Raw genomic sequence first — 144,179 nt, forward strand, 5'->3', positions numbered from 1 at the left:
ATGATCCAGAATCCACAGAATTTAAACCCAGTGCTCTTCAGAGAAGTAGAGGAAGGTTGGTGGAGTGAAGCAAAAGTGTGGTGGTGATGTGAGACTCCCCTCTGTATGCTGTGAATACCATTGGTGAATAAAAAAACTGCTTTGAACCTATAGCAGAGCAGGGCAGAACTTAGGTTGGTAGGGGGGATAACTAAACTGAATGCTGGGAGGAAGAAGGCAGAGTCAGAAGGAAGCCATGGAACCTCCAGAGACATACTAAGAACTTTACCTAGTAAGCCACAGCCATGTAGCAATACACAGATTATTAGAAATGGGTTAAATTAATATGTGAGAGTTAGCCAATAAGAAGCTAGAGCTAATGGGCCAAGCAGTGATTTAATTAATACAGTTTCTGTGTGATTATTTTGGGTCTAGGCTAGCCAGGCAGCCGGGAACAAACAAGTGGCCTCCTTGCTACAGTGTTGGAAAAGGGAAGTTGTTTCCTGACTGCATGCTCCTGCGTTCAGTTTGTAAAAGATTTGATTGTGTGAATTGTGTGTGTGTGTGTGTGTGTGTGTGTGAATGCCACATGTGTGTAGGTGTTCTCCGAGGCCAGAAGAGGATTTTGTGGACCTGGAATTACAGGAAGTTGTGAGTCACCCAATATAGGTTCAGATGTGCTCAACTATGTTCCTCCCTTTCTTCTCAGTCTCTGCCCCTCCTCCCTCCCTCCCTCAACCTCTTCTGTTCAGTAAATTTCCTCTGGTTGTCCTTTAAGTATAGACTTAAAGGTGAGTTCATCACCATGCCCTAACAAAAATGTTCATACCTTTTAACCCAAAGTCATAGCCTTTTGCTATGACACCAAGATATAAATCTGTTCCAGTTGTTTTACAGACACCTGCAGGTTCCTGGGGAAAGAGTTCTGCTACTGTATTAAGAAATTTGGGCTGGTGGAAACTAATACCAGTTTCTAGAACCTCTCTTTGACCCTACCCATCATCAAGTCCATATTTTACAGGTTCACTCCTTGCCTTGTGCCAAGGTCAACCAGCAAGGGTCCTCTAGATATGCCAGCCCCTGTGCACAAGATGAGGACACCAACCTAGTGATTACTGACAGGTTGACTTCAACCACATGCCCACTCACGTAAAGGCTCCGTTATCTCTTAACTCTTATTAACGTCTTTACATTATGGATAGAGGCATTCCCCACCTTCAGAGAAACAGCAGATATGATGATGGCTCAGGACTCCTGAAGAATATATCATCCCTTGATTTGGAATGCTATCTCCCCATCTCCTCGGACCTTAGAGGTGGTACCACCTTTCAAGGCTCAAGCATGTACCTATCCAGCCACTGGTACCTGGTTTTCAAAGATATCCCATTGAAGGGCATATCTGTTCTTGTGTCTCACCTCGTTCACCCTTGTCTCACAGCAAAGCACATCTTCATTTCATTCTTTCTGGCTGTCATCACTCTTCCCAAGGCTAGCCTTGTTCATGGGACCAGTGCTAATAATCATTTTTTTTCTTCCTAGCCTTCTCTGTCTCCTCAAAGAACAGATGCCTAAGGTCTCCAAAATGGCAGCTAACTGAATGTTTCTCTGCCCAGCCCTCTCACAGAGCATGACCCCTACTGACTCCTGACTCCCCTTATCCATGCTGTCTCTTGCCAACAGAAAGTAGCCAGACTTGCACTGATGTGCATGTAAACCCCAAAAGATCAGGATGCTTGTCTCTCTTAGGGTCCTCCTTGTTACCTAGATTCTCAGGTGCTGTGGACTGTAATCTGATTATCCTTTACTTTATGTCTAATGTCTACCTATAAGCGAGTACATCCCATGCACTGGGTATGGGTTACCTCACTCAGGATTTTTTTTTCTAGTTCTATCCATTTGCCTGCAAATTTCAAGATGTCATTGTTTTTTTTTTCCGCTGAGCAATAGTCCATTGTATAAATGTACCACATTTTCTTTATCCATTCTTTGGTTGAGGAGCATCTAGGTTTTTCTAGGTTCTGGCTATTATGAATAATGCTACTACGAACAAAGTTGAACAAATGTCCTGTAGTATGATTGAACATCCTTTGTGTACATGTCCAGGACTGGTATTGCTGGTTCTTGAGGTAGATTGATTTCCAGTTTTCTGAGAAACCACCATATTGATTTCCACAGTGGCTGTACAAATTTGTACTCCTACCAGCAGTGGAGGAGTGTTCCCCTTACTCAGCATCCTTTCCAGCATAAGCTGTCATCAGTGTTTTTGATCTTAGCCATTCTGGCAGGTGTAAAATTGTATTTGAGAGTTGGTTTGGTTTGCATTTCCCTGATGCCTCTGGGAAGGGAAAGAGATAAGATCTCTTGAGTAAATTGGGAGGGAGAATGGAGGGGTGAAAGGGACAGTGAGGGGAGGAGAGCATGAAGAACAAGATGATTGAGTTGGGGGAGGGACAGAGAGGGAGAATATGAAAAGAGATAACATGATAGAGGGAGCCATTTGGGGGCTAGGGAGGAGCCCAGCGCAAGGAAAATTCCCAGGAATCTTCAAGGATGACCCCCCAGCTAAGACTCCAAGTAATAGTGGAGAGAGTGCCTAAATTGGTCTTCCCCTGTCGTCAGATTGATGACCACCTTAGTTGTTACCATAGAACCTTCATCCAGTAACTGATGGAAGCTGATCTACAGCTAAGCACTGGGCCAAGCTCCTGGAGTCCAGTCAAAGAGAGGAAGGAGAGATTATATGAGCAAAGGGGTCAAGATCATGATGGCGAAACCCACAGAGATAGCTGATCTGAGCTAATGGGAGCTTACTGACTGTGTACTAACAGCTGGGGAACCTGTATAGGACTAAACTAGGCCCCCTGAATGTGGCCCGAGTCTTAGGCATTTACCCTGAGGCAATACCTGGTTCTGATAAAGACCACAAACTGAGACTACCCAGGCACCACCCAGGAACAGACCATCTAAAGGAAATTCCTAATGTTTCAACCATTGTAGATAGGATCACCAGCCAGCACACACCCATCGCTTTTGACCAGGGCAAACGTCAGCCAATCAGGCGTCCTAAACCTTAGAAATCCCTCATCTCCACCTTTGCTACTATAAAAACTCAACTCTAACTGAGCTCGGGGCTCTCCAATCACTCCAATGCATTGGACACATGGAGAGACCAAGTTTGCAAACTTGTGTAAGAATAAAGGCTCTTTGCTTTTACACATGGGACTTGGTTTTCTGGTTGGTTTTGGAGGGACTCCATGCTCTGGGCATAACAGGTGACAGTTCTATAGCGTGGGCAGTTTGTGGGGCCACTGGCAATGTGACCAGGATTTATCTCTGGATTTATCATGGACTGATTTTTGGAGTCCATTTCCCATGGAGGGATACCTTGCTGAGCCTTGATATAGGAGGGAGAGGCTTGGTCTTGCCACAATTTGATATACCAGACTATTTACTCTCCATGAGAGGCCTTTTCTTTCTGAGGAGTAGATGTGGGGGGGGGAGTTGGATGGGGAGAAGGTGAGAGTGGGAGGAGGGGAGGGAAGAGGAACTGTGGTTGGTATGAAAAAATAAAAAAAAAACCTTTTAAATAAAAACAAAAACAAGCAAAAATAGGTTGGGATGTTGGGGATCTCCCCTGGAGCTGCCCTCTCCAGACCCTGCCCAAAGAAAGCTGGCCAAGCAATGACTCCACCCCCGGAGGGTATTTAAGGTCTGACCCATAGATTTTCCCCTAGTGGTTCCCCTTAGTGGTTTCTCCTCTTCCCCTGGGACCACCTGGGAATGTTTTGTTCAGATTAAACAGGAACTGATTAATTTGGCCTGATTTGATTTATTACATTGGAGGAGAAGCCTAATATTGGGGTATGGAACCTTTTCAGGAAGAATCTCCTTCTGTTTGGAATCTGGACTGCATGTAAACCCTGCATTTACCCAGAGCATGGCAGCTCCATGCTGTACTTGATCTACTGTTTGGCGCTATAACCAAAAGAGCATCTGGTTTGGTCTGGCAGAGGCAGTGAAGATACAGAATATCTCCCATGACTGAAGCGTATTCATTTAAGAACCCAATAGAGGGTGCTGCTCTTTTTGCCTCTAGTGTTAACTCTGACCTCTAGTCTTTATCAAGCAGGAGAGAGGGGACCAAAACCATCCCTGAGAACTGCGAATCTTCTCCCCCAACCAAGAAGGCCTCCCATGAGGTCCAGCTGATCAATGGTCGTGAGTACTCTCTCAAAAGTAGGTGACCCAAACAATGGAGCATCTAGAAAAACTGAAGTCACTGTGGGTACAAAAATAATAATTAACAAAACATAACCAGTGTTGGAAGATATTTTTAAAATGAGAAAAGTTTAATAATCTTGGATTTTTGTTTTATGGACTACGTGCAAAGTACTAGCACATGCCCTTGGTCTCCCATCTTCCAGGAGACAACTCCTCACTGAGTGTGGCGGGGACAAGGTTCTACTTTGTTGACAGTTTTCCCTCACTGGAGATACTCAGAGAGGCAGTTTAGGGAGATGGGCAGGCCTACTATTTGTCGTGGGCCTCTCCTCCTCCTCCTTAAACTCCACAGGTACTCGAAAGCAAGCTCCCGGGAGAGTGATGTGTATTTGACTTCGCCCTGATCATTAATTAGCACGGACAATCGCACAAAACAGATGCTCAATAATCTGCTGGGGGTGAACCCTGCAAAGTTTCTCAGGGCAGCCGTTACAGGAGTGGGACACTTCCAGTACATGAGTGGATGGAGGGACCGGTAGGTTACTGACTGATGAGCTGTTTGCTTGCAAAGTGGAGCCCACTTGAACAACATTCTATCAAACTGTCGGGTTTTTATTTGTTGTTGTTTATTTGTTTGTGTTTCCCAGAAGTGAAAGTGTAATCACTTACTTCTCCAGGGGATAAAACAGCTTCGGCTGATGTCTAATGATGGTATTTTAAGGAGAAATTTAATTAAGGTCATGAGTTTTGTCATGTTTCGTGAAGCATTTTAGCTTTTCCTCAAGAAAATAGATTCAGGGTGAGTACAGAGTTCCGTGTGTTTTGTTGGAAGATGCTGGTGTAAATGGCTGCTTTTTGATGCCTGTGCTGTGAAATTTCGATACAGACATCTTGATAAGATCTGAATTCCCAGCTTCCTTACAACCTTTGATGCCTTGCCATTAAGTGAATGACAGCTGGTGGCACAGGGCAGGAATGGTAAACAGGGCAGCTCCGGAGTTTGCTTGACTAAGTCCTTAGATGTGAGGCATTTCTCTTCTTTTAAGGCTCCGTTGACTGTTACTCTCTTAATTCAGCTGCCTGACTCTGGGGCTCCATGAAGGAGGTGTCAACCCGGGTCCTCCATTTATGTCTGTCAGAAGGGTAAAAACCATTCCCCGCAAGACTCTTAATAGTGCCCTTTTAGTCATTAAGGTGAATCAGTATCAGGTCTGCGCTGGGCTTGTCACATTTGAGCCATCTCTATTTCGCTTCTGCCCTGGCTCTCCTAATGTCTTAACAGCACAGAGTGACCCTGTTCAAAAAATAAGTCATATGTCGCCTCGCTGTTGGGACCTTCCTGTAATCTCAGAATGAAAGCCAGAGGCCCTGCTTTAAGTAACAGGTCTCGGATGACCCCTCCTCTCTACCTCTCTGATGTCATCTTTCCTTCCTTCTTTCTGATTGCTTACAGTTTGTCACAGTGACCATTGTGCAGGAATAGGATTCCTGCCTCTTCAGGGCCTCTTGGTGGTTTCTGCCCTCATGGTTTAGAGGGTTTCCTCCATGACTGTACTTTGGGGAGCAAACCAGTTTCTCCAGGTTTCCCCTTGAAAGTTACCTTTTCTGGAAATCCCAATGCTTCCTGTCACCCCCCTCAGCTAACATTTCCTCCTGCACATCACTCTAATAATTCATCTTCCTTATCACCCCAACAACTAATACTCCATCCTCCTCTCCAGCTGGGATTTTGTTTTCATATCAGTTTTATTATTTCTTTTGAAAATTGTCTGCCCCATCAGGATATAAACCCCACAGAGGAAAGGTATCTTTTCTGTCTCTCTATTCTCGCCCTGTATCTAGCAACAAGAACAGCTCTGCACCACTGGAGATTTTCACGTCAATCCTCTGAATGCTAAAAGGGTTCCTTCTTTCAGTCATAGTCAGTCTTCATTTACTGAGAGTCAGGCATTATGCTGACCACGTTCTCAACAAAAAGGAACCAGAGACGAGGTCCCTAACCTCATAGAATTTAAAATCAAGAGCGAGAAGAAGGAATCAAGCAAGCATCCATTTTACGCAGTGAAATTTGAATTTCTTATAAATTAACTAAATTTTTACAGCATTCTCATTTTTTTAATTGATACAGTGAAGATGAACATCCAGAAGCTGAAAATTAAAATATTAACCTCCTTCTTTTATACAACGACAGAGTGAAGATCCCTGCTCTGGAAGGCTGCTAATTGTTACTGTTTGTGTCTCTTCCAAACGCCCTTCCCAGGGCAGGAGCTTCGCTGCTGTTTGCATCTATTTAAAAATTATTAGATGAAACTCATCAATCATTATTACCATGGATAAGCTTCATTTGAGCTGCCCTTCAAGGACTTCAAAATAAGAATAACAACTATTTTATCTTACTTGTTCCAAATTTAAAAGAAGCCCTTTAGCTCCCAACAGCAGAGAACAATGTGAAAGGGAAATCTCTTGCTAAGCAGGCGTCTTGCATTAGATGTTGGTTTTGAAAGAGTAGGGTGAGCATTAAATTTTAGCCCCAAGTCATAATTCTTTTTACAGTTTGATGTTTTTGAGTAAAACGAAATCTTAAAATAGGGATCAACTTTTAAGTCAATTGTTTTTTGTTTTTGTTTTTGTTTTTTTGTGAGCTCTGCTTTTGTTACATGGGGCATATTCAGAGAATTTTAAGCTTTTCAAAAATTTAATTTTAGGTGTATTCTAAGAAAAAGAACATCTAAATGTCAAAGAACAAAATTTTAGATAGACACTAGCTGATGTCGTAGGGAGGTCATGGTGTATACTGCTCTGCAAATATTGGAGAACCCTTTGCACCTCGAAATGTAGCAATCCCAAGAACAAAGCATCTCATTTTTGCTAGTTCGATGGTGTAGACGCAAGGCTATGGCTAGCTTACTGGTGAGAAAGCAACAATACCATGGAAAGAGTCCTGCATTTGTAAATAAAGCTTGACATAACAAGTGAAAGAAATGAGCAACTTACAAAGAGAAGAGGCTTCGAGTTTGCTATGACATAGGGCCATGGCAGCCCATGGCGTTGAGTGTGAGCGCGCCACTCCTGTGCTCAGGATGCTGAAGGTAGGAAGATGTGGAGGCAGAAGTCTTACTAGCTCGATTGGCAGCTCTTAAACCCACAATCTCCCAACAGGCTGCACATGTTAGAGGCTCCATCCCTTCCCACATTACTGGACTAGAGAAGCCTTTCCACAAGGGCCTTACAGGGGTTATGTCAAGTTCAAATTATAGTACAGCTTCATATCACTGCACAGTCAAAGGAAGACCTGGTTTCTAGAAGGATCCATGTACTTCTCACACACCCTGATTTTAGGTGAAAGAATTAGTGTGTGGTTATCTCTCCCTTCAATTATTTAATTCTTCATGTCTGAGTTTTGGACTGGACACGCCACGTGCCAGCTGACAAAACTACCATCAATTGAGTACAGAGTGCTGGCTCTCCTCCTGACTGGAGCTGATGCTGCCCTGGAATCTGCTAAGTCCCCCTCCCCATGTAAACACAGGAAATTTGCATTCCAGCCTACTTTCTCTCATATGGAACTCTACTTAAATCTATACTTTCTGATTGATGTCTCAGTGAGGAGATCCTGTCTCCAAAACAAACAAACAAACAAACAAACAACATCAAGAAAGTTGACAGTGCCTGATGAGGAGCAATGCCCAACACCCAAGGTTGTCATTGACTTCAGTATGCACATGTACAAACATGTGCGTGCATCTGTGCCCACTTGTACACCCACCTATACATGAACACTCACTCACCCTCCCAATCTCTAGCACTTAAACATACACCCACCCCTCAGTGTATATGTTTATGTAGTCTTTGCTTATGAGGTCAACTGCCAAGAAACCGATCTTTGCTAAGCTCAGTCGGACTTGGAATCAGGCTGAGGGCTGAGTTATCATTTCTTTTTTTATAGCCTCTTCCTTTTGAGGACTAACATCTTCATGTATGCTCTGTTCAGGACCACAGCTGGCATGTGGCGTATCTGTGGGGGTTGTCTTTACCCTCTTAATTGATGTGGGAAGATCCAGCCTGAAGACAGGAATCACCATTCCCTGGCTTTGTACAGGAAACGAGAATGCTCTTGACTGTGGATAAGATAAGACCAGAGCCTCAGGCTCCTGATGTGACTTTCTCCATAGCGATGAGCTGTAACTTGAAATCACAAACTAAATTAAATCCTTTCTAGCTTGAGTTTCTTGTCATCCGAGTATTTTATCACAGCAACAGAAATAAAGTTAGAACAACTCTAGGGGGCATCTCCCTTTCTTTAAAAGACTTCTTGAGTTTTCAGTATGATCATCCCTTTCCGAAGCAGAGATTTATCTCAGCATTTTGTTACCATTTATACTGTAACCAATGACAGGAAATGTCATAGCCTTCTGCACAGGGATTCTTAAGATTGCTAGGTCCAGAAGCGCCATGAGGCTATTCCCCATGCATGGCAGAATGAATGACCAGAAGAAGGTTCTTCCTGATGATTTTGGAGAGCTGTCGTGTGCTTTTGTCCCTTCCCTTTACAGAGAACTTGTTTGCTAAGACAGTTTTGTTTTGGAAGGCTAACTCAAATCTAACAGCCACACCAACTCTTTTTCCGCATTTGGTTTTAAAGATAATTTTCTTGAGATTTCTATGTTGAACAGTAAACATTCTATGCAAATGAAATATTTTTTTGCCTGCCCCTTTGCGGCACGTATACTTCATTAGCTGGGGATTTCAGAAGATTGCTACACAAGAACGAACAAAGGAGACATCCTTCTCTCATTCTTGACTCTAATGAGAAGGCTGCCGCAGATTTAGTACGAAGAACAGTGTTGTCTGTGGAGGTTCTTCAGGTTTAGAAGGGAAATAATGCCATCTGCTCCACTTTATGGACTTGTTACAGAGGTTAAATACACGAGTTAATATAAAAATGCCATGGAAGTGTGAGAAGTGTGCCATGCGTGTCTGACACAGTGCTTGCACTCAACCGATGCCTTCAGAGTTATTTTTTGCTGTTGGTGATTCATAACCTCCTATGCTTACTACCATAAGGAAAAGAGCGGGGTCCAAGGGAGAATGAGTTGAATTTGCATGAGGGTGGAATCCATTGGTCCCACTGTGTAAATAAACCGCAACTTGAAGGCTGATAGCTTGATATATAATACACTGGGTATAATTTACATTTAATAACTTTGCATAATGTGTTTCTTTTCTTAATGAGACAAATCCCTTTGCTTTGATCTATATACAAATACTTAATTACATCTGTGCAAAAGTGAAAATTAGAGGCCATTATCTGGAAAATCAAAACAAAACCAGCCAATAAATCAGAACCACAGGACTGCTTTATGTTAGATATGTGAAATGTCCTTTATTCTATGTTACTAATAATTATCTTGAATAATTACTTGAAAATGTCTTTTTAAATTAAATTAATCTAATATTAACATTTACTGAATATACGATAAGCCCTGTGGGCTCTGGTGTGTGTCTGTGACGACAGCAACAGTAAAATATGCATTTATTTTCTTGCCTATTAACTTGATTATCACAAAATTATCTGCCAGAGGAACATTGTCACATAGGGTATGGAGAACAGAAGCACAATAGGCAGACTCCTCACACATGTGAAAACGCCGGACGGAAATGGCTTCAGTTAAGGATAGCGTGATCTCGTCTCATGAGCTGAGAGGTTTCCATCGACGGCTGCGGCTGTTGTTTCTGGGCCTTGCTGCTGCAGAACAGCGTAACATGAAGGTATGGCAGAAAGAAGTTGGTCAGGAAGCAGGGTGGAGAGGGAGGGAGCTAGAACAAGGCACCTCTTTTCAGGGTGTACCCCATCCTCTTCCCTCCCCTGACTATATCCCACTTCCCATTTTCCACCATGGCAAGTCCATCAAAAGATTAATCTATTCATCAAGTCATAGTTCTCATGATCCAACATCTGGGGACCATCCCTTCTATACAAGAAGCATTGGAGGCACATTCCATAGTCAAACTCTGTCAGGGGTTATCTTATAGATCACACATCAAATAACCCAATAACTCCAACTTGAACCCAGAATGAGTATAAGTTTTGCCTATACATTTTACATGTATTCCTCTTATTAGGTAAGCATCATTACCATTGGATTTTAAGCCTGTTTTGAAAATCCTATCTAGTAACTAAGGATGAATACTAATTTTATACTGGCTATTTTTAAGTTCATTCTATTAGTTTCTTCAGTGGTTTTTGCCCTCCCTGGATGGTAAGTGTGTTTATTAACTCTGTTTGCCTATACTGGAGTCTACTGAATAATTTGTTCAAGGGCTACAAAGCTATATGCATAGCAGAGCTAGGCAAATGCAGGCAAATGGCTAGAGAATTCTATCTCTGAAAATATTAGATTATCACACTACTTCTTTAGGAACATACCTTCCTCTTCTTGTATCAATTTTTGATGCACCTCAGAGCAGGTAAATTTTTCATGAGACCTAAAACTTACACTAGTATCCTTGTCTCACATCTAGATAAAACTGGAAAACGCCTCATATCTTTAGCTTTTAAACTCTTAAAAGATACTATATACTGATTTTTTTTTCAGAGCTGTAGTAAGTTCGTGTGCACGAATGTGGACGCTTGCAGAACTGCTTGATTCTTCAAGCCGATCTGTTCTCTTCTGCTGTGCTAATGGAAATAAATGGTTGAGACTGAATTTTCCAGTCCATTTGCACATGGAGGCAATGTACGGATTCAGCCCACATCCTACTATTCTTGGGCTCCCTTTTATTGCATTCCTCAGAAGTGCCTCCAATGTTTTATAACTATTACACAAGATGATATCCAGAACTGGCCACTGCTTTGGAGGTAAAATTTGGCTCAGGATCATGATCCCTTTGAGCCTACAGCAAAATTGCATTCGTTTTTGCTTCCATCCTCCTGTTTCTGTACCGTCGTACAAGCCCATAGATCATAGGCCGTCTCTTCCTTCCTCCAGGTCTTTTGTGTCATTACTGCCTTCTAGGAGTTTGGGATTATTTTACCTAAGATATATTGACTTTTCTTTGTCGAAGCAGGATACTATTTTTTATTTCCTTCCTCACTATCAAGACCACTTCCATGCTTTCAGTCCCTTCACTTTTTCTATATACCTGTGGCTTTTATTACAATCACATAATTATAACACAAAATATTAAGACTAACTCGCTCACGTAGTTACTTGGTTAATCTGTATTTGCTCCAAATTCAATAAATTTCTTTTGAAAAAAACTGGGTATTTTCTCAGTGTTTTACTTCATTAGGCTTCTGCTATGTGTATACCACAGTGCAGCTAAGACCATAAACATGAGTGACAGGGCTGTGGTCACTCTAAAACTGCAGATTGACTTGAGCCTCTCCTTCTTCAGATGCTAAATGGCATTAAGTTTATTTTGAAAAATTCCGATGAGATTAGCTTGGGAAATTTGCCCATACAAATAAAGGCTGAAAAATACCTGTCAGCTGTGCAGTGCAGAATTTATATGCATAATTAATCTTTAAAATAATAAATGTGATTAGTTTTATCCCGGCTTTTGCAGATAATTTGCCTGGCGTTAATGCCTTTCCTTGAGATTAATTATTTGTAAATAGTTGAGCTAAACTAGAACCTTGGTCTGTTTAATTCTGCAACATTCAGGTTCATTGCACTGGCCAAAGTCCTCACTTAGTAAGTTGCATAAAATCTAGTATACAATATGTGAACGCAGAAGTGTGATAATTTGCATATAAATATATGTGCAGGTGCAGGTAAGTGAAAAATGAGGTTGGTCAGTTAATGAGACATGAATGATTTGTGGCATTTATCTTGAACTTGGTCTTCAAATGAAAAATGATACACTCATACCTAAGGGCTGGCGTAAGCGGTTCCGATGTCACAGGTCATCTGTGGGCAATCCTTGCTGATGTTTTCCACAAGTGAGTAAGTATTAAGGCAACAGAAATGAGAGCGCATGCCTTGAGCACGGCTCTGGCTAGGGTATTCTCTGCATTAGATTAGCTGTTCTGCATTTACGACAAGCAATGGAAAGTCATGAGAAGATCCTGAAAGCTTGGGAAAATGCCTTAGTGAGATTAGTAACGCACGGATGAAATAAACAGGGGGAGAGAGCAGAGCCAAAGCACCTCATTGGGATGCCATCCCCACAACACATTCTGTAGATGAGTAGTGATCGGACTGAGAAGACTGGATTTAGAACAGAGGAGGGAAGGAAAGTAAAACAGAGACATGTTCCACAAGCTGCTTGCCTACGTGGGAGTTCCAGCAGGAATGAAATAGGAGCATTTGATTTCAGGCACAATGAGTTTGAAGACATGGTGAGCTTTATGATAGAATGTGAATGTGCAGTAATCCTTGGGGAATATAGAATTCATAGGCGATGCCAGACAGTGGCCAAGGATTGAAGCCACAAGATTGGCTCCGATTCTATAAGTAAAGAAAGGGAAAGAAGGCACAAGAAGTTAAAACAAGTTATGTCTCACAGTGATACATACATGCAGGAAAAGTCATTTAAAAATGTTTTTGGTGGCATGTGCTATGTATCTGAAATCCTGTAAGATACTGCACATGTATTTCTTAAACTTCAAAGCAACCTGACGAGTGCTCACCATTTCTCTGCAGAAAGAAAGGTCTAGCGAGGAAACGGTCAGGATGATCTGACAGATAATCATGGCTAACTATGAAGATAATACACTTACGCGCCACTTCCTGCCCTCTAGGCACCATGCCGGGCACTGGAGATCAGATTACAGCGACTGCTTCTCGTCATGAAACACATCTGTAACACAGATATAGTTTCTGAAATCAGTTCAACAGCGTGTTAGAGATACTGGGAATCAGAAGAAACCAATCTTTGAGAAACTGCATGTGAGAGACGACCCACAACGTGACCTTTCAGCTTTTCAGGAGCTCATGTCTAGGTGACCCAGGAGTAACCATTTTACTGCTTAACAAACTGATGTGTGCTTATATTACTCCATCTTGATTTACTTCCTACACCTGAAATTCACTTCAACTTAATTGTCTCTTGATGCTTTCTAGGAAAGTTGGTACAGTGTATTTAAAAGGAGCTATTGTCTAGTTTAAATAAAAAAGGACTGTGTGTTAGTACCAAAGTGGTAAAGGCATGGGCTATCTAGACCAACCACACTTGTAGGTAACAGTGCAAAATTATTTCAGGCCTTAGAAAGTTTTCTGGGGAGGTCCGGACCTCTTTTTTGTAAAGAAAAGTTAACATACATATATACTCATAGGAAATTAAAGCTTTGCCCCCAAAAAGACTAATATGGGACTGTGAAAGGGTTAGCTCAGGGCTGCTCTATTCATAATAACCAGGAACGGGAAACAACCTAGATGTCTCTCAACTGAAGAATGCGTAAAGAAAATGTGGTACATTTACACAACAGAGTATTACTCAGCTATTATAAAATAATACCATGAAAATTTCAGGCAAATGGATGGAACTATAAAAAAATCATCCTGAGTGAGGTTACTTAGGGTAAAAATCAAGTACTACTGTTATTAAAAAGGAAAAAAACAATAAAATGACTCCTAATGAGATTCTGTTATACTCACAAATCAGTGCCTTATTCAGATATTATCAGAGGGACTTCCTCCTGCAGGAGAAGGGAACTAACACACACACACACACACACACACACACACAGAGAGAGAGAGAGAGAGAGAGAGAGAGAGAGAGAAAGAGAGAGAGAGAGAGAGAGAGAGGGCTTGGAACACACAGTTCCTAAGAAGATGTTTCCATCAAATCCCTCCCCCCTCAGAGCTCAGGGAACCCCATGGAAGTGGAAGCTGGAGGAGTGGGGGAGACAGCGGATGGAGGACACCAGGAGAACAAGGTCCTCTGAAACAACTGAGCAATGATCATATGAACTCAAGACTGAAGCAGCAATCACAGGGCCTACATGGGCCTGCACCAGGTCCGCTGCACTTACGCTATAGTGTTTAGTACTTGCCTGAGTCTCCTGGCTGTGACCAAGTGGATCTCTGATTCCTGTGCCCTCTCTTGGGGCTTTTTAATCTTTCTGTTGGCTTGGCTTATCCAACTTCGATATGGTGGTTTTTGTTTTATCTTATTATATTTTGCTATTACCTCTTAGAAACATGTTCTTTTCTAATGAGAGACAGAAAAGGAGTGAATCCAGATGAGGGAGGATGTGGGGATGAACTGGGAGAAGTAGAGGGACAGAAACTGCAATCAGGATATATTGTATGAGAAAAGAATCCATGTTTAATAAAAGGGAAAAGAACTTCTATGCTAAAATGACTTCTATGCTAAAATTACCAAAAGGAAATATAATACAAAAAAGAAATGATCAGTAGACAGAATTACATAACTCCAATGGAATACTGTCCCTGATGTACAGGAATGCACTCATATGTAAAGCAGCATGCTGACTGGCAGGATCCACTCGCGTGAAATTCTGTGCTAGGTCAGTCCATCCATCTGTGATGCAAATGTCGGCATGGGTCTGCCTTTGGGTAGAATGGTTAGAAACTGAGGAGTTGCAGGAGGAAGGCATGCGGGGATGATAGATTGTACTTTGGCTTGTACAATTATGCACATTTCTTATGATTTCTCGAGAGGTAGACTTAAGGTTAGTCTATCATACAGACCTTGCATTTTTAACTGGAGAAACAGGGATTTGGGAGATGGCTCATTTGGTAAAGTGCTTGCTGTGCCAAGCTGAAGATCTGAGTCTGAATGCCCAGAATGCACAAAACAAGCTAGCTGAGAGGAGGATGGGACTATAATGCCAGCTCTGAGTGGGCAGAGGCAGGAGGATTGCTGGGGCTCATTAAACAGCTGCCTTGCTCAATCAGTGGGCTCTAGGTTCAACAAGAGACTGCATCTCAGAAAAACATAGGGTGGAGAGCAATTGAGGAGGATGCCCGATGTCCACTTCTGGCCTTCATACAGGTACACACGTGTGCATATGTGCTTGATGGCCAGGCAGCCTAGCCTAACAGGCAATCTCCAGACCAGTGGGAGACCCTGTCTCCAAAAACAAGGTGAACAGTTCTGGAAGAGCAACACCAGATACTACCCTCTGGCCTCTGCCTGCATGCACCCACCTATCCATGTGCATGCCTACATGCAGGTGTATGCCCTCACACAAACTAAGATCAATTAGCGGTGCATAAGTGGATAGTTATATGATACAACAATTCTTAGAGTACATAAAACTAGCTCAGAGTTGAGGCAGTAAGGGCTCAGGTAAGTATAATTCTGTTAATCTTTAAAAAGGTTTGACAAGTGCTGTCATAAGAATGTTAAAGGAAAATAAGACTAGGTAGTAGGGTAGCAACTTCATTGTCCATTTGGCCCATCTTATAGCAAACGAAATGCTTCCCACGTACCACATCCTTATCTCGTTAGTACTTCTGAGAAACCTGAATCTTTACTACTGTCTGGGATGGAAAGAGGCTGCTGTTCTCAATAAATTCCCAAGAGGGGTGGGTTGAACAAGATGGTGACAGCTCTGGGGAGAAAGGATGGAGAGTGTCTTCGTAGGACATGGATGCTGGGAACAAACCCCTGAAATTTCTTCATCTCAATATTAAAATCTGTGTTGCCAAGGGTGGTGCTGCTATATTTATTTATGACTCATGCTTCAGTATAGGCAAACTTGTCCAATAAAACCCGTCCTTATTAATTGATTTACAATCTAGTTGGTACCAAAAGAATTATAATTATACGGATACCTTTGCTGTATTTCACTTTCATGTTTGTCAATTTAATTTCAGTCTATAAAACAGATGCATTCTAGAAAAGCAATTTAAAATATAAGAATTTTCTATCAATGTCAAAGGAAGAAAATCAGTGATCTTTACTTTTAATCTGCTATACTTGAGGTCCTACTAAGAGGTTTTACTTGAGGACCCACTAATAGAAAATATAAATAACTACAACAACATTTAGAAGAGTGTAGGTTTTTTTTTTTTTGCAGAATTGAGTTTATCCCTTGGAAAATATGAAGCTTGCATTTCTGAAAGTATTTTATATTTCTTTTGTAGCATTTTTTTTTTTGCAGAATTGGGTTTATTCCTTGGAAAATATGGAGCTTGCATTTCTGAAAGTAATGTGATAATCACAGCATTTTACTAACTGGATAAGATATTGTAAACTTTAAGATTTTTACGTTTTCAACTTAAGTCTATGAGTGTGTGCATGTTTCTCTGTATACTCACCATGTGAATAAAAGAACCCTCAGAAGCCAGAAGAGGGCAGTGGATCTTCTGGAACTAGAGTACAGGTGGTTGGGAGCCATTTGATATATGTGGGATCTGGGAACCAAACCTTGGTTCTCTATAGGAACAGCAAGTTCTTTAACCATTTAGTCATTTCTTCAGCCTCATAAACTTACTTTATTGCACACAAAAATAGTTAATAACTTATCTATTCTCTTCTGACAGGTAAGATTGCATTTTGGTAATTAAATTTATATACATTTTAATTAGTATTTTTTTTTTACATTTTCTTTTTGAGGAGTTTTGAGAATCTGTCATTCTTGTGTCCCTGACCTAGGGACTTTGATTTTTGGGGCCCTCTAATAATGCTATGGACATAGAAGATTATTGGACAAATAACTGAACTTCTTACTGGGGGTCCCTGGGCTTTATACATATTGATAATTATCTACAAAATCTCACACCTGACATTTAATATATCTAGGTTTTATTTTCTTTATTTGAAGTTCAGGAGCCTGGGCAAATAGACTCTAATGGATTTACAATTTTATAATGTTATGAACCTAACGAATCGAATGGAATCTTTGACCAACTGTGCTTATAGGTCTTTATTACTGTTGATAAACATTGACGTGTACTCACTGCATATGATGATGGGTTTCATAAGGATGTTTTCATACCAGTATGTAATATCCCCTCCCTTGCCTTCCTACGTGCTCCTTTCTCTCCCCTTTCCTATCGCATGGACAGCCTCAGCTCTACTTCCCTGTCATGTACCTCTATGAAATCTAGGAAGCACAAATGAGAAAAAATGTGGGATACTTGCCATGCTAAATCTGATGGAACTCACTGAAGATGATAATCTCATTACGACTATCTCCCCACAAACAATGCTAATTCTTCGTTTTGACTGAAAACTTCCATTGTGCGTATATGGCACATTTTCTTTACCCATTCCTCTGGTGTTGGAGTCCTAGGCTGATTCCTTGACTTGGCTACTATGAGTAGTGATGCAATAAGCACAGGTGTGGCCATCTTTCTGGTAGGCTGATTTGGAGTCTTCAAGATACAACTGTGTCATAAAGCAGATCTGTTTACTGTTTTCTAAGAACCCTAGTGCCTGGGCTAATTTACTTTGTCAGCTGCAGTGTGCAAAGGTTCCCTTCCCTTTGCTTATTCACTAACAAGCTTTTCTTGATTTTCTCAGTGATTGCCATTCTGATTAAGGTGAGATGGGATCATAATGTCATTTTAATTTCTTGGATGGCTGGAGGCATTGAAGATGCTTTTCATGTGTTTGCTTGGCCATTTGTGTACGATCTTTCAGGAAGTGTCTGTTTTTTTATTGCTCAATTATTGATTGGGTTGACTTCTTACTATTTAGTTTTTGAGTTCTTTGTTTATTCTAGATGTTACTATCTTGTCTTAATTTTTTAACACGGGCTGTTTTTCTCAGACAAGTAACTGGACAAAGAAGAAGAAAACGGGCCTGATTCTTACAAGTTTAGGCAATGGTAGGTACCCTGTATATATATGTAAATGATCTCACATAGGATTAGGTATAAGAGCAAGAACAATTAGCATTTGTCTATTACTTATTACATTGCTTACTGTGATTACTGTTTATGTGTATGAGATTATTTTATCTCCAGGAATCTTTATGGGGTACAATAACGTTTTTACTGAAATTGTATATATGAGGAAGCACAGGTTACTCAGTTTGTCAGTGGGAATCCTAAGAGCTAAATCAGATCATTTGTATTGTGAGACACCTCTTTTAACTGTTAAAGTTATCTGCTCTTCTGATGGCTATAATGTCTATGTCTATACCAGTATCTATCATCTAATTATCGTCTATCTATCTATCTATCTATCTATCTATCTATCTATCTATTTATCTATCTTCTATCTATCTATCTACCTACCTATCGTCTAATTACCTATTTTCCATCTTTTTATATCTGTATCCTCCTTTTTTATCATCTGTTTATATTCTTCTTCTATGAATGTATATATGTTATGTATGTATGTATATATCTACCTATCTTTCTATCATCTATAACAAACATGTATTTGTTCATTAATCTTCTTAGAGCATGATATTACATAGTAAAAGATTTAGTTTTCTTCACAGAATACATTCAGTTCAAAGCAAAGTCTTAATTATTGGTAATATTTTTTAATAATTATTTTTAATTTTTTATATAATATAATTGCATAATTTCTTTTTCCCTTTTCCTCCCTCAAAACTTTCCCACGTAGCATCTCCCTTTGTTCTTATTCAATTCAGGGCTTCTCTTCACTACATTGTTATTGTGTATGTACATCTGTTACATATATATGTAGAATAAAACTACAATCTGCTTAGTCTGAATATGGATAACAATTACCTTTAAAGTATCCTGTATATTTTCAAAAAAATGTCTTGCTAAATGTTCACAAAATTAAGACTTACTAGAGTGGATGGAATGAAAATTTTGGTATTACTAAGTATTAGCGAGATGAGCATGATTGGACCCCTAATCGGACCTCTAAGAGCTGCATCAGTAAAACACCTTCAGAAAAGCATCCCCAAATTCTACAAAAACTGATCATGTGTTGCTCTCTAGACCAGCAACGCCACCATTGTATTCCTTTGAAAGCATGCACCTAGGCATGAACAGGAGTATCCACTGCAGCCGTATTTACAGATGCCAGATTGAGGGAAGAATATACATGCTCTTTAACAATACGGTGGATATGCATCTGCAATCTCCTTCCCACTGACTACTGAGAAATGAGGATAAACAAACCCTAGATGTAACAATAAGATGGATTCCCACAAACAATGCTGTGCTAAAGATTCTGTCACCAGGAAATTCATAGAGCATGGAGCTTGTGCCTACAGGGCACAAGGAAGCTTTGAATTAACTGTACACTTAATTGTATATCTGTACCAAACTGCTGTGTTCAAAGACTGACTTACTTTGTGATAATTTCTCTAGCTGTACACACTACTTTGCACTTTTTATAAGAATATTATAGCTTCTCCAAACAGTTTCATTAGTAAAACCCATGTAAGGCTTAGGGAATCCTGGTCCTGTGCATCCCCACAAGCATGCATGTTAAAAATACCAGTTTTCTGGTGTCCTTTTTCTACTTTCTATCCTCCTTCCCAATCTCAATGAAACCTTTGCCTTGAATTAGTACGTACTAATAGTATCATCTCACTGTATCATGTTTTAAAACAATATATTTTTTGTTAATTATTTTGTTATTTTGCTAGGGATTGAATACATGTTAAGCAAACATTGTATCAACTGTGCTAAAACCATGGCCTAAAACAATCTCTTTTTTTAAAAAAATATTTTTTAAAACAATCTTTTTATTTTACATACCAACCCCAGTTTCCTCTCCCTCCCTCCCCTCTTTCCACTCCCCCTACCTTCCTCTCACCCCACCCCATCAGGACTCCCATGTGGAGTCAATAAAGTCTGTCACAACTCTTGAGGTAGAACCAAGACCCTCCTCCCTGTATCTAGGCTGAGCAAGGTCTCCCTTAACAGGGAATGGGCTCCAAAGAGCTCCAGTTTATCCACTAAAGATGAATACTGGTTCCACTGCTTAATAGCCCTACAAACTGTGCAAGCCACACACCCGTCACCCACATGCAGAGGGCCTTTGTTGGTCTTATGCTGGTTCCCCAGCTGTCAGTCAGTGAGCTCCCACTAGTTAGGGTCAGCTGTTTCTGAGAATATCTACATCATGGCCTTGAGCCTTTCACTGATATTATCACTCCTCCCTCTCTATGACTGAACTCCAGGAGCTCAGCCCAGTGCTTAGCTGTGAATTTCTGCATTGGCTTTTATCAGTTACTGGATGAAGGTTCTTTGATGACAATTAATGTAGTCATCAATCTGATTACAGTGGATGGGCAGTTAAGGCACCCTCTCCACTATTGCTTAGATTCCTAACTGGGGTCATTCTTGTAGAAACTGGGAATTTGCCTAGTGACAGGTTTTTTGATAACTCCATGTCTCCCTCTATCAAGATATCTCTCTTTTTTGCTCTCCCTCTTTTATCATCCCTCAATTCAGCCTTCCCAATCCCTAACACTTTCCTCTCCTTTCTCTTCCCCCCGCCCCAATACTACCAATTTATTCTATTCCTCCTTCCCAGGGAAATCCATGTATCTGACTCCTAAGGTCCTCCTTGTTCCCTGGCTTCTCTGGGTTGTGGACTACAGGCTGGTTATCCTTTACTTTTTGTCTACTATCCACTTTTGAGAGAGTACATATGCTATTTGTCTTTCTGGATCTGGGTACCTCACTCAGGATGGTTTTTAAAGTTTCATCTATTTGCCTGAAAATTTCAAGGTCTCATTGATTTTACCGCTGAGTACTACTCCATTATATAAATGTACCACATTTTCTTTGTCCATTCTTTGGTTGAGGCTCATCTAGATTGTTTCCAAGTTATGGCTATTATAAATAGTGCTGCTACAATCATAGTTGAGCAGACATCCTTGTGGTATGAGTGTGCATCCTTTGGGTATACACCAAAGAGTGATTATTGCTGAATCTTGAGGTAGATTGAGTCTCATTTTTTCTGAGAAACTGCCATACTGATTTCTAAAGCAGCTGTACAAGTTTGCACTTCCACCAGCCATGGAGAAAGAAGCGTTTCCCTTCCTCTACATCCTTTCCAAATAAGCTGTCACTAGTGCTAAAACAGTATCTTTAAATAAATGCTGTATTTGTGTAGTTTTCTTGTCTTTATGTCTCTCATTTATTCAGTTCAGATATTGAATAGGTAATTATTTCCTTTTGCCCTGCACATACATTCTGTGTTGAGCTGAGGAAGGTATAAGAGAGCCGTGTAAAGGCTTTCTCCACTCGACATGTGCTTTAGTTCATTGTGGAAGAAGGCACATACCTGAAGTATGGTTCAGAACAATAATTTTCATTTTCACATAAAAGAATTTAGTCAACACTCTCCCATTTTTTTAGTTCTACAATGTGGTTTTTAAAATATTCTTTTAATGGTAAAAGTATCAAGATTCCAATCTTAATTATGTGAGTATATAACATAAAGAATGAAGCCATTAGAATTCTTTTATTCTTTTTTTTTTTTTTTTTTTTTTGCCAGGACATAATCTCATTCTGCAGTTCTGGATGTCCTGGAACTCACTACATAGACCAGATTGGCCTCAAAATTAGAGAAATCTACTCACCTCTGCCACCTATTAAAGAATTAAAGGAATACACTATTATGCCTGGATTATCAGAGAAATTCTTATACATAAGATAGTTCTCAAAAATCCTTTATAGACAACACATACCTTTAATCCCAGTACTTGGGAGGCAGAGGAAGGCATATCTCTCTGAGTTCGAGGCCAGCCTGGTCTACAAAACGAGTTCCAAGACAGCCAGGGCTGCACAGAGAACCCTGTCTTGAAAAACAAAACAAACAAAAAATTCCTTTAAAGATGTAGAATATCAATTAAATTTATTTATGTGTTTGTGTGTATGCTTGTGTGAATTTATTTATACCATCTGTGTGTTAGTGCTAGTAAAGGCCAGAAGAGAGTGTCAGATCCCCTGGAACTGGAGTTCTAGGCGGTTTTGAACAACCTGGACCTCAGATAATGCTTGGAACCACAGCCAGGTCCTTCTGGAAGAGCACAAAGCATTGTTAAAGCCTGAGCCATCTCCCAGCCTCGATGCAGAAGACTTTAAGACAAGGACCAAGACGATTCATGCAGGGATAAGTACACATGACTTTGCTTTTCATTTGTACAGCCAATCGTGGTGCCTCAGGCGAGCAGAGGAGTCAAAGAGCTCTACCACAAAAGGATGGCCTAGTAGGAATCTCTGCTCAGGAACAGACAAACAAATTCTAGATTAAAGAAAAGAGAGAGAGTGGGAGAAAATACAAAGACGTGTAGGCTAGATTTGGCAAGTCGGTTAAAAATTAGGAATAAAGCAAGACTAGAACTGGGGAGGCTAGTCGGAGAGTCAGTAGACACAGAGATGGTTTCCCAGGGCAGCGGATATCACCTGGTCTTATTTATAGCATCCTGATGTGGGTCATTAAAATCAGAATAATTTTCGTTTACAGTTTCTCTGTCATTTGAAAGTAACAAATGGCTTGGGCCAAGTGAGGCTTCGCTTGCAGCCTAGCAGCAGCTTTTCGAGTCAGAACAGCACGAAGACATTCTAGGAAGCAAGAGAGTCAATTGAGAAAGTGCTGGGAGTCGTTAAGTTATGCTAATTAGGCGGTGATTAGACCTCCAGCAAACGTGGTGTTTTATATTGAAGCATTTGAGAAATGAAACGGGCACACTGATTGCAGATTTTAATGAACTGAAATGATTAGGTTAAGGAGCTGGCTTGTAATGCACTCGGGAACTTCAAGTTCCTTCTACTTATTGTTTAATCCTATGTGGCATGAACTGTGAAAGGAAGAGCTTCAAGCCGGTGGAGCTGCAATTATAGAAATTCATCATTGAAAACATGGCGCTTGCTGCAGCATTATGACAGGGTAAATATATAGCGGACACGGAAGAAGAGCTGCGAGGAAGAAGGGTCGGGCAGAAAGTTTTAACAGAAATGACTAACCTAAGTTTTGAACACGAGGAGTAGGAGAATGGAATATTATTTACAATTTATCATGAAATTCTTTAAACACTGAAAGATTTCACTTCTTAAAAAGTATTTTCATGTATATAATGTATGTGGGGGTGGGGTGGGGGGAGTTCTGTGGGTGTGCACATGTGTATATGATGGGGGGGGTGGGGGTTGTGTGCGTGTTCTCACGTGTACATGATGGTGGGGGTGGAGGATTTTGTGGGTGTGCACATGCCTGTGGAGATCAGAAGAGGGTATTGAATCACCTGGAGATGGAGTTGCAGGTGGCTATGATGGTCCAGATCTGGGCTCTGGGAACTGAACCACTGTACTCTGCAAGAGATTATGTTCTCTTGACCTTTGAACCGCTTTCCCAAGCCCATTGCTTATCTTCTAATTGGAGATTTATACCTTGTCTCAGTTCATAGCAGCAGTTGTAAGAAAATACCATAGAATGAATGACAGACAGCAGAAACTTTTTCTTTCCACTTTGGAAATAGGTAAATCCAAGATCGAGGTGCTGGAAGACTGGATATTTGTTGAGGGCTGGCTTTCTCATGGCCATTTTCTCCCTATAGTCTCCCATGGCAAAAGGAGCCAGAAATATGCCTGGTGTCTCTTTTTATATATAATGTTTCTGCCCCATGATTTACTCACATCTCAAGGGCTTCACCTCATCATGCCATTGTCTGGTGGATTTGCTGTCAAAACAAATTTTGAGGTACATAAGCACTAAGTATATCTCAGACACATAATACCATAATTATACATAAATGTGCAATTATTAATGACTTTTGGTTCTCTAAGAATGTTTAATATAATCTCAGCACTCAGGAGGCTGAGGCAGATGGATCTCTGCTGAGTTCAAAGCCATCCTGTTCTACAGAGCGAGTTCCAGGACAGCTAGAGCTACACACAGAGAAATCCTGTCTGCAAAAACAAAAACAAAAAAGAAGGCTTAATATGGGGATCATATTTTGGCTTGGGTGAGCAGGATGACCCAGGACTGGGAAAATGGCTCCGTGTATAAAAGTACTTGTCATGCAAGCCTGAGGACCCAAGTGGAAACAGAAACAGAATTCGCCCGAGAGCAAGGCACACACCGCATAGGCATCTGTAAGGACAGTGCTCCCTGAAGAAGATCAGAGGAAGAGTTGAGCATGACCATTCCCAAGACTCATCTAATGGCTAATTCCCCTAGTTTAGAATGGTGAAATCAGAAGACAGGACTCAATCGGAAAGGCCCGCCACAGAGTTGGATGCTGTATTGTGCGTCAGATGCGGAGTCAGGCATACACAGATCACAGAATCGCAGCCACAGTTCTCTGACGACTGAGGCCCAGAGCAGGAGGCCCTACTGTGGAGATGAGCACCCGGGCTCCAGCGCTCCACACTCTTGTCAGCCCCACAGAGGAACCCGTAGCAGGCCTTTGTGATGATGGCATTTGAAAAAGTTGGCTTGCGAGCTATTAAGAGCCGTTGACTTTTTGCTCTAACACCATCATGAAACTTCCTTTCTTTGGCGTGGTGTCTGGGTGGCTAGGGCGGGGTAGTTCTGAACTTAGCTCAGGAGAAGCTGGGTCAGGGTTGTGACTGCTTTAGAATGAGTAGGGTTTTGCAGTTTGAGTTTGGTTTGCAGGCACTTGCAGGAATGCATTTTAGCTGGTATGGTAATCTGAATGCACTTTAGCTGGCCTTGGAGAAGATTCCCTGAGGCCTTAGAGACTGCTCAGGTCTGTATGACTCTTGTCCTCTAAAGGCAGGAAACCAGAAAGCTCTTCAGGATGATTCTGGTCGCCCTTTGTCACCCCCAAGCTGGAGTTCATTTCTCTTCTTTACATACATCCTGCTTTGTAAGACTACATCTGTTTTGAAGTCTCTTTCCTTGAACTCCCTAGACTTTTTAGCAAAGATCACCCATATCCAGGTCCCAGAAACCCATGGGCCAAACCCCAAACTGAACCACTCCCTGATAGCCACTCCTCAGACCTTGAAGTAATCTTGCTTTTTTTCCTTCTCTCCATAGTTTATCCCGTGGATAGGATATTTTAATCTCGCGCGCAAACTTCAGCATTCTTTGACGGTGACCAATCAAGGACACTTTGAATGGCAAGGTATTGCAGGTCCAGCAATGGACATCTAATAATATTCAAGATACAAATGTGAGAACTGCTGGGTTCACCAGCGATGTGGAACAGAAAAAGGAAAAGAAAGCAAAACCAGCAGAGAGGATACGAAACAGTATTAGAGGGGGTGAGTGTGAACCCACTACATCTTAGACGTGAATGGACATGCTGCAATTTAATGCCATGTTTGCATAATTAATATACACCATTACTTATAAAAGTGCTATTCAAAGTAACTGATAAGGCCCAAATATTCCATTTGAGCTGGACTTTGGGATTTTATTCCATTGATTTAATAACTCTTATTATCTTTAGATTTACCTTTTGGGGAGAGAAGAGGATGTGCTGATAGAAATGAAGCATTGAAAGGAAGTATAGTGTGATATTAAAAACAATCACAACCATGGCAGTAGCAGGTTTAGGGGAAGGAGTAGAGGTACTATGTGTGCACGTGCGTGCGTGTGCGTGTGTTGGCTTAAGTGCGAGCAAAGGTTTGATGAGTGTCCCCTTCACTCTCTGTCTTATTTTTTTGAGGCGGGGTCTCTCCCCTGAACCTGGAGTTGTCTTGAGTAACCATGTGGGTCTTAATTTGATCTCCACTATCCACATAAAAAGATTGGCCATAGAGGAGCATATCTATCCTAGTATTGGGGAGATTAAAGACCGATGGGTCTGTGGGATTTACTGGCTAGCCATCTTAGCTCAATCCATGAGGTCAAGGTTCAGTGAGTCTTTTGGAAGACACTGTGGTGAGCACGGCCTCCACACCCAAAAGCACCTTTAATAACCACCACCGCAATCTCCACTTCCCTTACCACCTTTGATGACCACCATCGCAATCTCCACTTCCTCACACACTTGCCTTCACACATATAACACATGCACGTACAATGTTTCAAAACAGAAATTACCCACGAGAGCCTCTCAGATATTCTGGAAGACATGCGATGCTCACTTGTTGTAAGACACAGAAAAACTGAACCGAAAGACGTGAGGACGGCAAGGTTTGCGCTTCTCATGTCGTGTTCCCTCAGGGGTACAGCTCCCTGAGTGGAGTTAGGAGGGATGTTTATGGGATTACCGAAGTTTTATATTTAAATGATAAATAATCTCTCCACGCTAAGTCTCTTGGCATCAGGGGACAGGTAGGATAAACTTGACGTCTGGTCCCCACTAAAGCCTTAGGATTTTCCACAGCATCTGAATTAGCTGGAAGTCTGTGCAAGGAAAGCCTGGCCAAGTTAACAGAGTTAAAACCACAGTTACTTCCCCCAAATCCAAACAAGCCCTGCTCCCAGTCATTTGGAGAATTCTGATCTTATGTTTTAGAATGTGATGACGGACACTCTTGGATATGGACACTGTTTGCTATCTGAACCTCGGCAAACCTCCACCAATATTAAGCTCACCATCATCAGCATGTATGAAAGATGCATTTGGGGATTTGGGGGGATTTGTCAGCCTTGAGAATTGCCTTTGTGCTGAGCTGGAAGTAATCATTGTACAGTAATTAAAGCATTTAAAATATCCACGGTGTAATAGGGACAGATTTTAGCATTTGCCATTTTCTGCACAATGGCTGATCGGCTGCCTTTTTTCTTTTCCTCTTTTTCATTTTTTGTCTTCCCTGTGAATTCATTTATTGCCAATGTTTTTAGTAGCACTGTGAGCTTCATTGCATAATTAGTGGTATTCAGTTGCTGCTGTTTAGCCTGAAAGAGCTGTAATTAGTTTTCATTCACGATTGGCATTTATGAACCATCAGGGTCATTGTCAAAAGGTATAAAGACTATAATTCTATCACTAGGCTTTAAATCCCTAAAAACATAAAAATCTATTTTGCTCATCTTCAGCAATAAAAGAGGACATGATCTACAAATGATAGAATTTTATTCTGCTTGGAAAGGCAGGAACAGAGGATTTAGTGAGTGAGTGTGTGTATGCGTTCTAGGTAAGGAGTCCTTCTTGGCCCAGCGGTCAGTTGTATTCCCTGGTAGGTAGGAAGTGAGTTTTAAATAGCTTCCATTGTAACTGAATAAAGCTCTCATCTTGTGCCTTCTTTTCTAGTGGTGTCATGGAAATCAGACTATTTTAAGAGACTGAACAAACGAGGTGGGTTCTACAGTCAAGTCACCCTGAGTTCAAGACCACTTCATATGCCTAGCATCTGAGAGTTACTTCCCAACGAAAGTCAACAGTGCCTGCCCAGCATGGAAGACAATGATTTTAACTATTATTTTTAATCACTACATTTTTTTCTGACAGCACCATCAGCTGTCAGGGTTGTGAAGCTGGCTTGAAAGATTTTGTTTCAAAACCTTGAAGTTAAGTAACCTTATTAGGGCCTGAATGTTTTGGAATTCTAAAGATGGTAGGCAGGTATGGTAGCAAATAAGAGAATATATCTTGAAGTGGATTTGATTAATACTGGGACACAGATTTGAATCCGAAGCAATGGATATGTTGCATTTTCACTACCACAGGCACTTATGTTCAAGTTCCATCCCATTTCTTTGTCACAGTCCTGAGAGTCTTCGGCACGGTTAGGTAGTTGGACCTGTTAGTGGTGGGTATGTGTTTTATCTGATATGTGTGATGTGGGGATGTGTGTGTGTCCATCTGTCTGTCTGTCTGTCTGTCTGTCTGTCTGTCTGTGTGTCTGTGCCCACATGCCTGTGCACGTGTGTGTATAAACAGGTGCTCTTAGCACGGACAAGATGAAAAGAATAACCATCCACCCCAGGAATCTCCCCATCTTCAGGAGATCAGTGGTCTGCATTACCTGTGCAGTGAGTAATTGGTTCAGGCAAACCTAAGCTTTTTGCCCCTTTAGTTCTGTCACCCGACTTGTAGCTTTGTGTCAAGCCATGGTGTCACATTTGCAGAGAAATTCTTACCTCTATGTGCTGTGGTTATGCTGACAGGATATATTCAACTTTGTAACTGTCTTAGCCACCAAGTTTGGGTCAATCTAACAAGAACACCTTTACGTATAAACTCCCCCCCCCCACCAATTAAGAAAAAGATACACTGTCTTTCAAACGCAGCCACTTTTACACTTGTCATGGACTGTTCTACAGAAGGAAAAGAAATCGGCTGTTGAATCAAACATTTGGATTATTCACGCTAGTGAACAAACTCTTGCTGAGGAACTTGGGACTGAGCTAGGAGAGTTGAAGGCACAGGTTGATCATGTGGACACGATCCTGTTGGTAAGTCTTGAAGCCAGTCTCTAGAAGTCTCTAGAAGCCTTTGTTATATGATCTTCTTTTCGTTTTTAGTTTTAATTATATACATTGAAAATATGTTCCCAGGCATGGAAGGGTTTTTAGTTTTCTTTCCTGGATGTGGAGCCCAGAGAGAAGAGAATGTGGGAGTGTTGGGAACGTTTAATTAGGGAAGAGGAGCCAGGAAAAGAGAGAAAAAGTAACAGAGAAGAAAGCAGGCTAGAATACCTTTCTGGCTGGGACTTTTAACTAATTGATAGCTGGCTGAGAACTAAAAAAAATTGTGTGTTTATTCAAATGATCTGTCCTTGGGGAGATAGAATTTCTAGCAGACCACTGAAGGTTTTGCCAAATGCCCTGATAGAATTCTCAAGGGCTGAGTGCAGGTAGGCAGTGAGTCTCAGCTCTATGCAATGTAAACTCTCTTTCTCTTCTCTCATTGCTACCTCCCCGGACAGTCTCACATTACAATTTTATGTGTGGATCAAAAATAATCAAAGTGGATATTGTACCAGACATGGCACGTGAATATCTGTGTCCTTTTAATGCTCAAGAATTTAGTGTATAATATTTGCATAAAAGAAAAGTTCATCATGGCATCTTACACAGACATGTGTAAGCTACTTTGATCATGGTCAAGCCTCAATTACCCATCCTCAAGACCCTCTTTTATGAACTTCTTTTCTCTTTTTAATAGTCTTACTTCTTACTTTCATGTCTTTATTTTCTTTTTAAAATATTATATATATGAATAAAAACTTAGTAGCCAACTGATTTTTTTAAAACAATTATCTCCATGTATAAGCATGTTTTATGTAATTTATCTTGCAAGTAACATCTAATTTTATTTTATTATGGTCTGAAAATATAAGAACTCATTGAAATTTTCTTGTATGTATTAATGTATGGTTTAAGCCAGGCAGTGGTGGTGCATGCCATTAATTCCCACACTCAGGAGGCAGAGGCAGAGGCAGGGGGAATCTCTTCAAGTTCAAGATCCATCTGCTCTACAGAGTAAGTTCCAGTACAGTGAGAACTACACAGAGAAGCACTGTCTTGAAAAAATATGTGAAGAAACCAAAACAAAAACACACAAAGATATGGTTTAATATCTGAAAATGTAAACTTTGGATAAAAATTCCTGAGCTGCTATCCTAGTAAACTTTCTGTATTGCTGTGATAACACACCACAGCAGAAAACAAGCTGGAGAGGAAAATCCATCATTGGGGGAAGCCAGGATAGGAGCTCAAACAGGAACCTGGAGGCAGGAATTGAAGTAGAGACAATGAAGGAATGCCGCTACTGGCCTGCATCTTCTGATTCTCTCAGCCTCCTTTCTAGTACCGTCCAGACCCAACTGCCTAGGAATAGCGTCCCCCACAGGTGACTGGGCCTCCTATATAAGTCAAAAATCAAGATTATGCCCCATATGTCCCACATATATGCCCAGAGGCCAATCCAATGGAGGCTCTTTCTCAATTGAGGTTTCTTTTTTCTAGTGATTCAAGTTGAAAACCAAGCATAGTCACCAAAGATCCTGAGAAGACTATGTGTTCTGCTGTTGTTCTACGTTGTTCTATGGTGGTTTGGTAAGTCTGTTTGTACAGCAGTACTTAAGATTCTTTGTTGTCTTTGAAAGCTCAGTTGACCTGTGTATTTCTGAGAATGAGTTTCTGCGATTACCTTCTATTACTTTATTGGGAACTATCTGTATGTTTATAATCAGTAGTGTGTTTTATAAGATAAGTCTGCCAATACTTGGTACATATGTGTTTATAGTTGTCATATAGTTTTTAATAAAGGACTTGTGTCTTGCCTTGAAATCTGCTTTTCAGATGTCAGTCTCTGCAGCTACTGTGGCTTGCTTTTAGGTCCCATTTGCTTGGAATATCATTGTTCAGCCTTTTGCTTTCAAGATGTATGTGTATCTTCGTGGATCTTTGCCAGGGGGTGCATTCCTTGTTGACAGCTTGCAATTGGGCCTACCTTTTAGTCTAATCAGTCATTCTTTGTCATTTTGTTGGAAATCTGAGACCATTATTAATACCTAGAGTTATTATTGAAACATATGTACTATTTTCTGCCCTTTTACAGTTTTTATAATACTTTGACTCTTTCCTAATTATTTTTCTTTTATCTAATTTTTCTCATGACTTTTATTTTTCTTATAATTTCATATTCGTGTATATTTTCCTTTTCTCTATTTAAGATTTCTTTAACAACATTCTGCAGCACTGTATTAGCAATCATGAATTCTTTTAATTTGGGTTATTGTGGGGAGTCTTTCTACAATTTATGGGAATGCTTTACAGTGTATGGTAATCTAAGCTGGCAAATTTTCTTTTTGGGCTTGACGTGCATTCCTCCATGTTGTATTAGCTTCTTTTCTTGTGGCCATGGTAAGACAACCGACAAAGCTATGTAAAGAAGGAAGAGTTCATTTTGGCCCACAGTTTGAGAGTTACACACCACCAAAACCCAGCGTGTGTGGAACGAGAGTGTAAGGCAACTGGTCGCATTACTTCTGCAGCCAGGGAGTAGAGAGGGTTGAGAGGTGGTGTCTGCGGAATAGGAGTGCTCACACTGAGTCAAACAACATTTGTGGAAATACTCAGACACCCAGAAGTCTGTTTTCACACTGATTCTAAACCCAGTCAAGTCAAGTTGACCGTGAAGATGAACTGTGTTTAGCACGTGCCATCCTGAGTATAAGGGTTTCTGCTGAGAAATCTGCTATTATTCTGATGTGTTGGCTTTTATATGTGACTTGGAGCTTCATTTTTATGTTTTCTATATTCTCTTTATTCTGTATATGAAATGTATTAACTATACTGCAGTTTGGGGAGATTATTTCCTGGTTGTGTCTCTTTGGGGTTCCAATAATCTCCAGAACACAGATCTCCACTTCTTCCTCAATATTTATGACATTCTCTGCAACTGTTTTGTTAGCTATATTTTCTGTGCTATAAACTTGTACCTCTTCTCCTTCTGTACATATAACTTACAATTTTGGGTTTTTGATATCTGAAAAATCTATGTACTATTGATAATTTCTTTATTTTTTCTTTATCACTCTCTGAATATCCTAAATAACCCACATTATCTATAAACCCAGTAATATGTCTTCTATTTAATCTAGCTGTTAGTAGTGTTGTTGTATTTTTTAATTTAACTTATTGAACATTTTATTTCCTAAATTTCAGTTTAGCATTTTCCTTCAGAATCTCTGTTTTTTTTACTGAATTCTTCCTTTATATTTATGTTTTCTTCCTTATTTCATTTAGCTGCTTATTGTTATCCTATTTTAATTAATTTAGGTATTTAACTGTGCTTTCTGTAAATAGCAATCATTGATTCCTTTAACTCTTTATCTAGAATTTCATCCACCTAGCTATGATTAGAATCAGTTAGCCATGCAGTTATTGTTTGGAGGACCTTTTTGTTTACTTATATTTCTTGTTTATCTGGGATTTGTGCGTTTGGAACAAACAATTGGCTGAAAATTTTAATGTCTTATTGTCTTTGAAATGAATCACAGAGGGATGGGCAAGTCTAGGCCATTCCAGGGTAAAGAATGTCGAACCTTTATTTTGTGGCTGGGCTCAATGATAGAGTTTATTTTTTCCTTGATAAATTCCTCAGGTTTCTAGAGAAGAATCTAGATTAGAATCTCTGCTGTCATATTTCTGGAATAAACTTTGCAATTTGGTGCAAGTGGGCAGCTCACATTTTTAGCTTTAAAAATTAAATTTCCTCTGTCACAAATAGAGCTCCGGCATCTGAAGTTCAAGAGGATACACCATTGACAAAAAGAGTTGATTTTTGGTCAAAGCTACCAAAGAATATACCTCTTGTAGTTGGGAGTTCTAATCCAAGGATGAAATGACTGCACTTACCTAACTTTTATGATCGTTTTTTCACATCAATGAGCCTTAGAAGTCAGCTTTGTGGAGCTCCAATTACTGAAAGGGCTTTGCAAGTGTGATACCATACATCAGGAGGAAATATAATAACTGTTACGAAGAGGACCAAGGTAATAAAATTATCATAAACAATGTGATTCAGCTATGGTACAAAACATCCAGTGATTAAAAACTGCTATCCCCGCAGCCGTGTGCTTTAGATTCAATCCACCTACATTCTGCACTATTGCTAATTGTATTGTTTGAGAATTCAATGATATGTAAAATATAAGGTGCCAACCTCAAACTTCATGTGTGTCTGCTCTTGAGTGTCTCCATTTGCCACTTAATTTGAATAAATTTGATGGCTGTGGGAAAGTTGGTAAGAAGAATTAGTTTGAAAACATTTGGGACTATTTTCTCTCAAAAATGATGGTTGAAATAGGAACATGCTTAAAGTTACAAAGTTTTATATTCTGGCCACTTGTGGAGTCTAGAATAAATTTTTTCTGTAAGTGACCATGGCCCTGAGTGGAGGAATCCTCTGAGTGGGACATTAATGTCAGGAGACATTAAGTGACTTTCTCCAAGTCACGCAGTTCATTAAGGGCAGAACTTCTTAGCTCTTAATATTCTCTGACTCTTTGGGGGGAGGCTTGATAAAATATGATTATGATTTCACATAAGGTGGGCCTTGACTTGACTTGTATCGTACGGCTGTTTTCATGCCACAACTGTACTAGATGTCCCTGGAGAATCTGTCTTGGAAGTGTCCAAACTTGCCACAGCTAATTAATGGGAACTATCTTTATTATTCCTTGAGGTCTGTTGTAAGTTTCAAAGTCTACCTAGATTTTTAGAGCTTAAATAATGAGGTGTGTTTGAGGCTTCCATAGTATTCTCTGCAGAAATGGCATTAGTGACATTAACCTGTAGGGACTTGAGGTCGTGGTGAGAGGCTTGCAGAAGAAAGCTGCAAGCACTGTTATAAAGCTGAGTCGTGTTTTTTGACTTTTTGGACTTTTGATGTCACTAGTGCTCCAGAGAGTTTATCTCCATGTTAGCCAGGACGCATGTTTTTGTGTCAATATCCAGAAGCTCTCAGATAGATTATCCTAATGGCTTGGACTTTGCATCTGTTCAGTGCCAATGTCCCTACCCCTGACTCAGTCTGCATAGCACAAGTCCTGCCTGCTGTAACCATACCCAAAGGTGATGAATGAATTAATCAAAAGGATTATTAGTGAACAACGGTGGAGCAATGGTCAGCTCTGAGAGCCTGTTGTCTACTTGCATGTCTCTGTGGGGCTGGAAAGGAATAGTTTTAGAATCCAAGTATGTGAAGATGCAATGTTATTGTTGAAGAAATTGAACACATTTTATCATCATAAAATAGATCAATTGATTTTTTTCATTTCTGTGACCAGAATGCCTGACAAAAAGGACTGAAGGAGAGAAGGGTTCTGTTTGGCTCACAGTCTGAGGGGAGACAACCGACCTTGCAGGGAAGGCACCTGGCAGGAGTATGAGGCAGCCAGTTACATTGCCTCTGCAGTCAGGAAGCACAGACGGACATCCTGGTCCCCCCCCCTCCTTTTTGTTCAGCCTGAAGCCTACCACTGGGGTGGCTCATTTCTCTTTAGCTACACTTTTCTGGAAATAATCCCAGAGAGACATGTACAGAAGTGTTTCCATGGTGATTGCAAATCCCCTTAAGTGAAGATTAACTATCATAGCAAATTTGATTTTTTTTTTTTTTTGGAATATCAGTGTGTAAGGAAAATTGAGCTATGTGAAATCCGAGGTCTACTCCAGATCATGCTTCTAGAATTCTAAGTGGCAAAGAGAAGATATTCTTATGCCCTCAGACATTTCTGTTTTCAAAGTCTGGCCTCTTAGCTACCACAAGCCTCAGGGGAATGTATGCCACTGTCCTGTTAGGGTTTAAGGTGGATGATGGTTGACAGTGAGCTCTGCCTAGGGCTGGTGTCTTCTTAAAGAGGCCAGCTAGTCTAGGTTTGAATGTGGCCATCCTCTGTCTTCTCTGCCTTGACAGAACTGTGCCAGTTTTTAATGGATCCTTTTGATTTGGGGTTTCCCTCTGACAGAGATGACAATGTGGAATGTCACCGTGACCATGAAGGATTATTAGTAGTTTTGTGTAAGCTTTATTAATCATCTGCCTTCTGATTCAGTCTTCAAAGGCTTGTTTCAGAATCCCGGGGAGAGGAGGTTCTTACAAGGCATGATACAAGGAAGGCACATCCACAAGAAACTACCCCCATGGCCATGTGGTGCCCAATAACAGAATTCAACTTTAAGAAGAACTCAGGGCTGGCTAGAGAACTGTTACAACTATCCCCTTGGTGTGGGGCAGCTGACTGTAAGACTGAGTCTAGGGGCTCAGCCAGGTGAACTGCTGCTGAAGGGGAGCCAGAGCAGGAAGCCATAGCTGCTACTAGTCTGTGATTTTCCATGTAGAGGTCAGAAGAAGTAGGCGTGCACAGAAGAAATCAGGTCACGATGCAGTCAAAATCAAAAGAAAAATCCGATGGCTTCCTCAAAGAGTTGAAGAAAGTTTCCCAATGTACTCCCTCTGCTGGGCCAGAGAACTGCCCCTGCTCCTGTTAAACTGCTTGGTGACAGAGGTTACCTGCTTATTCATATGATAACGGGATCCCACCAGTTGCTTGTAGAGACTTAATGGCTACCAGATTTTGGATTCTACTTATCACTGTTAGCATGATTATAATGTTTCTGACCGAATAATATTTTCTTATGGGCAGGGTACACTACCACTGAAAAACCACTCTGACTGATAGACATCAATGGAATAAAGCTGGACAATAGAAGCTTACAAAAGTCTTTAAAAAAAAATCTGTGTAAATATTTGCCTGTAGATTCCACCTTGAAGTTTGAACAGACTGTTCTTAAATAAACAGTTCTGGGACATTTTGCAGAGTTTGCTTTTAGATATTATTTGATGCCAAAGGATATTCTTACCATTTGCATATCAGAGTGTTTTACTTTATTTTTGGAAGGGAAGCAGCTCCCATGATCAGAAGAACTTCACAGCCCACATTCAGTTCAGAACTCCACCAACAAAACTTGTCTTAATACTCTACTTTCTTGAACAAAGATCGTGACTCCTTTGCAGATCTTCAAACAGTACGGTGACCTCTCTTCAATGGATGTTATTAGTCCCCCTTCTGTAAAACAGTTTGAAGTTTGTTAACTTAGGAAGTTCCAGGACCATTTGAATGTCACAAGGCCCTTTCCCCCCTGTGGACCACAAAGCAGGTTTTAGAGGGGGGTGGAGTTATGCCTTGCCCTCCTATCAAAGTGAAGCCCTACAATTGATGTAGGAAGACTCAGGTGTGGGACTCGCCTGACTTCTGGCTGGTAGTCTCACTCCATATCACAACTGCCAGTAAATGATAGAATTCATTCAGTTTGGAATCTTCAAGCTTCCTCCTTCTCTCCCCCAAATCTCAAGGCCAATATACCATAAGCTCGAGAACCTGTATCTACCACCTACCGGCCCACAGGATGACACAAATAACTTCCAGAAGTGACGTTCTTGGTGCTCCCTCCCTAAGTCCGTGATTCATTGTTTAAAGATTAGAAATTCACAAATGAAATAAAAAGCTTTGTGAGGCCGTTATGGCCAATATCAGAGCTCTGAACCATCTGTTCCACTCTTTAAAATTTCAGGAAAATTTAGATGGCATGTTTGTAGGAAAGCCCTGCTAGTGGAACCCATGATATAGCCTTCCACTGATGCTTCACAGTAAACCAAATTTAGTGTGTTTTATGGCCCAGAAAATGATCCCAGTCAGGGAAACTGGTTTTGTAAATGCCTTAGAAATTAAAGGAACAATTCCCAATTCAAATGTTGTTCGCAGTGCTAATGGGCTCAGTAAAACCCAGCACCAGCCATTCCCAGGAAACCTGCAAGACATTGCAAAATACTGTTACCACTCATCTTAGAAGCATCCGGTAACATTTCCCCTTGAAACCAGAATCAAGAGATGGAATGGAAACGCTAGCCTTTGGGCCCTCTCAAAGAGAAGAGAGTAAAATCCAAACAGTGAAATAGCAACAGATAGCACCTACCATTTTGAGATCTTAATTATTCTCCTACTCAGATGTCTCCGGGTTTGCAGCCTCTTTTGGATGCAGTGCTTGAAGGAATTTTATGGATGACTGAAACAATAGCCTCGCAGGGCAGACCCCCCGGGCACTTGCTGCTCAGTGGACACTTCACCTAGCTCGAGGGTCTTACCTTGCTGTTCCGCAGGGCATCCTTCACTAATAATTGCTGCCCTCAGTATTACTTATGCCCAGAGAAGCTCATCTAGGCAACCCGCTCAAGATCAGATAATTCTGTCACACAGAATTGAGTTTTAAGTAGAAGCATTATTTTGCTCTAGTCTCAAGTGTTCACTGCTGTCCCATTCGCTCTCACAGTCTCTTTACAAATGGCGATTAAACAACTTTTCCTTGCTTCTGAGCTCATAGTTTACTGGGGGTCAAAACAGATGAGATGGTAAACAAATACATAAACATGTGCTAAGTGATTGGAACTGTGACAAAGAGAATCACAGTCGTCATTATCTGTAGAGAATATATGTGAAAACCTTCACGTGGTGATGAAACAGTATACCTATCTATCTCTAGATAGATAGATATAGATAGTATATATATATATATATATATATATATATATACATACATATAGTTTGTGTGTAAGTTCTTTACATATGTCTGATAAAGTTTGTGCTAAGAATGGTATGTTATTAACGATAAACAAGTAATACAATACAATAACATAATAGGATAGGCCCTTATTAAGTATAATAAGGGTTCATGGAGCAGAAGCCTGAATCCATGACAGTTGATCTGATAGCCTGTAGGGAGGTCCATCATTGGGTAGTGTACTCAGCATGGATACCCTGGGGAAAAGAATGATTTGCCCCCTGAAAATGATGCAGTGTGTACACCAGGAGGCTTTTTATGGCACCACAAGGCAACAAAATTGAACTCTTATGAATGACTGTTATAGAACTCTTTCCTTAATATGTTTAGACTGTTTTCGACCTCTGGCCCCCGATACCACAGAAAGTGAAACTGTAGATATGAACACTTCTGTGAAGTGTAAAGTAGGGTCAGATGCTGAAGGACAATGTTCTTCTGTAAATGGCTGTCCGGGGGGCATTTCTGATGGCTGAGACCCTGTGCCATGAATGCACTGAGGAAGGATATATGGGCATTTGACAGAACAGACAGTACAGAGGTGGATGGAACTGGAAATAGACATGTTTGAGGACCAGCAAGAGCAACTAGAGAGTAGTGACCAAGAAGTGAGGAGTGGGGGGAGGGCCAGCTCATGTGTCAAAGTGTGTTATTGTTCATAAATAAATCCTTGGGAAAAAGTGTTATTGAAGCGTCATAGACAAGATCAATAAGATCAGTGCCCACTGTTCATGATTATCAAGATCAATCCGTGGATTCTATTGAGGGTTACAGGTATGGCCCTCTTCCCCAGGAGCTTACTTGCTTAGTTGGGTTTAAGGTTTGAGTATATTTGGTTGAGTAAACTTTTCAAAGGGAATTTCCTAGTGGAGACTGTCTTGGTTTTAGTGCCAAATGTCCCACGTCATAGAAAACTGTTCTACTAGTAAGTAGTATGGTTGGCCATTTTTTAACAGTTACCAAAGTATTTCCTAGACAGTGATTGTTAATGAAGGAAATACAATGCTGTACTATCCAGTACTAATTCCCTTGTTGGGGTATGACTATATAGTTTGTTAGGTAGAGAAATGGTAGAGAGAAAACAGATTTTCAAGTATTGAAATTAGGGTTTTTTCTTACTGACAAAATGCCTAACATAAACAAATTAAGAAGGAAGACAATTTTGTCTTTCAGTTTCAGAATTTTCAGGCTTCTGGCTCTCTTAATAAGGGAGCACATCATCATGTCCTCCTGGGGGACAGGACGCTAATGGAGGAGAAGGAACCAGGGACCATGTACCGCCTTCAAAGGCACCCTCAGCCCTTCATAGTTTACTTTCCGAACTAGACTCTACCCTTTAATATTCCCATTGTCTCTAAGAATGACAGCTCTATTTGAGGACCGAGCATTCGCCATGAGAGCCCATGGGGAAATTTCATATTTATACACAACAGGAAGTTTCTTCTATGCTTCTAAAAATAATCTTTAGGATCTTTCTCTATTGTTAAAGCTCTAAATTACAAAGAGCCCGTGTGTTATAAGCAATGTATCTCAAAACACAGTGTTTTTCTTTCTGAAAAACAATGCATTTTTACCACATTTTCCTCAGTTCCAATGAAACAAAAAAACAGAAAATGAAGGTAACAAATAATTACCAGGTAAATGAGAAAAACCGCATCGGTTCTATGAAAACATTTGCTTCAATTAAAAAGTGTTCCTGCTGGTTAAGGAGCAAGCAGACTGCAACTAGACCCAAACACATAGCAAATAAAGTAATTTTCACTAAAAACCAATTCAAAATTCAAAAGCGTTCTGAATTTGAACATCACATTGAAATGACAACTTAGGTTTATTGGTAGGTTTATTGGTACACACCTGTAATCCCACCTCTCATGACTGAGAAGTAGGAGGATGGTGAGTTCGAGGACAGCCTGGCTATATACCAAGACTTGTGTTTCAAAATGACACAATTGAAAAATAAAAGAAGAAATATAATGTTTTAGCTATTGTTGCTTCTATGCAGTTCGGGGATTTTTTTTTCCCCTTGCCTTTTAAAACTTTATACTTTCTAATATACTCTGCAATATGTCCCTATTGTTTTCGAAATCTGGAAGATAAAATTAAGAAAACAGTTGTAGAAACGATTTTGTTCCCTGTTGGGACTTGCAGAAATACAAATTGCCATTAAAGAAGTTAAGAATTATCAAGTTGTAGGTGAAAAATTACCCCTGCCCCGCACGGCTGAGACAGAACACAAACACAGATGGGAAGGATGGGAACGTTCCGGTTTCATATAGATGCGGGATTAAAATGAAGGAAATAAAAGTCGCCATTTTAGGAGAGAAAAACATAGAGAATTTAGAAGATAAATTCTGATAATAAAAGTTATTTCACAGTAAACTTACAACCATTCCTTTGATGGAACAAAGGCAGAAAAATTTAGAAGTTACTTGCTCCAAGCAGAAATTCAGTAAGTCATCCTGTGGCCTATGAAAGCAGCAATTTGTTCTGTGGGATAAATTTAAGGTTTGCCTAGAGGCGTTGGGATTTAACCTTACGTGGTCTCTTTCTTCTTTAAGTTGGTATTTGTTGTTTAGGTTTACATATCAGAACTCATTTATACTGACCTGCTCTCCGCCCCATTTCTCCTCTGTCTCCCCCATTTCTCCTCTGTCTCCCCCATTTCTCCTCTGTCTCCCTCTTCCCTCTCTCTCCCCCTTCTCTCTGTCTCCCCATTTCTTTTCTGTCTCCCCCTTCTCTCTGTCTCCCCCTTCTCTCTGTCTCTCCCCATTTCTTTTCTGTCTCCCCCTTTTCTCTGTCTCCCCCTTCCCTCTGTCTCTCCCCATTTCTTTTCTGTCTCCCCCCTTTTCATTCCCTCTCCCTCTTGTTTCCCCCTCCCTTTTTACCCTTCAACTTATTCCTGCTTTCATTTACTGAGATGGAATTTCCTCATTAAAACCTGGAAGAAGCCATAAAGCACACTGTTATTTTAAATTGCTTCATCTTCATACATTTCATGTTCACTGCCTAGCTAAGTCCCATAAGTAACTTGTGAATTACACTAGATTAGTATCATTTCATGTTTCTGAAGACAGAAAACTGTGGCAAAGCAAACGCCTTGGCCATCTGCAATAACATAGTATTATTTATCATAGCCAGGGCCATTGTTCCCAGGACAATTCTCTTTAAATCACACTGTGTTTGGGGTGTGATTCCCAAAGGCACAGAAGCAAAATGCAACAAGGTGATGGTTCATTTAAAATAAACCAGGACAAATGCTCATAAAGCTTGTGTATAAATAGGATAATTAACAAGGAATTCAATTTTGTTAAAAAGTCATGGTTGTATGTACTGGGTCTATTTTGCAATGATTTACACACAGTTGTGAAGTTTTAATATTACTCCAAAACTTTCCAGGGTATAAATCTTTAAATCCTTTTTTGGAATGATACTTCCTCTTTTTTTGATTTTTATTCATTAATACATGAGCAACTATTTAAAAAGAATAATCATAATAATTCTACCTTCTTTTTTCATTTTTTCTCTTTCATTCTAGAGAGAATAACTCTCTCTGTCTCTCTCTCTCTCTTCATCCCTCTCTCCCTTCCTTTCTTTCCTTCCTTTCTTTGTCAAGGTCTTGATATGTAGTCCAAACTGGCCTCAAACTCATGATGCCTCTGCCTCTGCCTCCCCAGTGCTGGGATTAAGAACCTGTCTCATCACATTTGACTATAACAATGCTTCATAAGACTGTCCTTGATAGCTCATGGGAGGAGACGTTTTAAGGTGATCCCTTCAAAGCATCTTGGGCAAAGATGGAGAAGGGTGTAATTGATTCCTTTCTGTGTGGCTCTGTATGGAAGGACAAGGAGACTGTGTTCAGTAAAGATCCAGAGGTGACAAGAGTCATCTTCTAACTCAGGGTGATTGCCACAGTTTCACAGACTGTCTGGCAATTGCATTTTTATTCCCGCGAAAGCTATTTTCTCCCCTGACCATCTTCTCTTCCATGAAGTAGCTGACTTCATTCAATCAGGAAGATCCGCAAAACAAAGTCACAAAAGAGTTTGACTCTTATCACCTGCTGTCCTTGTAAATATAGACAAGATCGGTCTTTCTCATGCCCATGTGCAAAGTTAGGCAAGCTTAATACAGGTCAAGTCATAGAAGGTCACCTCCATTTAGAAATTTAGCTCTCAGTAGCTCATGTTCCCACCTTGTGTTTAAAGTTGAGGCTTCCTTCTGTCTGGCACTGTGGGTCCCTGAGTGAGCATGAGCTTGTCATCAAATCTTCCAGTCCTCTCCTTCTCCAGCTGGACAATGGAGTGTTCTGGATCGTCAATAGTTGGGGCAGCAGGGAGAGGGAATGAGGGAGGTTTCAGGAGAGAGAGTTTTGTTGCTCTGTATGTGGCTATCTAGCATGCTGCCAGTTGTTCACAGTTGGCAAGATAACAGATGTTGATGGCTGACTTTTCTAGGGGCTTTTGTGACTGTTTCACGTCCCCTGTAGACACTTGAGCAAAAGTCAATGACTCTTTGCTGTATGGTTGTAAAAGTCCCTTGCATTAAGAGACCACCCCCTTATTCGTCGGTGACATGCCATGAATTTCACCAAGTGCCTGACAAATATACAACCAACGAAAGACAAATAAACAGACCTTTATATCCTGTTGGTCAAACATTCTGAGGAAAAACTTTCTCGATTAACAAGCATTGGATGGAAGAAAGAACATGAAAATAACAACAAAATAATATTGAGATTGCAAGTAGATAGAAGCAGAAATGATGAGATTAAAGTCATTTAAGATAGGAAAAGAAAAAAACAGGAGTGAAAAATAATATCAAGGGAGAAGCTGTGTCTCCCAAAGCAAAAGGAGCCTGTTTCTTTTTGGCCATAGGAACCATCAGTCAGACTGCCACAGTGTGAAAGAGAAGTTGGTCCCAGTTTGCTTCATTGGTGGCTAGGTGCAAAATGACACAGCATCACACGACCCAGAAGGATTAAAAAGATCAAATGTCTTTGCCCATGTTTCCAAGATTAAACAAGGAAGAAGTAGAAGCAATGAACAATGGTGCTTGATTTAAGAGAAGCTTTATGTGATTATTTTAAAAGGATGGAAGTGTAAGTTATAAGTAGATATTAAAAGGTTGAAATCAAGGTTTAATTTAAAGGCAATAAGACCATTAACATGCCCCTTAAATACTAGTTGGCTATTAGGAACCTATTTAATTGGATTCAATAGCCACTAAAACCACCATGTCTATCTATTAAGTTAAATATTAGTAATTTTGCTTGTTATAGGAAATACAGTTAAACTGTTCTAACACAGTAGGAAAGCTACACATAATCACGGTGAATTAGGTTTGCGGAGTGTGGGGAACAAAATCAGCCGCCGTTCTGTAGACTCTCTGATCTTAGTGCCCCAAGTCTCACGGGCTGCTACATTAGCATACCCATGTCCTCAGACACGGTTTGGGTAACTGAGTCCTGGAGGGTCTTATTAACCTGTCTGGGGTTGCACAGCTCGTCGGTGGTGTGACTCCTTGGACCAAGGAGTCATCAGGACCAAGGAGTCACCTGATGACACCAGTCATTAAAACAATATCCAGCTGGCTTGGGGAAACCTGGTATTGGCAGGCATACCAGCTGGGGGCTGATGAGCTAATTTTCAGCCCAGATTTCTGTGTGGTCTTTGTCATGCTGGCAGAAGGAGGCTTGTAGAAAATACCACAAGAGAGATAGATGTCTGTCACAAGCCCCGTGTCAAACCTTGATTTCACTTCTGTACAGTTTCAGCCACATCAAGGACAGGAAAGAAGCCAGTAGGGCTTCTGAAGTCTTGACCTTCCTTGCTCTTTCTAGATCTCCTACATTTAATTCTTTGTTACATGCCATCTCTCAGAACATGACCTTTGTTCGCTACCTGATGTGTATGCTCTCTCTGTTTGTAAGTGTGTGTGTGTGTGTATGCTTGTGTGTATGTATACATGTGTATATACGGAGGCAAAGTCAACTTTCTTTAAAAGTCTAACTCTTCAGAAGCCGGTCAACTTGTTTTGTTGAGGCAGGCTGTGTAGCATGGATAGACTGAATTGGCTCGCCAGTGAGCTCCAGCCATTTGCCTGACTTCACTTCTCCAGTGGCTGGGATTCTGAGTGTATGCCATCATGCCAGGCCTTTCCATGTGCATGGTTGGGTTTGAACTCTGCCCTCATGATTGTGTTTTACTGACTGACCTAACTTGGAAGTCCCAGAATGCTCTTTCTGAGCTTCTCGCATCATCACATCTCCTACCTTCCATTTTGTTTGTGGACTAGAGTAGAGGTGGCCAAGATCCAATGGTTCTTCAGAATATAAGGAAGAGCTTACAAAAGCCATGAAATATGCATGCAGACCACTTGGAAATTTGTGCCTGTAATATTGTGTTATAGTAATAGTTTGGAGGAAAGGTGAATGGCAAGAGTTTCGAAATAATAACCAAGGACCTTAGGAGACGACTTAAAGGTACAGTGTTTGCTGTGTAAACACAAGGACTTGAGTTTGAACTTCCAACCCCCATGTAAGAAGCTAGGCACAGTGGTTGGTGCCTGCAACAATACTGCTTGAGACAGTATCTGAGACAGACAGCTTCCAGGGGCTGGCTAGCTAGCCAGTCTAGCAGAAATAGCAAGCTCCTGCTTCAGTGAGAGATCCTGCCTCTAAACATAAGGTGGAGAGCAGTAAAGGAGGGCACCTAACCCTGACCTATGACCTTCAAATGCATACGCCGTGCACACACAGCAAGCTACTCCACACAAACAAACCTCCACACAATTGAAACTTAGAAAATAACAACCAGCTCTGAAAGGAGTGCTCTGTTCAAAATTAGACTTAACAAATACAGCCCATTGCAGCAATTTATTTTCTTTAGTAGTTAATAAACTCATTGTCTCTTGCTAATGAATACGTAACAAACTTATTACTATAAATTGCTACCCATATGTCAGTTTGTTTTTTCTTTATTCCTTTGCCATTTCTCTAAGTTTTAAAGGTTGAATTTAATATTACATATGGTCCATAATGCTTCTACGACCCATTCACCACCCCCCACCGAAGACTGTCTACCAATCAAGGTTTAAATAATCAAAACATCACCATTTCTTATCCTTCACGGACCGAATTTTGGATAAGATGCTTAGGTTAAGAGCTGCATCTTCTGTACCTTGGTGTGGTGCCCACCACATTGGCAGAGTGAGTTTTACAATTCAGCATTGCTAAGCTCTCATGAGCCTTGATCCTGAACATATACTTTTAAGGAAATTCTTATGCATATACACTGGACTACGTGGGAGTGGAAAGTCTGGAAGAGATACAGCAAGACCTTTATGTAAGATACCCAGGCAAACAAATTCAGCGGAAATGAAGCACACTGTTTTAGAAATAACACGGTGGGTGACACCAGTGAGGTAAACCAGATGGCATGTTTGATACTGTCTTAGATTGTGTCAGGGACTCTGTAGTTGCCTTTGAAAATCCATTCCATCCTTAATACCCATGCGGGAAGGAAGCTCTTTGCATCTGACCCCTATTTTTCTTGATGTATCATCAGTTTATTTCTTCTTAGACTTACAATAAAAAATAGAAGACTCTTAAAAGCATCCCTCATTGACCTAAGGGCTCTTGGGTTTTAGCCTTCTTTCATTACCTTAAATAATGAATTCTTTGTAGCTGCTGGTGGGCTAGTTTGCCTCAGGAATAAGAAAGGTGGCGTAGTTCACGGTGTGATGCACTTTTGACAGCCTGGTGTATGTATAGGTGGCTGGTCCATCTATCGCCAGGTCTGTTGAAGATAACCTCACGTAAGGGGTGAAATTTTTCTACCCTGGTTTATAATTCCTTCAGCAGATGAAACTAAATAACTCAACCAGAGTTGGTAATGGAAGGAAACCGTTGCGTACTCATAGCAAATTTGGCTGATTCTCTACCTGTGAGCTTTGTATGGACTTTAAAGAGAAAGGTTTTTTTTTGTTTTGTTTTATGGTTTCGAATTATGTGTATTGTATATGTGAGACAGGGTATGTGTACATGAGTGTTGTTGTCTGTGGCATCTGTATGTGTAGATCCCCTGGAACTGGAGGGACAGATATTGTGAGCCCCCTGATATGAGTATTGGGTACAGAATTCAGGTCCATTGCAAACTCAGTCGCTGCTCTTAAATGCTGAGTCACCTCTCCAGCTCAGGGTGTGTATGTGTGTGTGTGTGTGTATTTTAGAAATCCTCCTGTCCAATGCAGTAGCCATTGGCTTCATTGGACAATTTAAACTGAAGTTAATTCAAATTAAATAAGAAAATGTGCTGCCCAGTCAGGGTAGCCATGCCTCACATGCTCAGTGCCTATGTGAAGCTAATGGCCCCTGCCCTGGCTGGGTAGCTATGGAGCATTTTCAACCTTGCTGGGAGCTAAGAGGACTTGCCCCGGATGATGAAGAACCCGTTATCCTATTTATACCCTCACCATTACCCGGGAAGGGAGCTTTCAAACTTGCGATCCTTTTCTTAGGGGGTTGAGTGTCTGGTAAGCACGGATCAATGGCTGGAGTCCAACACAAAAGCTGATTCCCAGCTGGGTGGTGACATGAGGACAGGGACACGGAGTTCTAGCATGTGGTTGCGCGCACACTAGATAATGGTGCTGGAGATAGTGGCAATGCACCGTGCATTTCACCAGGTTAGAAGGAGCCTGAGTGCTTTCCCAGGAAATAGGCAAGCAATGAGCCGATGACTGGGTTTACCCTGATTTAAACAGTAGAATGTAGATATTTACTGCTGCATCATCTTCATCTCTTTGCCCAGAATTTCTACAGATGTTTTCTTCTTCCTTCTTTCCTCAGGCTGGTAAACCCACACATATTAGGGGTTCACTGACATTTTTTTTTTTAAAAACACTCTTTCTCTGCAAAAAGTCTTCTTCAGCTCTTTAGATAATGAGGAAGCTGCTTACACCTGGCTCGTGCCTATGCCATTGCCTCTGGGAATCCACTGGGGTTCAAAGATGCAGTGACTAAGGGCAGCAGCTTTCCGCGTTACATTATCACCTGTCACTAACTCTTACATTCTTGGTAAGAACAAGGTGGCCCTCAGCACTCAGGGCAGGATCTTGAGCACTGGCCAGATGCCCAGCAGCTTGTTTGACCTCATTAAAATTGAGCGATCATGTTAACGCTCGGGTTTGAGGCCAAATCTCTGAAAGCCGTTTAAGGTTTCTGAGAATGTTATCACACAGGAGATTTGCCTTGTGATCTCTCCTTTGTATTCTAGAACATCAACTTGAATGGAAATAGACCAAGTGGGAGTTAAATCTATACTGGGATTAAATGCAAAATGTATATGCTAGTGGCAAATAACATTCAGTACTTGGTTAGTTACCTTATTTTTATTTTTAGCTCTTAAGCTCAGATAGGATACTTAATCATTAGAGTTAAGTGAAAACTCCTAAGTTACAAGACTGACGTGCTAACTGGCCAGGATGGCAAATCGTGACAGCTGGTGTTTGTTTTCGAGAAGAGGAGATGGGGTTCTGACAACTTCTACTCAGTGCTGTACTCACTCACAGCCTGACCTGTGTTTTTATGTCCACCCCGCGGAAGGTCAAAAATTGAATTGAGCTGACAGAGGAAGTATAGTACAAGGGAACGGTGCAGTTCCTAGCAGCTTTGTCAAGACCACGTGGCACCGGCAACTGATCAGATTTCTGAAGGCTGCCCATTTTCCTGAACATAAATCAAATCTCCGTCTATGGAGCACAGCGCTTGTCCCTTTCAGTTTAATTATTTACTGCCGAAGGACATGCTTCCACCCTTGTATAGGCTCCAGTGAACTTCCCTGCACAGTGGTCCTGTCAGGTTGGTGCAAATGCCTCCACTAATTGGTGTCCTGCCCTGTTGCCCTCATGCTGAGTTCAGCGTGAAGCCGGCCGCTCTCAAAGAACAGGCTTCGCGTGATGAAAGCAACACCGAAGAGCACAGATGTGTGGTACCCGAGAGTGTTTGTTCAGTCAACACGGATGCTTTGCAAACACAAATAATGCAGGTGGCCAGATCTGATTGTTACTGTTAACTCTACTAGCAAGGGTCCTCCCTGAACTCGTGGGCATTCAGATACCCACTTCATGACCCTGGTGCTAATCACCCCGAGAGGTATTATTGGCCAAAGAGAAAGACAGAAGACTAAGGACAGAGCCTCACTGTTCTTTGCCTATAATTTTCTTGGCCTTGCAATGGAGACTTCTGGACGACAATGTTGGTCATGTTATCATGTATTTTAGTGTCTTTGTGTCCAAAATTATCACTAGTGATGGTAAGTTGGTCCGGGAACATCCTTCGTCTATCTGAAAGAATAAAACTATGCGACATAAGAGGCACACAGGAGAGAAGTGACAATTCTAGATCAGATCGTGATTTGATTTTGAAAGTGTTCTTTACAAAGGTGGAAAGGAGGGGTAGGTGAATGAGGCGAGCAGCTTTCGCATCATCCTAACAAGCCATCGCATGTCACGTGTATACCTAACATCTAACCTTTCTGAGTATGTCGCAGCCTCCTACACACCTTTCCCTTCACGGCATGAGCTACACTTTACAGCTGCTCCGTGAAGTAGATGAAGTGATGACCATAAGCCAGATTTTCAGATGTTCAGGTGGGAGACAGCCCATTGCTTTAGCTGTACGCATAATGGTCTACCATTCACAGTTTAAGACCCCCTTCTGTGCTTTGGTGACTATAGTCAACCTTTCCAATATTGTTCGTATCTCAAAAATACAGACCCTTAGCTAGGCACGGTGGCATCTTCCTGTAATCCCAGCTCTTGGGAAGCGGAGCTGTAGGATTGTCTTAAGTGTGAGGTTTGGTCCATATAGCGAGTTCTGGATGAGTTGAGGCTGTGTAAAGAGCACCCGTCTCAAAAACCAAACCAAGCTGATCCAAACCAAACCAAAGCCTAGAACTTTGCAATAAGTAATGTGTACACTGGCTTTAAGCTTAATAGAATAAGGATTGGTTGATTTTTCAGTCTTCTGGTCATATTTCTATGAAATAAGATTATAAATTATTAATTTTTCCCTTAATTTCAAAGATACATAGATATTTTTCATACTTGTAGAGGTAGAGGCAGAGGAATCTCATGTGTTTATAGTTGTGCTAGCAGGTGGTTGTAGCAGATGAGTAAAGATAAAAAGTTGCCTGGCCAAACTTAACTCCTTTTTAAAGTTGGAAGAAACTGACTTAAACATGATTAGGAATGAATGCATGCAGAATAGCAGTGCAGACTGGTATAAAGTCTGTTGTGGTTGCCTCCTCTTCTTCCTCCTCCTCCTCTTCCTCTTTCTACTTTTCTCCTTCTCTTCCTCCTCCTCCTTAACACAAAAAGAAACCCAAACATTGGACAATTCGGAAAATCTTATTTACACTGTGACTCTTCTGTCAAAGAGGAAGAGTCCAATGTGAACAAGTTGTCCTAGCTCCTCGAGACATCCCGACCTTGTGTTTCAGCCACGGTCATGCGACTTCCCATAGCCGTACTGAAAAGCACAAGGGGAACCTCAAAACCACCCATTCCCCAGTTCAAAGAACAGCCATGGGATCTCATGTTAGGAGTTGTTTGACTTTTCAGGCAATGATTTTTCTGTGGATCTAAGAACTTCTCGAAGAAAGAGGCAAACATTTACATAAGTTTTTATCAGAATTCAGCAAAATCCTATGTTGCTTTTGTGTACCGGGATAGACTTTTTTTTAAAAAAAGATTTAAATTGCGTATAGTCCCATGAGAACTGTCGCAGTGATTAAACACCTCGATAAATAATATCTTGTTTGCTACTTCTCCCCTCACAAAAGGCCTTTTCTTCAGGGTACCCGGTCTGGCTGTTTTGAATGGCATTAACCTCAAAAGGGCATCCTCCATATTCACTCATTTTCGCCCTGAGTCTCCCTTTGGTAGCTTGGCCAAGCCCTCTTTATCTTGGGATACAGGAAAAGACTTCTATTCTTGCTTTGAAAATCTTGCTGATTTGCTGAACAAACCTCCAGCCTGATCTTTTTTCTTTTGTAAGTTACATAAGTCATGCTGTGTGAACTAACATCTTGTCACTCATTGTCCTGAAGCTAGAGCCAAACTGGTGAGAAACCACCTACTGCTGAACTTCAAGCCCATGCCAAAAAGGCAAGAGCAACATGCTGTTCTGTTGTGCCCTTGAGTGATCAAACAGTTCAGAGAGCAAACAGGAGCTTCAGCAGCGGGAATCAGAGGGCTTCAGGAGCCAAGCAGAGTGCTGAGAAGCCAGGGAGGGGTTTTCTTAAGGTGAGGTGACACTCACAAATACAGGTATATTTGCTTTGCTGTTTGGTGCAGGGCGCTGGAGCACTCCCAAAGTAGGCAGGCTGATGCAAATGCTGTTTACTGGGTGGAAGAACAACAGAGCCCCACAGCAAGGGGGCTTTTATTTCTCACTTGCTGTTTACTTGCCAATATTTATGCACAGAGTTATTGTTCTGGAACAATCCAAGGTATTTCAGTCTCTTGATACACATCACACACACACACACACACACACACACACACCACATTTGTGAATATATATGGTCCACCATGATCACTCCCCCACTTCTAGCTAAGGCCTCGCAGTCTATCTTTTATAGAGGGAAGGAAACAATTTTCTAGAGAACTGATCTGAATAACGGAGTGAATCAGAAACAATTGTTTTAAAGTCAGGTGGTCATTCCAGGGAGTTGTTTATGTTGACTAAAACAAAATCGCTGTGTTGCAGGCCACTGAGAGGAAACAGCTTGTCAGAATTTTTTGCAAGATCAATAATTTAGTCAAAAGTGAATGACTTTAAATTCACGCAGTTCTTCTATTTGAACGTACAGAGCCAATATTTCCTTAATTGTCTTATACATCAAAATTTTATAGTAACACTAGGTCAGAGATACTGTTTCTTGTCACAGAATTTGTACCTTTATATTCCTCAAAGATTGACATCATCACTATGAGTCACACAACTTGAAAATATTGAAACCGTTATTAGCTTTGGTGTAATGGGCTCATAGCATTGAAAATGGGGTGGGCATTAATGCATATATAAAATAGAGCCTTTCTGATCTCTTGTCTTTGGTATGTGAAACAGCCTGGGTATTTTATAAACAGAAGTTATCAAAGCTGTAAGTCTGAGATGACATCACACGTTTTGGGGAACTGTTCTCTTTTGGGACACAGACAGCTGACCTCTTAGTCATCACACTACAGAAAGAGACTAGAGAGGTTTAAGGGACGCTGTCATAAGAATGTACATTCACACAGCTCCTTTCTTGAGACTTAGTCACTTTCCAAGGCCCTACCTGGTATCATCATCCCAGGGAACAGGAGCTCAGCACAAATCTGTGGAACACAAATGCTGGATGCACACTGTCTCCTCTCTGCTCATACCTTGGGTTATTCTCCACTAGGTTTTTGATGGTGGAAGGCAAGTACTATTTCTTGAGCCTCCATGGACTTCTGACATGTGTTGCCCTCTTTTCCTGCCTTTTCTTTGCCCTTCATGATAATTATTAATTTATACAGTTATAAATATTAATGGCTTCTCTGTGACATTTCCATAATGCCTATTGTCATGCTTCAGTCAATCCACCCCCCTTACTTTTCCATTCTCTCCATCTCCCTTTGAATTTATTCTGTTCTCTGTTTTCGCTGTGATGTTTTTGTTTTAAAATCTCTTTTACATATGAGGGAAAATGCAATACTTGTCTTTCTGTATCCACCTTACTTCACTCAATGAGATGATCTCTGGTTTCATTCATTCCACGTTTGCACTTTGTTGTGTACTCCTGGCTACCTTTCTTTACTTGGTCTGTGCTCCTGTATAATCTATCACAGCTATACTTCCCCATAGCTTGTTTCCCTGTCTCTTCATCATCAACAGCCAGATTCCTTGGGTGCAGAGACCGATTGGTTCAAGTCTGTTTACCCAGCATCTATCAGAGAACCTGGCAAATAGCATGTGTTCCATAAAGGTACATGGGATAAAAAAAAGATGAATTATGAGAAGGTCTATGGTCAATTTTAAATGCATTGACGTTAAATTATGAGTGTGGAGTCTCCTCGTCACAAGGAAAATTCCTGGAAGTGTTTTCTTCTTTATGAATTGTTCGTTGTTCACGTTGCTTTCTTAAAAGACTTCAAGTGCACTACACCCATGAGGCGAAGAACTCCAGGGGTTTGATTCTACAGGTTATTCGACCCCCACCTCCAAAGGTGTTAACAGTGTATGACAGCTGGATCCGTCTGAGTTCCCCTCCCTGTGTAACTATCTTGGCTGATGTGATCAGAGCACAATGACGAGGCTGAGCCTGTGTGCACTTGGCAACGACACTCAGATGTGAGGCCCTAGCATTTGACCAAGGGAACGGGGAGGAAAAACCTGATATACAACTCTCGGTGTGATGGGGAATGAATCTGGAGACCTAATAAAGTGGCTCATTTAGAGTCAATGATTTTAAAATGAGGGGCAGAGTGGCTCCCAGTGAGTGACTTGGAAGGCAGCAGATCAGGACTTAGATGGGGACTTAAATCTAAGGGCGGCCTTCATTCTCGTCTCCAGCCCTGGCACCTGTCAGTTTTCACCTGCCTTCTTGCCACTGGCACCTGATTGACATCTATTCACTGGTGAGTGGTATCCTCTCATGCGTAGCCATTCTATCCTTCTCAGTGCGTTGTGAGCTCCTCCAGAATAGTGTAACGTCAGAGAAATGCTCTGCATCGTTTTAAGTGTCAGGAACATCCTTGTACTAAGTGGAAGCACGCAAAAAGTTTGTCGTTCAATCCTTTGTAACACGGAAGGCAGAAGCAACATCCAAGAGGTGGAGAATGCAAATAGTTAACAAATACCTTGCCTATATTCTCTAATAGGCAAGGGAATTCATCAATGATTTGTTGTTTTCATAATCTCCCTGTTAGATTTCCCATAGTGCTGACACAGGTAGATTTTCCTTCCATCAAAGTGTTAGTATGTCTGTAGATAAAAATAAGTGAAATACTGAAACGTTTTGGTGACTTCTGGGTTTAATATTTGTAAATAATGTGTGGTGACTCATTTCTCAGGGAAAACAAATGCTTTAGCTTCACAAACTGTCCGTTAAACGGAGAGACAGGTGTATTGTGTTTACAAGGGGTATGACATTATAAACTCATCCAGAACAACCCATCCAGATGTGCAGTGATCTGTATCCATGAACCCAGAGGATGCTGTCACAAGCTTTATGGGTAATTTTTGGTTTTGAGTGTTTAGACACCTTAGCAGCCAACTGGAATGGGGCCAATATCAGTGACAGCACACAGATGAAAAACCATTATCTAATCAACTTCCATCAAACCAGCCAATGGTAAATAGCACTTCCTCGAAACATTACAGATAACATTTCGGTTGTTAAATTTATGAAGTGTAAAGTTATGTAACTTCTTTCTTGAAAAAGTCAAGACTGCATTTTCATACCCACGTCCACCCACAAACACAGTTCAGCAGGGGAAGCACTAATAAGGTCATTTGACAAAAATAAATCATCCAAATTGTATTTAGCAATTTTCAGCATTTAGTGAGAAGGTCCATGTAGGGGACATGGCCTTGCCAATTATGAAAAATGTTATCCTGAATAATTAGCAGACTGTGTTGACAAAAAGTGTCAGTAGGAGAGGAGGCAGCTTGCTTTATCTACTGGTGTATAAGAGAAACCTTTTTGAACCCAAAGTTTTGCTAATTTAACAATGTTTTCATATTACTATAAATTGCTATTGCAAATTTGCTAAAGACAGCGAGTGTAGTCTTAGAGGAAGCTATTTCTGTTCTCTGTCATGATGTGCAATATCAACTATTTGGGGGTAGAATAGGTAGTCTATACCTCTGTCTCAGAATTAGGCATTCCCCAAAATGAGGAAATCTTCGCCCCTCTCAAATTCCTTGTAGATATGCCTTGGAAGTACTTCAGCTGTAGCCTTCTTTCCTTGCATGTATAAAACCAAGTTACTTAGTGTCTCCCTGTTAGTAGTCCCACTGACTCTTGTATGAGCAACCTAGTCTCCTAATCAACACAGTGATGACACAGATGGGCAATTTGGCTGCTTAGCTGCTCCAGGAATCTACTACCACATGGGTGCCTTTGAATACACACACAGGAATAATTTCTGAATGGAATACCTGATGGAATATTGAATGTTGTAGAAATGCCCTTTATGTTAGTATTATAGCATAGCATATCCCCTTGATTTAATAGATTTCAGGATCAAAAGGAGTTCTGAAATATACAGCGTTGATGGGTGCCTCCATCATTTCTGTGAGAGAAAGTCTTCATTGGTCATCAGCATCTACCTAAATCAAATGCACAAGTGTGGTTCCTAAGCTTGGAAACTCCTTTTCTTTCTTTGCAGCATTTAACCCTGAATGTGGCCCTAACATATTTCCCATGCCTCTACTGGGCATCTCTGTTGTTTCCTCCTCTACTAGAGTTCATTTAGTTTCCTTTACTTCTTTAAACGGAAACTTTTTATATCACATCTTTGCTTACTTCTTTGTAGTCCACCGTTATCCCTCCTCACTGTTCCATTATATTTATGCAGAACAGTTTTCAAGATGGTTTCCTCTCTCCTGAGATATAGAAACACATTCTTCTATCCATCCACCCATGCATGCATGCATGCATGCATGCATCCATCCATCCATCCATCCATCCATCCATCCATCCATCCATCCACCCATCATTCAACTAACCACAAAATTCCCATCCATCCTTGAAGCCATCTATCATTTCTGGCATCCATCCATCTGTCTATTCATCCATCCATACACGTCTTGTGTGCTTTATACTTTATTCAACACCCTAAAACCATACAAATTTTTTTCTATGAATTGTCCTTCTTTCATTACTGTGAACTGCAGCATAATTGTCATGGTACTTGGGATCTAAAACTTGAACTTCCTATCGAATTTACCTTCACCACTACATCTAATTAATTAAGTTCTGTCATTTTTTTCTTATTAATAGCTTTTGTATCTCTTCCTTATTGGGAGCTCTCAAATTATGTTTTTTTATTATCTTCTTTACAGAAAATTAATGCAACTTTTTGACAGACTTAGAAACTCCCTTTTAGAGAGCAATCTATTTGTCTTTAAGTTTATTTCATAAAAACATATTTTCTTCTCATTATTACTTCATTGTTTTCACAGTTATCCGTTTTACCTGCTCAACAGTTATTGACTAGAATTAAAATATGGTTCAACAATGTCTCTGCTAGTAAATACCCGAAGGAAAATGCACCAAAACCTCACCCAAATTCACTGCAATGTTATTCATGTAGACAAGATATGAAAATTATCTAAGTATCTATTGCTAAAGAATGGTCATCACACACACACACACACATGATATTATTCAGTCTTAAAAACAGGAAGATCCTGCCACTTGTGACAATAATATATGAACAATGAAATATTCATGTTGAATGAACTGATGCGCAGAAAACCAAATCATGCATAATATAACTTAAATATGGAATTTTAAAAAGTAAAGCACATAGAAACGGCAAAATGGTGTCCAGTAGAGGTGGGAGTGGAAGAAATCAGAAAATGTTGAGACAAAGGGTTTATTCTTTCAGATAAACATGGTAGGACCAGAGGTTTTCACTATGCTATGTGAAGACTACCAATAATTTTCCATTGTATACTGGGCAAACAATGTTGGGGTAGCTTTAGGGTTCACTAAACACACATACACAAACACTCACAAAAGTCAGTACATACTGATGGCCATGCTAACTTGCTTTGTGAGAACAATCATTTCACTATACACACCAACATCAAAACATGGTATACAACTTAAATATATGAGTGTAGTCATATATATATATATATATATAAATCATATATATATGACTAAATCTTAAGTTTGTTCTTTTTGCTTGAGATTCCAATTAGTCCCAGAGGACATGTATGAGACATCCATTTGTTCTTAAGAAATTCATAAATCAATAACAAAATTATTGGGCGAATTCTATTATGATAGAAACATTTTTGTACGTTTAATCTAGTTACTCAGGATTCCCTATGCTAATTTCTCATAAATTTCAAAACCCAGATTAAATAACATCTTTATTATGGTGTTTTCCCTCATCTCATGTGATGATATCTTTTCATTTGTAGTTCCAGACAGCTTACTTTTCTTAATCACTTGTGTGGAAAGTAATCACTTGTTATATTTCCAACTCTCTTCTTGCACATTTTTGCTGCAATTTAATATTTAATATATCATTTCATATTCTCATATAGAGATGCATGCTCTGAGGTTAGTCATTAAATCTTTAACTTTTTAGAAGTTTCCCCAGTGTTAGATATATAGAAAAAATTAGAAATTATCAATACTATTATATCCATAATACACAGGAAAGAAGTTAGTATTATTTTCTAGAGCAAATTAAGCCCAACACTGAGAGTAAATCACTTGAAATAAAGACAATCAAACTTTATATAAATTAACCATATGTGAACATTTTCAATCTTCACCACACTCTAAGGCTCTCTGTGCATTTTATAAATATATAACACCTTTAGCTGTTGCAAAGAGTTATTAAAAATGAAAGCCACTGTAGTCTCTTGAAGAGGTGAGACATGTTCTTCAAAATAATTTCACCATAATATATCTTCAGGCTTGGGGGATTTTGATTTTTGTCAGTTTGATCCCAAGGCAAAACTTGAATATTAATATAAAGAAATAAAATACAATACCCATGGTTCACAGATTGGAAGTACTATTAGATAATGTACAGTTCCACTAAATAATGAAATAATTCAAAATTTAATATAATAAAATATTAAAAATTAAGTCACTCTGGGAGAACTGGTGACTTCCAAGAGCACAAATTTTATGGGTTATTCGTCTTTATGGTTTTGTAGGCCAGAAGTTCAGGATGAGTCTGACCTTAAGCTAACTGAACTCAAAGCACCTGAAGTATGAGTTCTTTTCTGAAGACCTAGTGGGGATTTCTTCTCTCTCTCCCCATTTCTAGAACACACTGACATTCCTTAGGCTCATTCTTCCATCTTCACAGCCAGTGACACGGAGAGCCAAATCCTCTTATTGTCTTTGTTATTCTTCTTCCTTCCGTAAAAAAGAGACTTTGAGCCAAGTGGTGGTGGCACACACCTTTAATCCCTGCACTCAAGAGCAGAGGCTGACGGATCTCTGTGAGTTCGAGGCCAGCCTGGTCTACAAGAGCTAGTTCCAGGACAGACTTCAAAGCTACAGAGAAACCCTGTCTTGACCCCCCCCCCACCAATTAAGAGAGAGAAAGAGAGAGAGAGAGAGAGAGAGAGAGAGAGAGAGAGAGAGAGAGACTTTGATCACATCCAGAAATAATGTTAAGTTTGGCTCTGGTATATTAGGGCAGTTCAGAATATTCTTTTTATTTTAAGGTCTTAAATTATTTGCACCTGCAAAGTCTCCTTTCCCTTACTAGGTAATATAGTCCTGGATCCCAAGGATTAGGAGATGGATGCCTTGAAGAGTCAGTAAACTGTTTGGGAAAGCCTTGTGTTTTACATATCTATACCATGAGGAGCATTTTCAATGGAATGTATCTCTATGTCATGAGTAGTAATTCCAAATTTCTTGTAATTGTAATCATAAAATCTTTGAACAAGAAGGGTCTCTGGAGGTTGTGTGGAGTAGTCAACATTCACAATGCCTCGCAGAGGTCCTCACCTCTGGGTTCTGAGTCCTTTTACAGTCTTTTCCTAAACAGAACCATGGGAACAGTAGAACACAGTAGGTTTGTGAGTCAGTGAATGGCTTCCGAGATTCAGTCATTGAAAACATTGAAGCTGTCATCTTGAATTTTTAAGATACAGAAAAGTAAGTGGTGTGTGAAGGAAGACTCTCAAGCCGCCCTTAGGAGGTTCCTGTGAGTTCTCTGCCCGTAGCCAGTAATATGGTTGAGCATGTTGCCAGTCCCAGCAAGGCTTCAGATGACTGGCTGACATTAAGACTAGAGACTATGATCTTAGCCTCTTGGGAATTTCTGACCCGTAGTAATCACAATTAGGGGGATTTGTTGCACAGGAATAGACAGCCAATCAATTTTACAACCCACATGTCTTACATGTGGCCTGAAAAGCACTAATTGGTAATTTTCTCTTAAAAATAATTTTACAGAACACTATATAATCTATACCCACTCCAATAAGCTTTCCCATGCTTGTCTCAATGTGAATTAAACTGACTTAGCTATGGATAGTAATCAAATTACTTCCATTGCCCTCTTCACTGTCACCTGCTTTCAAGCCCTGTCTACAGACAAGGGACCCTTTCCAAAGTTCTAATTCAGTCTAATTTTGTTGGTTTGAAAATAAAGTATTGAGTGCTATAGATATTGTGATTTTTCTTAAAATGTCTTTATTTAAAAAGTGAAATTTAGTATATGGGAAAAATGAAACTAGAATGTAAGTTTCCTGATTCCTATGTTCTTTAAATATGCTGACTACAGTTTGCCTTAGGAATTCTAAGAAGACAATGCGAAATGCCCAAGTCCCTAGACTCATTTCATTATTACCATCAGAGAAATTCTAATTGAAGTTTTTTTCTTTTCGATCTTTTTGTTGTTGTTGTTGTTTGGTTATTCTTGACAGGGTTTATCTGTCTGTCCTAAAACTCGCTTTGTAGCCCAAGCTAGACTAGGACTCACAGAGATCTGCCTCCCAAGTACTAGGATTAAAGATGTGTGCTTCCACCGCCTGGCTGTAATTGAAGTTTTAATACAAGTAAAATTGTCTTTAGTAGGAAAGAGAGAACTATTCTTCTATCAGTTGCTTGAAATGATTTTTTGTTTGTTTGTTTGTTTTTATTTGAGACAGGGTTTCTATGTGAAGCAGCCCTAGCTATCTTGAAACTAGCTCTGTACACCAGAGATCCACCTGCCTCTGCCTCCCAAGTGCTGGGATTAAAGGTGTGCACCACCACTGCCCAGCTGCTTGCAATAAATCTTAAAGTATCTGAGATATCTATGGAAACCACGCGAGAAGGAGGAAACAGACTACTGCTGAGGAATATAGTATTTATTTCTTGTGTTTGTTACTATTCCAGTTGCTGAGACAAAATACCCGACAAAAGCACCGTGAGGAAAGGAGAGCTTGTTTTGGCTGACAGTTTGAGGATTCAGTCCACTACAATTGGAAAAGCATGCAACAGAGCCTGGGGTAATTGGTCATGTTGCCTTGACAGTCAGGAAGCAGGGACAGGGGAATGCTGTGTTCAGCTCCCTTTCCCTATTCTATTAAATTGCACCCACATTGAATGGTTCTTCCCACATCAATTAACCCAAAGTTGAGATTCCTTCACAGGCATGCCCAGAAATTTGTCTCTGAGATGACTCTAGATACTGTCAAGTTGACAGTTAAGATTAGCTATGATGCTTCCTCAGTTGAAGTCTATCGCCCTTATGATCTTTAGTGGTCACATGTTTATGTTCCCGTCATCACCGTCTCACTATGAGTGAGAAGCCTATAGTTGTTAAGGGCACTTTGACTCTAATAATATGCATTTCCTCTTCTGGATCAAGCTTCAAGTAGAAGTTTCGCAGAGTCCGCAGTCTAGTCTGTTCCTCATGCTTATGGGCAAGCATCTTCCATTGGTCTTCCTTTTTGTGACAGTTTGCCAGGGTACACACAGCATCCCAGCGATCCCCAAGAAATGACAGTCGTTTTGTGGCCTGCAGACAAATCCCTAAACACCTTGTAACATAACTTAAAGCCAAAATGAAAAGGAGGATGAGAATATCTTCAGAGATGGGACCTGGCTCTTATGGTACCTCAGATATTACTCAGAAAACTTTGGGTGCACGTATTTCAAGTTAGAACCGAACCTTCCAAGTTGTGATGAAAGTAAATTTCCCTATGTAAGTGGATACAATACACTATGTTAAATAGTTTTTCCTGGGGGTCTAACTTTTACTTACTTATTCTCATGGTATATGAACAACCATTTGTTGTCTTGTCCATACCGTGTGGCATTCCTAATGTGCTGGCCAGGAATTCTCTATATTTAGATGCACATGCACACTCCCTTAAAGATGCAGATGGTGAGTAAGGGAGCAGCGTGTGCTGGGGCTGTGGTGAAAACCATTTCCCAGCATTGCTTTTCCTCTTGTCCCTTTCATTCTTTATGCTAATAACATTGGTTCTTGGGTACGTTGGATGACTTTTAGACATTACATATGGCAAGTGTTTATTAGATAATTTTAGAAGGATTTGAAAAGAATTATTAATTGTAATTATCTAACAGGAGTTAAATTCCTGGGCTGGACTTCTTGTACCAACTAGAGTCTAAGAGAACTAAATGTTGACATACTTCAGTTCTTTTCTTTAAAAAAATAAAATTAAAACTGGGTGGTGGTAGCACACTCCTTTAATCCTAGCACTCTGGAGGCAGGTGGGGATCTCTGTGAGTTCCAGGATGGTCAGGGCTACATAGAGAGATCCTGTCTCAAAAAATTAAAAGAACTGAAATATCTTTAAATGAGAAATTACAGAGATGGAGAACAGATTAATGGTTGCCTAAGATCAAGATGGTGGAGAAGAGTATGTGTATGGACCCAAAAGGACAACACACAACACAGGGGTCCTTGCTGTGATGGACTGGCCTCTCATGACTGTATCAAGGACTATATTGTCACCTTGTGCTATATATAGCCTTTCAAAATGTATTGGGCCAAACTGGGTAAAAAGGGTACAATAGCCCTCTCTTTATTGTTTCTTATGGCTGCAAATGAATATAATCATCTCAAAATCAAATGATTTTTTTGTTTGTGTTTTTCTCAAGACAGGGTTTATAATGGTATTAAAGGTATCTACTTTACATATGACTTAAGATATTTGAGTTCTTAACAATCTCCTTCTTCCACTTACCTCAGTTCAGAATTTATTAAATGTACTTCCAGGATGAATAATAGATATCAGCTTTGCCTTATTTAAAAACAAAAATCTCAGGACTGGAGAGGTGGACTCAGTGGTTGAGAGCTCTTGGTGCTCTTGTAGAAGGATCCTGGTTTAGTTCTTAAAACTAACATGATGTCTTACAACCATCTTTAACTCCAGTTCCATCAGCCTCTGAAGGCACAAGGATACAAGTAGCATGCATACATATACAGGCAAACACTCATAACTCATAAAATAGTAAGAACAAATCTTGAAAAACTATCTAGGCAGCTTTCCCTAAGACCTAAAACACACCTGTGAGGTGGGCTACTACAAGAGTGTGTTGATCAAGTCTTTCAGGTTTCGAAAGCAGACATAACTTGGAATCCATGCTCTGAGCTTGCATCCATTTATTGCTGGAGTCAATTAGTCAAGTAACACCTACCGTTCTTGGACATACTGGTTCATTCAGTAGTAGTGTGGTTTGAATGTGAGATGTTTCCCAAGGGCTCATGTGTTTGAACACTTGTTTCCCAGGTGCTGGTGGTGTGTGAAGGTTGTGGAAGCATTAGGAGGTAGAGCCTTGTTGGGGAGTGTGGGTTACTGCATCAGGAGGGATTAAAGCTTTCTAGACAACTTTACTTTTTCTCTTCTTCTGCCTCCCAGTTGTGGGTGTGGTGTGACTACCTACCTCAGGATTTTGCTGCCATGCCTTTTCCGGCTTGATGGACTGTGTGCTCTCTAACCGAGAGCCAAAATAAACCTTTCCTCCATCAGAGTGCTGCTTGTCAGATATGTTACCATGACAGCGAAAAACTTAGTTAATGAGAACAGATGTATCACAAACACTCTCAGTAATAGCATAGTTTGATCATTGAAAGAAAGAGTTTTTGCTTTGAAATCTTTCCAGGAGAAATACTGTGTTTCAGAGGTTTCAATAATTGTTGAATCTTGTCAGTTTGGTGCCCTTTTCTCTTTTCTTGACTTTCCTTAGCTTTTATGTTAGCAGTAATTTCAGTCTTTGATTTTGTTGTTGTTTTCCAGGTCTGAATGGTGCTTCATGAAGGACCACAATGTCATAAAGCGAGGTCAATAAATTTATAGTGAGCATCAGAATTGGAAAGCGGAAAGAAAGGCACAACTATTTCTCCACAAGCAGTTGAACTTTCATGAGGATAGGAAATCTGTTGCCTATATTTTTTAATAGTTTGATTAAATTATTTGATCACAATAAGTAGTCAAGATCACTTTGGTATTTACTGTGAATAAAATGTGTTTTTGTCTTGAAGCAGAAAGAAAAGGTAGAAAATTAGTAGTCCTACTCTTTGATCTTTTAAGCAGAGTTAAAAGTTCTTATAGTTATTAATTTGCCTGTTGATGTTTAATATGATTTCATTACTCTGAGGTAAATTGAATAATGTGAAACAAAGGGAAGCACCATGGTTTGAATAAAATCCCAGAAGCCGGTGTGTTGAAGGTTTACTCCTCTTCTAATGGTGCTACTCAGAAGGGCTGGGAAGTTTAAGAATCAGAACCTCATGAAGGAAGTTAGACCCCTGGTGGAGTGTTCTGGGACTGGAGATTGAGACTTTAGGACCTTCGTCTCTTTTAGGCTATCTGCCCAAGGGGAACAAGCCTCCTTTATCACATGTCTACATGCCCTGAGCCTCCACAGGCCCAAAGCAACAGTGATAAGTGAAACTGAACTAAAAACTCAGACAATGAACCAACGTCACTCTCTTCTTTGTTTATTTTGTCACCAAAATATAAAGCTAGTCAACACAAGGGTTCAACATATGAGTTCTCAGAGGGTCAATGATGATATGACACAGGACAACTCTTACAACCTGATCTTTGGTCATCTTCTTGTCCTTACTCATCTACTATTTCAACGTAGGTATCATACCTATAACATTGCTATGCGAGAACATGAAAGAAAGCTGGTCCTGATCTACTGTGGTCCATTAAGCCTATGGGTGGGGACTGCTGGCTGTGAACCAGCCTCCATCACCATCTATGAGGACTTGCACATTCCCTGAGTAGAGTCAGCATTCTACGGTTTGTATGTATTGACTTGTTATTGTTAATAATTCTTACTTGTGTTGTGAGTCTCAGTATAGTTTCTACAAGTTTACTTTTAAGCCCCCCAAGCTCAACTTTGGTATTTCATTTGCATTTCTACCACTGGCTCATATTTTTTCCATTCTTAGCAGAAATGAAAGATATTATTCTACTGTTCTTAGTGGAAATTAAACCAGCAGTGAAGCACACTTGAGCAATGTCAAATTGGACCTGCATCAATCTTATGAAAGAATATGGAATATATATGGTTAAGATAGAAATTCTTTCAGAATAAGTGAAGTTAATTTCACAGCCATGTCTTAATAAGTGAGCCTTGAATTTTCCTATTTTATCAAAAGGATTTCTGTGATGTATATTAAAATTCTTAAATTAAAACTTTCATATTAATAATGCAGGCTTGCTATGAGTTCTACTCACAGAAAGAATGGCAAGCAAATGGTTCTTGCATTTTTATATAGAAAGGAAAAGAAATAGAAAATATGAAGTTTCAGGTTGAGAAACTGAACCACAGGAAGGGTATTACAAAGGTCAGGAATAGTTTTACTTGCTTTATACTTACAAAATAAGTTTCAACAATCAGTTTTCATTTAGTTAAATTTTTTTGCACATTTGAACATTGAAGTGTTTCTTATCATTATGCACATTTGAAATTCAAAAGTGTGAAAGGATGATTCCTATATTGCTCTGTGATTAAGGAGGATGCCACACCTCAGCTCTATGCATTCTAATGAGATTGAATTCTTTGATATTGCACACCGCCACATACTCGTACATTATGGTGTACTCCTTAAGAAGTGACTGCAAAGCTAAAAGGCAAATGAGTTTCATTGTACAGAACTTCAGGTCTTAGGCTTATAATTGGCTGAAATATGAATAAGAATATGATTGCTGTCTGACAGCCCTTCCCTCCCTAATACAACTGACTAGAAAATCCACATCTTTCACTTCAACCTAAAATTGCTCAAGCTGATATCTATTTCCCTTTTACAAAGTGTTTCCTTCAGAGCTATGTTCAGAAACACATATACAAAAATAAGCCCTAAATTTTGCTTCCCTGCAGTAGCTTAAGGTCTAATAAAGGAGATAAAATGACAGCACACAGATAAATATCAGGTTATTTATAGCCCTTTTACATTGTGTATCTGACGCTGTAAACAACAAATTGTCACTGGGGTGCACTTGGCCAGGTCTTTTAGATTCTAAATTCATGCTTGACTACTAAATTTAATTAATACGCCACGAACAATGACAAAAATGGAACTTGGTAAGATGAAGCATTAGCCACCCTTCCACTGAGACTCAAGTTTAATGAACTTGTTCTAGCTGGATACAAAATAATTAGCCAACCTGTATGGGGAAGGTCAGGTATTTTGTAATATCTCATAAATATAGAGACCACAGCTATAATTATAAAATAATACTGCAATTTTGCACCTACAAGGTTAATTTTGTATTACAAAAGTAAATTGAGACCTTGGATATCTCCGCGTTGTGTGATTTACTGTGCAATCACTGAACAGTATTTTTAGCTCGGTTTTCAGCTTATCCTCAGGAGATGCTGAAGAGCAGTGCTGGGGGCCTGTTGATGAACTGCCGGGACAGCTAAGGTACCCTCCAGTGTGTTAGTACCATGAATGTGTTATAAAAGCAAGATGAAGCCACCACAATTTGTATATCACCACAACATTTGTGAAACTCCAGACACCTCCAAGAGATTAATCCCCACCTATCCTTCTGGGACAGGATTGTAGTGTTCAGGTTTATTTCATTTTACAAGGGGGATAAATAACTAGCATTGGGTGGTTGCAGAGTGTGGGATAAAACAGAACTTTCTTTATTGCTTATACTATAATTTAGCAACCACCTTTCCTAAACAAGTCACTGTATTCTCTCTTATAAGAGTCCAAAGTTATTTCTTCTTTTGAAATCTTATCTTTGGGGATAGGCTCTTTCTTCTATGTCAAGAAATCTTGGTCTCACAGCAGGTGCCTGCAGTAGTTGGTAGTTTTAAAGTTTCTAATAATTTGATTTTGCAAGCACGGCTGACACTGAATGTCTTTCCATATTCCAGAGTGTTGATTCATGAGAGTCTCTACGCATGGGCACACTGAGCCCTCACATTCGCTTCCACACGTCTGCGTGCCTTTCTAACACATTTCCTTGCTTGGAACAACAAAGGTACAGTTTTCTGACTTTTACAAATGAGACGTGTTGTAGAATCAGCAAAAACTAGTTTCAACTCCTCGGAGAAACTTGTTATGCAGACATAGTTTATGATGAGCATAAATAATAGTAATAATTTATTTTCTGAGGCGTAATGCTAGAGCAAAAGCCATCTGGGCAGGCAAACATTTGTTAGTTGTGTGGTGCGTTCATCAAACTCAGCTTCTACCCGGAGATAATGGATACGTAAATAGATTTTTTTTCTTTTACCTGAATGCACCCTAAGGTTTAGAAGCAAATACATTTTTGAAAGTATTGGAAAAATAATAATAATTTTTTCTAAATCTGTACAGCCTGCCAAATTTGTAGCGCATACAAATAGAAAATCACAATCTTTTGGAAAATTGAATTTGATGCTTTTTAATTTATTCTTTCAAGTTACGGGCCCGACCACAGGCCCTTAGACTATCTGTTCCTGGTTTTCATTAAACTCGAGACATTTTGATTTAGAATAGAGTTTTTATATTCTTTGCTCTCAGGGAAAGAAAGTTGTCTGCATATTTTTAAAACAAGAGAATGTCATAAATCTAACTGTAAGACTGAAATAGCATCAGTAAGTCTGGTGGTAGTTATTTGTGATGTCTTAGAAGTGTTCATTAATAACACGGGCTTTTATTAATTGTGCTAATGAGCTTCATATGCTGTAAATAGTAGATTATTTAAAAGTTACAATAAAATGACTAGACACGCTCCCATTTGAAGATTTGTCACATGCAAAGGTTATGAACATATTTTTGTTCAACGTTGTTCCAGAAAGGAAAATATGGACCTTTTAGATATAAGCTACATCAAAGCTAAAGAAGGTAAATATCAAGTCAACATAGGAGCAGATCTTTAGCACCATAGAAAGTACTCTCACCTATGGTAGAAACAAAATAGAAACGACTCCTGAACCTTCCTGAAGTTTTGGATTCCATGGATACTGGAGATGTCTCTCTTCAAATAGTTTGACAGTGGATAGGTCCCTTTAGTTTAAAAAATGCTTACTTATTTATTATTTATTTAATGTGTATACATGCATGTATTTATGCTCACCACATCCATGCAGAAGCCCACGGCAGTCAGAAGAACATGTTGGGGCCATGGAGCTGGAGTTACAGGTAGCTGTGAGCCACCGTGAGGAACCACACCTGGGTTCTCTACAAGAGCACTACGTCCTCTTAGCCTTCCAGTTCCTCCATTTTTTTGTATTAAAAAACCATTCTTTCCTATTTTAAGAATGACTATATTCAAGTAATTTTAACTTTTATAATCTATCTCCCCTAAAATCAGTGCATTTGTCATAGAAACAGACTCTTATTTTTTAGTATTCTTTGCTATTTAATTTATTATATTTATTCTCAGTCTGTATAAGGCAATCAATGTTCTGATCATTTTAGACATCCCCAATTTTTCCTAGCATTGGCAAGTCTATTCCTTAATCTATGTATGAGTCTTTGTTGCCTCATTTTTATTATGTCGCTCAGCTTAAACACATAGTCTTCCCCACTATTGTTTGAGAGAGGCTCTCCTGCAGCTCAGGCTGTCTTCAGACTCACTCTGTAGCTGAGGATCACTCTGAGCTTCTGATCTTCCTGCCTCTACCTCCCTAGTGCTGGGATTGCAGACGTGTGCCACCATGCCCAGTGTGTAACATGCTGGGGATCAAGCCCAAACCCACGAGCTTAGGCATATTAGGCAATCACTCTGTCAATTGAACCTTACATCAGCCTAACCATGTAGCTGTGTCTCGTCCCTGCTGATGTTGCTCACATGTTCTCCTCCAGGTATGTGAAATATATTATTAATTCATGTGTCCTTGTTTTCCCATTGTTTTCTCTTACTGTTCCCAAACACCAGCCATTTGTTATCTTTTCCTCTTCTTAGTCCAGCTGTTTAAATAATCTATAGGTGTAATTATAGGTTAGCTTGTCATCGTTTATAAAGTCTTGACTTTGATTTTATTGTGAAATCTACTTAATACCCAACAGAGGATCTATACCAAAAGTATGCACTTTTAAAATTAGTTGCCTGCTACTTTTGTGTATATGGATGTATGAAAGTTATACACACTGAACTTGCTAATGGAGTTTTAAAGCTGTGATGACTATTCACCTGCTATTTCAACTTTCAACAGTCTGAAGCAATATCGGCCATAAACATTTATTGAGCAGACATTAAATTCTCACCAAAGGAAAGGGTAGACAGTGCACATAATGGGTATTAAATGGAGGGAAAGAGGAAAGTGGCTTTCTAGTGAAAGATGCACGAGGTATCTGTGGGGACACCCACATGTCCTGCTTCCCTTGGGGGCAAACACAGGCTGGACTGGTGATGACGGAGTCAGGTTGACTTTATGAATGTCTCTTTTTCCTTGGTTCACGTAGATGAGAAGTATGCCATGGGTGATTAGCCCCCCAAATATTTTGTGTTAAAAAGAGAGCTCACTTCGCATACTTTCCATTTTGCAGCGAGAGATTTAAGCTTTATTACATCTGCAATACCAGGAAGCACACCATCAGCTCGACTTCGATATCTTGCAATATATTCTAGACGAGGAGAGATTTTAGGGAATTTGACTCATCAGCTCATTTATTAACAGATAGGATGATGGACCCAGAACGCTGCCATCCCACGTGGCACTCATGAACTCCATTTGTGAGCTCTTCCAGCAAGGGGGATGATGTCTGAATTGAAGTGGCTAGGGCTGCTTCCTCTCTACAGGTGCAAGCGATGAATTTGGGGATGTGAGATCTTGTCCTTGTAAGTGATTAGCATGCTCTTGGGAAAAGAGTGCCAGTCCCTCGGCAGTCCCATGATTCCTAATTTAGTCTCATGTACGTCTCAGTCTTAGTTTCTAGTTTCATTGGATGTTTTAGAGTCTTTCTCCTAGAGTAAACAGAGAAATAGAAATAGCAAATATAAGTATGATTTGGATAGATAACTTTTAATATTTAATGTCTTAGCCTTAAATGATGCTATCACAGAAGCAGCAATCACAGAGATGACTGTCTACACTACACTAAACAATTAGCAATTCAGCAGCATCACACTGACAATAACATTATGAATCATATGATTGAGAGTCTGCCATGGAAGCAGGCATTAATAATTATAGAAAAGGTTATCAAATTATAAATGATTATTCTGTCAGAAAAATGTAGGCTATACAAGGGAGAAACACGAATGAGGAAAAGTAACAGTTTGAAAAGGACGAGGGGTTGGACAGGGGTTCAGGGATGGATACTTTACTGAAGAGGTAACTTTCCAACTGAACAGCTGAAACAGAAGATTGGGTGGAAGAAAAGATAAGGAAGGCAAGCTGGGCTTGAGTTGTGGCTGAGCTTTTACTTAAAGTGAACAGTGTGTACGGGGCTCGGAGGATACTTAGCTCTTTGGAGAAATGAAACAGGGATCAATCATGAACATAACAAGAAAAGAAGGAAGAGAGGATTGTGAAGATGGGTGGGAAGCAAACCTGAAACCCCTTGTCTGTAAGACTGGAATGGTAGGGGCTGCTCTTAGGAGTTCATCACATTTAAAGGTAATTCTGGTTGATAGGAGGTAAAGTCTAGAAGCTTTAGCAATAGTGCCAAAGGAATTATGGGGCTTAAAGTAGGACTATGATAGAGAAAATGGACCAAAGAGACCCTGGGAGGTATTAAAGAGCTGGAACATGGTGACTGCCTTGAGACACAGAGAGAAAGACAGGGGTGTCCTTCAATATTCATGACAGATATAAGTAGGTGGATGGTCCTGTCATTTTTGGGAGGGAGTTGGGAGACAAGATGCAGGATTTTGAGTTTAGGTGTGGGCAGGTTGAGTTTGAGATGCCCAAGGTTGGCATGGGAGGAAAGTATTCTGGCAGGAAACTGAAGACCTGGTTATTACAAAACACAGGAGCTGTGGTACTGTGATAGGTTTGTTCTTTTTCTTCTATAGAGGAAAGAGATCAAAATCAACATGCCTTTGAAAGTCATAGAGTTATGAACACAAACAAAAGTCACCAAAACCACCAGACAGAAAACCAACTTCAGAAACATTGATAAATATGCAATTCAACAAGGTCTTGTAAACACACGTCAGGTAAGACACAACCCATAGCCAAACTCCTTTTCAATATTTCAGTACTTACCCCGAGGTTCCCTCTCAACACAGCTACCTCATCCCTTTCATTTCTTTCTATAATCATAATCTTCACCCTTGCTGCTCTTCCCTAACTCATCTTCCACAAAAGAGTCTTTGTTTCTGTGTGTAAGTTCACTGTCCTTTATTTCCTGTCATTCACAGTGACACTGTGCAGCAAGATGAAGATCTCCTTTAGAAACTGCTGGCCTCAGGATGATGGGTGTGGGAAAAGAGAGAGAGAGACTATAAATAATAGACACACATTTTCCTGTAAATAATCATGTTTGCGGCATATTCATGGTAGCACAAGCTTATGAATAGGGTTCAGAAGTTGAAAAACTCAAGGCAGACGGAAAAGGCATTTCAAGAGCTGTGGTCTAGTCATGAAAGAAAAAAGTCAGAATACTTGAAAACCATGAACCAAGTATCAGGGGCTTCAGAAGAATCCAAAGATCAATCTGTTAAATCCAATAAAGGCTCCTTTGCATATTTTAAAATGAGAATGATTCAGTTTTTCTTTTCCATGTCTATGAATACTTTGTAGTGGTAAATTGGTAAGCCCCGGACCATGCAGCAGTCTTTGCTGTGAGCATTTGTTTTGTCTAGAATGCTAACACGTTTTTTTTTTTTTTTTTTTTTTTTTGTTGTTGTTGTTGTTTTACAGAGCAGGGGCAGTCATCTGAATAGACGATCCTTGCTCTGTGTGTGTAGGAATCTCAAGGTGAGGAGAAGTAGTCAGATTTTAAAGTTTGAAACTCAGAGATGGTCTAGTATCACCATGACATTGTCCAACAGACAACTAGTTAAATTAGCTAGGTCTTCAACAGATGGCAGAAGAGCAAAGTTGGTTGGGAAACGCATGCTTCCGAAGAGAAGTAACTGTTTTAAAGGACAAGGCACAGTAAATTAGGTATAGCTCTTTCAAACAGTTTAATGCTTCAGAAGGGGGAGATAGGCGATTAATTATGACTTGCACTGGAACGAGCGTCTATCACATCTATCACACTGGTTCTCTGTTCTCCTTTGAAGTGACAAATTTAGGATTTCCTTATGTGTCTAGCCTAGTTCTCCAAACATTTTCCTATGTCCTGCCTTCAGTTATCTAAGAGGGAAACACTAATGGGTAGCCACAACCTTTATCTTGATATGTATGTCTTCACTAACACAGTAGGTTGTCTTTGGCCTTCCTCCTTTGTTTCCGGATCTCAGCACTGAGATTTAGAAGTTTCCATAGAGTAGAACTCAGATGAGCTGATGTGTTGACTTGGGCATACACAGGAGTGGGGAGGAGTGAGAAGGAGTGGAAAACAATGCCCAGTTTTTTGTTCATGTTTTCAATGCATGAACCATAACTATTAGATTCAGCTGGAGACGAAAACTGAAAACTTTCCTCCAAATGGTAATTCCACCTCGACACCTTGCTCCACCTGCGAGCTTTGCAGAATGGCTGATCATTTAAATTCTGTCTTGCTGGACATTTAAATACACAGCCTGTTCTCTAAGACTTCCCTCAGCTCATTGTAGGTCTGCTTGGGATTCATGATCAGAATAGGAATTGGTGGGTTATTTGAGTAAGGCCAGGCAGGGTTAATTTTCCTATGCTCTCTTGGGTTTCCTTAAAAAATCTGACTTAAATGTTCCTCAGAAGCGGCCACGGCAGGGAGCGCGTTATTCCTCTGCTTGAGAAAGACAAAGCAGAAGAGCTAGCAAGAGGGAACTCACTGCAACTTGCTCCTCTCACTGGTGCATTGAGAAGTGAGGTGGTGTAAATCAGGCTTCTTTCACCAATAAAATTATGACAGTTTGCCTCTTGCTGCTCTCCCGCTTCATCCCGATAAAGAAACAGGTAGCTGAGAGGAAAAGTGTTCCATGATCTGTCAGGCATTTGGCAGTTGATCAACCTCACCGTAAAGGGTAGTCGGCGTCACCCAGCTGTGGCGGTTTAAAGAATGTGAAATGTGGCTGGTGGCACGGAGGCAGCTGATGGTAAATCAGATACTATGTCCCCTCTGAGAGTACAAAATCAACCTTGTCGTTATCGGGAAGAGAAATGAAATCTCTAAATATTTCCCAATGTTTTGTCATCTCTGCCTGTCGTGGTGATGTGACATAAAATTTCCCCAAAGTAGAAAGTGCAGGTATTATTTCACTTCATTTCAAAGATAAACTTCACAGTTTTTTCCTATAAATTACTTGAAAAGCCCCCAATTTGCAGTTGGGGGGGTAGCTTAAGATCAATGGTGTTTTAAAGTAAAATATTACGAGTAAAAAATGCGCTTGTGTTTTGTCCCCTGCCAACAACTCGGCAGCCCCTGAAAACAACGCTACCCTGGCATTTACAGAAAGATATCAGAAGGGCTAAGAGAAGTTGCTTATAAATGCTTTAAGTTAACTCAGCTGCCGAGGAGTTTGTTTACTGGACTTTTGACTTTATATTTCTTGCGTGACCCACATTTACCTATTTTCGTGTTTCAAACTCCTCTTTGCTCTTTATCTCCCCCCCCATTCTCTTTAGCTAATGAAAATATGACTCTGCAGGCAGTTGTAAAATTTCTATTACCTCTAAGATCTAAAATACCATTTTAAAGAAACAAAAACCTTTCTATTCTTCTTATTAAAGGAGTCTGAATAATGCATGATCCCTGCAGAAAACAGGGGGACATCAACGACCCTATCAGATGAACCTGTTACTCAGATACAGGCAGCGCAGGGATTCCTGTAGGTGTCTCCGTGGACTTTATACACGATCATATTCTATTTAACTTTGGATCTTTCATTTCCCATGGCAGAGTCCTTAGAGAATGTGGCCTGGTAAAGGTTTGCTCCTTGGTCTCCGGGGTCAAGGTGAATACTCTAACGAGTTTATGTGAGAGTTCCATTCAGTATTTGATTACAGAACGCGTATCTATTTTCTCTTCCGTTCCGCTGAGCAAAGAAGAGGCAGACTGCCAAGTACAATGAAGAGTGCTTGGGCTAAAAATCTGAAATGTTTGTTGATATTAATTACTGGAAAAATGTCATATCTATTTTTAATATTCTACGATCTCCAGCATCATGGGTGGCAATAATCATCCCATTTGTTGACCATCTGTCTGGTTTGACTAAGCAGTAACCAGAAAAAGGCTTTATTTCAATTCCTATTTGATGTGCAACTTGGTTGGAACACACAGTCCTTCGATAGCTCACAACCCAAGACAATACCCCTGATAGGGAATTCAATACATTAAAAACAGAATTGTAAAGTCTGTGGAAAAGCTAAGCTGATTGATGTTTTATTTCTGCCCCATTTTTCTCCAAGTTCCACACACTCTGTTGGGAAGCAGATATTGATGCCCACATGGAAAGCTGGGGTTCATGCTGATGAGGATTTTTGAGAATATTATACAAAATGTCTTTTCCCCTATAATTATAAGCTAGGCTGTTGGGCACTATCATTACGTCTGTATTACAGACTCAGGAGTAATAGATGTGCCGCACAATAGAATCTACTGTGTGCCAGACATTATGCCAACTTCCGGAATACACTTATATACTTATACATATATAAGGTTTGACCTACAATTTATATGACAGTACTAGAGATAGAAAATAATGAGGTTAACAAATGATATTCAGTGGGAGAAACTGAAAAATCGAGAAGAGAGACAGGGAGTATTCTTATACAGAACTTGTTTTCAGTAGCCTACCTAATAAAACCTGTGCTTCTTTGATGATTTTGGTCCAAAAATACTACCTGAGATGGATTCAAAGGAAAGGTAATTTCTGAGGCTCATTATGTCCTCTTTCAAATGAGCAATAAAGAGTGAAGAAATGTCATAGAAAATGGCCTGGAATCTTGTCACATCGAAGACCGTTAAACTTTAGTTTCTCCGACAAGTACAAGCACTATTATTTAGACTCTGTTGAAAGACAAAAGATGGACTGAGACTGCCTTGAACTCTTGTTTGCTTTTCCCACTGTGTCAACAACCTCCTGCAGGACTCAAAACACCCTGGACCAGTGGATGTTGGAGACATATTTATTTTGTCAAAATGTCAACATGAATTAATTTTTATCTTGTGAGTGCGCAGTCTCACCTTTGAACTCTGTCCTAGATTCTCCCTAACACAGCCGTTCCTCGACTTTCTACTGTATCAGCCAGACTTGCAAGAAGTTTTGTTCTTGAGAATTGACGTCTTGTGATGTGTGGATACTGGAGTAGAGTACCATTTCTTCTTTATCTATATCATATAGAACAGTATAATTTTAAGAGGAAAAGAATTATGGAAATATTAGTGTAGAGTCGGCAAGATGGGTCAGTAGGTAAAGGTGCTTATCATCAAGACTGAGGACCTGAGGCTTGTCCTAAAGTCCACATGGTGGAAGCAGAACACTGGCCCCTTCAAGTTGTTCTTTGATTTGCACGCAACACGTACACACACAAGATGTGGCACATGGTGCTCCCACCTTCTACACAAAATAAATGAAGAAAAGTAAGAAAGAACGCAAAAGAAACAATAGTTTGAAGAAGAAATAATATTAAACCAGAAGATGGTTCCGTCTGAAGGAGTTTATCTTTAAGTATATCAGCCAACATTTAACTAGAGAAGCAAAGCAAGATCAGTGAGATGCTACATGATGATAGACAGCAAGTAGATAGATGCTAGAAGCTAGACAGATGGATGACGAATGGATAGTATTAAGGTAGATAGGTAGTTAGGTGAACGGATCAATGAAGGGTGGCTATATAGTTGATGGGGGATGATTAAAAGAAGAAGAGATGGAGGAGGATGTACTCCAAGGCTTGCCTTTCACACTCTGGGAGCAGGTTAAGTAAGTCCATGGGTAGAGGTATGAGAGAAACTCGAGTATATACTTATGGATGGGCGGAAGCTATCCACAGGGAGGATTTCTTGTCCTTCTCTGTGCTCGAAACTCAGCCTTGCTCTTAGTTTCCCGCTGCTGCTCAGATCCATGCCTGCCCAGACTATGAGAGGTGATCTGTCTAAGCTGAAGCTCAGCTGGTGGGAGAGGGGCTTCCACTTGTCTACAGAAGACCTTCAAAGTGATGCCTGTGACTCGGGAACTCTGGACTTCAATCCAACTTAGCCTAAACCAAAAAGTTAAACAAAGCAAAGAGAGAGAGTTTACCCCGTGAACTTCAGTTTTGAGAATCTTTATTAGAATGTGGAGCGCAAACCCTTGAAACACACCACTCTCCTCTTAAAGCCTTAGGCTGGAAAGAAGGCTTTTGTATGTTAAGGTGTAAAGTTTGCTTTTGTGTTTGTGACATGTAAGAAATTCATTCTCAAATGTCTTGATACATCAATCCATCCAAGGTCTTGTCTTTCAGACCGATTTTTACCTTAAAATCCAAACAACAGGGAAAAGATTACCTGTTAGTCATCTGCAACATTTGTGCCTGCGGAGAGAACGGCTTTCATTTCTCTTGTGCACAAATTCTGTTAAGAGCCTTACTGTAGGCCAGAGAAAAAGGATGGCTCGGACAAACCAGAGACACAAAATAAAATAAAACAAAAAATAAATTCCAGTTTGCTGTGGGTGGCTTGTTGGGTGTGTAAACCTGATTGGGAGTGAAGTGGGATTGAGAAAGACAGACACAAGTCAGGTAAAGCTGGGACCTAGCAAGCCATAGGCGCGCATGGAGTCGCACCAGCGGCCCAGATGCTCAGCTCATTTATTATATACAGAGGAGGTCACAGCAGCTTCGCTAATCTGGACTGGGGATCTCTGTAGTAGCATAGTCTCTCGAAAGCATTCATCCCAGATGAAGAACTGTGGTTGGGACTTTTTGCATGTGCTACTTTTAGGTAGTATCAACTGTCCATCAACAATCAACATCTGTGTTCATAGGGGAAATGCTTGCCATTCCCCTGAGCCAGACCCAGGGAAGATTTTGCCATTCCTATGAGTCTGATGCATCAGCATCCTAAACATGGCCGTGCTAATGGAAACAATACACATCCACTTAAGATTTTGTCTGTTTTCTACAACAGTTTGTCTAATTTTTTCCAGGAGTGTGTGTGTGTGTGTGCATGCGCACACGTGAAAGAGAGAGAGAGAGAGAGAGAGAGAGAGAGAGGGAGAGAGAGAAGTACAGCATTCTACCCCAGAAGAGCAGCCAAAACTAGTTCATGGAGATCTTTGGAGTATCACAGGGGCCTTGACTGATCTTGTGACCCAGTTTTAGTGAAGGCAATGGTAAACATCTCTATAAAATAGCATCTTGGAAGAAGAAATCTCTTTTATTTCAGCAGCCTTTCTTGTTCCAGAAACCTAATGTTATTCTGTAGGTTGGGAGCTGCGACGGGAAGAAGGCACTGCAAACATGGTACGGATTATGGAGAGTCCCAGTAATGCCAATGAGCTGCAGAGTTAACATCCCATGATTCACCTGCAGACTCCAAGAGTGTGAGCTGTGTTATAGTGGGAAACCAAAGACGTGCTCAGACAAAACCAAACATGAGCAAAAATAAAAACTCTGGTAGGTCAAAAGTGATAAGGAAGATAGCAAGAGGACACAGGACCCCAATAAAAGATCTGTGAGTGACCAATATTTGAACACTGAAGAAGCAAAATAAACCATGCTTCCACCAGCCCACGCATCAGTATTCCGCCATTATCTGCAAAGTAAGAGAGTTGGGAAACAGGCTGGGTGGAAAGTAAACAGCCAATGAGGGAGTTTGATCGCTTACTGTTCTTAAAGAGTTGAGCTATACTGTAAAGAATGATTTGGTCGATTAAGAAAGATACCATTTTGACAGAAAATAGAAAATAAAGAAAATAGTAAACATTCACAGATAAGAACTATGAATTATTTATTTACTAATAATCAATGAGTCGCTAGTGAACTCAGATTTCCTTTCTATCACATTAAAGAATATAAAAAGCCAGTGATTCATAACTGATGATGCTGTTCTCTACTCTGGTCCAGCAGCTCCCGTGTCTCTGAGTCAGAGCCTACAGCTTCTTCCTACACCAGCTTCTCCCTCCTAATCCAGGTATCAAGCATAAATAGCTCATTCTTGAGTTTCAAATTTTAAACTTTAGGTAGTATCTTTTGTCCCGAATCTGAAAATGAGCATTCACTGTGTCATGCCAACCCTCTCCACCCACCCCATACTCCTCGCCAGCTCTAGTGCAGCCGCGTTGGCCATTTTTTGATTTGCTATTCATATTCGTTTTGTGTACGGATGATGCATGGCTAAGCCACCTGGGTGACTAGGGCCACCACACTTCTTTTGTGCTACTTGCTTTGTGCTGCCGGTGATAACTGCCTCTTTTGTTTACTTGTTCTTGTCGCCTTTTCAGTGTGGTTAGACACTTTATCGTTCTCCAACTCAAACAGGCACTCGGCAAACCCGTGCTCAGATAACACTGTTACATATGAGTTATATATTATTTAAAATGCCAACTTCTTTTTGTTTGAATTGGCACTCCTTTTTTATTTTATGCTTTTTTTCTTTATTATCTGGCTTTCTTGAAGTATGTACTATCAGTAGCCTACTATGTCAAGCAAAACGTAATATTTTTTAAAATATTAATATTTATATATTATTGCTTTACTTAATATATATATACAAATGTAGTGGAGATTATTTTTTCATAGAACTTGAAGACTGGTTAATTATCTTCTAGTTCTCAATGATGCAACTGTTTGAATTTTGATTATTATAATCACAAATTATGTATTCATGATTAGCACATTTGTGATATCTGGGAGACTTCAGGATTTTAAGAAGTCCATTATTGTCTTGAACTTCACTATTGTGTGCATTGATTTTCCTTATTATTTTTCATGCATGTGGTTTTTTGCTTCATTTTCTGGCCATTGTTCTTACCCAATTTTAATTTCTAATATTTCCATTCAATATAAATATTTTACACCCTTGATCTGATTGCATTGTTTGTTTTCTAAAGGTTTTAAAAGGTAAAATTATTTCTGGTCTCATCTCATGGATATAATTTCTTATCTTTGTGTGGATATTAAATACAGCTTTGGACCCGTGTTTACTAAGAGCTCATTTTCCCGAGGTTTTACTTGTTCTTTCATGCCCTCGGATGTCTAACGATCCTTGACTTTCATTCAGTTCAGAGCTTCCTACACTTGGGTGAGATACTGCGGAAGGTGAACAGATGGAGTTTCCACAGTCTTCCCGGGAACCATCAAGTGTCAAATGGACAGATCTTTGATTTTGACCAGCTCAGGGGAAAATTCCCAACCTGTGTCATTCTGATAAGAATGCTGCTACACATTTGAGTCTTTACTGTCCTGAAAGTCCTTCCTTGGTCCCCATTCTGGAGTAATATTGGGAACTGATAGAACTTTTGAGAAAGTTGGGGAAGCCAGACTGTTGACTGGGGACTTTTGAAGAGGATATTGAGACTTGAGGACTCTGCTTTCTTCTGTTTCTTCCTGTCCTTCTGGCATGATGTCCTGTGACAGCAGAGTCTCAGAGCAGCAGTGACAAGAGGCCACAGAATGGAACTTTTGAAATTACCCAGAAGTGGTTGTATATACCTGTAACCCTAGCACTCGGGAGGGGTAGATAAGAGATGACACGGTGTCTGATCACAAAACCACACCCCGAACCAAATCTGAAAACCAAGAACTAGGAGCCGGGGAATGTAGCACGGATTCTAGTCGGTCTTAATAAATAAAACCTGGAGTCAGATATTAGGGGGTGAAAACTGAAGGATCAGAGGAGCAGTGCAACCAGCCACTAGAAAGACCTTTAACCTCTCCCAAATCCTCAGACTGAAGGGGGATCCTGTCCTCAGACTGCATCTCCAGACTGCATCTGTCTCCACCAAACATCAGATTGCAAAGAGTTCCTGTCTCCTCCCGCCTTAGATTTCTCTCTCCACCCAGCCATATCACTCCTGTCTCCACTTCCCTAGTGCTGGGATTAAAGGTGTGGGATCCCAAGTGCTGGAATCACCTTTGTGTGAACTCTGTCTCTCTTTTAGACAGATCCCTCTGCCTCTGTCTCCTGAGTCCTGGGATTAAAGGTGGGTGCCACCACTGCCTGGCCTCTAGTGGCTTAGCTCAGCACTCTGACCTTCAGGCAAGCTTTATTTGTTAAAATACAAACAAAATGTCACTGCACGGGAGATGGCTTAGGAGGGGACAAGCCTGCTACACAAGAAGAGGACCTGAGTTTGGATCTCCAGAGCACATGTAAAAATCAAGGTACTGCTGAAGGCATATCTACAATCCAAGCTAGGGAGGTGGGGGTGTGTGATGGGGCAGGGCCAGAGAGGATCCCTGGAGTAATTTGGCCAGCCAGCTTAGATGAACCAATAGGCTCTGGGTTTACTGAGAGACTCTATCTCAACAATAGCAACAACAAACAAGCTAACAAACAGCTGGGAGCAATTAAAGAGAACACTGGACATTGATTTTTTTTATGTCAATGTACACACATACAAAGTTCACCAACTAAAGCACATGCCGGTTGCTCCTATCTGCGAGCCTGGGGGTGGGGGGGGGAGGGCGGACGACTGGGCTCTCCTGTCTCGGTTTTCAGGATGGTGCCATGTGTGAACCATGGTGTTAAAACCTACAGAGACTGGAACTAACTTTCCCCAGAGAGCAGACCCCTTCTTGTTGAGATGGAGAATGACAAGAGGGGCATTTGGGGCTAGAAAAGGCTTATTATAGAGACCCATGACGCCTTATCCAAACTCCTCAGGGCTAGGCATGTTTGAAAATGCGAATTCATTTTCAGATTTTAGAAAATAATAAGACATGTAATTGATACATCACCTAATGGGACCTGCAGTAGTCTCCATAATTAAACACATTGATTTTTTTTCTTCAGTGGAACATGAATATTCTTACTAAGGAGGATTAATAGAGAATATAATTAGCCTCACATACGTTAGATCATATTTTGATAGCAAATAAGTTAGGATAAAGTACTAACATTTTGTCGGGCGGTGGTGGCGCACGCCTTTAATCCCAGCACTCGGGAGGCAGAGGCAGGCGGATCTCTGGGAGTTCGAGGCCAGCCTGGGCTACAAAGGGAGTTCCAGGACAGGCTCCAAAGCTACAGAGAAACCCTGTCTCGAAAAACCAAAAAAAAAAAAAAAAAAAAAAAAAAAAAAAAAAAAAAAAAACAGTAAAAAAGTACTAACATTTTTTAAAACAATTTTACCTGTCAGAAATTTTGCATTTGGAATGTTAGGAAAAAGATAGTTAATTTTTTTTTATGTCTTATTTGGGCCTTTGAAAATAATGATACCTTTGTTCCCTAACTTTTCTCCAATGTTTTTGGTATGAATTAATCCACAGATTTTAAATGTTTACTTATTGTTTATTCATCTCTGTGTGTGTGTGTGCGTGTGTGCATGTATATGTGTGTGGTGTGTATGTGTGGTAACTATGTGTGGTGTGTGTGTGTGATATGTGTGTGGTATGCATGTTTGTGTGTGTGATATGTGTGTGGTATGCATGTTTGTGTGTGTGTGTGGCGACTGTGTGGTGTGTGTGTGCTGTGCATGTGTTTGCATGTGTGTATGTATGTGTGGTGACTGTGTGTGATGTGTGGTGTGTGTGCATGTGTGTGTGTCATATGTGTGTGGTGTGTGTGTTTGTGGTGTGTGTGTCTGCACACACTCACATACATGCTCATGCAAGCCAGAGGCATTTGGTTCTCTAGAACCTGAGTCACACTGGGAACTGAACTCCTGTCCTCTGGTGTGCAGCAAGCACTCTATCTGCCAAGGTGCCTCTCTAGTCCCATCTATTTCCATTGTTGTGACTTCTCCCTTTGGAAGCTCCCTTTGGAAGTGGCAGTTTTTGCTGTGTTAAGTCAATTGCCCTTTGCCCATCGGCTTGCCATTTCACTATTTGATTCCTGGCTTTCCTTCTTTTGTATCTTTTTTCATAATTCATGGATTTTTTTTAAACCTGTTTTGTTCCTCAGCTGTCTTCTTCAGGGAGGCTTATGAATATGCAGAGATAATTGAATGTGTCCATTTTGCCTTCTTTGACTTTACTTCACATGCCAAAGTTGAATAGGGTCCTGACACCTTGACAAAATGGTGAGTTGAGTTCTGTGATCATGTCTCAGTTAATTAAGAGTGAGTTGTCGGGTAAGCGGCTAAAGGTAATCCTTGTCTAAGGTTTACGCTGAAGCCTTTTGGAAGGGCTATCTCTATTTCAGACACACCTGTAGGCTTGCTGCTGCTGCCAAGGCAATGGTGGGCTCAGTGCCGTTCTTCCTACGTCTCTTGTCTCCGCATCCTGACGTTGATCAGTGAGGGATCTAGAGAGGAAGCCTATTCTGTTACTCTTGTCCCGTGTGTGTTCTTTGGGAGGAGATGGGAGTTACTTATGGAAGGAGAGTGTGGCTGAGAAATAGGAGGAACCCTCGAGGGATACCAGCTATGAGGGGAAACTGGAAGACACCGGAAGCATGGAAGACATGCGCTCCCCTGGGGCTAGCAGAGGGAAGACAGCCCTGTCTGTTGTGTTAACTTGTCATGGCAGTCTGAGGAAAGCAGCTCCACAGCCACACAGTGTTGTGTTGTTCTTGCCACAGAGGAAAGCTATCTTTCTGTGTGACATACCCATAAATCATTTTAATTATAATTTTAGAAATACTTAGGCCTCAGTTTTAGAAATTAGAGAGGATTATCAATTATTTAAAATATTTCTAAAATTCAATCATATTTTACATAATCTTAATAATATGATGAGAAATTTGATCTCTTTATATATCATTCCTGTTGTCAATAAATAAGTACATTCCAGTTGGGCCTAATAACATTATTGGTTTTTTGAGATATATTTGTTTCTTCTTTGCTTTCTTACTCCTTCTTTTGAAATAGTTATATATGCTATTTTTTGAAATAGCTATATATGCTATTATATTGTATGCTCATATATGAAATCTATTGTGTTTTTATAAAGGAAACTTGCTTGATTTACTTGGAATAACTAATCTAGGTCCATTTTTAATATGAAATTTTGGATAAGTCATTCTCCTTTGCAGATATTTATATTAATCATAAAAGAGGCCATGTGAAAATCAAATTAACAGGTTTTTTAATCTCTATTTTTGTTGCCTAGATAGCTGTCTATCTTTTCTATAGGGCTTAGCTTAATTTAAAATTTAATGGTTGGCTGATTCAATCACGGGGGTTTTTAAATGTTCATTCAAAACACATTTAACTTCACTGCCTAGTACAGAGACCTTTCTTCTTCCAAATAATTGACACCAAACAGCCTTGGATCTTTTTCCCATTTATATATCCAAGGATTTTTTCTGTCCTTCATTTCGGAATGAAAATGTTTCCTTTTCCCACAAGACCGCAGATCCTACTCACTGGTTTTTTCCAGTCTTTTCTTCTTAAAGTCGACTCAGATGCGAACGTCGGCACAGCCAAGGCTTAGGGGGTATTTGCTTCTTGTGTGGATTCTTTCAAACACGGTGCTTGTTAAATAAAGGTGTGTTTGGGAGGTAGGTGCATTAGCATCACCTCCCGGTATAGATAAAACAGTGGTGGCACTGAGAGGCTGAGTAGCTGAGAAGCTGCGTGAACATTGAATGCTACACTCAGAGGCCAAGGCCAGCAGTTTCTCCAAAGCCCTGACCCACAGGACCTGGCACTGTCACAGAAACTACAGAGAACTCAAGGACATTGCCTGCTGCTCTTGGAGGATTCTCCAATAGGATGTGAAAGTCTTCATGGGACTTTTCTTTTTGTTGGTTGGCAGTTGCTTTGGTCATTGAGTAGGTGTTCTGCATAGGTACATAGAGAACAAGTAGAGGGCACGTTGATCCCATGAGCTCTACCTCATTTTTTTGACACGGGAATCTGCACAATCCAAGCGCCAGCATTGGTAAGAAAAACCACACATTAATGACATGCTTGATCTGGGCTCTAGAGTTCTCCCTTGCCTTTGCCTGGAGCCCCCTTGCCTGAGCAAGATACAAGAGAAGGGCCGCATTAAGAAGTTTATCATTTTGTTTTAATCTTTCAATGGTGTGTGTGTGAGAGTGTGTGTGTGTGTGCGCGTGCACGCTCCTGCTTTTGTGCATGTGTATGTACAGAGATGTCAACATCCAGTGTCTTTTTTATATCACTCTCCACCTTCCTTTTCTCAGACAGGGTCTCCCAGTCCACTGGTGCACACTGATCAGTTAGACTGGCTGGCCAGTGAGTTCCAAAGCTCCTCCTGTCTCACTCCACCCATGCACCAGGGTGACAAGTGTGTTTTGCCCTAGCTTGCTTTGTAAATGTGAGTGTTTAGGAATCCAAACCCATGTCCTCGTGGTTAAATATCAGACATTTACTGACCAAGCCTCAGCCTCAGCCCCTATCTTTCTAGTTTCGAATGAAAGCATAGGAAGTACCTATGTTACAATGGAGTATTGCCACCAAACTTCAAGGACAGAGACAGCAGCCTGGTGACCAGGCAAGATGGACACAGAGCACCTTTTCTGCTGATGGGAGGGAGCCTGAGAGTGGGGCGGTCAAGCTTCTGAGCAAGCTTGTTGCACCTCTGAGCCACTGTAGTGTGTTGTCTGAGTGAGCCTGGGTCTGCCTTGTCCCCAACATCATCTCATAGATGTCGTCCCCCATAGAGCTGGTCAGCAAGGGATAGAGGTCACAGACTGCCTCTGTGTTTCAAGAGAAGAGGAACTATCTATGCAGAGGTCAGAGAATCAATGGGTGCAAGCCAAGCTCTTTCGGATTCTCTTGCTTTACTGAGACTGAAGGAAAATGCAAAGAACTCTGAAAATCACATGACACTCGTTGGACATTTGCCCCGCTTCTTGATCTGCCCAGTGGAATAGAAGCAATATAGGAAAACAGAAACAAAAACCACTTAAAACAATTAAACATAGGGACACCTCCGTGTTCGCATAGAATTGAATAGTAGAGGTACTTTCCCTGGGTTGGTCAGAATTTATGTTCATTGTTAACTCAGCCTTTATGAGTCCCCAAATCTCCATTTGCCAGTCAGTTACTTAACATATATTGAATATCTGCAATGAACTCTCGATGGAGATTAGTAATACTTTCCCTTTTCTGTCTTGCTCGCAATCTGCAGGAAACTGTCTCAGGCTATTGGGACTTTCACATTCATAAACACCCCTAAGTCCCAACAGGCATCTTGATGCTCACTCTCGTCTATTTAATGGGTTACTGGTAAGCACAGAAGCTACAATCAGTCTTGTGACACCATGTCAGGGTATGATTATTGTCGTAAGTACTGATTTCATGCTCCTTCTTTGTAAGTCACGAAACTAAGCAAGTACTCCTGCAGGAGCGCGGTGAACACAGGCCAAGCACGGCGGGCACTGCACACAGGTTTTGCCCTTTTACCCCATTTCCTCTTCCTTGCTAAAAAATCTGTTGCATTCCTAAGGCTAGCTCCCAAGGTCTACTCCCTTATTTGGCCACTGACTCATTTCTGAGACAAAACACCCAAGGTCCAACAATCAAAATTCATTATTTGGCTAAATGACCAATCAGGGTTTACCGGCCCCCTCTAGGACAAACTCCCCATTTTTATCCTTAAAAACCCCGCCCCTGAAAGACACCCTTTCTTGTTCTCTTGCTCTTCTTGCTTACTTGCTGCCTTCGCAGCCTCTCCCTACCCCACTCGGTCCCCCCAGGGTAATAAATCTACTTTGTGCTGAGAATTTGGTGTCTAGGTATGTCCGGTACCAATTCTGGGGGCCTGACCTTCCTTTTGGTAGACACTAGATATCCTTGGGACAGTTTTGGAGAAGACAAATTATAAATCCTTCTTTGACATTCACTGTCTGCCTAGTACTAGTGTGTTGCATGAACCCTCTTTTCTGAAATGGGAACTAACCATATACTCACCCCAGATCAGGGCAACCACCATGGACCAAAGAAATGATTCCACTCAAGTAAGACATAGTGAACCAATTCGTGAGGTCACCCACAGTCGCATGGATGAGGGGTTATTGACAGGAATGTGGTCAATTTACTAGTGACTCTCACACTGAGGACAAGTTTTTCTCTTTCCTAGCAATCTATTCATTGTCTAGATATCCTCGGGGGAGGGGTGAAGAGGCAAGGCAGTTGAGACCCTGACCCTCTCCAGGACGGACACATTAGTGGGCTCAGCCTCAGTCGTACGCAGGTCTTGTGGCTGGTAATTACAGGTACTGAGGGTTCAAGAGGCAATCGCCTCATGCCTAGAGATTGGTGTTCTGTAATCCATGCCAACCCAGTCAGGCAAAACTGATTATGTCCCTCCTTTAGAGTTCATCTCTATGAGAGAAACTCACAGGCTGGATCGGCATGAGTTAATTCTACTCTTCATGATAGTGGTGCTAATAACTATGCCATATGCGAAGTCAGAAGCTCTGTGTACCAATAAGGAGTAGAATTCTATAGTGGCAGACAGAGGGGAATCATGGGCGCGCTGCACTCTGTGATATTTCTCCTTGCTAACTGATCCCGGCTGATGTGAGGCTGGCTTGCCAGTTCTCTCCTTTTACGTCCTCTGGACTCTCCTATACAAACCATGTTCTGGGAGAAGCTGACTTTGCAGCTTAGTCCTGATTTTGAGACAGTTTTTGAAATGAGCCGCCTTCTCTGCTAGTGACTCCAAGAACAACCCAAGGTCCATATGTGTGGATCAGAGAGTCTTCCATGTCCAAGTTATGCAGATGAGATGATGTTTTGAAAGGGACCCACAGGGAGGTAGGAGCTCATTAGCAGTTACTGGAGGTCCCGTGGCCTTTTCTTCAGCGAGTTCCTCACAGATAAAAGAAGGATGTGGGATATAACTATTGAATGACATTGTGCTGAGGTTACGTCTTGTATGGCCTACAGCTTGTTCTTTGTAAAGGTAACTCTAAAAGAGAAGGCAGAAATCAAACCCTCTTGATGATACTTGGTAGAAATTCATGCAGAAAAGCTTAGAGACAAGACAACTACGCTCAAATTAATGGAGCAGAAAGTCTTTCATAAAACAAAGGCAGTGGATGTTTCTGAGGATCTGTTGTGACACAGGAGCTTGGACAGTAAGTGGAACCACCCACACATACACAGCCATAAACTTCTCTTGAACAGACCACGAGTTACTTAGTTTCAATATTTAGTAGGGGAAAGTTAATGGGAACACACAGTTGATGGATTTCAGGATATCTGCTTCCTGCAAAACTCATTTACAGTCAACATTCCCAGCAAAGATAGATACACCGCATACCTGGGCTCAGGCAGGAACTTCTTATGGCCTTTAAGAGTTGTTTTGAAATTACATATTTGAGGTGAAATATACTATATACTTGCGCTGTCTGTTTTAGAACCTGCTTCTGCTACCACGAGAAGCTTGTGTAAGCACTTGTGAGGGAGAAATACAGCTCTTACCCAGAACCCTACCATTGCACTCCGAAAGAAAACGCCCTGTGCCCCGCTAGTCGCAAATCACTTGTATGGATCTGTGCATCAGATCCTTTGCAATTACACAGCTGCGGCAGATGACACTGCCACCCCTCCAGGGATGCTCAAATGCAGGGTTACACTGCAAACAGACTCGCCACAGGGATGCAACTACCCTGCACTTGGAGATTTATGGCGCGTGGCCTAACTAGCAGAAATCCCAACGATTTTTGAATATTTTGGATAGTGATTGTTTTGTCTGTAATTTGAAACTGTGGTACCTCAAGGTTAATCCAATGACAGCACCGGGTGTCATTTTCACTTCGGCTTTTGGTTTCTCTGTGGCTTAACGGCATAGATTAGAGAGTGCTGGATTCTAAGGAGGGGTGTCTCCTGCTGATTTGTGCCTCGAAACAAGCTCCCTTTCTGTACACACGACTTGTGCACCTGTTATTGATCCCCTGGGAGGTCTTTTGTCCTTTAGATAGTGGCACAATAACTTGCACTAACCTAGAGAGCAGATCCTTGGCCCATGTGCCTGGTTGGCCGCTTGCCACGTTAGCAAAGAACATGATATTCCCAACACCCCTAGTCCCTCAAAGAATGATAGGATCCTTATCTTTTGGAATGTCATCGTCTGTTTTGTTGACCTTTAAAAATATCTGGTAGAGCCTAGTGAACATAAAACACTGTTCTGGTTGTTATCCATCTCTGTAAACGCTGTGTTAGACTCTTAGAGACCTTAAAGCAGAATTAAAATAGTCTCTTTTTAAAAATCTATTTTCAAATGCAATTTTGGACCTTAAGTAAGTACATACAATTTTTAATTGCCCTCAAGGTACAATGTGAACAATGTCTTGTGTTCTCCTCTCTACCTCGTCTCTCATTTGAAAACTCTAGAGACGCTGTAGAAAGCTCCGTTCTCTTTTAAGGCTGCGAGCCAAAATCCTTCACATCCATGTTTCATGACTGTTGGGCCAAGCTAGTTCAGAAGATATTATCTCCATCATTTCAAGTTCTGAATATTATATGTAGGTTACAGAGAAAGCCACGAGGGCAAATCATATTTCTTCATCATGAGAACTTAGGACTTATTCTTCTCGGCATTTCCTAGTGTAGGGAATTAAATCGGAAGTTATTTACTTACTATAAATAAGGGAAGGATAAGAACTAACATTTACATGGCATTTCCCAAACATTAATTAATTCACCAGCAAAATAAATATATCTTGTGACAGAAAGCTGCCTACATTTTATAACTAAATTATTTATTGCTTGAGCACTGTTAGTTGACTGATGAGTAGGTAGGCAAGGAAGAGTGAGATGCGCCACAAAATGCTCTTCGCCTTCAAATTTATATGGAGGGAATTTGACAGACTCCTCTCTCCCTAGGAAACACACCTCATAATTTAGAGTACTGGAGTTATGGCCTAACCAACTTGTACCTGCTATTTAAAATTTAGATTCTAAATAAACTGCGAACACTAGACGTCATCACAGACCCCAGCTGCAGCAGAGCCGTGGACCCAGACATGGCCCTCAGCAGCAGCAGCTCAGGCCTGGATATCACCATGGACCCAGTGGTAGCTCAGGCCACTCAGATCAGTATGGCCCTAGGGCCAGCCTGGCTGTTTGAACACCAACATAGTCTCAGATGGCTAACCAGACTCCTGGCATCTGCAGAGCTCTCTATGGTAATGGGAACTATGGCTACCCCGCCCCCCAGACCCTGGCCATTACAAAACCATGGACCCGACTCTAAGCAGTGGCCTGGGGCCTGCATGTCTCCATGGCCCCAGGTGGGAGCACTGACCACCCAGATCAGCATGGCCTGAGCAGGGGCTGCCTTTCCTTCTGGCAGCTACAGGGAAAAGACTTACATGGTGTCCCTGGACTTCCAGTGCTGCCCAGCTCCCTCATGTTCCTGGCTCTCTTAGGTTTTCAAAGCAGCAGTGGCCATCAAGGTGCTCAGAACTCTGGCTCTTCTGAGCCTATCTTTTACATCTGAAGAGCGCTGTGACCCCCATCAGGCTCATCTGCATAATCCAAAATATTCTCTCTATTTCTAGGGCCGCTAATTAACAACTCAGTTCTGTGTGATACCTTAATACCATTTCTGGTGTTACCAAACATTTAGTTTCCAGAATTAAAATGCAGGCATCTTTGAGGGACTTTTATTCTGCCTACTACAGGGGGCAGACTAAAGGGCCAGTACAGGCTTTTACTTGACAGGTGTAAGCATCCAATTTGTCACCAAACTTTGTTAACGTATTACATATCTCCTGAGCATCCTTTTCTGGCATCCTTTGCAGTGAATCAGCTCAGGGTCCTATCATCATTCATTGTGACAACTGCATTACATCCTGGCAGCTGCTTGTGTTTAAAGTTTTGGCACTTAGTCCCTCTCTGATTCCCATTGAAATACCAGGGGAGGTTCCTAAAATACGAGTCTGCTTCTCACTCTGCCTGTCCTTCACAGCAGGAATTGCTGTCTTAGTAAGGACAATGAGTATCAGTTTTTTCTTGTTGTCGTTTGTTCGTTTTTGTTGTGTTGCTGTTGAATCATACAAATTTTCACTTACTCCCCCAAGGTGGTAAGAGTCTACCGCTCAAGGGACCGCGTTCCTACCTCTCATTCAGCATTCAAAAGTCAATTGCGTTTGTATCCACTACACACAGCTCTGGGATTTGGAGGGACTGTTTGTCCCCCATAATGTTTTAACACTGTGAACTTAGGTGAAAAATAGAAGGAAATTACAGTAGTCCACTGACCTTTTCCTGTGTGTGTGTGTGTGTGTGCATGTGAGTGCATGCGTGGGAGCCATCAGCTTGTTTTGTGTGATCAGATCTCTTGTGGGTCCTTAAACTTGCTAAACCAGATAGTCTCCCTAGCTAGTGAGCCCCAGGAATCCTTCTTCCTTCACTCTCCAGTGCTTGTTTTACAGGTCCGCTTCACCTTGCTCAACTTTGATGGTGGGTGCTGGAGATTGAACTCAAATCCTCAGCCTTGTGTAGCAAACATTTTACCAACTTTAAGCTATCTTTTAGCCCTCACTGACCTTTCTAACTGATTTTAAAAAAAAAAGTCACAGGATAATTAAATAAAGCCGAAGAGAATTACCCAAACCAGGAATCTGTACATGTCAATCAGAACTACCTTTCCCTCATCCATATGCAGAACATGTGTATTAAAAGATATCTTAGATGTTGGTTGGGTTTATCTAGCTGTGTTATAAATAAAATGCTAATTTCTCTCAAATTATAGTTATCCCCTTTTCATGGCTAAGGGCCATTGGAAGGCTGCTGACAAATAGGACATGCATGTGACCAACATTTCAATTTTAAACCATGCTCTTCATGCTTCAAGTTGGAGGTCTGTGGTTTCTAAATGTTTTAATTGTAGTGACAAAGAGATAGTATCATTTTGGCTATCTTTTTTGGTTAGTATAACCAATGTTTGATTTCCTGTTTTCATCACTTGACTGAAATCAAATGCTTCCCTTTCTGAAATAAAGAAACTATGGGTGCCTTTAAACTCGCAACCCTTGCTTGGGCTTCTACCTGCATTTTCCTCAATTAAGGTGACATTCACTGACTCTAAGAATGTTTGCATGGTGTGAAGTGTTCCTGTGCTGTATATATATAGGCAGATGACTCTATGCTTGGGTAAGGTTTTTAAAAAATATTTTTATTGATTATTTGGGACTTCACATCCTGCACCCCATCACACTCATTTCCCAGTGTCTGTCCCCTGTAGACAGAGACTGTGCTTTTGTTTTCCTGGCCACCTAGACCCGAATAATCACACAGAAACTATATTAATTATAACACCGTTTGGCCAATGGCTCAGACATTATTTCTAACCAGCTCTTACGTCTAAAATTAACCCATATCTATAATTCTATGTACTGCCACAAAGTTGTGGCTTACCAGTGATATGCTGATTTATCTTAGCACCCCATACAATCTAATGTCTCTCATTAGTTAGCTCATTCACAGTCAAAAAATTCAAAGAAAACACAATGATATACATAATTTAGACTCTTTGTGTATTTTCCATCATTACTGACTTTTTTTTACTCTATTTTTTATTTTTATTTTTAAATTTTTGGATTTTTTTGAGACAAGGTTTCTCTATGTATCTTTGGCTGTCCTGGATCTCACTCTGAAAACCAGGCTCATCTTGAACTCACAGAAATTCTCCTGACTCTTCTTCCCAAATGCTGGGATTAAAAATGTGTGCCACTACACCTGGCTACTCTATTTCTTTAAGGACTTTCTCTTCCTTTTTCTTTTCTCTCCTAAGACTACATACATTTTTAAGCGCTCTGTAAACAATTTAGAGGTTTCTGTTTCTTTTTAATTTCCATCTTAATCTGTTTTTTTTTTTTACTGTTCATCTCTGTCTTTTTCTGAGTACATAATTCTTTAATCTGCTAAGCAGCATGGCTAGGATTTAAACTGCAGCTTTCGCAGCTGGCATCTGCAATCATTGATACCACTGCTCTTCACAGTCAGTGGGACCACAGATCATAGGCTTCCACCTGTCTTGTGGTGGCAGCATAGACCATGAACAGAACCCTCTGCTGCAGTAGGACCACAGACCCAGGCAAAGCCCTTGGAAACAGCCCAGATCATGGACATCAGATGGCAGCACAGACCACTCAGGCCAACCTGGCTTCAGGGGTCAGCCCAGACCATGTCCATCCCCATGGCCTTTGGTGGCAACACAGGTCACAGACATCAACACAGACCCCGACTACAGCAGGCCCCTGGCCCCAGAAATAACTCTTGGGGGCAGTATGGATTTGGAAATCACCATGGGCTCAGATAGTACTGCAGGTCATTCCCATCAACTTGGTCCTCACTGCTGTTGAGTCTCCACTTCTGCCTCTCTCGACAGTGGAATGACCGCTCATTCTGCTTCTCTCCGAGCTCTCCACCACACACTTGCTCATTTCAGTGGTGATACAAGGTGGTGCATCCTACTTGAAAAGGCTTTTAAAGTGTTAGTCTGCAGAGCAAAACAACCTTTGGAGTTAGAGTAATTTTAAGAAATCAAGATTGAAACACGAAATGAAAAGCAAGACTCTCTGCTTGGAATTCCTTGTCATGTGATGTTATGGTTAATATAAATGTGTATTGAACATTGTCCATAGCATCTATGCCACATATGGGCAGATTTTGCACCAAGAAAAATTTGTGCCTTTATTTATTATTAGTATTATTATTATAAAAAGGTAGAGAAAAGTGAAAATGTGATAAGGTTCCTTAGCTTGCTCAGGTGTCTGTATATGCCCAGTCCTCAAGCTGCCCACGAATGCCTCAACCTAAGCTACATTGTACATTTGTGGCAAAATGATTTGCCTACAGACTGTTCTGATGCCAAGTAGCAGAGCAGAACATGGTTCAATGGTCGTAGCAGACAGAAAGTGGAACCCAGCCGTGCTCCACAGAGCTATATGCCCGAGGCCAACCAAGGACTGGGTAGTAAAGGGCTCCTGGCAGCAGGCTGGAGTCTTGGGAGCTGGATTGGATTTTCTGGACTATGTCAGGAGGGAAACTGCAGTAAAAAGTATCTTTTGCTGGAATATTTTACCAAGAAACAGATTCCAACCGTGAACTTTGAGTAAAATCCATTTCATTGACTGAATAAAGAAATGCTAAAATGCAATGGGAGAAAAGATCTTCCAGGAGGCCAAGGTCAATCCAGCTAAAGGAAGATGATTCGGCAGAATTGGTCGGTGGGCTACACAGCTTGACACCTGAGCTTGGGAAATACCTGGTGCTACCTTCTTCTTTGGATCTTGCTTTTCTTGGTGGCTGACAACTTTGAGACCTGTTAGGACAGGATCTTGTAATTGTCATAAAAGCTCCAACTGTCTGTCTTCCATCACAGAGAAAGGGCCTTAACCTGTGCAGTGGTCTGAATGAGCCCCTGTAGGCTCGTAGGTTTGCATGCTTACTCTGCTTTCAAGGAAGGATTAGGAGGTGTGTCCTTGTTGAAGGAGGCAAGTCTTTATGGGAGTAGGTGTGTCCTTGTAAGAATAAGTGTGGCTTTTTTCGGAGGAGTTGTGCCTCTAGGGTGGACTTTCAGGAAGATATTTGTATCTGAAAGATGAACCAATGGTGGCATCTAAAATTTAAATGCTACCCAAACCTGGAATCCTGGCTCAGGTGTATAAATAAGCTAGATTTTGTCTTTGAGTTCATAACCCTCTTTTGTATCAATCTAACTAGATACCTAACAGCTTGAGCATATAGTACACCAGCCTTGGAGTGTTACCCCTTTGCTTGCTTGCTTCCTTCCCCCATCCCTCTCTCTCTCTCTCTCTCTCCCTCTCTCTCTCTCTCTTTCTCTCATCTTCTTTGCCTCTTCTCTTCCCTTCCTCTCTTCCATTTCTTGTACTCTTTGTTTATTTTTTTCTTTGACAAGGTCTTGCTATGTGACCCAGGCTGGCCTTGATCTTGACTTCCCAGTCTCCTGAGACCTAGGGTGACAAGTGCATACAACTCTAACTGGTTCAGTTCAGTTCTTTCCACAGGCATATAGCTGATTTCAACCATGTTTGTCATGCAGTATTTCATATAACTTCTTGTGTGAACTATTGCTGTGGTCCTCACTATCTGTGGCTTGATGTAAAACCCACCATTGTTTGAAAGGGCTCTTTGACTAATTCAGCTGAGTGTTGAGGGGCTTCTGGAAGATCAATAAATCGGTATAATAGCTTTCTATCTTGGGAAAAACTCATGCCTGCTTAATAATAATGTGCTGAGGCCATCATGTTGGGTCTCAGACTGAAATTCTATAGGTCTCTGCTTTCAATAGAAGAGGCTAAATTAAGCTAACTCTGTGGGCTTGTCAGCCCATGATTCTACATGACTGAATCTTCTGTTCTGTGCCCCCAAGGAGAAGAAATGCTGGTAGGGATCTGCTGGGAATACCAGATGATTAACTCAAGTCTCAGGTTTTACAGCATTCTTCTCCTTTTCTGTTCTTTCAAAATTTTATTGTGCATTTTCATTGTGTTTGGTACTGTGCTACATGAGGTGACTTTCCTGCAGGTATATACGATGTGCAAGCCTATCTTTCTCACACTCTCAACTTCTCTTTTCTCATTCCTCTTTATTCCCATCAGACTCTTTTGGTCCCCAAGACAGGTTCACTTCTATTTTCATATCACATATACATATCTCACTTTGTGCATTGATTAAGAGACATCTAGAAACCACAGGTACAATATTTGATTTGAGAGCACACACAAAAAAATATTTGCTTTTCTGAGCCTGGCTTAATTCACTGAGTATGGTTGTTACTAGTTGCTTGCATTTCCTGCAAGCTATATGAGCTCACTCTGAGTGAGAAATGGTCTATTGGGTACTGCATTTTCTCTATCATTCCTCTGTTGTTAGGCACAATGGCTGGTTACATAATTTCATTGCACTAAAATGATATGTTGACTTGGAGTCTTTTGGGTAAATACCAAAGACTTCTCCAGCATCGTCACGTGACAGGCCTATTTTTAGTGTATGAGAAAACTGCACACTGATTTCCGAAGTGGTTTGGGCAGTCTGCTGTCTCATCAGCACTGTGTAAGGGCTCACCCTTCTCCACACCGTGGCATGCTTTGTTGTTATTTATTTTCTCAATGACTGCCATGCAGACTAGGGTGAGGTGGAATCTCAAAGAAGTTCTGAGTTGCAGATCTCTGATTGTGCTTTTTCTCTATATGGTACCTAGGAAGTGGCCATTATCAAAACCATACTGTTTCTATTCTTTCAGTAAACTGATGTGTAAACATGTTTACATGATAAGTGATAAATACATATATGGATACATATATAATATAATAATGCATATATAATAATAATATAGGCATATTATAAAACACGTGTCTGACTTTATTCTTGTGCTCACAGGTAAACATGGTAGTGCATAGGCTCCAGGTTCAACTTCAGGTAAAGCGAGTAGTTGGTGTGTACTTTAGTTCATTATGTTCCCATCTTTATAGAAACTTTATAAATACGTAGTAAGCACAAGGTCATGAAATAAGGCTGACAGCGGCTGGAACAATTCTCTTTGGCTAACCCAGGTTCATTCTCATCCACCAGATGTGACATGGAGTGTCAGAGTCGAGAGGCTGTATTAGCTTCTTTTGTCACCGCGGTGACCAAATACTTTACATACAAATGCAACTTCAGGGAGAGACAATTTATTTTGGCTGACAGTTCAAGCTATAGTCTTTCGGCACAGAGAAGGCTTGGCAGTGGGGAACGGTATCAATGATGACAGAAGTGGGGAGCAGCTGCTCTTTTCATCTGTCACCCACAAAACCGCAGAGAGAACCCAGGTGGCGAGGAGGGTGGAATCTAAGTCTCAGAACCCAACCCCTAGTGAGCCACTTCCTCCAGCTAGGCCTTCCTCCCTAAAGATTCCACAAAGCTCCCCAAATGGTACAATTAGCTCCTGTTCATACACGTGTTCCCTTTACACAAAAACCGTAGCCCCGACTTTTGCTCTCAGTGGACACTGATGGAGCAGAACCTCTCCTGTTGGTTCCCTTTCCTGTTTCAGAGACCTGAGCTTTCCGATACACAGGCTGTGGAGTCTGGGTTTGGAAAATGACCGAAGCCGGAGCTTGGCAGGAGAGAGGTTCCTGTCTGGTTACAGTCCAGTGGTCTGGTAACTGTAGAACACGCTGGTAAACACAAAGGTACTCACTGACTGACATTTGGTATGTTCCCCAGTAGCCGGACCCTCCCCCTTAGACACCGTATAGAAGTCCCATATGTTTTACATGGTACGCTAAAACATATGTTTAATCAGGTTACTTGGAAAAAGCATAAAGGATTTTGGAGTCAAATGTGAGACTGCTTCCCCACGTTTGTCCACCTTTTACCTCCTGTTTCTTTCTTTCTTTTTTTTTTTTTTAATGATAGTGGTTATGCAACACAAAATATGTGGCAATGTCTTAAGTTTATCTGTATTTTAGGCTCCAGGGCCTCTTCTATCCTTGTTAACGGGGGTGCAAACCTCTCCTTGCATACAACACATCTTTTGTCTGTGATTTGTCTTACAATAGCTCGTGATGTTCCTGGGTCAATCACTACCCCCCCCCCCAAAAAAAAAAAACCATGTGATCTTGGTTGACAAAATCTTCAGGGGTCTCTGTTTTCATATTGGAAACAATTCAGACAAAAATGATAGTTAAGTACACTTTTTAATTAAGCACAAGCTCAATTATGAAGAAAAACAATCTAAGAATTTATTTACTCATACAAAAGGCAATGTTCACATTTCTATGACGTTTCTTGCTTTTCAGTTCAGGAAAGTGGCATGGGCAAACCTCTTATATGCTGCACTACAGTGGACATAAATGAATGTGATACTTCCTCCAGTATACCAGGACTAGATCCCAAACTCCTGATACTGGATTTCATGCTCAGAATGTGGTTATTTGCCTAGCGAATACTGTCAGTTTGGGGGTATTGCAATAGCTAGTGGCGATTTAGTAGACTACCCTATTTCACATGACCTGCAAGTTACAACTGCTAAGATTTCTAGCCAGCAAAGCTTATCAGTGCTGAGCCACTTGGTTATTATGGCCTTGTTGAAGGGATTGGGTCTTAATCTTGTCCTTAGAGTTTTGCTGTGCTGACTTGGAAAAAATTATTCCAGCTTTTCACATTCCAGTTTTTTTTTTATTTCAAAAATTAGGGAAAATATTCACCTTTTCTGGGTATTTTTTATATGTATTCATACATTTAAAACACTTAGAGAAACTGATAAATTATTTCCTCCAAGTGGAAAATAGAACAGGAATAAAAACCATGACTATGGGTGAGTGTATCATCATTTCTTTCATCTCTGGTGCTAAAGAGGTTAGAATATCTTTACTCTCGTGACAATAAATGTATCTCTCTCTCTCTCTCTCTCTCTCTCTCTCTCTCTCACACACACACACACACACACACATACAGAGGGAGAAAATGAGAGAGGAAGTGAGACGGGGGAAGACAGAGAGGGAGAGAGAGGGAGACTGAGAAATTCTCTACGTTGAAATTATTGCTCTGTTCCTTTCTAGCCAAAACAGAAGCTAGTACCCTGTTAGATAAATCCTTTAAATGCTATAACAACCTGTAGTTTCTTAATTGGAAAGGATATTTCTGTAATATTTCAGGTTGAGAGATTATTGACATTTGATATTCTTTGGTCGGAAGCTTTTCCACAGTTGCTCACGACAACTGGAATCCATTCAGCTTGCATATATTATGAAATGCCCACCAGGCACTCCATTTCTTCATGTGTTTACACATGTATGTTCATCTAATGCCAAAGTTATGTCTGTCTAGAGACTTGCTTCACCTTGTTCTTTTTTTTTCAAAGCCTATTCATAGAACATAGGGTATCTATTATGGGTACTACGTGTGTACAACAGGCTACAGTTTGCTGACAATCTTGTATTTTCTAGATGTCTACATTCTGAGTTAGCATCCATGCTATAGTAGCCTGGATGATGCTCATCTCCACGATGCAGGGCTATAACTGATGCATTCCAACAACTTGGTAGCATTTAGGAGCCCAAGTTAAGCACACTGGGTATCATCTAAAGCAGTTGTGGTACCAAGGGATTTACCTTTTCTTATGTCACCTCTTAAGTTTTCAAATAGAAGGTACTGACTGGCGGTTTGAAGTTGGGAAAAAGAAGAAAGAATGCCTAGGGGGAAGATATATTCAGACCTTCTGAACCCAAATGTGGAGACTGCAATAGTAAGATGATTTCCCTTTCTCAATTCGCAATATTTTCTTCTGAGCTGCTGGTATCGCGGCACTGGATTAAATTGAAATCCTCACTTGAAGTGAAGAAAGAGGTGGAGGACCGAGTGCAGTCAGCTGCACACTGTCTCAGGCAGAGTCTGGCCCTGAAAGCACTTCCTGCTGCCTTGACGATTTCTCTGTCTCTCTGACTATGGAAATAATGACTTCGGTAGAGCCGCTATTCTTCCTGTTCTATGCTGTAGTCTTTCTCCCTGTCCATGTTTTTTTTTCCTTAATTAGGATGATCTGCCATTTCCCACTACGGCGAGTTATGTAAAAGCCATGATTCTCCAGGTTGCTAGGTGGCAAGCGAAATGATCAGTGAGACCTGCTTCTGGCAGGAAAACGAAATCATTTTTTATGTTAAATAAAATAACTGCAGGATTCTACCCATAGCCCAGATCTGACTGGGGAATGATAAAAGATGAAGTCAGAGGGTGGAACTCTTTGATCAAATGGATTGCCTTTAGACAAAGCTTGTAAGAGAGAACCCAGTGCCAAAGCCACACAGCTGTAAACCCAAATGCAGTATACATATATAAAAAAGGGCCATTTATAGGAGTGGGAGATTAACAAAGCAAAGTCTCATTAGAGACCCGGGCAGGAAGCTACAAAAGGACAGCTTTGTTTTCCTGTACATCGGCCTGAGCCATGATGGAAAAGCACTTCAGGGAAATATGATGCTGTGAGTGCTATGCTTGTCCAAATAAGTATTCCAGGGGACCCACATGCCATTTCAAAATGTTCTTGCATGCTAACCAAGACATGCTGATGGCGTAGGCCAAAGGTCTGACCTCTTCATATGTCTTCATATTTGCTTCAAGACTCAGCTTCAGCTCCCAGTAGTTTCTGGGGGAGCTGAGTATGGACAGAATGGGCTGGAGCACTGTGGGAGGCTGGGCAAATAGGGGGCAGTCTAGAGAATTCTGTACCGTGATTCATTTCTCTCAAGTGAGGCTGATGCTCGCTCTCCGTAAATTGCCACAGTGCAGGAAACAGCGTGGTTGTGCCCTTGCAAAATGAATGAAGCCCCGCAGATGCATCAATCTTCAACGGGTTTTCATTTTCTCTGTGTAACAAGTAGCTTTGCTAGGCTAAAATGATGGTCTCTTCGCCACACGAAGACCAGCCCTCTCTGAAAGAGGGAATGAAGGCAGCATTTAAGGAATGTCAATGAAGTCTCTTGATGTGTGCTTTTCTGTGTGGTTATTTTGCAAAACATGGGTTGAAATCAATGTAGCAAAGATATATGTGACCTGCGGCATGCAGATAACCCCGCTGGGTGTCTTTGGGGACACCATCAAGGACATCCTTCCAGGGTTTAGCAGCAATTCGAAGAGATGATTTTGACTGGAGTCATGTGTATACCACTTTTCCTTTCCTACATTGAGTTACAGGTATTGCAAGATGTTTATATCTCTCTGTGTCTCTCTGTTTCTCTGTCTCTCTCTGTCTCTCTCTGTCTCTTTCTGTCTCTCTCTCTCACACGCACACACACACACACACACACACGAGCCATTGAGGAAGTCTATGGTGACCTTAATCTACACCGACTTCCTTCCAGTTGACAGTACTAAACAATCACATGTGTATGTGGTAGAGAAAAGCCGTAGCATAATTATCAGCCTCAGGTGAGTATAGGGCCATTCCCTCACATTCTTGCTCTGTAGGGCTGACTAAACAATGGTGGAAGGTGGTTTCAGCCCTTGGAAAAGGCACATCTGAGATGCCTGTGGTCTGTAATTATCTGGGGACTGACAGTTGCTGAACAACATCCCTAACAATACCTGACGCATGTCTTAACACTTTACTCAGGCGGAAAGCAAACTACATTACGACCATCACAGGGGCCAGAGCTCACTGCCAACTTCTGATTCATCACTCCCTAGAGTTAGAGGGAGAGTGTTTCAGAACTCCATCTAAGGACACCCTCATAAACTCACGCAATGTCTTACTTACAGTTATAATCACTGCTGTTTAGATTATGGGATTCCGGGAAGGAAGGTGATGGGGAGTCTTAGAGCCATGAACAAATTCTGAGCTGTTCAGAAAAGTGTCCTGTAAATTAAAGATATAATTATCTGGATCACTGTGATCATTATTTCTCCCTCAACAAGTTTGTAGCTGTTTGGTTAGAAATCAAAAGAGTGTTGTGGAATGTGCTTCTCAGACCTGGGAGACATGTGGGCTCTGGAAAGCAAAGGCTGCCTTCTGGCCAAGTCCCCAGGGCCTGTTGACTCATACACTTCCACAGGCAAGTTCCGTCCGTTCCATTCCCCACCAGTACTGTGCCCTGTATTTGGGTCATGTGACTGAGTGCAACTGTTATGGCTAATAAGGAATATACATTCAACTCTAATGAACAGGACAGAGAAGTCATCAGAGAGAAAAGTTCTTTCTGTTTTTTTCATGGGATTGTATATTAAATGAAAGGAGAACATCTCATACAGAAGACTATTGTGATACAGCTTAAAATGAGCAGGGCAAAGCCTTAATAAGTATGTTCTAATACTCAGACATATTTGAACTATAGTCTCAATAACATAGGAGCTGCTGTCAAAGGGAACACTGCTGGGAGAGATGCACACACATTGATGACAGAAAGAGAAAAACTAGAAAAAGAAAACCTCCAGTGGAGGTTGAGTTGAAGAGGGTGGTAGAGGCCAGAATATCTGTTGATATTATGTGGCGTGCCTTGTAAAATGTTAACTAGACCATCCATCTTCCTTATAGGAGGGCACCTAAGTTGCTCATTTATGCCACGTGGACCTGTGTGTACATTCAGGCTCAGTCAGAGAAGCACTGAGTTCTGAGCCCAAATTTACCGAGCAAGATCAGCAAGAGTACATGTGGGTAAACTTCTCAGGAGTGAGAAGACTTGGGAAGAACTAATCTAAAATCTAGGATACATTTCTTTACAAACAAACAAACAAACAAACAAACAAACAAAAAAAAAACTAAAGAAATTTTCAACTAGAGCAAATTTCCAGGAGAAAGCAAGACCCTAATTATGTTTTATAGTATCTGGCCCCAAGAAAGAAGACACGCAAATGCAGTTGGATGAAAGAGCCTAAAGGAAAGGAAGAAGACAATGAAATTTTGTTAATAGTATCTATTATCGTCACTAGCATTTAATAATCTTAGAGAGAGCAATGCTATTTCCACATTTCTTACCATTTCCAGTCCCATCACTGTCATATTTTCTAAGCTTCGTGGTACTTGCATCCTTGGCTTATTTGAATTGAGAATACTTCTTTCATCCCGGTAGGGTTTTGTGTTACCCTTGAAATGGCAAGCTTTGTACTGTCATGATGGACCAGTTCAAACAAAAGGGAAGAGATCAAATAAATATCCAAGGAACATGTGGAGATATTTGCAGAATTGCATCATAGTCTCCTTTTTCTGTTTGTGAAGATGCAGGAAACGTCTCTGCTCATCAGATGCATAGGGAACCTGTGGACTATTAGGTTTTAAGAGCTGAGAGATCTTCAGATGGCGTGGACCACATGGTGACTATCGCTGCTTGACACAGCTCCAGCGTTTGAACATTTGCAGACCACACTTCTCCAGGACCTCTTTACTTTTGTTTTTAATGATTCACAATATTAATGCCTTTTCCTTTGGGAAATTTTGTGTGGGCTTTGGTAAAGGATAAAAATATGTACAGCGGCAGCCTTTCTAAACAAAATAATTCTTTGGAAAAAAAAATCCCCGCCACCATGGAACCAGGAATCCCATTGTGCTCTCCTAACTACACCAGGACCAGGAATGTTATGAACTAGATACGCTGATCCCAGCGATAAAATGCCTACAATTTATATTCCAGAACCTGAGGCCATTAAGGGCAAGAGTTCAGTTTAAAAATGTAGAGAAATCAGAATGGTGCAGAATAATGGATAAAGATTAAGACATCAGGACCTTCCCTTTTGGGAGTGTTATGAGAGGAACAGGCTCATATAGTAAGACTAAGAAATTGTTATATAGTGTCTGCTGCCCAGTAGAAGTCCTTTTCCCAAGGTCAGGTATTTGGATAAGGGTCTCTATTCCCCTGGGGGCTTGAGGAAAGTTCCTGCTTGTTAAAAAGGGAGACGATCTTATTTCTACAAGAGGAACTTGTGACCCTTCTCTTAACAGGTGACTTGTGCTTATAATCAAGGTCAATGCTAAATTTCTCACTCCCTCAATCTCAAGCCACACCCCAGCTCAGATGCCCCCTCTCACATTTTTTTGTGCAACTGTAGAGTATACAAAGTGTAGTCATTTTTCAATTCAAGGCTGCAGATGGCTACCCAGTTCCCAATTCACCTTCAGACTGTGTCTGCCCGTCCTCCCCAGTTGACTCCACACATCCTGTTTGGGAACTGAAGCCCCACCAAAACAGGTCTCAGGCATTTAGGGATTATGGCTTTCTCAGTCTGTGTCAGAGCACCTATTGGGGCCTGATAATCTGGACTCCAAATCTAGCCTGTTATTTTTTATGGTTATGAATCTTTTTAAATTAGTTTTTAAATTGTTTTTAATGAGCTATACATTTTTCCATTTCCTTTCCTTAATTCCTTCTCTCCTATCCTCTCCTGTGACCTCCACACACACTCCCCAACTTACTTAGAAGATCTTGTCTTTTTTACCTTCCTATGTAGATTCATGTATATCTTTCTTAGGGTTCTCTTTGTTGTCTAGTTTCTCTAGGGTTGCGACCTCTAGTTTGTTTTTTCTTTGCTTTATGTCTAAAAGTCACTTATGAGTGAGTACATATTATATTTGTCTTTCTGGGTCTGGGTTATCTCGCACAATATGTTTTTTTTTTCTAGATCCATCCATTTGCCTGTAAATTTCAATTTCAAGATGTCGTTTTTGTTTTGTTTTGTTTTGTTTTGTTTTTTTCCACACTAGATAGTACACCATTGCATAAATGGACCACAATTTCTTTATCTATTCTTTGGTTGAGGGGCATCTAGGTTGTTTCCAGGTTCTGGTTATTACAAATAATGTTGCTATGAACATAGTTGAGCACATGTCCTTGTGGTATGATTGAATGTCTTTTGGGTATATGGCCAAGAGTGGTATTGCTGAGTCTTGAGGTAGATTGTTTCCTAATTTTCCGAGAAAATTAGAGAGCTGATTTCCAAAGCAGCTGTACCAGTTTCCTCTTCCGCAAGCCACGGAGCAGTGTTTCCTTTACACTACATCCTCTCCAGCATAAACTGTCATCACCGTTTTTGATCTTGTCTACCCTGTTCTTAAACTTGAAGAGTAGAGGCTGCCCATTGTATTTTCTAAGGTTACTCAAGTGAGAAAGACTATTTAAGCTATGATATGTTCAATAGAACTTCTGTTTGTCTCTCTCCAGGGACCCAAATTCAAATAATGAGACATTATAAATTAGGGTTAGTGATCTCAAAGTGGGTTCATTCATACCAGTTATCATATGCCTCATGGTTTCAGGGAGACATGTTTATGGGACTGGGGAGAAACCTGCAATTACCAGCCTTACATTAAGTGAGAGGGATCAAGAGAGGATCAAGTGAATGCTCTGTGATGGTCAGTTTCCTATTGTCATAACACACACTGAAGGAGAGGTAAGGCTTGTGTTGGTTGACTCAGTTTTGGAGTTTTCATCCATGATTGTTGCAACCCATTTGCTTTGGTTTGCACTAGTACATCACAGGAGGGGAGCAAAAAACAGAAAGATAGTCAGTCACTCAGCTTCAAGTGTTCCCTTCTAGGGCATGTTCCAAGTCACCTATATACCTCCCATTAGGTTCTACTTCCTAAATATTTTACCACTAGAATAGCACCACCCTGGGGAGAAAAGCTTTATCATAAGAACATCTGGGGATGATGGGCAAAATTCAAAAACTATAGCAAACATGTAACTCCAAAGGCTAGTAAAAAGCTAATAGAACTAATAAGTTTGTCATATTCAAAGATATAAAACCAACATACAAAACTCAGCATTTCTATATGCCAATCCCAAATTAAAATCAAGTAAGTAACCTCACCTACAACAGATATTATCTAGGAATAAGTTTCAAAGACATAAAAGATCTCTACAATAAAAACTATGGATGTGGGATATTGAAGAGGATACTAAAAAATGGTAAGTGAAAAAACATTCTATGTTCATGGATTGAAAGTTTGAATATGTAAAATTCATAATTAGATTTATTTATTGTTTGTATTCATATTGTATGCAGGCAAACATATACCATGGAACACATAAGGAAGTCAGAGGAGAACTTATAGGAGCCTGTTCTCTCTTTCTAACATGTGGATTTCTTGAATCAAACATAAATAAAGATTGGTGGCAAAAATCTTTACCCATTGAATCAGCTCACTGACCCCAGACTCAGTATGTTTTAAATATCCATATTATTTAAATTGATCTACATATTAACTGCAATCCTTTCCAAAATGTTGATGACATTCTTCTAAGAACTGGGGAATTCCCCTAAAAATTGCACTAAGTCACAAAATTCTCAAATTGTTCATGTAATTTTGAGCAAAAACATAACAATGCAAGCACTGCTATGTTCCTTGACTTCAGGATATAGTAAGAAGTGTACTCATCAAAGAACACAGTACTGTAAGAAAAAAAGAGAGAACAGAATTAAACAGTAAACAGAATAGTCTAGAAGCAAAGTCACATGCCACCAGCCACTTTCTACTAAAACGTCAAAAGTACACATTAGAGGCAGAAGAGTCTTTTTGGTAAACACAGAAGGAAACTGACTCAAATTCTTACCATTCCAAAACACAGTCCCAATTAGATTATAAGCAAAAATATTAGATTGTAATCTATGACATTACTGGAAGAAAGCAGGAGAAATGCTGCAGGGGAACAGAATGGAAAAAGTCTTTTGGGGGTGGAGCAAGTTCATGAAAGTACAAGAAACAAAACTAAAACAGGAAAAATGACTTCAAACTAAACTATTGCTGCACAGACAAGGAAGGAATAATCGAAGTGAAGGGACAAATGATAGAATCTGATAAAACACTTCCAGGCTGTGCATGTTTAAGGGATTAACACATTGGATATAAAAAAAATTGCAGAAACTCAATAGCAAAAATCAGACCCCAAAAAACCTAACTAGACATTTCTCAAAAGAAAATATCACTAACTTCACTAGCAACCAGGGAAACAAAAATCCAAACTACAATCCAATAAAAATGAATTAAGAGAAAGACTCACTATGACAAGCGGTAAAGGGGACTTTCTGGACTCACGGATTAAATTATTAGTTGAACACAAAGTGTTCCCTAGAGCATCATTTATTTGGGTGCATGGGTCCAAGCCAGTGGTGCTATTCTTAGTAGTTGCGGAAATTTAGGTTGTGAGGCTCTAGCTGGTAGAGTGAGTCACTGGGGTGGGCCTTGATTATTGCTGCCTCATGGTCTGGCTCCAGTCTACTCTCTGACTGCTGCTGTGAGCAGTAAGCCATGGTTGATGTTCTGCCTCCCCACCATGATGACCTGGGAGGCTGTGAAATTATGGGTTCAGATAAATCCCTTAGCATTCAATCTGTTTCTGTAAGGTGTTTTGTCACAGCAAAGAGAAAGGTAATTAAATAAATGGGAATCTATCAATTCCTCCCAACATTCAAGACACAACTAATATATGATCCAGCAAATACAACCCATAGGCAATGAGATTAGCATACCACAGAGAAACGCACACTTCCTTGTTTATGGCAATATTGTTCACAGGAGCTAGGCATTAGAAATCATCTTAATTACACATCAAATGATGAATGGAATTACAAACTGTGGAATATGTCTCAATAGAATTCTCTTCAACCAATGGCACTTGCAGTCTTGTCACCTGTAACAACATGAATGGAAATGTTGGTCATTACACTAAGTGAAATGAGTCAGGCAGAGAGAAACAAGCACTGCACAGTCTCACTCATACGTAGAATCTACAACATTCAGTCTTGTAGAAACTGAGAGTACGTTTGTGGTTCCAGAGCTTGAGGAGCTGCGAGAAAACACTTTAATGAAAAATTGATTATCGAGTATGTAAATCAGGAGTAGAGGGATTAGAAAGTCTATAGTCTGGTGTGATATTGTGCAGGGGATGATCCAGAATATACCATGTATTTCAAACAGCTAGAAAGAATGTTACCATAAGGAAATGACACCTGAGACAACAAAGATACTTAGCCTAATTTAAATAGCACATAATGTATACACATCTTGAAACATCAGGTGGTACCTAATGTAGTTTTAATGACTTTAGATATTAATTAAAATAAATGTAAAAAACCAGAATAAATCCTGAACATGTGTTCATCATGATCTGCATGTCTGAAGATGTGATGGTGGTGGAGTTATTTCACTGGCGTCGTCGAGGGTGTGGCTCTGGTGGATGAGCTGTACCTGCTTCAGGGATCAGCAACCACACACCCTCACCATTCTAGGGACTTAAATCCCAGTGAAGGAAACTGGCAGCAGGCTGGTTCCTAAAGAGCACCATTCAGAAGTTCTGCTCAAAGAGGCCAGGAGAATTCAGCAGCAACTAATATCAATCATGGGAGTCGCTAGAGAAGGAGCCTTGCTTTGGTTGACCCACACTTGGTGAGTGTTTAGAGGTACACTCAAAGGAGCCTGCAAAAGCAGGTGGGAGGAATTATCACTGAGCTCCAAAAGCTGAGCCATTCCCACTGTGACCCTTCTCTCTGAGGCTGGAGTTAGAGCCTTGGAAATGAGCAGAAGAGACTGAAATAGAAAGAGAAAGGGTAAGATTACCCCTGAAGCTCAGGTTTCCAGCCCAGGCATGGGGGCAAAGTTTCAAATAGGATAAAGTTCAGAGTCTGGATGGTCTTGGATAGGTCTTTAGAAACTACTGAACAATACCGTTCTCATGACGGAACAGGGCCCAGAAGCCTGTCTTGAATGTCAGGTGTGGTGACTTCTCAGAAAATTAGGAAGCAACCTTCCTCAAGACCCAGCAATACCACTTTTGGGTATATATCCAAAGCATGCTCAATCATGCCACAAGGACATGTGCTCAACTATGTTCATAGCAGCATTACCAAGTTAGCTATTAAAAACCACATTAGTACCCTAATAGTAATTTTAAAAAGCTAAAGAAATACTTTTTCTAAGTCTTAACAGAAATACCAAGAAAAAATAAATTGTTATATTTCGTATATGAAAAGTTAGTGGAAGTAAATATAAAAGCTAAAAATAAATAAAATCTATAAAAGTAAAAAAAAAGGATTCATTTGGTTTTTTCCAATGACCAAATTAATGACATTAGAAAAGTCCCTTACATTCCAGATTGTTGTTTTTCTTTAACTGTAGAACATGAACTTGGGCGGTCCTAAATTCCTAAACTGTTAAGTTGCGTCTTGTGAACGTGCTTCAATATTACCCATAATAACCCAAGGTTTCTTCATGAAAGGCGCGGCTGCAGAGAGGAAAACAGACAAATGTTCAAATAACATTGGGACAAAACAAGGGGGATAAACCAGGAGAAGTTAAATAACAAGAGTGTCTATATTGGCTTCGAAAATATTTTTTGAAGATGCTGGGAGAGTAGTTGAGCTGTGGAGGGTCTGTTTAGCATGCACAATGCCTAGCATTGCTAAGCAACGCACAAACAAAACCATTTAATGGGACAAGCAAATGAATAAGTGACACGCAATGCAAAGGAAGATACAGCTTAGCCTTTTCCAGTTCCCAAATTTTCAATTTCACGCTGACCTTCGTTCAGTCTCAGAGAGTTAGAGACATGTGCAGTCAAGGAAGGAAGGGTGGACAAGAAGAAGCAGAAAATGATGTTTAGAAAAGGGAGATCCAGATGAACGGGAATGAAAGCTGCGTTTACTCCCCAAACGTCCTAATATTTTCATTGAGTTCTATGTCACTGATCTCTAAATTGCTTAGTGTATTCATTCATTAAATACTGATTGTGTTCTGAAAGTCCATTAAAAGTCACAGAGTTTGGAGCAATGGAGTTGAGGCTAAAATCAAGGTTTGATAACTTTCACCTACAAGAGAAAACAGAACCTGTTGATAAAAAATTCTGTGATCTCTCATACATATTCCCATCCCCCATCTCCTTCCTTCTACTCCCCTTACCCAGAAAATCTTAATGATTTCCCTTTCCTGCCCCCCCCCATGTGTCCCTCTTAGGGTCTTCCTTGTTACCTATTTTCTCTGGGGTCATGGACTATAGACTGGTTATCCTTTGCTTTATGTCTAGTATCCACTTATGAGTGAGTACATACCATGTTTGTCTTTTCTATGTCTAGGTTACCTCACTCAAGGATGGCTTTTTCTAGTTCCATCCATCTGCCTGCAAATTTCAAGATGTCATTGTTTTTTACCTCTGAGTCGTACTCCATTGTGTAAATGTACCACATTTTTTTAATCTTCAGTTGAGGGGCATCAAACTTGAGATGGCCAAGTTGGGGGACAGAGAAGGAGAGCAATGAAAGAGATATCTATTTTTTAAATTAAATTTATTTTTTTAAACAATCTTTTCTCATTTTACCACCTATCCCAGTTTTCACTCCCTCCCCTTTTCCTGCTCATCCCACCTTCCCTCACCCCAACCCCCATCCACTCCTCAGAGAGGGTTAGGCTTTCCAAGGGGAGTCAATAAAGTCTGATACATTACTTTGAGGCAGGACCAAGGCCCTCCCCCGATATGTTGGCTGAGCAAGATATCCCTCCAAAAAGAATGGGCTCCAAAATGCCAGTTCAAGCACTAGGGATAAATCCTAGTCCCACTGCCAGGGGCCCCAAAGACTGCTCAAGCCACTAAAATGTCACCCACATTTAGTGGACCTAGTTTGGTCCTATGAAGATTTCCTCGCTATCAGTCAGAAACAGTGAGCCCTCGTTAGCTCAACTCAGCTGTTTCTGTGGGTATCCCCATTATGGTCATGACCCCTTTGCTTGTATATCTTGATAGAGGGATCCAGTTAGGGATTAGGGAGAAACCTGGTGCTAGGGAAATTCCCAGGAATCCACAAGGATGACCCCAGTTAAGATTCCTAGCAATAGTGAAAAGGGTGCCTGAATTGGCCTGCCCCTATAATCAGATTAATGACAGCCCTAATTGTCATCATAGAACCTATATCCAGTAACTGATGGAAACAGATGCAGAGATTTACAGTCAAGCATTGGGCTGAGCTCTTGGAGTTCAGTTGAAGAGAGGGAGGAGGGATCATATGAACGGGTGGGGGGAAGGTGGTCAAGATCATGATTGGAAAAAACACAGAGATAGCTGACCTGAGATTGTGGGAACTCACAGACTCTGGACTGACAGCTGGGGAACTTGCATGGGACCAAACTAGGTCTGTTGTGGGGTCCCCTGATAGTGGGACAAGGATTTATCCCAGATGCATGAGCTGGCTTCTTGGAGCCCATTCCCTAAGGTGGGAGGCCACGATCAGCCTTGATACTGCAGGGAGGGCCTTGGTCCTGCCTCAACCTGTTATGCCAGATTTTCACTGACTTTCAAAGGGAGATCTTACCCTCTCTGAGGAGTGGATGGGAGTGGGATGGAGGCAGGTGGGGGAGTGAAAGAAGAGGAGGAAGGGAGAACAGGAGCTGGTATGTAAGTGAAAAAAAGATTAAATAAAAAAGATTCTGTGAAAGAACAGAGAGGGGCAAGAGGTGGTGGACAGAGTGGATGAACTAAGGGAATAGGAGACTGTATCCTGAGATTTCCTGAGAACACTAATTTTAACCTTGAGCATGTCACAGGAAGCCCAAGATTGGTTTGCTTTATATATAGGTACTAAGCAAGGAATGAGGGTTAAGACTCAAATAAAGGCTTTCATGGGGCATCAAGAGTATAGATGGTGGGTGAGGTGGAACAGCTCATACAGACAACAATAAGAGAATCAATGACTGTACAGCCCTAAATGGGACATTAACATCCTCCCTCCCTCCACCAGGTCTCAAGGATCATCGCCATGAAGAGAACAGAAAGAATTTAAAGCCAGAGGTAGTCAGTTACCTTAATGATTCAGTGGTTCTAGGAACAATGGGGCAGATGATCTTACAAACTCAAGGTGATTGTGGCAACAGGAACAAGACCTGAGCCAACCCACCCAGCCAAAATCCCAGCATAGAAAAGGGAGGGGTGGACAGGTCATCCCACCAGCACCTGAAGAGCTACTGGCATTTGAGAGCTGTTGGGAGAAGGAGAGTCAGGTGTGACCTCTAAAAGGTTGAGTGCTTACCAGGCCAGGGTCCACTCCTAAGACTAACTGAGCAACACAGACCAGATTCAGAAGGGGAATAAAAATAAGGAGGAGGAGAAAGAAAAGGAAGAGGGAGAGGAGGAGGAGAAGTGGGAAGGAAGACATGGAGGAGGAAGGAGAAATCTCAAGATGAATGGGAAGAGATGGGAAGGTCAAGAGCATTTTAATGGTAAGTCAGAATTGAAGAACTGACAGGGAAATGAACATGTTCAAAATATATTGTATTGGTGGTTCACTGGTAGTATAGTGGGGAGAAGGCTGCCTTCTAAAACGCATTGCATGAAATCCTCAAAAAATGATAGCAAATATTTGAATGTAATCCTTTAACAAGAAAGTTATGCCGTCACTATTTTGACCATCATTCTGTTTGGCTGCTTTTAACCACCCCCTAGCTGCTTTGAGACTGTAGCATTTCACCACTGCAGGAGTGTGATCTGTACTTTGGGAGTAGCCAGAGTGAGAGATTTTCAGGGAGAACAGATTTAAGATCAGTGTTATGGACACTTACAATCTGGAGAAATATTCTTCACACATTTCATGAATATTGGTACCTCCTTAAAAGACGTCTGAAAATCCTCCTTAGGTTTGAAAGCCTTTGAAGTGGATGTCTATGATTTCCATTGATTGTACATATGTGTACGACCCACTATTCTTGGCAGTTCTTAGATAAATATTTCTTCAAATTAAACCATGACATTAGTTTAAACAATGCTCTTTGTGGAATCAAAATACTGTGACTTGATGTTTTTTCTCTCTATTATTTGTGAAAACAAAGCTTTAGACTCAATGTTCTATTTTGAACATATGCAATTCCACTGTAAGCTTTAAGAGAGTTTTATGTTGGCAGGAAAAATATCTGGTAATATTTTAAAAAGAGAAAGGAGGTCTTATTCTTCTCTCTCAAGTAGAGCTCTAACGGCTCTTAGCAGCTCACAAATGAGAGTTCTATCAGTAAGGCTGGGAGTTACTCAGGGGGTAGTAATTGATTTTCTTATTTACTTAACAAAAATTGTACTTGGGTCACAGGCTAATTACAGTCTTCTGTATAACTTTATGACTTTGGCCATTTAAACTTTTAGATTCACTGATAAGCATATAGCATATTTATGGGTCAATAATACCATATGATTTTTGTATTAGAGATCATCCGGCTTGTTTATACTGACAAGACAGCAAAGAAGACATGGATTTTTTTTTGACACTGGATACTTTAATCTCTTGAGGATGCTTTTTCTGGTTAAAGATGTGGTTGATATGTGTTTGCTCTCAAAGCACTACTCCTGGACTAATCTCCAAACTGAGGTAAAGATGGATGATTGACAGGCTAACACATGATTATTTCAGCTACAGTTTTAGCTGAGCCCCTGATCAAACAGATGTCAACTGAATCTGTGTTTTAAGAAGAGGTATGGAACCATCTTCATGGGTCTTTAGAAATGAGTATTAAGAGAAAAGGAGGTGTTTTCCTTAGACCTCAGATGCACTAGCATTCAGAGGAGGAGGGACACAGCAATGAGGTAGTCCACTCATGCCTGGGATGATTGGCAGTTGATCATTAGCCTGAGGAGTTGTGGTGTTGAGCACCACATCTTGCGGCTATGCAGAGCATCATCCCTTAGTTCCTTATCTTTCCATCACTTTAAAGAAGACTGTCTTTAAAAAGAAAAGATACTTGGCTGTTAAAGATTGGGTCACAACCAAACCTATGAAGAAGGAACAATTACCTTTATTTCAGGATTTCAGAGATTTCAGTCCACAACCCCTGGCCTTGTCCCTGAAACCGTGCTGGAGCAGCCCAGCATGGCAGAGTGTATGGCGATCTACACTGCTCAGCTTATAGTGGCTAGGAAGAGAAAGAGAAGGGGGTGAGGAGAGAGAGAGAAAAAAGCACTTTTATAAAAATCATTTTCCCCAAACCATTATGATCTGAGTTTATAGAAGTACTAATCCCCTCTGAGATCACAGTCCTCATGATGTCCCCACCCACCAAAGTCCTACTGCTCAACACGGCTGAATTTGTTGATCTTCAGCACATGAACTTTGGTGGACGCTTAGGACCTAAGCCAAGGCAGTTCAAAACGCTTTGTTTCATTCTGAGCTTCTTCACGGACTTATGGTTTATTTTAGAAAGGATTATTTCCTTTCCAAATATTTGGGGACTTTTTCAGGGGCCTCAACTATTGTTGTTTTCTCAGTTAATTCCACTGTAGCCAGAGAAGATAGATCCTCTGAGGGCTTGACCCCTCTTAGCTGTCAGGGGCTCCTCCCTCCACAGTGGCCCCGGAGCCTCTTGGGGAGTGAGATGCAGCTTGACAGGCATGATCTCATTCCTTACCTTGCAGGGATCACAGTCCTTGGCTGCCTGTGTCTTGTCTTGTACAACCTATTTCCAGTTCTTTCAGACAGAAAGGCAAATCTGTTGCTTGCTACTCTTTCCTGCTTAAAAGCGCTCACACTTATGTCTGGGTTAACTACTCTTTTTATGCACTTATATGGAAGTTTGTACATCTGGATACCTTATTCAGGCCTCTGTTTATACACAACATAGTAGTCTATGGAAAGTAGATGAACTATGGGTTCCCATGTTATCTTCCAGGAGGAATCTAGAGTTTAGGAAAAAATGGTGGAATTTATTAAGGATACAACATTAGAACATCAAATAATGATGATAATGATGATGGTGATGATGATAACAATAATAATAAAGCATATCCCTAAGTTTAACACTGGTTGACCATTGAAATAAAGTGGTAAAATACGATCTCATATGGGGACACAAGACACCCAGGGTTCAAGGTTCTGTATCCACTGTAATATATTGACAAATGATATAACTCATCTAAAAGATTAATGAAAAATTACCTGGAGAATTAAAAGTAATTTTCTGGACACCCCTCACAGGAATTCTGGTTAAATACATTTGAAATGAGACTCCCGAATCTCTAGTTTTATGAAACTGTGTACAGGTTTATTGACATAAAAATGACTTGAAGATCCTTTGAGGTTCTGACTTCTTACACTGCTTTTCAGCTCCAGACATGCCTGTTTCTAGCTTTCACCATGATGTCACCATTTGATTGACAGTGGATGTGTGTTATGCCAGTCACTTTGTTTACAGAACAGAGTTTTATCCTTTAACCCAATAATTTTGCACAGTAGATCTTATACACTCATTTTTTTCTCAAAGAAAGTTGCCATTTTTGTCTTAGTTTCTTTCTTAGCCTAGAGCTCTTCCTAAGGCAACATGGAGAATCCCCCTGAATAGCCACATACTTAGATTTTGTTTGCAGTTCTGAACCAAAGTGGTACTTTTAAAACTTTATTGTGAAATCTGTCAACAATATACTCTGTACCCACTCAGGGCGTTTATAATATTGGTTGACTGGAGCCAAATTTGTGAAAAACGATTACAAGAAGTGATCTTTTAAGTTCTATCAAAGAGGACCAAGAAGAGAGATTCTCAGGTAATTTTGAGAACCAAATACTTCATAGAGAACTTATGCATTTGTTTCAGTGAGGTTTCCTGAGTTGGGGTCATAATGAGGATTTGTGACACTACAATCTAGTGACACAAGTGGATGTGTATGCCAGTGCTCTTTCCTGTCATCTTTAACAGTATACTGGCCTTTGACCCTGGGTACCCTATGTGCACTTACTTTTCTCGTAGAGCATTCCCTTCTATCCACCCTTTTAACTTTCCTATTCCCGTCTTCCATTATTGTGCCATTCAAAGCAGTACTTCCCTCCAGGTGCACGTTTCTCATTTTCAACCTTAACACACTTGTTGGGAAGTGGTGGGGTTGTGAGGAGCATGGGTGACTATTGTATGAATCGGACGACTGCCAACCTTGTGAGTGAGCTACACAAGAAAAGAAAAGAAAAGAAAAGAAAAGCCAGGAGTTCTACCCATAGCCTAGGACCGAATAACAGGTAACAAAACGTAAAACTTTCTGTTCTAGCTATATTTTCAGAAAAGAAATACTTGTGCTTGAATATTGTGGGGGAATACCCCAGACTGTGGTTACTGATTTAAATTCTATTCATCCTTCCCCTCCCACCCAACTGCCTTTGTCTCCCTTCTCCAACTATTTAATTGGCGCTTTCTTCAAACTTGAGCAGATCTGAATGGAGGTACAAAGTGAAATTAACCAATTCCCTTGGAAGACGTAGGGATAGCAATACGTTAGGAAGCTTGTTAATTCCTCCTTTCTCTCTTCCTCCTTGCTCTGCTCCCAGGCTTCCCTGGGAAGCCCAGGAGAAGGGGAATTAACAAAGCCCTGAAGCTGAATGCTACAGACTTTCCAGGGAATTGACTAATTTCATCTTCCTGCACCATTTGGAACAGCTGGGGGTACTGGTCTTGGGGGAAAATAATAGGATCCAGTGCTTAAAACCCTCCATGTTCTTAAGTAAAATTGTGCCTAGTTTGCTTATCAAGCTAAAATATAAATGATGTTCACCATTGGCCTCCTCCACCATTGTATATACATTGTGATCTTACAATAATTATTTCTTGACTTTGTAAGCCCAGATAGAATGTCCTAGATTAATCTTTTTATTCGAAACATGTGCTGGATAGATTATTTTCATCATTTCCAATGACCATGTTTATCACTGTCACTGAATCTTCTCTTTCTCTAGTTATAGTCCCGACTTGAGTGTTTCCTAGTTTTCACCTTCCACAGACCTTTCAGAATCCTAAATCCTTTCTTTGGTTAGAAACATTAGCCATGGTTCCAGTGCAAAGGCATTTTCCCATCTTTGCCTGATTCTGTCCATCACCTAAAGGGCATCGTGGGAAGAAATCAGACAGCCACTACCAACCTTCACAATTCTTTCTTTATTGACTTTCCTGAGGACTTCTGCAACATGTGGACACATTTGTATCTCTAAGCCATTCTTTTTCTAGTTTAGTAAATTCATTAAACATCAACCATTTTAAATTGTACTCTGGGTGTGTCCCATTATCAATTATTCTGAGCCGTAACCATTTAACTCTTCTTAGTTCGTTTCAGAGATTTTTGAATGATGGGGCTTAGTCCTTTGACCTTTGGTAACTACATTTCCTGAATTCTCCTTGTGGGGAAATTTATAAAGATTCTTCTCAGAAAGATCAGGGTGTGATAAAGTATGTGCCTGGGATCCCAACACTTGAGAGGAAGAAGCAGGAGATTACAGTCAGAAGTTTACAGTCATCTTCCCCTGCATATGTCAGAGCCATTCAAGATGACCCAAGTCCCTACCTGAACAAAATTTGACAAAACAAACTGAACAAAGACAAGAGCATCACTCAGAATCTTGCACCAGTTCCTTTTTAGTCTTAGTCTGCCCCTCCAATTAGTTCCACCATGAAGGGAACAAACTTGAGATTGTTTAGAAATATTAATGTTAAAAAATCAGCATATAAAGTGTCTCTCAGGTTACCCACAGGCATTCATGACCAGCGGAGGTAGATGTGTCATTTTAATATTAATTTCTATTCCTTTCTGTGCATCATCAAATGCTGTTGAGTGTTGTATTAAGTGAAAACATTGTGGAGGATTCTCTTTGAAAATCATGGAAAACTCAGGTTTGGGCATCGCAGCCCCTGACAAGTGAATCTGTTCTCATTATCTCGACGTCTACCTTGGCTTGTAAAATTCCTGCAGGTTTATGGTGCGGTGTGATACCCTTCACTACCTGCTCTTGTGCTTCGATATAAAGCTGCCACTTACATTAAAGCAAGCCTGATAAGATTGTCTTAAAGATCCAATTCATTTAAAGAGAACATTGCTGTAGACACTAATGTCCTTTCGCTGCTGCTCTCCTCTGCCTGAGTTAGAATATTATGCTCCAGAGTTAGAGAGATGTGGTGCAGATGTATTTATATGCACAAAATCAGCACTCTTTCCTACAGGGTTAGGGCCTTAAATATCAAGATATCCATTCTAATATGACTGGTAAAAAAAAGTGCTGTTTTTGCACTTCATCAAATGAGGCTATAGACTTCAACCATCTACTATGCCATCCTTAGTAAATGGACAATAAGAAGAATAATAAACCGTGGTTCATTTTAGATGTTAACCCACATCCAAATACCCGAATGACCTTCTCTCAAAGCTGTTTTAAATAAATGGTGTATAAAATAGACACCAAGAGAGTCATAAATGGCCAAGGTGATATTTGAGGCCTTGTGGGAGGCACTCATTTCAGACATTCCATGCTCTGTCACCTCTAATGATCTTGGGCTCTTCATTTAGCTCTGAGTTGGCTTTTTAATGAACAAATGCCTTAACCAGCCTAGATGGCATTCTTATTATGGTCATATATTTTGAAAGTGTGATGGGGAAGGAATTGATATAAGACAGTACACTGTAAGTAAGAAAATCCCTGAGAAATGGAGGGCATCTGTGCCCCCCATGGAGTGATGATCAACTTGTTGCTTCCGGTCATGACTTCCAGTTGGTGAATTAAGACTGATAATCTTGACATTGTGAATCTCTAGGATTTGTTCATATATAGGTCTGAGTAATGGGTATATTGTCCAACCCAAAGTCAGTGTGTATGTGTGTGTGTGAGTGTGTGTGTGTGTGAGAGAGAGAGAGAGAATGAGAGAGAGAGACAATGAGAGAGAGAAACAATGAGAGAGAGAGAGAGAGAGAGAGAGAGAGAGAGATCTGGATATTTTCTGAGATTACAAAACAGTGTGACAGTCTTTGGAGGTGTTCTGGGAAGTTTGACACCAAATGAGCCATTGCTAACCCTTACAGAATGTCTTAACTCTTACAGCTAGGGGAGGAGAGAACAAAGAATCCTCCCTTAACAGTGTCTTAGCTACTGTCTCTGCTGGAAAGCTATTCCCATTGCAGTAGTCCTGGGGGTAGCTCATCCTTGATTCACAAACTTTAGGAGGATGCAGAGATCCTGGAATGGTCACACATAAATACTGGGACAGCATCATGGCTAGTTCAGTACTGTGAGGGGCTGCTGTGATCTGCCTGACTTGATTGACGTGAGCCATAATGCAAGGGATATTCAGTTTTCTTTTTTTTTCTTTCTTTGTTTTTATTATTTTTTTTTTTTTGGATTTTTGAGACAGGGTTTCTCCGTAGCTTTTTGGTCCTGTCCTGGAACTAGCTCTTGTAGACCAGGCTCCACAGAGATCCACCTGCCTCTGCCTCCCAATTGCTGGGATTAAAGGCCTGCGCCACCTCCGCCTGGCTAATTTTTTTTTTGAATATTCAGTTTTTTTTACGGTGTTTAATCCTGGTTTGTAAATAACCCTACTACATATGGAAGTGTTCTTTCTCTACATTTAAAACACCATTGAGAGGCCTGATTTGTGTTGGCTCCTTCTACTACAATTGGAAGCTGCATTTAACAATGCTTGGACTTTTAAAGGTAGCTTCATACCATTTCAAAGTATCATGTGCCAATGACATAGCTCCAATTATGCCTAGAAAGCTTGTTTATTGTTATCAAATAGAGGTGTTTGTTGTTATACAACATGGGGATGACAGATTAATCAAAAAGCATGTGACATATTTTATTGAACGTGGGACTTAGATGTTACATAGATACAGAGTGGACTTCTATGTACATTTGCAACATATTAGTTGCACCTGGTTGCAGCATTCTTGATTTGTTTTTTAATTTTTATATGTGTTTATTTGCTCAGGTGACTGGAGGTAAGTTAGGAAGCATCTGGGCATTCCTTTCCATGTAAAAGACTCACGACTTAAAGAGCATTCACCATACTAGTTTATGTAACTCTCTCAGGTCCAAGTAGCTATTTTAGGGTCTTGCCATTTTGTTGACTTATAGTACCTCATGAGTAGTTGGAGATGGCATAGCCAGAAACCTTAGTTTCCATTCTGATTTGTGTTTTTAACCCCCTACCATCAGGAATATGAAATCAGAGATCTGGCAAAGGCTTGGGTAGATTGTCTGTCATTCACACTTGAATGTGCCTTCATCTGTTACTTAATACACTACTTAATAATAATCTTAATATTTTACTGTCATATGAACCTCTCCCTGAGAGACAAGACACACGTGTGTACCCATGTCAGACATGCAAGCCTCCAGAGACCAACATACTTATAGCGATGTGAAGCTAAGAGCTTGCTGGGATTTAGCAAAAGTGTGGATAAGAGGCTACTTACAGGAGCAGGGAGGACTCAAAAGTAGCTCTATCATCATAAAGTCCATCCCAACATAGGTAATGACTCAAAAATTGCAATCCTGAGCTCTCTGCATGACTTTGAGCAGCTGATCAGGCCCAATAGTCTCCTCTAGGCAATGTAACTGGTCAATAGTTGTTTGTTGTTTCTATAACTTTGGAGAAGGGCTCTGTTAATCTTTTAGAGTTCAGCTTTCCCAGAAACTAAACATTTGTTTAGTTTCCAAGTCTCATGAACTGCTCCCCCTCAACTTTCCTGGCAGGAATATTTCAATTCGGAAGAAATTGCTATGCAACAATTACTTTAAGAGAACATTGCATTCTGTAATTTAGATTGATTGTAGCTTAATTGACTTACCATTGTGGAGGTTAGGAACACCAAGATCAAGGAACTATCATTTGGTAGAGGCCTCCTTAAAGCATTGCCCCATAGTAAAAGAGAAAATGGAGACAAAAAGATACAGAAATTAATCACGTTCTCAAACATTGTCATAATCAACATTAATACACTTATGAGGAAGAGTACTTGTGGCCTTGAACCAACATTGAGCATCGCTACACAAACACTTTTCAGTGTGAATTCAGTTTCCCACCAACATGTTTTGGGGAAAGATTCAGGGAAAAAATTGCAGAAATCAATATTTAAAGAGAATTTGATTTTTACATTTTCTATAGGGGTTCTTTCTTTCCTATTACTGAACAGCACCATGTTGCTTGAATATCAACTCTTGAATATTAATAATTTCTTGTTTTGCCCTGTTGTCATGGAGGATCAGAAGATTTGTGATTTGTAAAATGTCACTAGGGAGAGCCTTGGAAAAGATAAGATAGATTTGAAGACGTGCTTTGAAATGCTCACCTGCAGGTATGCTTAGAGACTTGGGCAAATACTCTCTCCTCGAATTGTTCTGAAGACAGAGAAGTTGTCCTCGAAATATGTAGAGTCACGCTATGGCAGAGAGATTGGCCTAAGCATGAGTCATTGCTCTCCTTTGGTATTGGCTGGGTTATTCACTATACTACATTAGATGTAACAAAAGTCAACTTTTGCTTTAATTTGGCCATGCCTACCATTGTTTAAGTTATAAGAAAGTCATTCATATATTCAGGACACTTCATCTCCTTACATTCAGAATATTTATGTTCTCTTAAAAAATAGTGCCAAATTCTCAGGGGCTTACCACATTCTACCTTTTATTTTTTCTCCAGTGCAGACTATAGGAGTACTGAGAGTATCCTCTCAAGAACTGGTCAGAAGGAAAGCCTCATCTGAGCCTTGACTAGGAAGGAAGAGCATTGACAGAGACATGAAGTAGCCACACTGTAGGTATTCCTTCTCAGAACTGGAAGAAGATGGTCAGTTGTGGTCCCCAAATGTCAGACCTCATTAGCAACATCCAGATAACTTGTTAAAATGCAATTTTCAATGTCAAGTTGCCTCTGTGCATCCCCACACTTGCTTCTGTGTGGTCGATTCAAAATGGGAACCAAGGATCTGTTTCTAAAGAATCACCCCAGAAACCTGCTGTGGGACACTAGCCCAGATTATCTCTGTCTCACAGTCTTTAGTCATAATTTACTGGAAAGTCATGGGTGTGAGAGAGTGTCTGGGAAAATAAGTATTTTTCATAAAATCCCAATCCTTAATTTTTGGTATTTCCTTGAATAATTCCTTTTCACTATCTAAAAATTATGATAGTTTAACATCTGTTTTCTTCCCTGTTCTCATAATTAGGAGGAAAACATGAAAACACTGCATCTCCAGTTACATTATAAAAGATAATTAATGTTGCCAGCAGGGAGATTTTTCTTGTAGATATCCTGCTTTCAAGAACTGGAGATCATAAAAGAGTGGGGCCCTCAGAATCTACAGGATCACTGTAGACCTCTTACTGCCATTTCAGGGTGAATGGTTGTCAGAGAAGATAGTCCCGGTGACCTCGGTCAAGTTGAGATTCCATAGCTGGGATTGTGCGGATTATGGATAAATATAAAATAGGGAGAGGAGGTGGGAAAGAGAATATTGATGAAGGAGAGGGATGAGGGAAAAACAAGAAGGAAAGGGAGGACAGTGCAAGATGCTTCTTTCTCTGGATGGAGCTGAACCAACCAACTTCCCCCTTTATTGTTGTTTGACATGATGGGAACACACCGTGAGATTAGGATGGTCCAGGAACCACTGTGCAAACAATTGCTTCAGAGCCCATCTGTCACTGGACTCCTAGACAGCAAACCATGCAAGTGTGTTGCCTGTGTGTCTTTCTGTGATAGATGTATGTGACGTGGAGCAAAATGGAAAGAGGGAATTATTAAGTAGCTACAGAAGTAGCAAATGATGCTAACTGGGGAGATGGGGAGAAAGATGCAAGATAGATGTTCTTGTCCCTTGAGAGTTATTCAGTATAAGGTACAAGGAGTCACTGAAAGGAAAGTTGACACAGAAATAAAAAGAAGGAGTTGAAGACATCCTGGAACAAGTGACCCTGGCTAAGAAACCTCGCACTAAAATCTCTTAGAAATATTTCAAGACAAACAACAAAACATTGCAAGCTTGCTTGTACTTAGGTTAATGACGATAAGATCTTGTTTACATTGTTAGTTGTATGATAGGAATCAGGTATGACTCGGACCTTTTTTTTGAGACAGGGTCTCATTCTGTAGTCTTGGCTGGCCTGGAGTCACTATGTAGTCCTGCTGGTCCTCACACAGAGATTCACTTGTCTGTACTTTCTGGGTGCTGGGATTAAAGGCGTACATATGCTCAAGCTGCCCTACTGATTGGTCACTCTCATCTATCTGCACGGTCAGATGAGCTAGCAAGGCCACCCACATCACACTGTCAGCCATCTACAAGTGGATCACGAACATCTTCTGCTTCTTTTGCCATGTAGATCCCATATGGCAGAATCCTATCTGCCACAATATTTCCCTGAACAAGGGTTACATCCAAGGGCCTTGAGAGAAGGATGAACCTGGCAAGAAGGTCTTCTGTCACATTGACCCTCAGTATGCAGAGCACCTGCTTAGCTTAACTGAGTCTTCAAGAAGTAGAGGCTGCCCACCAGGCTTTCCGGGACTCCAGCATGATTCCCTGGGGTGGGCCTTTGACTATGAAGATGAAGGCCTAGCACCTGTTGAAGGAGTTTGATGAGGCCACCAGGGTAGTTGGGTTGGGACACAGGAGAGAGCAGGCTGGGACATAAGCACAATAGTCACTAGTAGAGAGGATGGCCATGGTCCTGCTGACCCAGGAGGAGCAAGGTGAGCTAGAATACCTCACAGGTAACTTTGACTGGGAAGCCATCTTCCAGGCTGGCACTCTGGTTAAGGAGCTGAGTTCATCAGAGGCTCTGGGGAGCTTGCCTCGCATGGAGAAATAGACCTTTGACCTCCAATAGAGTAGACTGTTGACAGCTGAGACTTCAGTGAGACTTTCCTGGCCACATCCTTCCTCCAGCATCCTTGAGATGAGAACAGTGTTTGCTGCCTATCCCCAGAGCCCTTCTTTGAAGTAAAGGATGCCACATTGGCCACTGACCTGTAGGATTGGACCAGTGTGGGTACCTCCTTGTCAGAGGTCAAGCCCCACCCCATCGCCCAACAGTGCCCAAGTCAGGGCCCAGAACCTCACCTCAGAACAATCCTGTGGACATCTCAGCATCCAGAAAGGGGTGGGCCAGGTCTTTTAAGGTTGGTTCCATGAGGCCACACTGCTGCCAGCCAGGGATGTCCTCATATCCAAGCCCAGAGGATCTAGGGGCCTAGGACCAGAATGGTTGCTTCTCCCTTGCCAACAACTGCCACTGTACACAATGGTTCATCAACTCAAGTCATGCCCCCCACCCTTTTGCCCCAGACCAAGAGCTGGCAAAATGACCCTTGGCCTCACACCCACCCCACGCTTGCCTGCCTTCTGCTCTGTGAGACCTGAGGCCTGGAGGTGCTCTGCCAGGCCAGGGAAGAACAGAACAGGGCCTTCATCAAAGCTTGGCTTTGTTTCACCCACTCCTGCTGCTTCCTCTGGTCCCTAACCAGAGAAAGCTCCCAGGTCCAGCAAATTCTAATTAGTTGACAGCCAATCAACCCCTTGGATGCCCCTTTTGGCAGAGCTTCCTCAGGAGCCCTAGTAGCCTTGACAAAGGAGGATGGTGGCAGGACACAGGGGCAAGGGAACAGAGGAGATGTCAAAAGTAGGGAGAGGCAGCAAAGTGGGGCAAGATGGTCTCTATGACCTCTGGGGTCTTTTCCTGGCCCCGTCACTGACAGAGAGCACTGAAAAGCTTGAGCCTGTCTCAAGGCTAAGAGTGACAGGAATTGGGCGTTTGGGGTGATTGGGAAGGGTCAACCAAACTGATAGGTTAGGGGAAGAGACTAATATGGTGTATAGTTAAGACTTAGCTGGAGGAATACCCAGCTTGCTGGAACTCTGGGATCAGGAAGCGGGCAGCCCTATGACCCTGTCTGCAGGATGGGGATCAGGGCTTGTTCAGCCCTGACCCTTGAGGCCTGACCCTTATCTACCCTCTACATGGGGCAATTTTAAGAAACCTGGCTCTAGAAAAATTTCCAGGAATCCACAAAGATGAACCCAGCTAAGAACCTAAGCAGTAGAGGAGAGGGTACCTGAACTGGTTTTGCCCTGTAGTCAGACTGATGATTATCTTAAATATCACTATAGAAACTTTGCCTAAAGAAAAACATATAGGCATCCTCCTGAATATTAAACTTCATCAGGCGATGAAAGGAGACAGAGACAGAGACCCACATTGGAGCACAGGACTGAAATCTCAATGTCCAAATCAGGAGCAAAAGGAGAGCACGAGCAAGAAACTCAGGACTGCGAGGGGTGCACCCACACACTGAGACAATGGGGATGTTCTATCGGAAACTCACCAAGGCCAGCTGGCCTGGGTCTGAAAAAGCATGGGATAAAACTGGACTTGCTGAACATAGCGGACAATGAGGACTACTGAGTACTCAAGAACAATGGCAATGGGTTTTTGATCCTACTGCATGTACTGGCTTTGTGGGAGCCCAGGCAGTGTGGATGCTCCCCTTACTAGACCGGAATGGAGGTGGGTGGTCCTTGGACTTCCCACAGGGCAGGGAACCCTGATTGCTCTTCAGGCTGATGATGGAGGGGGACTTGATTGGAGAGGGGGAGGGAAATGGGAGGTGGTGGTGGGGAGGAGGCAGAAATCTTTAATAAATAAATTAATTAATTAAAAAAATAAATAAATGAAAAGAATATTCCACAAAAAAAAAAAGAACCCTTGCCTAACAACAAATGGAAACAGAGGCAGAGAACCACATCAGAGCACTCACTGGACTGAGCTCCCAAGGTCCAGTTGAAGAATGGAAAAAGTGAGAATATGATCAAGGAGGTCAAGATCATAAAGGGCTCACCCACTGAGACAGTTTTCCTGAGCTAATGGGAGCTCACCAACTCCAACTGGACTAGTTTGAGCATGGGATCAAACTAGTCCCTCTGAATGTGGTTGACAGTTGGGAAAGACTGAGGGGCCACTGACAGTGGCACTGAGATTTGTCTACTGCATGTACTGGCATTTTGGGATCCTATTCTCTTTGGATGTATACCTTGTTCAACCTAGATGTAGTAGGGAGGCCTTGGACTTTCGACAGGGCAGGTTGCCTTGCCCTCTCTTAGGACTGGAGGGGGGAGGAATGGGAGTGTGAGTAGAGGGAGTGGCAGGAGGGGAGGTAGTGGGAATTTGGATTGGTATTTTTTAAAGTAATAAAATAATAAAAAGTAATTTTTTTTCAAAATGAAAATTTTTAAAAACTGAAAAAGTGGGTAGAGGGTGCACCACCATACCTGGCCTATACCACACCTAGCCTTCAACCTATTTTTGATGTTTTTGCAAAGGGACATTACAGTGAATGTACTGTAGTTATTGACATTTGAGCCAGATTACTTAGGGACTAGTGGTGTTTAATGAAATCATGTTAACTGAAATATTTATGAATGTGCGTGTGTGTGTGTGTGTGTGTGTGTGCATGCACATGAACATGAAAAACCAAGGCTCCAAGTGCATGCATTAAGTATGCACTGAACTCTCATTTTGATTTTTCATATAGTGTTATTATGATTTCCATTTTTATAATTGAAAAACTGATATTGAGTCATAAGATTACTTCCAAAATTTCACATGTCTGGTAGGAGTCGAGAAAGAGTTTGAAACAGGCAGCTCTAACTCCAGAATCCATGCTTGAAAACTCTGAAGGAGATCTCATTCATTGATACACTCATGCATTCGTTCATACACTCATACATTCATTCATACACTCATGCATTCATTCATACACTCATGCATTCATTCATACACTCATGCATTCATTCACTGGGAGCTGATCATAGCAAATGCTGTAATGGGAGAGAGAAATGTGTTTCTAAACGTGTAGAAATGAGTAGCAGATTTAGAGTAGGTAAGGGTTAAAATAAGAACATGGAGAAGAGACGAGTAGCCAAGTGTGAACTAAGGGCATGAGAGAAATTTAAAAGAGATGAGTCTTGAGGTATGTGTGGGCAGTTACCTGGGAAACAGGGCTCTGGGTGTTAAGGGCACAGACACTGGAGATAGAGGGAGGGTTGATAACAAAGGCACACTGGCGTGAAATGAACCGATACATTTGGACTGTGCTCACCGGAGTGAAGAAGAAAGCTGGAAACTAAGGGAAGGAACAGTAAACTGGGTTCAGACTTGCATCTGTCAACAAAATTTGAGCGTCTATCAGATTCCCACGCTTCTGTCTGGGATGCTCTCCAGAGAACCACAGAGAGCTCATTTTTCTCCTTAATAAAGCAAGTCCATTCCTATTCACGTTTCCTTTGGAGAAACCACTCCCTGTTGAATAACACCATCCTTCATTTCTTTTGAGGAGAGACGTGTGCTGTGAATCAGGGCTACACATTTCCACAGTACTGGGCAGTGTGGTCACTGCAGAGAAAAGGGAATACAGAGTTTGGCTTTTCGAAGCACAATACAGAGAAATTTGGATTTTTGTCTCAGTATAAGGATGTATTATGATGTCCTAAATGTATTTGTTTAAGTAAAAAGTCTTAAATAACGTGTGGACTCCTCTAACACTGGCTACCATTTTAAATGTTACTCAGGACGGTCTGCCTTCATGTATAAGACTTGGAGCATCAGCGAACATTCTCCTGGCTCATGTGATATTCCTGCAGACATCATGCCTTCTGAAACCAAGGGGATTCCAAAGGTCTTCCTCTGATGCACGGCCTTTCTTTCTCTGAACATCTCATATTCATTTTTATGTCTTCTGCATCTTTCTTTCTCCCCCTTTCTTCTGTGAATATCTGCTGACCTTCAGTCCTAAGCTTAGAAACCGTTCCTCTGCTAGGCCCCTGTATTGAAAATGTGATTAGGAGGCCGGGCAGTGGTGGCGCACGCCTTTAATCCCAGCACTTGGGAGGCAGAGGCAGGCGGATCTCTGTGAGTTCGAGACCAGCCTGGTCTACAAGAGCTAGTTCCAGGACAGGCTCCAAAGGCACAGAGAAATCCTGTCTCGAAAAACCAAAAAAAAAAAAAATAAAAGAAAATGTGATTAGGAGCGCATCTGCCTATTTCTTCAATGGCCTGTGCTCGTCTACACTTTAGAAAATCAGTATCTCCTTGTGTATTCAGTAGGAAACCAGCAGGTGAACAACAGATGGTGACCTAGTGTGTTAATTTTATATTCTTAATGGCAACTGCTCTCTGAACGCATAGCAGGGTTCTCTGGGGGGGGGGGGTGTGGAATGTTTTGATGGCTTAGAAATTAATGAATGAATGGTGGGATGTGTTGTCTTATTTCTTCACATAAGGAAGGAGTGAATTCATGGTTCTTCCAATAAGCCCTCAAGGGATTTACATTTAAAGAAATGCATGAAGGGTAGGTGAAATGGCTCAGTGGGTGAAGGCTCATGCTGACAAGCCTGGTAACTTGTGTGTACACCGCAAAACCCACATTACAGAAGGAGAAAACTGATTCTGATTGTCCTCTGAACTCCATGCCTGTGCCACAGTGTGCTTGCACACACACACACACACACACTGAGTAAATACAATGCAATAAAAATTTAAAGACCTTCAGTGTTAAGTAGCTGCCTTAGTATATAATTCAGTGCTGCTCTTTTGTGATAATATTTGACACTGAAGATTACATTAAAATTGATGTTGTTGTTTGCCCAGGTATTTTTCCACATTAATCAAACACATGACAAGGGAAAATACCACTGCAGCTTATGAAATTAAGTATCTGAGGAGTGATACAATCAAGAAACAGCAACTCCAGTTTTGCCAGAATAGGAAGACGTAAAACTCAAGGCAATCAACCTACCTCCAGCTTCTTCTGTGTTTCTGAAACAGTAAAATACTTGCTTTGAAAGTCTTCTACCTTTCAACACTATAAGAATCCCTATATTATCTGATGAGTGTGGCCTGCTAGCCACTGTTTTAACTTCAAGAGTGAGTTCAACATCTTACAGTAATTGGGAAACTGCAAGCTAATATTGCTAATAGTAACAATATTAGCAACTAACACAGTGCTAGGTCTTGAATCACCTCGTTTTGCTCCTACAGAAGGAATGGAAATAGTTGTTACTGCCTTCTTGCACTGCACAATAATAGCCAAAGAAAGAGACGGACTGAAGAAAAGTTCAAGGCCCATCAAGCAGTTACTACTAATGATAAACTTTGATTTTATTATTTATATTTCTGCAAAACCCAAAGCCGTATCTTATAGGATGGTATACAGAGTCTCAAAGAATGCATTTATAATATGTAATGTAAATTTTTTGTTTCCCTGACTTCTTATGCTCATTTTTGGTTTGTATTTTAGAATAGCCCTGAAAAAAATTACATTTTTCTTTCCAGTCCAATCCTATAGAAACTTGAAAAGAATTATTATTGTCTTATAATGCTTTCTTAAATGGGTGGGATGAATTTCCTTGCAAAAAAGGATGTAGGGTGTCCCTTGCACTTTTTGTCATTTGAGGACCCGGTAGCATGACAACCATCTCTGGAGGAAACACTTACCAGAAGTTTAACAGGGCATTGATTCAGATTTTCCCAGGCTTCAGACCTGTTTATAAGTCATCCCATCTGTGGTATTTTGTTGTTAGATTACGGCAATCCTACGGGGGCTGGCAAGCAGCTCAGTTGGTAGAGGGCTTGTTTAGCTTGCACAGAGCCCTAGGTTCCAGCTGCAGAGCTTAAATCAATGGTGGCGCGGGCCTAACAATCCTTAGGATGTAGGGCAGGAGGATCAGAAGTTCGAGGTCATCCTTAGCTGCAAAATCAAGTTTGAGAGCAACTGGGGTTACATGACAGCCTGTCTCAAAAATAAGGCAATTAAAATGGCAACAATAGCAAACGTCTCCTATAGTTGAACTGTGCTCTTCCTAAGCTCATGTGTGCAAATCCTCATCATTTGCTTTTTAGGGTGTAACCTTATTTGGTGAAAGTGTGTTTGGAGTCAGAGGTAACTGAGTTAAAGTAGTTCATAAGACTGGAAGTTAATCTGGCACAATGGTATCCTTATGAGAAGGGCAACTAGACACAGGTATGCCCAGAGTGGTGATCTGAAAATCCTGGGAGGTTACAATCAACAAGCTTTGGAAAGAGGCGTGGAGTAGATTACCCTCCAGGCTCTAGGAAAGATTTCAAACATCCAGCCTCCGGAACTGAGGGACAATAAATCCCTGTTGCTTAAATCTCTAGGCTGAGGTGACACTTGTGACAGCCCTATAATCCAATGCTGCACCCAAAGGTGCTTCAACTTTCCCTCACAGCACTGTTAGCTAAGTGGGTGATGAGCACAGGCACCGGGCTGATCACTTTCACGTTGATCCCAAGACTGAAAAGACATTGTCCTGTAAGAAAAGAGAAGAAAGGGTTTGTTATTTGTACTTTAGTTCTCTCTCTCTCTCTCTCTCTCTCTCTCTCTCTCTCTCTCTCTCTCTCTCTCTCTCCTCAATTCACTGCGTGCTGCATTGAATTCTAACTATTGACCCAGAATGACTTTCTGCTTTTCAGAAGCCGACATGTTACTTTGAAACCCGCGGAAGGGAATTTTTCTCTATGATGCCAGCAGCTACTTCATCAAAGACACAAAGTTTGGAGGGAAAGCACGGATTTCCTATTTTTCTTCATCGTATCTCTGATGACACAGAAGTAGAAATACACCTTTTGTAATTCATCTTGCCGCAGATGGCTAACCTGGAGGTGCTCAAATAGCCACGTCTTGAAACAGTGAGCATAGAGTATGTGGAGACAGGGAAGACTATCTTAGAAGTGGCTGCCAGCGACAAAAGTTCCTGCTGTGAGAGGACTGCTTTGGTGAACATTAGACCTAGAACAGGGAGGAAGAGTTCTGCTGCCCAGGGAAACAAAACACAATGAAGCAAAGCCATCATGTGCCACAAAAACGAGCGAAGGACGTCAAGATTAACCACGCATACACCTCTAGCCCTTTATTGAACAGCACCATGGAGGTTTTATAGCTAACCCAGCCAGGTGGGCCAACAGGTGAAGACCTCATTGCCTGATCCTCAGTCAAGGCCAGGGCAATGCGTGCTCAGGAAGCAGGGTTGTTAAACAACTTTAACACAGCTCTCAGAAACTCAAATCAAAAGGGCAAGATAGGGTCACTAGCAGGGAAGAGCAGCTGGAGGCCAGGACTCCAAACGGTCCCAACAATCATGCTGGTTTAGAGTCGAGCATTCCCAGAATGCATTATGTCTCTCCCCATGGAAAAGTCAGGTTTCACTAGTGTGACATTGGAATTACATGTAATCCTCTAGCTTACATCCCTCACTTCCTCTGAAAGCAGTTTGGTCTTGTGCATTAAATTGTATTGCTAAGATAATAATCTTTTTCAGTATAGTTCTAAATGGCACTTTCAACAGAACTTCCAGATATTAAAAAGTTTTCTCTCTTATTAGTGATCAGAATTGAATCTTTCTCCCACTAAGGATGTCTATAAACTCTCACAATTCACTGAAAATATGCTGAGACTCAGTCTGTAGCTGAGTGCCCAGAAAGGCAGACTTCCTCCCACAGCTTGTTAGGGGCAAACTCAGTGCTCATTATAGAGAAAGAATGAACCAGTCAGGTGTGATGGTTTGGGGTGAAGTAAAAGTTTTTGATGGCTTGCTTGTTTTTGTTCCTGGCTTTCTGTTTCTTTCATTTATGAGCCTGCCTTCCATCGGAGGCTGCTAGGCTCAGCTGTCTTTCACCTCTAGCACAGAAACAGTTCTTGTTAACCCGCATCGAAAGAGTTACTGGGGCTGCTTAGTTCTGCTGGGTTCGAAGAGGAGGCCTCCCGGATGTTTAATTCATATGCCAGCTTTCTGAGGTCAAGATTATTACCCCTATTTAGAGAGATCTGGAAAGCAAGGCAGAGAGGTTGAGTAATTTATCCCTGGGTGCAGGAGGGATCAGTGTCTGAGCTAGGATTACAGTTCGGAAAGCCTCAGACTCCCGGACCTGTGCTCAGGCCACTGCATGTATTCCAAGCTGCTTGGCCTCCTTAAAGTAAGCTCTGCTCCTCTCCTGCCCTCTGAGCCCTCTGGTGAGCATTTGAACTGCTGTCAGCAAATGTGCAAGTGGCGCTGAGGGTGTAGCCCAGAAAGTAGTCCAGGCATTGACTGCTTGCTGCTGGGGTTTCTTCACTGCTTAGCAGGCAGCTTCTCCTCCAGAATAGGTTCTCATATAACTATCTATCCAGGCAATTTAGTCTACTGTCATTAGCCTTCATCTTGTTTTCCAGAATTCTATTGAGGAGCAGAAAACAAAGCAAAGGAAGCTGCATGGCCACAGGAGATGAATGCCTCAGAAGTTTGTACACAAGTTTCCACTGAGGGTTTTTCCTAAAAAGGAGCCTCGCAATTTACCACCTACCCCTGTGTTTTTTGAGGCAGACATTTTATTAAAAAGATGCAATAAAAATACATGTGTGTATCTGCTACCATTGTTAACATTAGTACAATGTTCTTGAGCTTTGTCAAAACAGAAAGAACCTTAGAAGAAATATTTCTAGAGCACTGGATTTGGAGGCAGAATGGAATGGGTTAGTTTGTATTTTTCTTTTCTTTTCTTACCAGGGTTTTGATCTTAAGCCATTCACTTAACCTCTCTGAAGGTACAAAGACAAACCAGAGGGCTCTAGCTCATTAGAGGGTTCAGTGTGGTGGGAAAGATAGATCACCAACTACGACACAATGTGATCCGTGCTATATTAGTGTTATGATCAAAGAGCTCAGGGAGCACAGGGGTAGCAGCATTTAAGCCTGACCTTGAGTTTCTCTGCATACCAAATGGAATGTGTTTTAATTGGAATGACCCTCGCAGACCCAAGGTGGAAAACTACAGCCTGCGTGAGAAAGGAGAAGTCCTGGATGACTGGACCACTGAGCGAGCAGACAACTGAGAAAAGTTATGGGAAAGGGGTATAGGAAGGCAGTGGCAAATGCGGGAGCAGCTGGCCCTTAGAGGCCGTTAGCTGGGGAGAAAGAAACTGTTTGTGAGTGCAGTCTTTCTTTCTCTCAAACCAAATGCATTTAAAGTGGGAATGCAGGTGCCATGATAACATCTAATTTGAGGCAGGGTTGAACGTCAGAACTGTGTGAAAGACAGATGGATAAACAGACAATTGCACAGTAGTGGTGAGCACCGAGAGATCAGTGTCCAGGAACACAGAACAAACAAGATGACCTTGTCAGCCACAGGAAGGGAAGTGACCTGCTCCCTGCCATCACTGGAAGCAGCCCGAGATCTTCTCAGAGACCTCGGTTCTGCTTTCCTGGCTTTGAGGCAGAAAGGAATTTTAAAATGAGAAAGTAAGAAGCAGATTGGGAGTTTATTAAAATTTAAAGAAAGAATTTGGGAAAAGGATACTGTACACCTGAGAGCATAGGTGTGAACTTGGAAAATCGGGGCTTAATACGAGAACCTTTTAGTACTAACTTTATGAGGAGTAGAAAAGAGATACCCAGGGAAGGGATAAGATGTACCTAAGTAGGCATGGGTTTCTGGGTGCAGGGAGCGGGGGGGAAGGGATCATAGTTAGATCTTAACATTAATCATACATACTGTTTAGGTGCCTCTCAAGTTACACATCGAAGGACTGGTAAGAAACGTTTCTCCCTTTCTCTTATTTGGAGAAGTGTGAATATAAGGGAACTCCAGAGGAGGCTTAGGTAGGGCTATCTGATATAATAAAACTGAAAGTCACTAGAATTGTACAAAGGACTTGAGGCATGTCTTATATCGTAAGTAGGGATTCAGGTAAGATTCCTAGACAATTATAGGTTTACAGCTGGTAAGAGAGAAAGGCCTGAAGCCAAGGCTGTTGACCATATTGGAACTCCTGACACTCCGTTGGTGAGAGGTTTCATCCAGAAAAGGCAAACATATACTTGTTTGTGTGTCACAGTTCTTTGATGCATTTCATATAGTCCATATGAAATATATACTGCTTTCAATATTTATTCTTTTCATTAGTGCATTCTAATTTTCAGGCTTCTATTTTCTCCATGCTATAAAAAAATATTCACAGTTTTTCTCATTTGGAGCTAGCAATTACTTCAAGAAAAGCATCAGTGGTTCCTTCAAAGTAAGTGCCGTTGTAATCAAGAAGTTTCCAAGTGGAAATCATGAATATTTGTGATGGATAAATACAGTTGTTGAGCAGTAAAAGCAAGTGAGACAGGCAGTATTATACAGGGCTTGCTTGTCATCAGGTATCCACATAATAAATTAAAAGTCTATATTTTCTAGACTAAGAATTTGACCATCACACATATCCAAATAGTGATCTGTCTGACTCAGATGATGGTCACAGTAAAAAGCTTTCCAAAATTTGTACCCAGCAACTCTCTTTGAAAAGCCCATGCTCACACTCGGATGCATTTCCTCAGCATCTTTTTGTCTCCTCTAATGACTTAAGTCTTTAATGCACCATTTTTTTTCTGTTTTTATGTGGATATGCATGTGTGTGGGGATGACACTGATGGTGCTCATATGAGTGTGTGTGTGTGTGTGTGAACTGATTAATGTGGGCGCGGAGGCCAGTCTTGGGTGCTTGACTATAAGAGCTGTGTGCTAGATAGGGTCTCTTGGGGACTCGAGCTTACTAATAGGGACTAGGCAGACAGGCTAGTGAGCCTCTTGGATCTATTCAGCTCTGCCCTCCCAATTCTGGGAATACAAGTGCGTATTATCACGGTATTGTTTAACGTGGGTTCTAAAATCAATGCAAGTCCTCCTTTACTATGATGTTGAACCATATCCCCAGGCCTAAAAATCTTCTCTTAACAAACTCTAATGCTCCTTTTCAAAGTTTATAACCAGTACCAACCCTGAACCCTCAAATTTTATTCCTTTGCCTTATATTAAATATGTTCGCAATCTTATAATCGCTTTAAGGTTAAAAAAAAAAAAGCAAAACAAAGTCTTTAGTTATTATTTCCATTGTAATTCTATTTTTGGAAGAACAAAATTTTTATGCTTTTCTCTGCACTGCAAATTTTAAAACAGAAAGTATAGTTGTTAGGATAATCTCTAGGTGTAAAAGGGAGAAAATAGCACCCTGATGTGCTATCGCTCTTAGGCCTGAAGGCACAGCTTCTTCTGAGTAGGACTTTCAGAATCTGCATACGTGTATACTTCAGTGCATACGTCAGGGCATATGTCTACAGAGAAAGAAGGGTGTATATGTGAATACTTCAGTGCATACATCAGGGCATATGTCTACAGAGAACAAAGGATGTAGAAGAAAGTCAACGTGGAGGCTTTGTCCTCTCATCAGGATGAAGTTGATCTAAATACGTTTGCCACTATGGAAAGAGACAGACAGACATGGCATACTTTTTGGTCCCTTGGATTTTAGAAAAGAGAACTGTGGCCAAATATGAATTAGCAAAACTTAGGAAGAAAAGTTTAAAAGAAAACACTCTAAAGTCCTCAGGCATTGAGAGCCTCTTAAAACATTTTATTGTAAAGGTAAGAGAATGGGGACTAAAGAGACAGCTCAGTGGTTAAGAGTACTTATTGCTTCTGCAGAATATTTGGGTTCATTTCCCAGCAAGTCATAGAGAAGTTCACCACCAACCAGTTCCAGGGCATCTGACACCCTCGTCTGGGTTTCAACACATTGATACACAAAGAAATAAGTCATTTTAAAAAGGGAAATGACTGGCACACATGAAGAAAGTCTGGTTATTTATAGACTCTCGGTGCATTTAAATTTTAAAGAAAAAATAAGCTAGCTGGGGTGGTGATAAAGCACAAGATAATCCAAGTAATTGAGGACTGAAGAGGTGATTAATTGTGGCAAACCGTAACAGCAAGATACCAAACAATCCATATTCCTTAGTTTCAATGTGATTGTCAATGTGGAGGATACAAAGACAGGAGTTGTTGCCTCCCCTGCCCTGAAGGGAGCCTCACATCTTGCAGAGATAATATATCTGATAGAGAGTACAGAAGAACATTATGGCATTATATTAAGGCATTAATATTAAGACATGATCTCATCACTGAAACAGCAGGTGTGGAGAGACAAGAGCTTCAATGCGACTTCCTGGACAAGGTGGCAATCAAAAACCGATTTTAATGAAATATAGCAGTTTGGATCAACCAGTAGTTAGTGGAGAATATTTGCCTATCAGGACCAGGAAAACCACCACAGTTGGCTACAAATAAATAAATACATACATACATACATACATCTAAGGAAATGATTATGCAGCACTGAAGAAGCAGAACACACTTATGAAACTAGAGAATCATTTCGTGTTGTCCTAGTAATCAATCCATGGACTTTATTGAGAGCATTATGCTTCTAGCCCCATGTCATAGAGGAATTCTGTGTTAAGACATGTCTGCCTTCACAAAGCACAGAGTCATGTGTAAGAAGAGACTGTGGTATGGACTCATTTGTATGACCTTAGCCTATAAGGTGCATGCTTGTGCCATAGATTGATTTTCTCAATACAAGCATACATTTTAGGTGCTAATTCTACTTTTTTGAGATTAATATAATTACAGCATTTTCCCCTTCCTTTCTCCCTCCAAATCTCCCTATATACCCTCTTCGCACTTCTTCAAATTCTTGACCTCTTTTATTAATTGATATTATGAGAATATATCTCTCTGCATATACGTTCCTAAATACAACCCTTTCAGCCCTTTTAAGGATTCATGTATTTGTAATTACAAAGTTGGCCATAAGGTACTAGAAAACCAACTGGTCTGCTCTTGTGGTGTAGGAAGTTCTTCTATATACGTGTTGCTTTTATTGGCTAACAAATAAAGCTGCTTTCGGCCAGTAACTTAACAGAGCCAGAGAGAAGCCATGTAGTCACCCACAGGAGACCAATGTACCGGAATGTACTTGTCAGTAAACCCCAGCCACATGGTGATACACAAATTAATAGAAATGGGCTAATTTAAGATATAAGAGTTACTGGAAATATGCTTAAGCTATTGGCCAAACAGCATTACAATTAATACAGATTTCTGTGTGATTATTTTGGGATGCTGGGAGGCTGGGAAACAAACAAGCACCCTCCCCCAACACTCTTTCCTCTGGAAGAACACATCTCCGACTCCCAGCTTTCTTTGATTGTTTATATTCTTTGTGTAGGGTTGAGGCCTTGTGGGTTTTTTCCCATCCTCTTTGGCATGTATGTGGGTATCTTCCTTGTTCAGCTCACACTTGGGCAGTCATGTTGGTGAGACTTTATGAGTGTAGCTTCTAATATGACTAGAAAACAATTTCCAGCAAACTTCCTGATCTCCTGGCTCTTACAACCTTTCCACCTCATCTTCGTCATGTTCTCCAAGCCTTAGATGGGGGGATGTTTTGTAGGTAGATAACAGCAATTGGGACTGGGCCACACAACTGTGAATCTGATTCATTGTGGTTTTCCGTAGTGGTTTCCTTCTGTTGCAAAGAGAAGTCTTCACAATGAGAGGTAGAAACTCCACTCATCTGTGGATAAAAGGCTGAGGTCTACATTTTGTTGTTAGGGATACATCTGTACATTTTATAGAACTCAGTATCAATTGCCTCAGGAAGAAAAATTGAGGAACCAAGATCTGAGAGATGACTAGAGAGAGAGTTCAGGCGCCACAGAGCACAGGGAATTTCCCAAAAGAAGCTGAATGTGGTATTCTGTGGATATTCTGATGAAAGAGTACAAATATAGGGATTCGAGCTTTCTTTTGTTTTGAGCAGTAAATTCTTCATACCAAGTTCATATCACCAGTTATTATTTTGTCTGTCTTCTTTCCGATTATAGTAGATGGCACCAATTGCCTGTCTGACCTTTGAGAAGGGAGTTTCTAAGCTCTAAGACTTCCTTGTATTGTTCAACTTTATTAGACAGAAATTATGAATAATAGAAAATTATGTCTGCTTATTAATAATTAAGCATTAAAAGTTATTAGACTGATCAAACTTACAGCAATATTCATCTATTTATTTCAATTTAAAATTATGCTTGATTGTCAATAAGCATGCCATTACTGCTTTTGGTTGCCCCCATAACAAGATGCCCACACCTGAAGACATTTTGGTCAAAGCACGTAAAGCAGTCAAGCTGGAATTAACTTGAAAAATTCCTCTTTGCTGGTCAGCTCTCATAGTGTCAGAAAGTGCCATGGCAGGCTGCGGAAGGAGAAAACACATCAATGGTACTACATCAATGAACCCTGAATACTTTGATGCTGGACCTGCCAGGCAAGATGTGTCCACTGGTGTAATAGTGGAACAAATGTCATGGGAGTAACCAACTGCTTTTGGTTCAGATTTAAGGGTTGTTCCTCAGAAGGAATTCTACAGAAGGCTGATAGTTTAAACTTAGTTGAAAGCCTGTAGTTTGGGATGTTATAGGCCCTAAAAGGGAGTATACTATTGTTGTTTGCTAAATAGACAGGGATATTAAACTCTTTTAAGTATTTATGTTTATCTACATCAATTTGTGCTACCTTCAACTTTGGCCAGAGAAACTTCTCCCTGTAGTGGTCAATAGCTAATGCAGAGACTCATAACAGGTGAAATTACTATTGAGTGTTCAGGTATAAATGAATCATCTCTATCAACTCCCTCCCAAGAATTGAAGAGGGGGCATAAGGAACATAATGACAGTTGGGCAGTGGTGGCGCACACCTTTAATCCCAGGCAAGGGCAGGTGGATCTCTGAGTCTGAAGCCATCCTGGTCTACAGACAGTCAAGGCTACACAGGAACGTAACAGCAGGAGGACTGGAAGGTATGTTGGGGCGTGGCATGACCACTTTTGTGAACTATTCAGCTGTGGTTACCTGCACAAGATGAGGCCAAGATCAGTCAACATTCCAGGAGGCAGCACCAACTGTATTCAGTGGGTTATAAAAGTAATAGAGAAAACATGACTGATTTATTAGTTGCATGCATGGCATTGTCAAAGAATAAAGAGAATTATGAAAAGAAAAGAAAAATCCCATTCATACAACTCTATTCAATAAAATTATAATCTAGATTCTAAGAATCCTCCCTGTCTTAAACTACCTTATTTCTAGTCTCCAGTACTTACTAAGAGTTTATCAAAAAGGTTTACTCTATTGAGTTGCAAACCTTGAAGTTTGAAAGCTTTTACTACTGCAAAATAGTTTCCAATGAATTTAATTTCATTACTGTTCCTTTACAATGTAGTTTTAACAACATTTGACTGTAAAATTTAGGCAATATAAATGGAATCTATGAATATTGTGAATAGACTCTGAAATTCAAACAAAAATCCATGTATTTAATATGGAACAAGTGAACTTGCTCTTGTATTCACAGTGAGCCAGAACATGTTTGGTAGAAAAAAATATCCAATTCATCCCTGGAAGCATGGGTGGTAAAGGTGACTCAGGATTGCTTGAACATTTCATTCTTGAGAAAATCTTAGGTCTAGTAAATGGTTGCTCATCTAGAAGATCAAGCAATGAAAGCTTTCATGTATACACGTTAGAGCTGAGAAACTCAACACAGCTCCTGAGGTACCACCTTGGTTTCATCCTAGTCTAATGCCAGCTCATACCATGCTGAAGGCGCAAAGAACTCCTGCTCGAATGGGAGCAATGGGAAGACCGTGTCAGTCAACCTCTCAGTAGAGCTGAGTGACTCTTGCAGAAGTCACAGACTGGAAAAAGGGCCAGGCTCATAAACAATGGTGAAAGAATTGATTGGCCAGCAATGCCAGACAGTAGTCGAACCTTTCTGAATCATGACTTGGGATGTTCTACTGTGCTTGGTCTCCAAACTGCTGGCAGCTTAACTGCCAAATATTGTAACATTTAAATAAATGTATTACTTTAGATGTAGTCATTTGGGATTCAAGGGTGATATTCTTAGGCCTCAGGATACCAGAAATGAATCTCTCAGAACTCACAATCCATAACTGTTGCTCTTAGATTATCTCAAGGTAAAATCTCTGGTCTAGGAGCAGGGCTCCATAAAGGTGGTCACACAGGCTTATTTAGAGAATTCCATGAAATACCCACTATGATAATCAATCTACCGTGGTAAATAATAAATGTTACTTGCCTCGTCTTATTCCACTGAAAAGTAGAATTGCCAGTAGAGTTTGGAACTTATTGTCAACACACATTGTCCTAAAAATCGAAGATAGTAAGAATAACAGACCTAAGGTGACATATTTTAAGAATTTTAATTTTTTTTGTTGATCACACACATACACTTGAACCTTTTGGGACTTCATCGAAAGCTAGAAATCTGTGACTAAATGGGAGAAATTGTGCCTTCAGGATGGAGCACGGAGGATGCTTGTGAGCACAGATATAGACTAGTGTTCGGAGTCCCAATTGCAAAGTGATTTTCCACTGGGGCTTCCGGGAGATGCTTCTTTCATAATTCCAAACAGTTTGTGAATTCCCCTTCAAAGCAGGCTCTTCAAGGGGAACGGAATATAACCTCCGCCTAATTCTACCTAGTACTTCATTTCTCTTTTGTTTGCAAGGTATTAATTATTAAATGGGCCTCATATTGATAATTGTACTGCATCTTACTTATTAATGATTCACCATTAAGCTTAAACTTAATATCTCCAGAGGTTCTCGGATCTCTGGGCAGGTCATTGTTCTTTTTCTCACTGCAGGACAAACAGCTGAGGTTTCAGGCTTTAGGGTTTAGGTGGATGGGTCTTGATGGTGTGATTACCCATGAAACAGTTCATTACCACTAATGGAGTCACCCATGCAGTCAAAGACAAAAAGCGAGACTTCGACATAGTGAACTAATAGGCAATAAATTATTACACCTGGGGAAAGCAATCATACGTAAGAGCTGTAAATGATCAAAGCCCAGGAGAAAGATATATATTTTTTTATTTTGCCTCAGGTATGTGTCTTTTGGTTCTTTAAAAAAAAAAAAGACATATTATTTTCAAAGCAAAAAAAAGAAATCTTTCTTTCTAAATCAGTTCTTTGGCTCAGTGTAGATACGGCAAGAGACAAAAAAAAAGTCTAAGGTAAATATCTAATGGATGCCTTGTGGTGTTGCTTTCTGTGGTCCCCATTTCCTTGTTCGAGCTTCACTCAAATCCGGAATTATACCTGCATGCTTACATTCAAGACTTCAGAGACATACCGTACAAGTTTGCACTATGAAAGGATTAAAAACAGCAACCACCAGTTTGTCCCAGAGGGGGCAAAATACACAGCCTAACAAGCAAGCAATATTACCATGGGCTGTAGGGAGAGATTTAATTAACACCAGCAAACCCTCACAAATCTGGTCTACCATGTCCGTGTGGGACCTTCGAGACCACAGTGTCATCAGTGCCTGTGTGTCCCCCAGTTGGGATTTGCTCTCAGGGTCATTCCATCACATTCCACTGAGCAGAATAACTTTTCCTTCCCTGAGCCCCACGGGGTCTCCTGCAACTGTTTGCCTGTGTTTTACCACTCCCAAGACTCCCCTAGTTCAGTCAGCTCCCACTATCTTCAGCGTGATCTCTTCTGAGTTTCTCCTCAAGTCACAGATTCCTAATGAACCTTTTCTCCTACAGAGGAAGAAACACGCAGAAGCTCTCATCCAGCCCTGATATTAGGAGAGCCAGCATCTTTCATCCAGGCTATTATGATCTTCCATCTCTTCAGCTTAACCAGTAGATTCACCCTGATGCTTCCATATTAACCCATCTTCATGCCTTCAGTCTGAATATTTTGTGTGTTTGTGCTGGTTGTGTCTGTGTGTCCATTTTTATAACATTTGGAGAGGCATTCAATAAAGGTCCTTGGTTAGCAATGGAAATGTATCTGCTTTGTATTCTTGTTCAAGGTACTGAATATATGTGTGTGCATGTGTGTGTTTAAGTTTGGGTTTTAGATTAAATAGAAACTTGAAGACAGAACTCCTACCTATCTCTGTGGGGAACATCATTTTAAGGTGTGTGGCTTTTGTTTATGGTGCTTTTGTTTAACTCTGTGGAGTTGGCAGCTCTCAAGGGAATTCAGTTTCTTCTTTTAATTTTAATGATACCATCCTGGGACTAAGTCTAAGTAGAAGAAATAAGTTAAGCCAAGTATTTCCATAAGCCAAGCAATATGTTGGAGTTGGGGCAAGTGAAGAAAAAGGGGAGATTGACTGGACAGTAAGTATATATCTTTTCTTTTTTAATTTTCTGTTGTTGTTGTTGTTGTTGGTTTTTTGAGACAAGGTTTCTCTGTGTAGCAGTCCTAGCTGTCCTGGAACTAGCTCTTGTAGACCAGGCTGGCCTCAAACTCACAGAGATTCTCCTGCCACTGCTTCCAAAGTGCTGGGATTAGTGCCACCATGGCCCAGCTCCTGCTTAATTTTTATAAATGTTAACATAGTCCCTGGTACAAAGTTATCACTTTCCTGTGCTTATAGAGTGAATATATAACCAACTGAATATTTAAGAATGTGTGTGTGTCTGTTTAAGACTGAGTCGGTTGAGAAGTTTAGGAGCTATGGGACACCTGTGTTGGCTGAGAGAGGGTAGGTGGTGGGCGTGGTAAGGCACTGAAGCAGGCAGTTATTTTCTCAGGATAATTAGTTATTTAATTGACCACTCACCCAGTGCTAATGCATTTGAATTTGTAATTAATCTCTATTTTGTTTGCAGGATTTTATATTTACATTCCCAGTTCTAATTTAACAGCAAAGCTTAACTTATTAAGTGTATTTAACATTAGCCTACTTTAGTTAGTCGGGGAGGAAGACTGGAGAGATGGCTCAGGGGTTAAGAATACTGGAGGCTCTTTTGGGGGACCTGGGTTAGATTCCCAGCCCTTGCTCACAACCATTTGTAACTCCAGTCCTAAGGTATCCAGTGCCCTTTATGGGCTTCCATGAAAACCAGGCATGCCTGTGGCACACAGATACATGTGTAGGCAAAACACACATACACATAAAAAAATTAAAAACAATTTACCATGTCACTACAGCATAGTCTTTATATAACTTTGGGTGTGATAATTAAATTTGATAATTTGAAAGGAATATATATATATATATATATATATATATATATATATGAGGTACTTTTTGATTTATTGCACTACCTTGATTAAATGTTTTCACATTCAGCTGCTTCTCTCTTTTTTTTAATGATTTACATTTCTTTTAGCTTGCTTCTCAGCTGAGGAAATCGTTGTGTGTTGTATGTAACTACCATAACTCATCTTATTTTTTCTAGTAGCTGTCTTGAACCCTTTATAATCTCTGAATTTCTGACAATGTCAGATTATCTCATGTATCTTTACATGTCCCACAATACCTGGCATTTTGTTTCATACGGCAAGCACTCAATAACAACTTTTAATTAAGTTTAAGATCTTAGATAAATTTTGCTTATACTTGCTTAACCCGAGGTTTCTCTTACTGTGAGGATAGTTTTGGCAATTAAAAGCTCAATAAACACCTTCTGGTGCATAGTTAAATGGTCTGAAAACCAACTTTCATAGAGACAGGTCAAAATCCTAACATAGGAGCAGTCATTTCTTAAAGAGTAAAAGCCCAGAAATTACATCCCGTCAGTCAGTATGTGAAAGTACTGGGGTGTTTTGTTCATTTGTTTTATTAAAACCTAGTAACAAGCCGGGCGGTGGTGGCGCACGCCTTTAATCCCAGCACTTGGGAGGCAGAGGCAGGCGGATCTCTGTGAGTTCGAGACCAGCCTGGTCTACAAGAGCTAGTTCCAGGACAGGCTCCAAAACCACAGAGAAACTCTGTCTCGAAAAACCAAAAAAAAAAAAAAACAAAACAAAAAAAAACAAAAACAAACAAACAAACAAAAAAAAAACCTAGTAACAAAAAAAATATAGTGACCTATTTATTCAGAGACTGAAAGAACAATGGCATGCCTGTAGCACAAGTCAACACAAAGCAATAGCATATCTTGTACTTCAAATTGCCTTTAAAATAAGGGGGGAACGTACAGTAAATACAATCATATGCGTGCACATCAGTGGGGCTGGTAGGCGGGTGGATTAGGAAGAAAAGCGTACCAAAAGGAGCAGCCATGTAGAGAACAGAAAGTCCCAGTCTCACTTGCTAATGGTGCTTTTGGACTCTGTGTACTTCTTATGCATTGCTTATTCAGCCAACACTTAATGAAGCTTTCACAGCAATGGAAGAAGCAGAATGGGCAAAACTAGAGTCTTCCCAGACCTGAGGATCTGGCGATGCTCGGTGCATGTGCTCCAGCTTGAGGTGCATCCTGAAACTGGAAGTCTTGGGTCAGTTTCAGGTGGTAAGCCAGGACATCAAGACTTGGAGAGATGAGAGACGCTCTTTAAACAGTGAGTCACACAAGGATGGAGGGGGTAGGGAAGAAATGGTTTAGAGGCCCGAATGAGCTGGTGAGCTCCCAGCACAAGCTGTTTCCAAGGGCTCTGTGCACAACAAATCAGGTCCACACTCTAGAAATGTTCTGTTAAAAGATATTGATAGAATTCCTGGCACATCTCTGTTGTTTTAGGAGAGAGAAATTTACAGCTGTGTATATGTAATGGGTTTTATGTGGTTGAGTGGAGGTGACAGAATTGGTTTTCAGGTGTCTTTTTTTTTTTTTTTTTCAAGACAGGGTTTCTCTGTAGCTTTGGAGTTGGTCCTAAACTAGCTCTTGTAGACCGGGCTGGCCTCGAACTCACAAAGATCCTCCTGCCTCTGCCTCCCGAGTGCTGGGATTAAAGGCATGCGCCACCACTGCCCAGCTTCATGTGTCTTAAGACAATCTGTATTAAGCCAACATTTGCTCCTTTTATGGAGCATTCACTTAATGGTAGCATATATCAGCAATATATTTTATTGATAAGATAATGTGGTTTTGTTTGTGCTTTGTGACTTATGCAGTTGGGATCAGGGTCAGTTAATATGATAGAAACAAAAAGTAAATTAGTAGTAATTTAAGGTTTAGCCACTGAGCTACCCCCAAGCCTAGACTTTCCTTGTACAGCCCAGGTTCACTCAGCAAGTGGTGCTAAGTGTGTTGAGGTATCAGGGTATGGGCCTCAGATAAGCTGTGGCTCCTGCCTGTGGGCTGCTTTCAGTATTCTAGGAAACAAAGAAGTATAATGTGTCAGTGTGACCATTTCGGATAAGTCAACTAACCAACGGCCAACTTAGTGAACTTGGCGCAAGTCAACTTAGCAGTAAGTCAATGTAATCAATTTAGCAATAAGTCATTTTAGCAATGCCCGAGTACTTGCTGATTCACAACCCTGTTTCTACAAAAGCCAAACTAAACAAACTAACAAAAAGTGACAGTGATGTATACTTAAATTTGGATTAACGTGTTGCTTGTTATTAGTCATAAAATGACACCAAAATATTTTGAAGAATTCAAAGACATATAAATGAAGTTTTCAGCATTCATTTTGTTTTATTGTGATGAGAGTGACTGTCTTCTTAGACCATCAAGAGATGTCTTCTAGACCTTTCTCCACATATCTTGGAGTAATTCATCATAACTATTTATATTCTCAGTTATAAATGATTGGGTTTCTCAACTTCTTGAGTTCCTTAAGCATATAGATGACCCCTGAATTTCAAGATTCACATTTAATAATGAAAAGATAATTTCACACCTTTGCTTATGTTTGGCACTGTGATATTTCCTCATTAAAACCACTAAATTATTTCAACCATATTATTTTGTATTTTTTTCTCCAAGTCTCATTAAAATATGACTTAAGGTCACAGATGTCACCGCAAAGATTGTTGTGCAATAGTGATTCTATGTCAGGCCAGCAATCAAAAGTTAATATATTTGAATAATTGAACATCGACACCTCTTGTTACTCTCTACCTTAGATATAAACCAGAATGAAAATTATAGCCTCTCACTTTTTATATTTTATTATTGTTTAAAAGAAAGCCATGGTTTTGAAAGAGCAGATATGTTCACATGGTGCCTTCACTGCTCACATATTCTCTCTGATGATGTTTGAAATAGGGATCATTATAAAAACAATAATACAAATTTCTGCTTTGCTAAAGTAAAATGTATTAGAACATTGTTGGGTTGACTGGAGAGATGGCTCAGAGGTTAAGAGCACTGGCTGCTCTTCCAGAGGTCCTGAGTTCAATTCCCAGCAACCATATGGTGGCTCACAACCATCTGTAATGAAATCTGGTGCCTTTTCCTTTCATGCAGGCATACAAGCAGGCTGAACACAGTGTACATCATAAATAAATAAATATTAAAAAAAGAACATTGTTGGATCATCAATAATATAAAGTATAGGAACTATTAAAAGAATTATAAAGGGTCATTGTTAATGGCTTCATATTTAAAATATAGTTATTTAATGTACAATTCTTAGTTTAAGACCATATCTTAATAATAGATTTTTACTACTAAAGTTTATATTTTTTCTCTTTCTGATACATTATTTTTTAAATTTAATTTAATGTTCTTACTTATTATGTACAGTATTCTGCCTGCATGTATGCCTGCATGCCAGAAGAGGGCACAAGATCTCATTACAAATGGTTGTGAGCCACCATGTGGTTGCTGGGACTTGAACTCAGGACCTCTGGATGTGTTCTTAACCTCTGAGCCATCTCTCCAGCCCTTGACACATTATTTTTTTAATTGTTTTTAGTTTTCAAATGCCTGTGAAAGGTGTCACAAATATATGTATATATTGCAAATTTTTTTTTTTTTTTTTTTTTTTTTTTTTTGGTTTTTCGAGACAGGGTTTCTCTGTGGTTTTGGAGCCTGTCCTGGAACTAGCTCTGTAGACCAGGCTGGTCTTGAACTCATATATGTTGCAAATTTATCTATCACATCTGTCTATGAAAACAAAACACGTGAATTTTTACAGTTACAAATACTAGCTATCTCAACTTGGAGAAGGCGATGAGAATGTAAACATTGTTATTCTTTCTTTACAATATCTGTATTATCCTTTGTGTTAAAATCAGCACAGATTTCTTTTGTAATTTGAGAGCATATCAGAATAAATGCAATTATGAAAACAAAAGCTTCTGATGAGGGTCTGGTAACGAGACTCAGTAGGTAAAGGTGCTTGCCACCTTAGAGACCTGAGCCTGATTTCTAAACTGCATGCAAAATTAGAGAGAACTGATTCCACAAAATTGTCCTCCGGTGCCACACATGCACATGGCACATGCGTGGGCACATACATCATGCACTCCACACGCTAACAGTAACACTGACATAAAAAGTAGAGTTTCCAATTAGTGAAAGATTTGGTAATGTGATATAAAGACTGATATAGTCTTCTCTTATAAGGATACAATTACTTCATTGTAAGCTGGTATATTAATTACGTTTATTGTTCATTTTGTAATAATCCAGGAATCAAGAGAATAATAGTTGCACTCACTATAACCTCTAGTGAACCATTAAGGAGAGTTGTGCTTCCTGTTCCTGCGACCTTAAGTTCTACTAGCCTAGAAGTTTTGGAGAGTGGAGAGTGCTCCTGCCAGGAGCTATGACAAACAATCTATTGAACTGGAGGCTAAGACTTCCCCCTGGCTACTTTGGACTTTTGACACCCTTAAACCAAGAGATAAGAAAGGAATAACAGTGTTAGGAGGGGTGATTGATCCAGATTACCGTGGGGAAATTGGGTTGCGTCTCTACAATAGAGGTAAAAAAGATTATGCTTGGAGTACAGGAGACCCTTTAGGGCATCTCTTGGTGTTACCATATCTTGTGATTTTAAAAAAAAGAAAAACAACTATATAATATAGGCTGGATGACAAAGGGCACAGACACTTTAGGAATGAAAGTGTGGGTCATTCCACCAGAAAGAGAACCAAAGCCTGTTGAGCTGTTGTAAAAGGTGGAGGAAATACAGAATGAGTGGAAGAGGAAAGTGCCTACAAATACCAGCTAAGGCCACATGACCAGTTGTAGAAACAGATTATATAACCAACAGACCAGACACAAATCTTCCTATCAGTGCTGCTGGGCAAGGCAATCCAGTAGGAGGAAAAGGGTCCCAAGTGCAATCAAAAGTGACACCTGATTCCCACTGTCAGGAGGTATCTTAAAATACCAAACCATAAGATTTATACAGAGGACCTAGGACAGACTCATGCAGGTGCTGTGTTTGCCGGTTCAGTCTCTCTGAGTCCCTGTGAGCCCTGATTAGTTGATCCTGCAGCCATGCTCTCCTCAGTATCTTTGATCCCTCTGGTTCCCATAATTCTTCCTTTCCTTCTCCCTCAGGCTTCCCTGAACTCCAAGAGGAGGAACCCAGTGAAGATCTCCAACTTGGGCTCTATAATGTTTGACTGTGGATTTCAGTATCTGCTGCCATCAATTGCTGAATGAAGCCTCTCTGATAACTGGACTATGAATTTAGCAGAATCAATTCATTAGGAATCATTTCATTGACATTTTATTTTATTTATATTATTTATTTATTTATTTAGCTTGTTGGGTTTGGTTCATGCAATGAAACATCATTTAAGAGTGTAGGACCCAGGCGTGACAAGCTAAATGTAGGCCTTAAAGATCACAAACTGAGACCACCTATGCCCCACCCAGGAACAGACTATCCAAAGGAAATTCCTAACATTTCAACCATTGTAGGTAGGATCACCTGCCAGCACACACCCATGCTTCTCACCAGGGCAGCCAGTCAGGGGTC

The 144,179-nt window shown here is 40.7% G+C and overlaps 1 non-coding gene and 1 pseudogene across 1 annotated transcript; one reads left to right on the forward strand and one right to left on the reverse strand.

Moving 5' to 3' along the window:
• The first annotated feature begins 9,858 nt into the window (after positions 1 to 9,858).
• LOC130865764 (forkhead box protein J1-like) lies at positions 9,859 to 119,711 on the forward strand (annotated as a pseudogene).
• On the reverse strand, positions 93,736 to 93,857 carry LOC130866147 (U6atac minor spliceosomal RNA). The gene has a single exon (XR_009056322.1). It is a non-coding gene; the product is annotated as a U6atac minor spliceosomal RNA (small nuclear RNA).
• Positions 119,712 to 144,179: the final 24,468 nt, after the last annotated feature.

Source organism: Chionomys nivalis, chromosome 24 (assembly GCF_950005125.1).
Source record: "Chionomys nivalis chromosome 24, mChiNiv1.1, whole genome shotgun sequence".
Taxonomy (NCBI): Eukaryota; Metazoa; Chordata; class Mammalia; order Rodentia; family Cricetidae; genus Chionomys; species Chionomys nivalis.